General features: G+C 41.0%; 1 protein-coding gene across 1 annotated transcript; it reads left to right on the forward strand.

Moving 5' to 3' along the window:
• Positions 1-25843: 25843 nt before the first annotated feature.
• LOC145801704 (uncharacterized) lies at positions 25844-113762 on the forward strand. The gene is made up of 4 exons (XM_082893431.1): positions 25844-25931; positions 43762-43923; positions 44092-44183; positions 113418-113762. Exons 1-4 carry the CDS (start codon positions 25920-25922, stop codon positions 113494-113496), a joined length of 345 nt encoding a protein of 114 aa, XP_082749557.1. The 5' UTR covers positions 25844-25919; the 3' UTR covers positions 113497-113762.
• Positions 113763-144179: the final 30417 nt, after the last annotated feature.

Below are 144179 nucleotides of genomic sequence, written 5' to 3' on the forward strand. Positions count from 1 at the left end.
TCTATATGGGTCATTGTCGACCGATTAACAAAGTCCGCCCACTTCCTGCCTGTGAAGACCCAGCATAATGCCGATAAACTTGCTGTGATCTATGTGAATGAAATTGTAAGGCTTCACGGTGTTCCGGTTTCAATTGTGTCAGATAGAGATCCCAAATTTGTTTCAAGATTGTGGCAAGGTCTACAGAATGCGCTGGGTACGGAATTAAAGTTTAGCACAGCTTTCCACCCTCAAACAGATGGACAATCCGTGAGGACAATTCGGACGCTAGAAGATATGCTTCGAATGTGTGTTTTGGATTTTTTGGAAAATTGGGAAACCCATCTGCCGTTGGTTGAGTTTGCATATAATAACAGTTACCACTCGAGTATTGAAATGGCACCCTATGAAGCCCTGTATGGAAGACCGTGTCGTTCTCCCGTGTGTTGGGCTGAGGTTGGAGATAGGCCCTTGTTAGGGCCAGAGATTGTCCAGTTGACAACTGAAAAGGTTAGAATTATTCGAGAAAGATTGAAAGCTGCTCAGAGTAGACAGAAGAGTTATGCGGATAACCGGCGCAGAAATTTGGAGTTTGACGTGGACAGTCATGTTTTCGTGAAAGTTACCCCAATGAAAGGACACCCAAGGTTTGGAAAAAAGGGTAAGCTGGCACCCCGATATGTTGGTCCCTTTCAGATCTTAGAAAAAGTGGGTCCGGTAGCCTACCGAGTTGCCCTTCCGCCAAGTATTAGCCAAATTCATAATGTGTTTCACGTTTCTATGCTTCGGGGATACCTCCCGGATCCATCACATATTATCAATTATCACCAAATTATGCTAACTGATAAGTTAACATACGAGGAAAACCCAATTCGAATTCTGGACCGTCAGGTGAAACAGTTACGGAACCGGGAAATTCCAATGGTGAAAGTGGAGTGGCAAGAGCACTACAGAACCGAGGCAACTTGGGAAAAGGAAGAGGAAATGTAACACCAATACCCGCATCTGTTTCCGTCCTAAGGTAAAACAAGTTTGGAGGACCAAACTTAATTAAGGGGGGGAGAGTATAATAGCCCGACCCTTGTACATGACCCTGGTAGCTTTCCAGCCCGTTATTCTATGTTTTTGAATGCATATTATGAAATTCTATGTGAAAGTACATTGAATTACATGAAACTTAGCCATATGGATTCCTATCTGTTGAATAAGGAAATTATCTGTCACTATAGACTATTTGAATCTGAAATTGGGCGCCTTAGAGGCTTAATTTTCAGAAATTGATTTGATATTTGGAATCTGCGTAATTTTTAAACTCAAATGAGATTTTCTGTGAAATTTCAATTTAGGATGCTTAAACGATTAAATTTTGTCTTATTATAAACATAAATATCTATATCAAGCTTAAGATGTCTTCAACTTGAAAATACCTCCTGTGGGCAACCTAGAAGAGGGAATTTCGTGAGAGTTGGAGAGAAGGCCTTCAAGTGAAGGATTTGGGGAATTTTGTGAAGATTGCTTTGATTAAACTCAAGGTATGAAAATTTACTTCATCTAGCTACTCTCTCTCTCTTGATTATGGTTGGGAATTCTCTTTGTGTTGGGCAGGTTAAGGTAGATGTTGAGGGTTTATGTGGTAATCTATATTAATGAATCAAATGGAGTTATGGGGGGAAATCTACATCTTATTTCCTTGTTATTTCATGAGAATGTTCAATTATGAGTTTGAATAAGAAATAATTATGTAAACCCAAAATAATGAGAATTTTGGAAAAGCTATAATTGATGTTTATGTTTGATTCATGTATGATGCATGTTTGATTTATGAGAGTTTCTCATCAATTGGTTACTTTGACACTTTATTTGGGTGTTGTGTGAAATTATACTTCAACCTTTGGTTTTATATCATCATTCCATGGAATTATGTTAATATCATGTGTTATGTTTCCTTGCACATGAAGAACTTGAATATAAGAATGGAATTTGATAAAGGGATGGCTTGTTGAAGCTTCTAATCTAGTTTAATTTGTTATGTTCAAGGTGGAATCTATGTTATGGTGATGTTAGGTTGAAATATTGCATTAGTCTAACCTTGGATTGCATGTAAAATAAGGTGTCGTTGCTAAATTTCGAGTGAAGTTGAGCTGCCCCAAATCTGGGCTACGACCGCTCGAGCGGAGGACATGCCCGCTCGAGCGGGAAAATCGACCTCCCAGCAGTTTTGTGACTGGTACAGTCCGCTCGAGCGGCCAAAGTGGCGCTCGAGCGGGGGACTTATTTTCAAAAACAAAAATGTGTTTGTTCAGCTTTGCATGCTTGACTCTCTGGCATTTTTAGAATATTTTTCTGATAATTTTAAGATGGTTATAAATTCATGTGAAGTGTAATGACACAGGGAATAGTTCCTCAATGATTTAAGAAGAAAGAGAACTAATTTACAAGTTATGATTGTGTGCAGGGCACACTCCGGAAGGAATTAGCACGCCATCACAACGCTGTGAGTAATAGTACATTGAATGTACATTTATTTATCGCTAATGTCTGTTAAGAATTTTCTGGTTTCTGTCAGCTACGACATTTTCTTTTGTATTGATTAGAACTCAATGGAAATGAAATGTTGAAAAGATATACGTACACATTTGTGTGTTCTGGGCCGAAAGGCTATTCTGGGCCGAAAGGCTGTTCTGGGCCGAAAGGCTGTCCTGATAATTCTGGGCCAACAGGCCGTTCTGATAATTCTGGGCAAATAGGCCGTTCTGGAAACAAAACCATATCAGACTCGCTTTTGTATTATGCATTGTGGTAAAATTGGTTATTAAACTACTCAAGTATTATTATTCACTGAGCTTGTCTCACTCTGTAATTATATTTGATTCTGTAGGAAATCAGCTTGGAGGTCAGTCCTTACATCATCACCATCTATCTTTTGTCAGCTTAAGGACAACCAGGCACTTGGAGAAGCCCTTTGCATGCTAGGGCAGTTTTGCTAGTCTTAGTCATTTTGTACCCATATTTTGTTGGCCACAGTTGTTTGTATCTATTATTTTGTATGCCCAAACTCTGGATTGGACTTGTAAATGTGTATGTAACCTAATCCCGGGCGCATATTCACTTTATGTTTAATTCCGAGACATGGTCCTGGCATTTTGGTAGTCGCTCAATGGATGTGTCTACATGTTATTTTATTTTAAACGCTTCCATTCAGGCTCCGAATATCATTTATAGCAGGTTAACTGTCTGTTTCTGATCAGGTCACGCCCAAAACCTTTAGGGGCGGGTTAGGGTTGTGACAGTTTACGTGCTAGAATTATTTTTGCCCCCAAATTACACTAAAGGCAGGGATCCGAAGACTGGTTTGGTTCTGTTATTGACAACAATGATGCAGCATTGTAAAAGTTTTAAGGTCGCTTCTGAAGAAAAACTAGGAGAAGAGTTATCTTTTGAAGTTCTTGATGTTTTAGAGGATGGTGAACTTTATTCTTATCAAATACCCCAAACTGCAAGATCTCCAAATAGGATGGAGAATGGAGAAGAGATGGTGTTTCTAGATTTATCTAATCAACAATTACTAGAAGTAGATGCTGTAGACACCGAAAATAATGTTGTTAGTAGCACAAAAGAAAACAACATTGTTGTTACTTCTGTACAGCAAAATTGCATAACTAACTAATCCCAAAGGCTACAAAGAAAAGCTGGAATTCCAATTAGCTTGGAGGAATGCCACGTTAATTGCTTTCAAAAGTTGAGAAACAGGTCTTTTGTTCTAGGTTACATGATTTAAAGTTACCTGATGGTTATAGCTCCAATATTGCTAATTGTGTTTCATTAGAAGAGTGCAAGCTGATAGGCCTCAAGTTATATGATTGTCACGTCATGATGCAAGAGTTGTTGTCAGTAGCGTTGAGAGAACTTTTACCTCTGGGACAAGTTAATTATGAAATTTTGCTGTAAAGAAGTAACAACAATGTTGTTTTCTTCTGTGCTACTAACAACATTGTTTCCGGTGTCTACAGCATCCACTTATGGAAATTGTTGATTGGAAAAATCTAGAAACACCATCTTTTCTCCATTCTCTATCCTACTTAGAGATCTTGCAGTTTGGGGTATTTGATAAGAATAAAGTTCACCATCCTCTAAAAAATTGAGAACTTCAATAGATTACTTTTCTCCTAGTTTTTCTCCAAAAGCGACCTTAAAAGTTTTACAATGTTGCTTCATTGTTGTCAATAACAGAACCAAAGCAGTCCTCGAATCCCTACCTTCAGTGTAGTTTGGGAGCAAAAAGAATTCTAGCACGTAAACATTGTTTTCAATATAACTACTCCGCAAGCAAATTGCAAAAGAACATGTAAGTCCAAATTCGCGTGTGTAGCGTGTGGAAGGGTACTGAGTTATGCTAAATTTGGAGTACCCTTTCGCACACTACACATGCAAATTTGGGCTTACAAGTTCTTTTGCAATTTGGTTGCGGAGTAGTTATATTGAAGACAATGTTTACGTGCTAGAATTGTTTTTGCCCCCAAATTACACTGAAGGTAGTGATCCGAAGACTGGTTTGGTTCTGTTATTGACAACAATGAAGCAGCATTGTAAAAGTTTTAAGGTCGCTTCTGAAGAAAAAATAGGAGAAGAGTTATCTATTGAAGTTCTTGATTTTTCAGAGGATGGTGAACTTTATTCTTATCAAATACCCCAAACTGCAAGATCTCCAAATAAGATGGAGAATGGAGAAGAGATGGTGTTCTAGATTTATCCAATCAACAATTACTAGAAGTGGATGCTGTAGACACCGGAAACAATGTTGTTAGTAGCACAGAAGAAAACAACATTGTTGTTACCTCTGTACAGCAAAATTGCATAACTAACTAATCCCAGAGGCTACAAAGAAAATTTGGAATTCGAATTAGCTTGGAGGAATGCCACGTTAATTGCTTTCAAAAGTCGAGAAGCAGATCTTTTGTTCTAGGTTACATGATTTAAAGTTGCCTGATGGTTATAGCTCCAATATTGCTAATTGTGTTTCATTAGAAGAGTGCAAGCTGATAGGCCTCAAGTCATATACTTGTGACGTCCTGATGCAAGAGTTGTTGTTAGTAGCGTTGAGAGGACTATTACTAGAGGGACCAAGGAATGCAATATTCCGATTGTGCACTTTTTTCAATCAAATATGTCAAAGAGTGGTTGATAGGAATAAATTAGAACTACTTGAAGAAGATGTTGTTGAGACTTTATTTACGTTGGAAAGGTTCTTCCCTCCATCAATTTTTGACATTATGGTTCACTTGACAATCTATCTGGGATAAGAAGCTCGCATATGTGGACCAGTGCAATTTCGTTGGATGTACTCATTTGAAAGGTGAGGTGTATATCACTTTTTATTATGTATATCTAGTGATATATTTGTCAAAATAGCTATTAACTTGAATATTAATTATATTATGGTCTAGATATATGAACATACTTAAGGGATATGTTAGGAATCGTGCAAGACCTGAGGAATGCATAGCGGAATGCTATATAGCTGAAGAGTGCATGCAGTTTTGTAGTGGGTACATGAAGCAAGTAGCTAAAATAGGTGCTTGACATAACCGCAATGAAATGAAACAATACTAAGACGCTCGATTACGTTGGGGAATTCAATCATGATACCTGATGATATGTTACAAATTGCTCATTGTTGTGTGTTGATAAACAGTGCTGAAGTCCAACCATATTTAGAGTAAGTATGATAGCATAAGTATCTATTACTAATTAAGTGTTTATATGATATATTTATCATCTTGGCTTTTGTGAGAGGAATGCCACGTTAATTGTTTTGCCCTCTCTTGTGACTTGAACATCCTTTTAAATCTTGGTATTATTGGAAAATATCGCAACACCTTCGCAGGAACCCCCCTTTTTAATCTTCTTAGTGCGTTTATCTATTTTCCGACGTGAACAATTGCATTTTGGACATGTCCCCTTAAGCTCTAAATCTTTTCTAAACAAACAGTAATCATTCACACAAGCATGAATTTTCTCATATCCTAGATCAAAGGCTTTGAGCATCTTTTTCGCTAAATATACAGATTTGACAAGTGCGTTATCTTCTGGTAGCATATCATACACTATTCAAAGAAGTTCATCAAAGCTTTCATCAGAATGATCATATGCAACTTTATGCTTGTATAAAGAAACAATTGCTGAGAATTTAGTGTACTTTGTACACCTTGGATATAAAGGAGTTTCAACATCTTTTAATGATTGTGTTAATTCTCTCTCTCCCTCTCTCTCTCTCTCTCTCTCTCTCTACTTTTACTTGTAGACTCTATAAAATCATCATCTTTAAAATGCACGTCTCTGAATATCTTATATGTATCTAAAATTTCAACATCTTCCTAATATGATGATGCACTTAGTTGTTTCCCATGAAGGAACTAAGAAGTATATTTAGGATCCATCGCTTCCATGACCAAGTGCTCGTACACTCACAAAATTGGTGAGATAGATTTCAACAATTTCTACAAGGGCAAATGATCATTTCGGGATTCCCTACATTCGCCTTAGCTATATCTACGAATTTGTGTAATCCATCTAGATAATCTTTCTACACTCTGATAATTTTAAATCAAAATTTATTATTCCAATAAAATGACCATATAAAAGCTTAAAAGTTATTGTGTTTGAGGAAAAAAACCTTGAAAGATGCACCTAGGATTTATCCATCTAAACCCAAGTAATCTCTGGATACGATTGTGCTCAGAGCTACATGTAATCTCTGGATCCAAACCCAAGTAAATGAGTCCACTTCCAATGAAAGAAGAGGGAAGCAAAAATTTAAAATAAGGGTACTACAATTTTATTTCTCGTCAATCAATCAAATAAATTAAATTATATAAACTATACATATGTCTACTAGGAATTGATGTTAATAAGTTGATACTTTTATACCATACTATGTATTTAATTTTGAAATGACTTTTCAATGTTCTTCATAATTGTAAAATGATGGTGATAGATAAAGGGAATTTGGACATTTAGAACCTAGTATGGTGTTAAACTAATAATTTTTTCGTTTAATAGGATTAGTTTGTTTGTTGCCTTTAAGTATTAGGTATATTTGGGGTCATTTTTAAAGCAATTTAATGAGAGAAAAAAAAAAAAAAAATCTCTACTATAGTATTCCAGATGTAAAATGATTATTACTGCCTCTTATCTTTGAAGCTTGCATTCTGTAATAGAATTATATGTTCAATATGCAATGTAATGGTTCGTTTCATTGGAGTTATGATGCAGCAAATACTCATTTTTCAGAAAATAATAACCTATGTAGTAGCCTTTATATACAAAAAAAAATCATACATACGTCTCATTTTATATGTGGCGCCCCAAAAATCGGAAACATCAGATAATATATTAACTATTAAATACAGGGTTTATCTAAGGTTACAAGTGTAGGAAATGTCACTAATGAGTCCTTTGGCTAATAACCAAGCAAGATCCCAGGAAGGTTGGAAGAGTCAAAATAGCCTCCCTTTAAAGTCCAACCACCTTAGATAGCAAAGCTACTTTTTTGACAGATCTTGACGAGGTAGTAACACAAGGCCTACATGAGTTGACGGGGTATAAGGATAGGTTACAAATATTATATATATACAAATTTCAAAATCATGTCTTAAATACAACATGGGATCTATCACTTACAATCTTAAAACACATTTACAAACTAGTTTCTAATCCTCCTAGGGTAGTCGTACGTCCTCAAATGCTTCAGCTTTGCCTTTGACTGGTCTAATAGTCTTCAATACCTAGCATGAAACGCCATGATCTTTGAATGTCCAGTAAACGCACACACACTCCGTCCCTTTTTCCCATTCCAATACACCATCATTTTTGTAGTGAACAAGTAATGAAGCATGAAGTTCAAGTCAATAATAGCAATTTCAATAACTGAGGAAAGGAACATGTCATTCAAATAGATAACAAAGGTTATAATGTTAGTGGTTAGTATTCTAGAAATCCCCCAAAGAAATTTCATCCTCCCAACCACAAGAATTGGACATCGGACTATTCAGAACTCCCCCTTTTGCTGCTTTGTTGCGGAACAAACCTCGGATGCCTGCCAATGGTTATATACCGCGTAGCGCCAACCGCAGGGCCTCAAAAGGGACAGTGAAAGAAAAAAGGTTTTATCTCCAGAATCTAACATTATCCTTCCAAAAAGTTTTATCCTCCAGAATGTCCCATCTGGACCCAACCTTGTCTCACCAATCAAACCATCACAAAGAGTCCGAATACGTCCGTTCCATTCTAGGGTATACGCGACAATCGCTTGCGCGAGACTTAACCTTCAATTAGGGAGCACATCCCATCAATCCATACATAACACATTATCATCTCTTCATTATTCAAGTGATCGAAAACCCAATACCATCCCAATTAAGTTTTTCGTTTGGATCAATGTTTTAAGTCAAGTTAGAACAAACTCAACAAGATAGTAATATCCACATAAGCATGAGCATCATTAAAATGAAGAAGATAAGGAACATAACCATAACACATGAAACATCATACCAAGGCATGATCATAAACTAATAAGCATATTCATGTACACAAGAGCATAAAACACCCATGCAAAACTAAATTTCCAGATTCAATAGCATTTAAAGATTAAAGTCAAAAGGGCTATTTTAGATTTTTACCGAACTCAGCATTCCTATGGTTCATATAGAATTTAATCTATTTTTCAGAACGTGTTTCGGAGATGTGATAGCCTTTCCAGATTTTTAGTTATTTAAGAAATGTTTCAGCGCTGTCTAGATTCGTCGACCGTTACGAAAATTGGAGTTTCTCACAAATCGTTCACTCATTTTCAATGAAACCAATTTTAGTTGAAAGATAACTCCTTAAGGAATATTTTTACATAAAATTGAGGTCCAGAAGATTTTTCCTACATTTTTCTAGAAATTTCGAAAGTTGGATGAAAAAAAGATTTTTCTGGCACAGTTCTTGAAAATAAAAATTTGGTGAGAAAAGAGGTCAACTAGGGGAAATTTCCCACTTGTATTGTGATGAAAAATTTCTAAATAATATGTATTAAACTCAGAAATTTAAGGTGAAGGTGTGCCTTTGGAAATTTAGGGAGTTGATATGGAAAAAGGTAGTCTTATACCGATTAAGAGAAATACAAGAAGGTAAAATCAAGGCTCAAATCCTTTCATTTTTAACATGAGAATACTATCAAAACACATTTGAAATGAGTGTTTAAAACTTCTAAGAGCATGTATTTGAAAAGGGAAAATAAAAAAGAGAGTTGTGTTGTGCCTTACTTGAGGGTTGTTGGAATTGCTAGCAAACTTTTTCTCCTATCTTCCACCAAGCTAACCCTCCTCCCTCACTTCTCTCACTTGAATATAGTGTGGGTGTGTGTGTGGGTGTGTGTAGCAACCCTCACCTTACTCTTGTCAGACTTGCACACATTCATGCATTGTCTTGTCTTGTTTTGATGTTTTGAAGGTTTTACCTTGCCCTGTTTTATTTAAGCATTGCTTGCGTGATTTTGTTCCTTGCTGGGTGTGTAGCCGAGGTTACCTTGAGCTTAGTTCACCTTTGAACCTTTGTACTTAGAACTATTTTGGGACCTTGGTCGACCCCCATCTTCACCTCGGGCTTGTTGCCGAGATGTCTTGCTCTTGATGATCCTTGTCCTCGGGCAGGTATGGCCTAGGCCGAGATGTGGCACACCCCGGCCAAGGTGTGGCACAGCTTAGTCAAGCGTCGTCCTCCCTAGCCGATGTCTTTGTTATCCTGTTGCCGAAGCTTTGACTTTAGCCGATGTCATTCTTGCCGGTGTGTCTTGCCTTAGCTTGCTGCATACGCTTTGTCAGAGACTTGTCTTATCTATCAATCACCTTTTTGAGTTGAACCAACCCGGTAGCGCCACGTGTCCGAGCTGATTGTTAAGACAGCCGGCAGACCTAGAAACAAATCATTTTTGTCTCAAATCTTTGCCTTTAGAGAGAGAAGCTCTTGAGAGGAAGAAGAGGAGTTCTTGAGTGAGAATAGATCTTCCAAGCTTGATCTTCGTGGTTTGAACCGTCGGATTAAAGTTTTGAGGTTAGAATCTTGATCTACTTTGGTTGTTGTTGCTGATCATCTAGCTGCATTGCATGATCGAATCCGTTTTGCATGTCATGCATCGATTTGAAGTTGGTTTTGGAAAGAGAAAATGGTTTTTCATATGTTCTTGAAGAAAGTCTCGTTTTGATCCGAAAGTTTGGAACGAAAACCATGTTTTTGTGTATGTTCTTGCATGACCTTCTTGTATGGGTACCCAGGTCCATGTTTTGAACTCATGACATGAAGTCTCAGATTTTTGTAACGAGTTTTGATCTTGCATTCATCTTTCTCATGATCATGTTCATCATGATCTGCATGTTCTTCAAAGGGAAACCCAGGTTTTCCCGACTTTGCTTTTGAATGAGGCCAACGGGACCACACCTCGGCAAGGATGTGTGGGACCTCGGCAAAGACCTGGTTGGTACCCAGTGTGTTTTCATGAGACGGGAGCAGTGTTTAAACTCCCAGTATGTTTTGCTTTGTTTTTGACTTGGATCTGGTGAGGATGCCGAGATCATCTGCATGCATATAAGGCTTGTTTTGAGAATGTGCTTTGCCATGTGATTTGTAGGACCTTGATCTTCGCTTTGAGCCTACACCCGAGGAAAACTATGTGAGTGTGGTATTATTGATAAAGCTATGTTATACTGTTTTGATAAATCTTGCTTTGCTTTGTTTTGACGAAAGTATTTGTTAAGCATGAATGGATAGCTCTGTTTTGATGTATCAAGTATAAGCTTTGTTTTGATGTTATTCTTGGAAAGTCCCTTGTGCTGGAGGACTCTAAACTTTCGCAGCACTAAGTATAAAAGGATACGGTCCTTTCTTGGAAGTTCTGTTATGTTAAATCGGGCTACGGGCCTAAGTAACACAAGTTCTATTATGTTAAATCGGGTTACGGGCCTAAGTAACACAAGTCCTATTATGTTAAATCGGGCTACGAGCCTAAGTAATACAAGTCCCTTATGCTGGAGGACTATAAACTTTCGCAGTACCTTTGGCTAATCGATTACGGATCGTGCAGTCTTTGTTTTGCCACTGACGGTTTACTGCGTGGACTTGCTTGAGACTTGTAAGATTTGATATATGAATACGGTTCATCTCTTGTTCGATAAAGTTTGACTTATGTTTTGCCGATGTCAGTGAGCATCCCTTGAGACTTGTAAGACTTTGATAGATGAATACGGTTCATCCCTCGTTTTGGTAAAGTTTGGATGTGTTTTGCTTTGGAAGGATCTCGGCTAATATTCGTATGATTTTGGCATGTTTCGTTTGAAAGACTTCGGCTATATTCATGCAAAACCTTTATTATTAGTACCATTCACTGAGTATTCAGGCTCACCCTCTCTATATATATGTAGGTGATGAGCAGGACGTCGGCGACGCCTAGACTGTTTTGAAAGCTTGTTTTGGGTCCATGATTATGTCGGCTTTGTTTTGTATTCACGTCGGCGATGTCATTTATTTCATGGCGGCGAATCTTGAAAATCATGCTTCTTGGCTTGTATTTACTGTGTTTTGTATATGTCGGCTCGAGAAGCCTTTTGATCAAGATGTAACACGTATTCTGCCTTGTTGTATTCAAGTTGTAAAGATGAATGACATTGCATTTGATCTATGCACAGCTCTTATGGACCACGTGTATTTGATTTATTGCTTCCGCATTTGTGAGCCCCCTATATCCATACTCTGATTGTGTTAAACTTTTGAAAGTTGGCCTTCGGTAATTACGGATTACTGGCCATCACGGCACCAAACTACTAGGGGCGGTTTGGGGTCGTGACAGTGTGTATATGTTCTCAACAAATGCGGATGGGTGGTATTTATAGAGAATTTGGTTTGAAAAGTCCCAAATGCGCATTGGTTCCAATTCAATTGAATAGTGCCTTGATTTAGTTTAAATGCAATGGAATGAGGGAGGATTAGAACCTTAATTATGTATTTAATTATGATCTAGTTTGGTTTAGGGCTAATTTAAATACCTTCTAGTTAGAAGTACACTCATATATATAGCAAATCTTTATAGGTACCAAGGTCATTATTGTTCCAAGATTTCAAGGGATTTGTTTGTACTAAAGTACAATGATTACAGCCTAGGAGGTATGATGGCTAGCCATGTGATGGTGAATTGATGGATTTGTTTTATATATATATATATTTTTTGTGTACAAATCTTGGAAATTGTAAAATATAATGTTAAAAAAAGATTTTAGGGTACAAGTGCATATATAAATATATAATGGTACTTGTTTGGGGTCAATTTGTGATTTAATAAAAATGTGAGGGGTTGAGCTCAATTAAAGTATCTATTTTAAGTGTTGAGTTAATAAATTAGTGTTAGCAAAAATATTTCGGTCTGTATTATCTTGCTTTGAATTTAAAGGTAAATAACCGAATGAAGATTGTGAAAATCGGAAGTTAAGGTTTAGAGCGATTAATCTAAAATTTGAGAGTTAAATAATTAATATTAGAGTGTGAGAAATGATTTCTAAGCTTCCAGGGTCGATTAGGGTTTATATGGGTTCGTCCGTGATGCGTTTTCGGTTCTAGGATTTAATTTGCGAACAATCAACGTATTAAGGGCTTTATTATAATAACTTAAAATTTAGGGACCTAATAAGGTTTACAAAAGTTAGGGGTCTCACATTATATATATTCATTGGAAGTCAAAATGAAGTGTTTTTATTAATCTTGAGGAGTTGGAGAAACAACAGCCCCACTCAAAGACCAGAGTCATTAGTATGAGAGAAATTTCAGTTGGTCAGAAAGATGCCTCAACATCAAGTTCTCTCATCAAGCTCTAGAATCACAATCCACAAGCCAAAGTTATTTTAAAAACTAGAAACTAAAAATCCATCTCATAATAGGACATGCATAACTGACAATACTTAAACAGCATAACACTCAACATATGAACAAGATTTTTGGACAAAGCAAGCATTATTATACACACTACAACAAAAACACATTTTAGTGACACCATACTAGTGGCATGTTCTTAAAAAATGTCACAAAAAGAATATTTGGTGGCATTTTTTAGAAAAATGTCATAGAGCTACAAACATACAAGGCTCTAGTGACATTTCAATTAAAAAAGTGTCACTTCACTATAACAAAAATGTCACTACGACAATTTTATATTTTAGTGACACTACACTAGTGACATGTTTTTAGAAAATGCCACAAAAATAAAAATTGGTATTAAATGTTTTAGAAAAATGTTACAGAACCACAAATATATAAGGCTCTAGTGGCATTTCAATAAAGAAATGTCATATCAATTTTATGGCATTTTATAAAATAATGACACAAAAAATTATGTTCGTGATATTTACCAACAGATGCCACTAAACTTTAGTCGCAATGGCATTTTTTAAAAAATGTCAGGACACTAGGTAGGTGCAAATTACTTTTTATGGCACTTAGGTGAAAAGTGTCATAAACAAATATTTTATAGCATTTTGAGAAATACCACTAAGCCAAAAACTTTCCAAGCTTATAATGACATTTTTGAAAAAACAAAAAATGCTAATATATTTTCTAAATTTTTAAAATGCAGTAAATGATTAAAAATAAATAAATTAAACTCAATATACACTACAGGAAAAAGCACATTCGGCGACTAAATTTCCTGACCAAAAAAAATTTGGCCGCTGAAAGTATAGCTTCCAGCAACCAAAACAGCATTAGTTGCCACAAGTAAAACTTTTTGGCGACTAAACAATTTTAGTAGTCAAAAGTCTACAATTGGCGACTAAAACTAAGTTTGGTCGCTGATTATATGGGTTTTAGTGACTAAAAAATTTTTATTAGCCCAAAGTAAAGCTTTTTGGTGACTAAAAAAATTTAGTAGCCAAAAGTCTACAATTGGCGACTAAAAATAAGTTTGGTCACTGATTATATGGGTTTTATCGACTAAAAAAATTTTAGTAGCCAAAAGTAAAGCTTTTTGGTGCCAAAAAAAATTTTAGTAGCCAAAAGTTCACAATTGGCTACTAAAAAATAAGTTTAGTCGCCAAAAGTGGTCATTTTTAGCGCAGGAGAACTAAAATCCTATGGCGGGAATTAAATTTTTTGGCGACCAAAATTTTCGTAGGTGAAAGTGCATCTTCGGCGACCAAATCCGATTTTGGTCGGCAAAAGTTAAGTTTTTTAGCAATTAAAAAATAATTAGTAGCCAAAAGTATAGAATTGGCGACTAAAAAATATTTTTAGTCGCCAAAAGTGGTCTTTTTTTATTTTGCTAGTAAATAGTTTATTTTACAGAAATTATGTTCAATAGAATAATTATGTTTATACATATACTTTTATATTAATATGGATGTATGTACTATATAAATAATATATGTTGTATATATAATCATGTGGTGCTATAGAGGTGCAGTGGGAAGAGTGTGGTGTATAAGGTTTATGGTGCGGGAGGTTGGCGGTTCGAGTCTCCACAAGAGCGGATCAAATTGTTCTATAACGAATTATCGTCATGAATGGCACTTGATAGCGTCACAAATAGTGCCTACCATGACATTAAAGTGTCACTGAAAGATTTTAGTTTGATGGTGTAATGGCACTTACAAGTGTCACTAACTCTTTTTTTAATGGCGCTTGATAGTGCCACAAATAATATCTACCATGACATCAAAATGTCATTGAAAGTTTTTAGCCATGATGGTGTAGTGGCACTTGCAAGTATCTACTGTGGCACAGATACAAATGGCACTTGTTCAAAATGCCACAAGACTAAAAAATGTCATTAAACCAATAGTTTTGTGGCACTTTCAAATGTCACTAAACTAAAAAAATGTTGTAGTGACATTTGCTATTCAACATTTACAAAGAGAAATTTTCAAGTGTCAACATTTCATCCCAAACATAGCAACCTAGAAACCAAAAACAAGCAAAATCATAAGATCAGATTTGGACTTTCAAGCTTGCATATGAGTGAAATTTATTTGAGACAAAAGTAGAATTTTCCTGTGTTGCCTCTCAATTAAATATGATATATTCTCATAGTGTTCATGGACCTTGTACTTTCATCTTTAACTTCCTTTTCTACTTATTTTTTTGGGGGTGGAGATTGAATTTCGTTTGCCACTTATTTGATAGAGAATAGAGTGGTTTAGCTATTTCCATTTATTGTGCTGCAATGCTTCAAAGTTAGTATTAGTTAATTCCCTGTCAATTGCAAAGTTGAAGGCAAGGTGGAAAAGCTAAGTAGCAAAAACACAAACACGACATGGATACACTGACATGTCGATTTTCAAAATATGCAGGAAATGACACGCTTGCCACATGTTAAAATGATATTTTTTACAAATTTATTATTTGTCATATATATATGAATTATTTTCTAAGGATAATGAAAAATATGTAGCATATCACTAATTACATTAAAAAGTTATATATTTCATAACTTAAATATCAAGAGATCATTCAAGTAACAATTATATTCTACACGATGCAAAACAATTATGTAATACACATAATGTGTTAACCTTATAAATGTTTCAAAACATAGGCCTCATTTGGAGAGTAATTATTTTAGCCAAAAAGTCAAAAAGCCAAAAAGTCACTATAAGTTGTCACATCACTTTCTTTATTTTTCTGCACATCTTTTCGTAAAAAGTCAAAAAGTTACTAAAATAACTTGTTCCCAAATGAGGCCTTAGAGTACATAAGTTTTATTATGAAGAATTCAAAATGTTGTTATTATAGAGAGATTCATAACGTAGGACATGTTTGCATGGTTCAAGAAGTGTCGCTGAAGCGTCTGCGAAGTGTTGGTAAAACTTTTATTTTATGTATTTGATTTTTTAATTAAGACATGTTGAATTAGTGTTGAACATGACACGTTTACTTCGCAGAAGTATTCGTGCTTCTTAGCGTAAAAGCTTCCATTGCTCAGTTTTGTACCTTTTAAACTTGTTTCACTACCCATTTTGACACCAGACACTCTTGAAGCAAATGAACATCATTAATAAGCAAAGTTGTTTGGTTTAGTTTTGTTGAGATCCTCTTTTAAACCGAACTATTGACTAAACCTTTTGGGGAGGCTCTTATTGATTATCGAGATCAGTTGAAGCCTAAATTTGAACCTGACATCCTAAAGAACAAACATTGTGGAAGGTTTGCTCTTATCTCATAGGCATTGATTGTGGTTGTAGGGAGGTAGATATGCAACAATTGAAATGATTTAAGGGTTGCAGGAACAAATTCAAAACTTTATTTGATTATATGATGGGGAATGGCAATGTATTGGATAGATATTAGGAAATTTGGTTTATTTAGGAATTTTAAATATATTTAGGAGTTTTGATTTCATTAGGATTTTAGTTTTTATTTTTTTGTTTTCTTATTGGGTGATGCTTGTAGGCCTATATATATGGATGGGATGGATTTATATTGAACTATTATGGTTTTATATTGGCATATTATTAAATACACAGTTTTTGTGTATATTTCTCTTTGTGGGCAAAATTTTATTCTTCTTCTCCTCTCTTCCTCTATTTTTTGTTTTGTTTTGTTTTGTTTTTGGTACTATTCATTTTATTGTTGCATCATTATGCAAGAAAATAAAGATTGAAACCGTAAAAATTATAGCAACCACGAATCTAATTGTGTTAGGTTGGTTGAGAATGAATGCACTCAATCTCTTGTTTGGAGAGAAAGTGATAATTCTAGTGATGGGAGGACAAAGTGATAATTCTAGCTGATGAAGCACATGGGTACACCGATACAACAAAACTTAAAAAAAGAAGAAGGGAGAATATGGGTATAGTTAGGATATGTCCAAAAAAGTATATATTTTTATAATTTGTAGTAGTGCATGATATATAATAACTCGAAATCAAATGTAAATAGTAGTTAAAGTAAGGTGCAAACTAGAGTATGATGCTAACTGACAGAGAGATATTATCGAGAGAGACAGAAACTCAATTGGTAGATAAAGATACCATTGCTCAATTTCTAAAGACCAAAGAGAATGCTAATAGTTCTCTCCAATTTGTGATATTTGCAAAAATATCCTTTATTTTTTGGAGTATTCAAGTATAGAGACAACATATTTATTCCAATATCCCTATATTTAAAAAAAGGGCGAATTACACTAACAGTCCCTATAGTTTGGAGCTTGTGCCACTTTGGTCATTGACTTTTCAATTATGACACATTTGAACATGAATTTTGAATCTTGTTCTAAATAAGGAAAATTGAAGATACTATTGCTCAATTTCCAGGGCAAAGTCGTCAATTTGATAAAATATAAACTAATTTGATAAAAATAAACAAAACAAAACCAAACCAAGCTTTAAGTCCCATCAAATGGGGCCGGTTGCATGAATCCTTCTTCTCCACTCAACTCTATCCAAGGCTATTTCGTTAGTCAAATTAAGAAGATTCATATCTTTATTCACTACACTAGTTCATGTCAATCTAGGTCTACCCCTTCTCCTAACACTACCATCTACCGTCACTGTATCGTATTTCTTCATTATTGTTTCTATTGGTCTCCGTTGTATATGACCAAACCATCTCAATCTATTCTCTCTCAACTTATCTTCTATCGGTATTGTTCCTACCCATTTTCGAATATACTCATTCCTAACTTTTTCTTTCCTAATCTTGCCACACATCCACCTTTGCATCCTCATCTTAGCAACACTCATCTTATTTATATGATGTTTCTTAGTTGCCTAACATTCCACCCTATACAATATCGCTGGTCTAATAGTCGTTCTATAGAACTTCCCTTTTAGTCTAATGGATACTCATTTATCGCACAATACTTCAGACGCACTCCTCCACTTAAGCCACCCTGCCTTAATTCTGTGGACTACATCTGCTCTAATCTCCCCAGTCGTTGTAATAATCGATTCTAAATAACGAAAATGTTCACTCTTAGGTAGTTCTTGATTTTTAATCTTCACTTCTCTGTTTCCATTGTGATTATTACTAAAATTACACTCCATATATTTTGTTTTAGTTTTGCTTATCCTAAATCCTTTAGATTCAAGTATTTTTCTCTAAATCATCAACTTAGTGTTAACTCCTTCTCTTGTCTCATCCACCAACATGATATCATCTGCAAAAAGCATATACCATAGCACATCATCCTAAATATTGCAAGTCAACTCGTCCATAACTAAAGCGAAAAGATAAGGACTTAAGGTCGATCCATGGTATAACCTTACAGTAATTGGAAATTCACTTGTTTCTTCAGCAGGCGATCTAATAGTGGTTACCGCACCTTCATACATATTCCTAATCACATCAATAAACCTTTTGTCACGCTTTTCTTCGCTAACACCCACCAGATGATATCCCGAGGCATTCTATCATATGTTTTCTCCAGATCGATAAAAATTATATGAATGTCGCTTTTCTTTTCTCTATACTTTTCTATAACTCTCCTTAAAAGATAGATCACTTTCATTGTTGACTTACTAGGCATAAACCTAAATTGATTCTCTGACACCTCTGTTATATCTCTTAATCGACGTTCCATCACTCTCTTCCACACTTTCATTGTGTGACACATTAACTTGATTCTTTTATAGTTGTTGCAATTCTAGACAACTCCTTTATTCTTATATATTGGCACTAAAATATTTTTCCTCCACTCTGGCATTTCCCTAGTTAACAAAATCTTGCTAAATAACCTCGTCAACCAAACAACTCCTTTTTTACCCAAACATTTCGACGCTTCAATAGGTATATCATTGGGTCCTAAAGCCTTATTTATTTTCATCTTCTTAAGTGCAAACTCTACTTCAAAGTCCCTAATCCTACGATAGAATATATAGTCCTGATTTTATTTATTGCTGCTTACTTCCTTCCCTTTTGACCTATCTCCATGTTCTTGATTTAACTTCTCAAAATATTTCTTCCATCTCCCTAATCTCTTCATCCCTCACCAATACCTTGGAGACTTTGCCTTGATGCACTTAACCTGATTAAAATCTATTGTTTTTCTCTCTTATCTTAGCAAGTTTGTATATCCTCTTCTCTCACTCCTTACTATTTAGTCTAGTGTATAACATCATAGGCTTTCAACTTAGTCTCCCTCACTACTTTTTGACCTCTTTATTAGCCAATCTGTAGCGCTTAAGGTTTTCATCAGTTCTATCATTCTGTCATTTTTTAAAGCTCTCTTTTTTCATCTTTATTACTGCTTGGACCCCCTCTCTCCACCACCAAAGCTTTCCTAAAGTTGGGCCTCTTTCCTTTTGACTCTCCAAGAACTTTCCTTGAGATTCTCCTCATACAATTGGCCATCGAGTTCCACAATGTTAGCATCATCTTCTAAATTCCAAGTACCTTATTTATTCATTCTATTCTTAAATGTGTCTAGCTTATCCCCTTTTAGGTCCCACCATCTAGTCCTGCGACGCCCACTATCTTGTGGAACTGGATATTGCTCTTGAAAGCATAAATCTAGTACCAAAATCTTATGTTGAGACATCAAGCTCTCTCAAGGAATCACCTTACAGTCGTTGCATTATAGATGGTTCCCTTTTCTTGCTAGAAAGTAATTTATTTGTTTCCTAATTAACCCACTCTTGAAGGTTATCAAATGCTCCTCTCTCTTCTTATACATAGTATTGGCCACTACTAGATTAGAAATCAATGCAAAATCTAAAATACTCTCCCAGCCTGATTTCTATCACCAAAACTATTCCCACCATGCACTCTCTCATAATTTAGTTTATCTACTCCTACATGGCCATTGAAATCACCACCTATAACTAGGTTCTCTCCTATAAGTATCTCCTATAGTACCTCATCCATTTGGTCCCAAAAAACTCTGTTAGTCTGATTATCTAATCTTACTGGGGAGGCATATGCACTAATAATGTTCACTATATTCTCTTTAATAACTAGTTTAACTAACATAATCTTGTCACATTTCTTAATGACCGCAACTACATTTTCTACAAAACTCTTGGCAACTATTATTCCTACTTCATTCTTGTGTCTATCCTTGCCACTATAGTATAGCTTAAAACCGGTATCCTCTTTTTCTTGAGCTTTCTCACCTATCCGCTTAGTTTCTTGTATGCAAGCGATACTAACTCTCCTCCTAATTATGACATCTACCAATTCCATAGTCTTACCCGTTAAAGTTCCTATATTTCATGTGGCTACCCTAAACCTATAATCTTTGACTAACTTCTTTATTCGCGCTCGTCCTGAAAAACACGAAAACCTTTGCCTATTTTTCACTGCATCCAGGCGTCGATGCGGCGCCCCTTGCTCACTTCTCGAAGCACCCGGAGGCAGGCGCAACACGTTACTTAAGGGGAACGACCTAGTGTTTAATTGATTCAGAGTATTAGGCTTCATGTCATAAAGGACCCCGAGTAGTTTTTTTACGTGTTGGTTGTCGGCTGCATAACACAACCCTTCTCCTTTACCCCTGCTTGGGACCAGCGGAGTTGTTAAGCAACCCTGGCAGAGCTAATTTGACAAAAATAAATGTCAAAAAAATATTTTTTAATTTTTAAAACTTATTTCTACCCACCAAAGATAAAATTATGTAAAATTGATAACTCTTTTACACATTTATTTGTTTTACCAAATTAATTTTTATTATGTGGTTGGATGATGATCATGTAATGGATGGTTGTTTTTATATTCATTAAATTAGTTTTTATTTTTCCAAAAGTCAAATATGGCGACAATTTTCATGTCATTATTAAACCAATCCATTAAATAAAAAAATCTAAAACTTAAAACATTTCATATATTAAATATATCGATTACATATTAAAAGCTTAACAACCACCTATTACATGATCATCATCCAAACACATAATAAAAATTAATTTGGTAAATAAATAAATAAATAAATGTGTAAAAAATTTATCAATTTTACATAATTTTATCTTTGGTGGGTAGAAATAATTTTTAAAAATTCAAAAATATTTTTTTGACATTTATTTTTGTCAAATTAGTTATATTTTATCAAATTAACGACTTTGTCATTGAAATTGAGCAATAGTATTTTCAATTGTCCTTATTTGGAACAAAATTCAAAATTTAGGTTCAAATGTGTCACAATTGAGAAGCTAGGGATTAAAGTGACATGAGTCCCAAACTATATGGACTGTTAGTGTAATTCACCCTAAAAAAAAAAAACCAAGATTTGCTACTCATTATGCCTCGATGAACCTAGAAAAGTATCCATGCCATACCTAGGCCATACCTACCATTTAATTTTTTTTTAAAGAAGTGATGGATGCGTATTTCGTGCACCTAGTACACGTGCATTCGTACTGGTATGTGTACCTATATTGGATACGTACTCGGCACTCGTACGACATAATTTTTGGGTACCCATGGTTCATAGGCTCTAGCCATAAAAGGCCTTAAATGGGAGGATAACTTTGTACATGCTGTAATAAATTCCAAAGTATGGTGCATGTTCGTATCTCAAAGTTTGAAGGTGAGAATCATTTTGATAGTTTTGGCAACGGGAGGAGAAAGTGATAGTTCTAGTGATGAAAGGCCTCAACGATTGGAGGATCACCATTATGACACTTACAACCACTATTTTTAAAAATATTTTATGTTTTATATATTTTAAAATTTCGTTTCAATTTCCCTTTTAACATTATTACATTAATATATATTCCTTTTTATCTTTGTTATCTATTAAAGGTAATATTTAAAAGTTAAACTCTAAGTCAAAATATTCGAATCTTTCTTAAACCGTAACTCTAATATTATGAATCTTTCTTAAACATTACTCTAATATTTTTAAGTTCTTTTATATTTTATGTTTGTTAATTCTTCATATTCATGTTCTTTAATTGTTAATCCTAGTTTCCTTAATCTATCTTACTAAAATCAAGACTACAAATTTTTAAAGGGTGGTGCTGTTAGCACTCTATGAATTATTTTGGACCCCCTATTTCTTTAGACCCCCACTTATAAATTTTGAAACCCTTACAATTTCTTTCTCCCCCCACCTTCCAAATAATACCAAAATTATCCTTAAGCATTCCACCCATTGAATGCACACCCCCCACACCCCATACCCCCAAAAAAACCTCCCTTCCAAAAAATCCAAACAAAACCCACTAAGAAGAAGGAGAGTCTCATCATTTTCAAAGCCCATGAAGAAGAAGAAGAAGAAGAATACTGTCTTTGCTGGTTTAACCATTGTCACTGTTGATATGCTTTCTCTCTCTCTCTGTCTCTCTCTCTCTCTCTCCCTCCCTCCCTCTCTCATTACTTCTTCAAAACTGAAACTACCGAACTTGAAAAAATAAAATTTCTGCGAGTGTTAAGAATTTTATCTATTAAAAGTGTTAACAAATTTCTATGTTTGGACTTGCATTCCCGAACAAGCAATCTATGTTCGGGAATGTGTTCACGAACAATTAAGTAATGTTTGGGCCTGTATTCCTGAACTTGTAAAAATAAAAACTTCTACAAGCGTAAACAATTTTAACCGTTCAATGTGTTAAGTAATTTCCATGTTCAGACTTGTATTCCCAAACATTACTTATTTGTTTGGGAACATCTTCCCGAAGAAATAAGTAATATTCAGGCATGTATTCCCGAACTTGAAAAAATGAAAACTTCTAGAAGCGCTAACAATTTTGACTTTTCAATGTGTCAAGAAATTTCCATGTTTTGACCATTCAATGTAGGTAATCAAATGGTTGCCACTGTTATCGCCGGAATATTTCCGCCAAAGGATTTTTAAGGTTTTGAGGGTGGGTAGGTTTTGAAGGTGGGATTTGGGGAAGATGGATGGGTGGAGATGGAGGTGGGTGCTCTCATAAACCCTAATTCATGATGTAATGGATGTGTATGTTTAATTGTGAGATGAGGTGTCTCAAAATTAATGATGTCCTTTGTAGTAATTTTATTTGAGGTAATTTTTGTAATAAAGAAAAGCTAAAAATTGGGGGGTCCAAAATAATTTATGAACTACTACTAGCAGCACTCTTTCTAACTGGTATTCTATTAATTAAAAAAATTGTTAAACACATGAACTCTATTAAGATCCTCTACGTCATTCCCTTTGTGGGTGTGAACTCATGAATTAATAAGGTATAGATGGTAGTATTTTACAACATGCCTTATATTGGCCACTATTATTGCCTTTATTATTATATTACCTTTGTACCAACTCATATTGGCATATGTTTTCATTAGTTTTATAAATTATCTATTTTAGTAGCATTTCTATCTTTTTCTAGAGATTAAAATTCCCTTACTAGATGATAGTCTCCAGTTTTTGCCTTAAAACTAACATTATACTGAGCGATATTTGGCAATGATTTCTATAGTAGCTCTATTCTTAAAATAGAAAAAAATCTGTATCTTTTAGAAATAATTGTTTTAGGTGTTACAATGTTGATTAGAAACTATTACAAACATTCAAAATGTGATAAATAAGGTCAGAACATGCTTATCAAGGAGTTTTTAGGCGCTTGCTAGTGCCTGAAAAAAAATTCAGGAGTTCGGTTTCTCATTTTTGTTACACATTGTTTGATACTCCCAGTACTATTACACTACAACAGTGACTGTTATGGTGGCCGATATTGCAAGTTAAAACGATGCTCAAGCATTTCAATAATGTCGTTAAGAAGTAATCTTACTGAAATTGAGAGCCAAAAGGGTTAGTTGAAATGGTATTCAATTAGTGATCCTAGACCAAATACGCTTGCAATGACCTTATAAAGTGAGTGATACTTATCAGCTTGCACTAAAAGTTGAAGCTCAGCTCACTCGTGGTTCATTCGAAAGGCCTAGTAATGGTCACAACAGTGGGGCATCAAGTAGTTGAGTAAATAATCCTGCCTGAGGCTGGCAAACAACTCCTTCCATGTGTCTAGACTCCAAACTAACAAATGTACACTGGCAATGGAAAAGGCTGTCCAAACGCAACAAAAATTTCAAGGCCAAAGACTAACAAGTGTTATCCATGCTTCAAAATTACACATAAGTCAAATGAGTATCCAAAAATGGCTAATTTTTGTGTCAATCTTGAGGATGAAGAAGCAAGATTTGAGGAAAATGTCTCTTTTATTGAAGATGGGAATCAACATCTTGAATTTAAGGAATCAAATGATGTTGAGGAGGAAGGAATTGATGGTAATGTGGCTAGCAAATTACTTGTGATTAGACACCTGATGCTTCAGCCACCTATTAACAATAAGTATGGTTGGCTTCACAAGAATATCTTTTGAATGCACTTTATAACAGGAAGAAAGTTTCGCAGCCTGATTATTGATAGTGGAAGTAGTGAGAGTATGGTTCCTCAAGAGATGGTTGATGAGTTAATACTCAAACTGATAGCCATCTGCAACCGTATCATATTCTTTGGTTCAACGAAGGGAATGAGGTAACTATTTCTTCAAGATGGGATGTTAATTTATCAATGGGATCTTTTAAAGATGTTTACTATGATGTGATACCCATGGATGCATGCCATATTTTACTTGAACGTCCTTGGCAATATGACTAAGGTACAATGCATGGTACTTTGAACACCAACTCTTTCTTCGTGAAAGACGGTGATAAGAAGAAAAAATTTGCGTTGAAAACCCATGAGAGATGATGATGTTACAAGCGCTAGAAAGGGGTATTGATTCTTGCTTCTCAATGCCAATGACTTTATGGAGCAAAGTGAAGAGAGTGGAATTGTACATGCTCTTGTTGGAAAGAGGGATCACAACCACAAGTAGTGCTGAAAGGTGTGAGAGATTAAAGTTCCAACCAAGTAAGGTTTTACAAAATTATCACAAAATAACAAAAATAATGATATTAATAACCAACAATGGTCTAAAGGTTTTCATGGTGTGGGAGGTTCTATGGGAAAATAAGGTTAAAAGTTCATTTTATTTTATTATTATTATTATTTTGAAGAAGACTAAGGTTCAATAAAGGTCCATGATTATTAGAAGTGCTCATAAACAAAAAGGTTTAAAGGGTTTGTCAGCAAAGAGGTTTGCCATCGTAAGAGAAAACATAGAAATAACAAGATTCTAGTAGTATTAGTGATGTAAAAAGAAAAAAGCTTGTCACTGATAGTCAACTGGGGAATGGTTTTGAATAGTCAATTGGAGAAAACAGATCCATGAATCCCTCTATAGATATTTAATTTACTCCAGCTTTGTCATGGACAGTTTTGAATTGCTTCACAGTTTGGTATTAATGCGTAGCTTTCCAACTCTTCTTATGATGAGCTTAATTAAAGGTTCTTGGCAGAATCTTGAGAAGAATGTCATCTGTGCAGAGGCTTCATAAGAGTCCAACAATCCGTTGTTTATGTTTAAGCATCTTCCTTATAATTTGTGTTGACAAGTGGAAATTGCAATTCCCACATCAGATTTGTTGGAATCGAAAGGGGCTCAGGTTTACTAATTTTATTTTGGTAGGGGTGCTTCTATGCTAGTGCATGCTTGTTTCCAGTATGTTAGCCTATTTTGTAGCTCAAAACTGACAATGAAACCCTAATGTTATTATTTTTATTGAAGCATGTGATTGTTTCGTATGCAAGTGCTATGATTTCATTAAAATTGTGTTTCTTCTTAGTTTCACCACTTGTTCCTATATACCATATCTTAACGGACTGCTGAAATATGATATAGGGGATGAAATTGTTACCAACCAGCAGGAAAAATGTCTTCTACCTCACTTTATATGGATTAGTGGTAAGTGTTTTTTTGCTTTAGCAGTGTGGTTAGGATGTTATTCTTATTTTTGTTTAATGTCTTATGTTGGTAAACTTATCTCCTGTTTTATGTCAGGTTGGAGCAGGATCTTTTCTGTTACATCAATTTTCAACGCCTGTCAATTCGATTCTTGTCAATTTTGGGCTGAGTGAAGAGATGCACAACCCTGTAAGTCCTAGCAATCTGTTTGTTTATGCAATAAAGACCTGTTTACCACTGTCGTCAGCTTCATTAGGTCTTGAGTACTTTATTTGAATTTTTTAGATCTTGTCTTTGGTATTAAGTGTTACTCTAGTCCGAAGAGTGACTAGTTTTTGCTAACCTATTTAAGTCAATATGCTCCTTGGAGTTTCACGCTGTCATACTGACTTTCTTGCTATTATACCCAAATCAGTAAAAGCAATTGAAAATCCCTGTGATCTGCAGACAACTTAATCTTTGAAATTGACTACTTTGCACTTCCTTCCATGTGTACACACTTACGATGATGTTTTCATTTTCATGTCTTTTCCTTTTCTATGAAGTTATCAATTTCCCATACATGAATTGGCCACTATTAACTGGTCTATTAGTGATCAATTTTCTTCGTTTTCATTCTCTTTTTATTTATTTATTTTTGTAAAGAAAGGTCCAAGAGGGTACAATCCAGGTAGATGCATTGTTTGAATTGAATATAATGAATTAAATGGCTTGTCTAGAATAGAGACTAACCCATATATTTATATTGATGGAGAATGTACAAAATAGGAAAGAAATCATAATTACAATAATGTTGCCTAATATACCGTGATTGCATAATCACGGTATATTTTATTCTAATTCTAACTCTAACTCTAACACTTCCCCTCAAGCTAGTGCGAAGACATTCAACAAACCCAGCTTGACAATAGATGACTGAAGTAATGTTGGACCAACAGACTTTGTGAACATATCAGCTAGCTTGTCATGACCCAAACCCACCCCTATGGATTAGGATCATAGCCGGCCAGTGATCATGAGATTACCTACGACTTCAGATAGAAATCAAATCATATTTAATGATAGGGGGCCAAATGCGGAAGTAGAAACACAAAGACTGTCCAATGAGCTTGTGCATGTATGGCATGAAACAATAAGTTTTCACTTATGTAAATAGTAACTCGCATTTGACAGTCATTTAGAGTATATATATATACATAAGTCTAGGATCATTCAAAAATAGTCTTGACAAAACCAAGGTTACATACAAACTTGGTCACACATGACGACAAAGGAAACAAAAAGAAAATCAAAAGTAAAGCCTCATGCATGAGGCGACCTTGGTTGACTCCACTAACTTGGTTCTCTCACAAGTTCACTAGAGCTGGGGCTGGACATCTCGCTACTCATCTACATACATATAGATAAAAAGTGAGCTAACGACCAGTGAATAATACTAGAGTAAAGAGGTTAATGAATGAGATTCGTATTTAAATAAGTCATACTTGTACTTAATACATATGTACTTAATATATATGAAACACAGTTCCCATTCATAAAGTACATAAACAATTCATAATGGAACAACCTCGGGTCCAATCCATTATACTTAGTACATGTCGAAGGGACGAAACGACCTTGGGTCCAAACATTTTTCATAACTGATCATAATATATGTACTAAACGACCTCGGGTCCAACATTACCATGTTCTTGTTCATGTGCATATTCAAATTCAAGATCATGTTCATATTTAATGGATCCATGCACAAATAACCATCTGGTCCTTCACATCGTATGTACAAAAGGACCTTAGGTCTATTATTCCAAATTCATATTCACGCATGCATTTATAATCATAATCATGTTCATATTCGTATTCACATTCAAAATGACCTTTGGTCCAATCCATCCCTTGTTCAAAATGACCTTTGGTCCATTTAACAATCATACAAAACGACCTTCAGTCCAAGTCATATGTAAGATGAATTTAGGTCTATCTTGTCAAATATTCTAAACGGCCTTTGGCCCACTCCATGCCTTTAAATATACCAAACGACCATAGGCCCATTTCATATTCTCATCAAACATACCAAACGGCCTTAGGCCCATTGTGTATTCATACAAAATGACCTTTGGTCTAATCTTATAATTTCGTGCTTATCAATCACGTTTCAAGTCCTTTACGAATCAGACAGGTAGAATATTGATTCATAATACAAATTCATGAGTTCGGAAAACTTACCACATAGATAGTATTTAGAAAATAGTATACATGAAAATATCTTTACTAAGACATTACTCATAGTATTTAGTTGGCTGATTCATCTTCAGAGTTGACCCTACACAATTCGTAACACATACATAAATTGGGTCGCAATACAATTCAATCCGTTCTTTAATTTGTTTATCTTTCTTAGGCTTCTTTCTAAGTCTTTAGTTCATTTAAAATGCTCAATGTATGCCTAAGAGTGCTCAGAAATGCAAAAGAATAGAAAGTGAGACATAAAACAACTTTTCAAAGTTTCCTGAAACAGGGCACTTCGCTCAAGCGCAACATAGGTCGCTCGAGCAAACCCCTTGGCCTGCAAAAGTACAGGATGCTCTCATTTTATGCTCGAGCCAACTTCTTGGTTGCTCGAGCCAAGACTGAAAATAAAGGGTCTTTTGGTTGCTCGAGCCAACCTCCAATGTCTGCAAAAAAAATACTGGATGCCTTTAAAGTGCGCTCGAGCGGTAACTTCATCGCTCGAGCGGTTAGGTCAAATTTTGGGTTCTCTAGAATGCTGTTTGGGCTTCAAAACATGATTTTAAATGATACAACTTGCATGTTATGTCCTATATTTTAGCCATACAATTGCTAACATGAATATGAGAGCCAATTTTACAAGATTAAAGTTCAAATCATCATGAATTCATCATGCAAGCCCCAAATCATTTCAAATTCTTTTTCATAACTTCAAAACTCATGCATCAAGTTCCATAACTTCATGAATTATGCATGTATGTGAAATGAAGTCTCTAATTTCATCTCAAATGATATAAATGATACTCATATTCATGAGACAACAAAATTATGCATGTATGTGTGATTTGATACCAAATTCTTCATGTTAAGTTCATATCTTGCACTGAGTCACCAATTCTTCTTAAATTCTCAACTTATATGATGTTAATTTACAATTTGAGGTTCAATTACTCACCTAGAGCCTTCAACTCTTCCAAATTTAGCTAGAACTTGAGTTGATCTTCCTAATCTCTAAGCTTTGAGTTCAATCTCTCAAACTTCCCCTTCTCTCCCTTGAATTCTCTCTCTCTCTCTCTCTCTCTCTCTCTCTCTAGTGTATAATCTCAGCCAAGACATGAAGATGAGCTCAAATATATGAGCCTAAACACTAGTTAGTCCTATATATAGTGGGTGATTAGCTTAGATTAATCAATCTTGATTAAGGTTAATATATTTTACTTTATTCTAATCAATTAAATCTAATCATTTTGATCCGAATCAATTTTTAATCAAATTTCACTGGAGGCTCTAAAAATTATGTTAATCACAATAGTACGGCCAATTTTAGTTTCTGAGAGCTCTACGGCCTTCAATTTCAAATTATAGCCGAATATAGAATAGATATCTCTACAATAAACAAATAGAGATTCAAAAACACATATAATCACATGATTAGCATTTAAAAGCACATTAAGCACACAATTACAAAGATAATTAAAGATTGACAACATAACACAGAGCGGGGTTGTCACATAGCTGCTCAGAAAAGGAGACAAATGATGGACTCACAATACCAGTCTGAACCTTTTCTTGAATGAAATCTATGTCAATCTCTATGTGTTTAGTCCACTCATGAAGTAATGAATCAGAGGATAACGTAATAGTTGATTTGTTGTCACAAAACAAAAAAGGGAGCATCCTTTTCAAATCCTAACTTTGCAGGAATAGACGAAGACATAGAACCTTGCATGCACCCTGTGCCATAGCCCTATACTCGGTTTCAGCAGAAGATCTAGAAACAATTGCATGTTTCTTACTTTTCCATGATATAAGATAATCAACATATAAAGTACAGAAATCAGAAGTGGAACATCTATTACTTCTAGACCCTACATAGTCTATGTTAGTGAAATAAGAGAGTCGTGAAAAATAATCCCAAAGCAAGTACTACAAAATGTGATGAACAACATCAAGATGCTCTGTACGAGGTGCATGCATAAATTGACTTACAACACTAACTGTAAATGTCAAGTTACGTCTAATGTTAGTCGAGTCGACCAACAAGTTGCTGATACATGCTTGGATGCTTTAATAACTCGCTAGACTCTGATGTAAGCTTGAGATTAGGATCCATAGGGGCAGAGCGGGTTTGCACACTAACATACTATTGTATTGAAGAAGATCAAGAACGTACTTCCTTTGGGATAAGGAAATCCCTTAACGAGAGCGAGCAACCTCAATACCTAGAAAATATTTGAGGATCCAAATCATTTATATCAAATGCCTAGCTCAAATCCCTCTTTACTTGAGCTATGCTGACTGAATCATCACCTGTGAGAATGATATCATCAACATACACAAGTAGAACAATGCACTGACCAGTGGAATTTTGGCGGATGAAGCAAGTATGATCTGAGTGACACTGAACAAACTGTATGGATAAAATAACAAAGTTAAAGTGGCTGGACCAGGCCTCAAGGAGACTGTTTTAAACCATATAAAGTTTTGCACAAGCGACAAATTTTCCCTCCATACTCCCCTGGGTGGAGGATCTATATAAATCGTCTCAAGTAAGTCTCCATGGAGAAATGCATTCTTGACATCAAGGTAATGGAGAGGCCAAAAATGAGAAGCAACAAAAGAAACAAGGAGACGGAAAGAGGTAAGCTTGGCGACAGGTGTGAAGGTAGCCCCAAAATCTTTGTGAGGAACCTGTGTAAAGCCCTTGACAACTAGCAGCGTTTTGTAGCGGTCTGCAATGCCATCCGTAAGATAACTTAATATTGAAAACCCATTTTCAACAAACATTTTTTTCACCAGATGGTAAAGAGACACGCTATTGGGTCTTATTTTATTCCAAAGCGGCCATTTCTGCCTGCATAGCAACCACCCACTTGGGATTCTGAAGAACCTCTGATACAAAACAAGTAATAGAGTCCAACTCGAGCTTGCCAAGGAAGGAACAATAAGAAGCTGAAACATTATCATAAGAAAGATACTGGGAAATGGGATGATTAGTATTGCTAAGATAACCAAAACAGTTGGAGGGATGTCTCTCACGAGTGGGATAATGATGAGGAGGTGAAGAAGCAATAACTAAAGGTGAAGAATTACTTCAGGAATAATGACAAGGAGGTGAAGAAGCAGTAACTAAAGGTGAAGAATTACCTGACCCACGTATCGGAGAGGATGCTGACAGAGGACAAGGACGACGAGAATAAACTTGCAATGGAGGTGGTGAAAGGCAGAGGCTAGGTGGAACCAACCTCAACCTCATAAAAAATAGGTAGAGTCCTAGCACTAGAGTCAACTAAAAGTATGGTAGTGGAAGAGGAATCCTGCATAGAAGTGTTAGCATCAAAACAAGGAAGCTCATGAAAAGTAACATCACACGAATGATAGTACCGACGGGTGTCAGGATCATAACACCAATACCCTTTTGACATAGTGGAATATCATAACAAGATACGCCTAATGGCCTTGTCATCCAACTTCGTCCGAGTAAGACTTCAGTTCTGGACAAAGCAAGTACACCTAAATACCTGGGGTAAAAGAGGAAAAAGAGTCCTGATAGGATGCAAGACCTAGAGGAGGGAAAGGTGTCATGGGTTAGCACTTTCTAGTGGCGCAACGGAACATTTTTACCCGTGAGGCCCTTGAACTCCACCAAGTGTCAAGCTTGCCTAAACTCCCCTTGACCATCGAGTGTTGAAACATAACTCGTCGTGTGAAATACAAGCCCAAATGCTGTGTCTAGCAAGAACAACTCCCACAAGGATGCTCCAGCTTCCATGCCAGAAGTAGGCTAAACGTCCGCAAGTGCATGTTGCGTAGCTCATGTCTCTTCATTGCACCAAACTTGCCTTAGAGCAAGGTGCTCACCTAACTGAGGTCCAACTCAATCATGGCATCCTGTGTCACCGTGACTTGCAACTGACCCAACACATTATTGCCCAACCGTGCACCGATCTAGAACCCTCAATCTAGCCGACAAGCTTTCCCTCTCTTGAATAGGGTCTCTTGTTGCGTTCGTCTCGGATAGCCACAGGTGACTGAGGTCGTATACGCAGCCATAGCTCAAATTCTCATGCACACATTGACATACTAAACCATCTACCAAGGGTCATTGCGCACCCAAGGTGTTGCACTAGCGTGTAGCATGAGCATGACATCGTATGTCAATAGCCCTCAATTAGCATTCCGCCTTCCCACAAGCTTCGTAGAATGTGCCTCACAAGATGGCAAAGCTTCATGACGTTCAATTGTTCCCACGAGTAGCGGCGGCGTCACCAAACTGCTAACTAGGCTACATGACCCTCGCGTTCACGGCTGAACCCAAGCCTATGTTCACGAGTTGGTACATGAGGCCTTAATGATGGCATGCCTCAATAGCCCATTCCATTCGATCCAAGATGACACCATGATATGCTACAATGAGTGGCATAGTGAGTGTGTGCCTGAACCTCCCACTAGGAAGTTGGCCACAATGTCGTCACTCATGCCCTTCAATGACACTGTCCATGGGGTTCCCAAACCCACATGGAGACCAGAGACAACACTCAATAGTACGTCAGAGGCCTGCCCTTTGGTTGCCCAAAGGTTGCTCATTTGTAACCCATCACTGGTTGGGGAGATAGGTTGAAACAGACCATGCCCCTTTACAATAGCAACTTAAGCCCTTTTCTGACTAGCGCAAGGAAACATCCCACATATTTGAGGAGTTCTAATGAAATAATTCAATAATTCTCAATATTATCCAAATATTAGAATTTATGGAATTACCACCACAACATGTTTGACACCCATTACTGTGCAAGCGCGGGCGAGCGCGCAAAGGCGCTGGGCGTGCATTGGACTACTTGGGGCCAACACGCCATGTCAGGATGCCACACCACCTGTAAGAGTTGTGAGCTGAAGAATTGTTAGCTCGTGACACAAGGTCGTGCAAGACACAACTAGGAGTGCAATAATGAGGTAAACCATGGTAAGGACATTATTATTCCAATTAGACTTGGGGACATTCATACCCCGAAGAAGACACCAAACAACAGACATTATGCAACAGTTTTTTCGTTCTGCAACCACGTTTTGTTCAATAGTATGAGGGCAAGTGAGTTGTTGAAGCGTAGCAGCTTGATTAAAATGGAAAAGAAATACATTGGAGGTATTCCCCACCATTATCAGACTGGATATTTCAAACAACAGTGCAAAACAGAATTTTAACCATCTGAAGGAACTGAACAAATATGGGAAAAACGTTAGATTTACGCTTAACGAGATAAACCAAAGTACAACAGGTGTGGTCATCTATTAAAGTCACATAATACCTTTGTCCAGACAAGGCGGAAATAGGTGAAGGTCCCCAAACATCAGAATGAATAAGATGAAACACATAAGGGACACAATGCATACGAGAAATATAAGTAATACGAGTATGTTTAGCTAACTCACGAACAACACACTGAAATTTAATGAGCTTGACAAGCCTTATTAAATGAGAGAAAAAGTAAACATAAATACTGAAAGTTTGCATGACCTAGACGGGCATACCACAATGCTAAAGTCTTAAAAGAAAAAACACAAGAGGAGGAATCTTGAAGTAACATAGAAGCTGAAAAACTAGCAAGAGGAGGTGGTTGGTCTGGTGGATCTCCAAAGTAGTATAGGCCATCTCACTCATATCTCTTGCCAAAAATCCTCTTTGAACCCAGGTCCTGTAACAAGCAAGAAATGGGTAACATAATAACAGCACAATGAAAGGCTTTGGCAAGGCAACTCGCAAATAGGAGATTATATGCAAAGTTAGGAACATGAAGTATAGAGGAAAGAGTAATATCGGGGGGTAAAGTAACACCACCCCAATGACGAATCGAGTTGGTAGAACCATCAGTTAGACACACTGTTTGGACAATAGGACTAGAGAAGAAAGATAGGAAAGCTCAACCATCACGTGATCATTAGCTCCAAAATCCAAAACTCAAGTAGGACGTGCAGAGCGAACATGGAAAGCAGTAGGAGTACCTGTAGTTAATGTGGCAGTCAATGAGGATGGCTCTAGAGCAGGTGAAATGAGAGAATGAAGTTGTGCCTAAAGCTGACCAACTTGTGTTTGAACAAATTTGGAGTACTGGGGCTTCAGATGGTCTTGACAATAGCATCTGTGCGAGGTGAGCCAGATGGATGAGCCCAGGAGAAACGTAGTCTTAACTCAGGATGAAGTTTGAAACAGTGAGCCTTGACATGTCCAGGTTCTCCATAATGATGAGAAGTGACCTTCCTAGCAGAAAGACGAGACCTAGAACTCTCAACAAGAGCCATATGATCATAGGAAGCTAGAGGTTCAGAAATCGGGGAGGAGGCATGCTGAACCAATCGATGGTGGCGCTCCTCACTATCAATAATGGCAAAGGCCTCATAGAGAGAGGAGGCATAGGAGATGTGTTTAAAATTTGAATGCGAAGAGATTTGAACTCAGAAGTCAAACCCATCAAGAATTAGTAGGTGTGCTGACGAGCAAGCCGCTTGGTCACAATAGAGGCGACCTCTATAGAAAAATCACTCGAGGGCTCATATTGAGCCAACTCCTGCCAACGAGCCTTTAAATACCCAAAAAACTCAGCTACTGAATGACCCAAAGCTGATTGAAACGCATGAGAGATGTCCTAGTAAAGCTCAAAAATGCAAATATCATTATGAGCATGGATATACATCTGAGTTAATGCACACCATAGATGAGGAACAATGTCACAATACATGAACATATGGTATATACTGGTCTCCATGGAATTGAACTCCATCCCAAAATAGTGCAATTGTTAATATCCCATTGATTACACTTGGAATCCGTATTTGCAGGTTGAGTTTCTATAGATAAGAGTCAATGCGCCTTCCTTTTTACCCTTAAATAAAGTTTAATTAATGACTCAATGTAGCGAAAATTTTCCCATTCAACAAAATACTCGTAATGGGATAAGCGGGAGCTTGTTGAGACAAGGAAAAATTAGAACGAATCGGCTTACTATGGACATCTAGCAGAACATATGGAGTAGGATTAGTCATGATATCTGCAGAGAAACAAGTGATGTGTATAATTAACAATCCAAAACAATACAAGCCGGAATCATAGAGGAAACACACCGGACAAATGTCGTAACTAATTAGTGCCACCGAACAAACCGATAGCCTACCAATAAATAAGAACAAAAAAGGTGCTTACCACATCAACACAAAGTCTTGAAATAGGGACAAACTGTCACGACTCCATCTCATCCCAAACGGGATAGTATTGTGACCAGGGACAAACTGTCACGACTCCATCTCATCCCAAACGGGATAGTATTGTGACCAGCCAGTAGTGCTTGACTATCGAAGGCCTAGCAAGATTGGACTAATAACATTGGGGCTTATGCGGAATCATTTGTCCATTAATTACTAGAAGTCACATAACTATACAAGATCAAAACTCGAAAACAAAACCATCGTCCTAAGACTACAACTTCCAAAAGACAAATCAAAAGACAAGACTTCTAGTGCAACCTCTCCTCTTGACCATGTTCTTCATCTTTACCTGCATACATATAGGGGAGAGGGGTGAGCCATTGCCCAGTGAATAGTAATAAAGTAAAGCGGTAAATGAATGACTACCAATAATCTTTTAACAAAACATGGTATAATTCATAATTTGAACATAATATAACTTGAGCATGAATAATTCAAAACTTGACTTGTAAACATTTACAAAGCGATGGACATTCCAAAGATATCGGCATGAGTCCCCTGATAAGGATGTCTGTATAAATCCCCCAAAAAGGACATACCCAGCTTGAACCCCCAGTAAGGTCCTACTCGGTTTAAAACCCTCGGTAAGGTCATACTCTAAGGATGTCATCTTAATAAATGATACAAAAATATAGGATGTTCATTCATAACGAAGCATAGCATAGCTTTCATAAACATAAATAAGTTTTACATTTGAAACATAGTTTATCAAACATAGCGTTACTAAAGTACTACTCACAAATGGCCCCTTGACAAGGGTATACTTCTTCCAAAGCTTAACCTACACATAGCAAACACCAAACCTGGAAGTATTTGACTTACATGCACAAATATAACAAAACGAACGTCTAAACTTGGCTAAACATTTTCTAAACTTCTCTTACAGAAGTACTATTCTAAGCTTAATTCAAGTCTTGAACAAGTGCCTAAACAAGTGTTAAACTCATGCAAGGAGTGTTCTAGGTGAAAAAGGCTTGCAAAAATAACAAAAAGGGCAAAACAGGGTTTTCTGCACGCGTGGTACGTGCCTTTTTTTTTAGAACCAAAATTTGAGTTTTGAAGGCTGGCCTCACGTGTAGGAGTTAGAGCCGCACGCGCAATTTTGGCTATTTTGTAGAATTCGAAAATGAAGTGTAGTTTTTTCTTTTGCCTTCTCATTGCCTTGACTTGGGTCCTTGAAAAATGCTTGTAAAACATGCAAAATTAATGGGAAAACATGAAGGTAAGGTCTTTTGTAAATCTATAACATCAAAAAACAACTTGGTTTCAAGATTGAAGTATCAAAATTCAGGTTTCTGTTGAAAATTTCCATCAATTCAAATTTGTACTCAAACCCTTCTTTTCATTCCTCCAAAACTTGAATTTAACTTGCAAGGTCATTGAAAATCAAAGGAAAACATGAGAATATAACTCTTTACATAACAAGAACATCAAAACTCACATCAAGATGATGAAATTCCAAGCCATCTACCTAGTTCTTCAACCTATCTCAACTTTCTTCATTATTTTCTTCATTTCCTCATTCTCAATTCAAATTGATCCCTAGTTTCTTCTCAATCTTAGATGCTAGGAAGGTTTACTACAAGAATTAGGTTAGAAATATTACCTTAGAACACTTAAAAGATGAGTTTCGATTGAAGTTCTTCAAGTTCCTCTATTTCTTCCTTTTCTCTCTTAGCTTTGTTAAATCAAGGTTAGCACTAATTAATCTAGGTTGAACTTAATCATGCTTAACTTGATTAATCCTAATTAAGGCTCACTAATCATGCTTAATTAACAGTAATCCCAATTAGCAAAATAACATATAGCATGAAATGGACAAGCACATTAGACTAGGGTGTTTAAGCTCCTCAATTAGTGCATAGGCACATCCTATCATACACATCAAGCCTAGAGTAATCCCCTAACTCAAAGCATGAAACAATTAATTTCATAGACTTAAAACTCTCAACCTAACTTCTCCTCCTTTTGTAATTCTTAACAAGTCCTAGTCTAGCAAGCATACAATACAAGGCATGAATGCAAGAATGATATGATATGTGTTATGCATGAATGGTTGGTTTGTCACATAAACAAACTGCGAAATTGCCCTAAAGGGGCTGTCGGCTTGAATTGGGTGTGCTGAATAGCCTAGGGAGGGCTGTCTGTCGGTTCTAACCCAAGGGTCGAGGGGCCTAGAAAGTGGGAAGGGAAGGTATGTCGGGTTGAGAAGAGGGAAGGGTGAGTGCCTAGAGAGAGAGAGAGAGAGTGAGTGAGGCTCTAATACCAACTTCAATATAATGAATTGAATGGCTTGACTAGAATTGAGACTAGCCCATATATTTATATTGATGGAGAATATGCAAAATAGGAATCATAATTACAAGAATATTGCCTACTATCCCGTGATTGCACAATCACAAGATAATTTATTCTAATTCTAATTCCAACAAGTTCTTGGTTGGGCTTAGGTAAAGGGTTTAATAAAAGTTCTTTGTTGGGCTTGTTTTTTTCCTGTTTGGATTGGGTAACGGAGGTGTGTGGTTTAGCTTAAGGTGTAAGTGTTTGGTTGGGCAAGGGTTACAACAAGTCGGGCTGGTTTTGTGGGCTGCCTGACTAAAACTTTATTGGGCTTGGTTAAGAAGTTGGCTAAGTATTGAAAGATTAAGGATTGGAATAATATACTGAGCTACGTTTGGGTTTATTAGCTGGGCTGGGTTAATTGATTGAGTATGGGTTTGGTATATCGATTGGATTATGGGTTATTTGAGCGGTGGTGTTTTGAGTAAATAATTTGGAGTGTTAGAACCTAATTCAGTTGTCTTCCATGACGATGTGAAGAACGAGGCTTTAGTTGCAATGGACGTGACATCGACAGGTGATGGGAACGGGAACGGGAATGGAATAGAGTGACAATGACTGCAATGGCGACAACAATTGGATTGCGAGGGTTGCAATAAGATGTTTCCGTGATGTACGTGATACAATGGATTGCAATGATGACGATGGTGCTCTCGCGAAGCTGGGATTCTGACAACTCCGACAGATATGGTTTCTGCCGCCTATGAAGCACGGGTACTCCAAAAATGTTGTCAAACTTGTATCGGGTACTGGTATACATACCGATAGGTCTGCATGTGTACCGGGTACATTTTATACGTTCTTTGGTAGTTGGGTACTCCATGCATACAGGATGGGTACATTAGGGATACACCAAACTATGTGACATTGGTGGAGATACGTTTAATTTATTAGAGAGTTCTGATTTATTTGAAATTGCAAATCCTTTACTTGATGTGTCAAAGATAAAAGGTGTATTATTCAATGATGAAGTTGATGGAAGCAAAAATTGAGGTCTCAAGTTTCCAAATTTTGCTTAACTTGCTTTTGGAATGAAACTTTATTTTGTAATTTCTTCTATTTAATGGTATTAAAATAGCTTATGGACTTTGCTTTGGTATTGGTATTGTTGAATTATGATTTCTTTTTCGGTTTTGTAATTTTTCCTTTTAGTTTTGGTATTGAATTTTGATTTGTAGGTTAAATCTCAAACTATATAAAAAAATATAAAAATTATTGATGCACCCTAGTCGTACCTATATCATATTTTTTTAGGTCTTTCTGTATCAGCATACCCGTACCAGTATCCGCACCACTACTTGCACTTCATAATTTTCCACTGATTTAGATGATAGATGAGAGAGGAAGGGGGAGAGAAAAAAAGGAGAGAAAAAAAAAAAGGGATCAGAGCTTGTGCTTGGATACCAAAATGATGGAGAATAGAATAGAAGAGGAGGAAACACAAAAGGCCATAACCTTTTAGTCCTATAGATAATTGCAATGTTAGAACCCTAATATATAAGACTAAAACCCTAATCTCATTATGAAACTTTTCTAATATTATTTGGGAAACAAAATCAAATCATATGCTAATATTAAGTAATTAAATCTAAGTACTACTAATAATAATATTCTACCAATTACATTTATGAGACCAAAACACCTTCAGGCTCATGTGCTTCACCCTTGGCTTCCAAATCCGATAATGGGTTTCCAAATATTGAATGGCTGTGCCATCACCCTACCATTTTTCCTCAAAACACAATCCAAAATAAGAAGTATCACTGTAAATTACAGAACCTTCCGTACTTTATGGCAAAATGAAAATATGTGCTATAAGAAGTCTTATGTTCAAATCTTGGAATGAAGCTTCCTGTTCTTTTGTTCATTCAAATAAAACCCCTTTTTAAGTCAACTGTGTCAATAGTAATTTTGGGAAGTTTTCATGAACTTCTTATAGTAACTAGCTAAACCTTGAAAACTGCGTATTTCCATCACATTAGTTGGTTTCAACTAATTCAAAATTGCTTCAATCTTTTGTGGATCAATAGCAATACTTTGTTTATTAATCACATGGCCCAAACAAATACACTGGTCAACCAACACTCACATGTCTTCTATTTAGCATAAAGCTTCTTATCCCCTAAAGTTTGGAGTGTCAATCTCAAATGGTACTCATGATCTTCCTTGCTTTTAGAATAGATGAAAATTTCATCAATAAACTCAACTAGAAAATCATCCAAATATGGCTTAAATACAAGATTCATTAGGTCCATAAATGCAACAGGTGCATTTGTCATTCCAATTGGCATAACTAGAAATTCATAGTGAAGTGATCATACCTAGTTTGGAAAGTAGTTGCTCTACATCCTCTACTTTGACTTTAAATTGATGATAACCAAATCTGGGATCAATCCTTGCAAATACCCTTTGCTACCTATAATTCATCAAACAAATCATCTATTTTTGGCAATGGGTACTTATTCTTAATGGTTACCTTGACTCGGCTCCAAGGGTATTATAAATCAGCCATTAAATTAACATCCCCGACCACTATATTGCACTTTGGGTATGTTTGATTAGACGGACCAGATAAGGGGAGATTAGAATCTATTGGACTTGAGTCCTAGGACTGTGAATCTCCCGGACTATTTGGTTGGATTGGATATGTATCTTGTGTTTGTTTTTTCATGGGATTAGATGTCTGGAAAGGACTATTTTTAATGAATCTAATGTTTGGTTAGACGGATTGGATAGGATAAACGAGTAAAAGACTATTTTACCCCTTTTCAATTGTTTACTAAGTAATAACAATATTAAACATATCTTTAATATTTTAATTATTTTTAGCTAGATTAAATAAAAATTTATTTTATTTTATTTTTTACACAATTAAATAAATTTATTTATTTTAATTAAATAAATAAAATATCAATAAAAATATATGCTATTTTTTTAATTAAAATTTTAAATAAAGTTTTTTAAAAAAATAATAATAATTAAACAATGAAATTAAATAAAACATCTATTAACATTTAAATAATGAAATTAAATAAAATATAAACAAAATTTTAAAATAAAATATCTATAAAAAATTATTTAAAAAAATAAAAATAAAACATCAATAAAAAGTTAAATGAAATTATTTTATTTTAAAATCGAGACATTTAAATTTTATTAAATTTTAAATATAATACATAATTAAATAGTAGAGGGTCAAAATGGTCATTTCACTACCTAATCCCAACAATAAATAGTCCCTCCAAAATTGCCCCCTTCCCCCCAGGATAAGTCCGGCCGGACTCCATGTCCGGTGGACTAAAAAAAAACAAACGTCGAATTGGATGCTTCCCCAAATTACAATCCGCACAGTAAATAATCCCCCCCTCCCCCCCTATCCCCACAATCAAACACACCCTTTGTAGATAGATGTACATGCCATAGAGCCTCTAGAGGGAGTAGATACCGACAACATATAATCCAAAGTTTCAAACCCTTAATTAATTAGTCGGGTTTTGATTTCGACACCGCAGTGCCAATAAAATAAAATAGTTTCAAACCCTTGAATTAACCGTGGTGCACTTGCAGGTAACTCCTTGCAAAGGGCTTGTGCACCCCTGGGGATTAGTCGGGTTTTGATCCAGACACCCCGGTGCCAATAAAAAAATAAAAAAAAAACATATCATCCAAGGTTTCAAGTGGTCTAGTTAATTTATCAGCAAACTGAATTGAAACAAAGGAGTGTAGGACCTAAATCTATCAACACATAAGCGGGATGAGTGCAAATAGGAAGTATACCTGAAACCACTAAGTCGGTATTCTTAGTATCTCGGTAGTCTTACTATCTCCTGGGATAAGTCCAAACACTCTCCGTTGCCTTGTTGGCTTCTTTATTTTAGGCCTTGGGGCAGGTTTTTGGGCTGAATCAAATATACTAGCTATGGTAATAGTGGTGCCTTTCTGAGCTTTAATGCAATCCTTTAGTTGATGCCCCATTCGCCAACATCTAAAACATGCTTCAATATTCCAATGACAAGGCCCTCAATGATTCTTTCGACATATTGAGCAAACCCATGGAGTATTGTCACTTTGATTTGAAGTACTTGATTCTCCTGTACTTGGCTTCTTAATTTTTGTATTTAACTGTGCCTTTCTTGGTTGCTCCTTTCTTTGCCACTTTCTTGACTTCTCCACCTCATCAATGTCTTCCTTCGCTATAAGTGCTCTGTCCAACACTCCTGCATAGGTAGATGGCCTCAAAACATCAACCCGACCTTTGGTAATCCTCCTCCTCAAACCACCCTTAAATTTCCTGGCCCGATGCTAATTTGTGTCTACCATATGTGGTGTAGAACAAGCTAACTCTGTACATTATCTTGCTCTACTAAAGTTTTCCACCTTGCATTAATGCCATGAACTCCATCCTTTTTTTGTCCCTCATAATCTAAGAAAAGTATTTCTTAGAAAAGATCTTCAAGAAATTGTTCGATGTCACTCTTGGATTCTAATCTCTTACCATTATCCACCATCTAGATGCTTTACCATAAGGTAAATTACAAATACAATCTCTGAGGGTTGCTTAAAATACTAATTGGCTCTTGTGATTTTGAAAAATTACATCTTAGCCCTTAAAATTTCTAATGACATAACAAATATGCCCTTTCATTAATCAATTATTAAGTTAATTAAACAGTTTTCAGTAAATGTTTGCTATATATTTCAATTAATAGGTTTGGTAATTTCATTGTTGTATTGGGAGGATAGTTAGGATTTTTTTTTCTATCAATTATATTAAATGACAAATTTTGACAAGGGGGTATTTGTAATTTTCAGAACAATGGGGGGGGGGTGGAATCTCTATTTTAAGCAAATATCACGGGGGTGAATTTGTAATTTACCCAAAATATAAGTAGCAAGTGAAATCTTATGCGTTTCAGAACATGGAAGGAGTTCAAAGATCTTCTCAATCCCCATTACTCAAGCTTCAACCTTTAGAGAGTCAAGTCCATCTTCAATTGCTAGAGATTGTATCTTGTTGAATTCTTTGATCATCACACGTGGTCTTTGCTCCATTTGATCTACTGGGACTGGTGGTGGTTCTTGATTCTGTTGTCCTTGGTTGGGTAGATCTTTATTTTGCTGGTTTTGGTTCTGATTATCCTGATTTCATTGAACTGGTGGTTCATTGTAACGCTGTTGTAAGGTCTCCATTATTTCCTCCAGCATTCTTTTCGTTATTCCGTCCATCTTTCTTTCCAACCTGTCCATTTGTGTAGTGGAATGTTCGGCCTTTTCCTTACCTTTTCCTTCACTTTATTTCTATGCACACAAAACATGAATTATAGATATTTGCAATAATGTGTATTTATCAGGAAAATACTTGACTTATAATATGACACTTTGCCCGTAGTATACACATTTACATATAATACAACTTGATATAAAACTTGGTTGAATAACCCATAATTTGGGCAAGGCTTGACAGAGTTTTCAAATGCAACTTTAAATTCCATTATAAAAGAACCTATTGCTCTGAAGGATGTACTGTGTGCAAGTAAAATAAGCTTGTGCTCTAATACCAATTCCTTTACAACCCCATCTGCCCCAAACTAGGATAGGGCAGTGACCTGTCAATAGTCATAGACTACCAAAGGCTTAGCTGAACAATCTTGTAGTCCTCTAGTTAAAAGTTGGGCTAAAATCATCACAAATAGAGGAAGCCTCTAAATTCGTTAACTTATTTAATCCCACAACACCCATTCAGCGCAAGTGCATAGATAGATGAAATGAAAACAAACCACTTCTTTATTTATTACTACGACATTCTGACTGAGTCACAATGGAGTACAACTTAAAACAAAAGAACTGTACATCGTGCTTATCAAACCAATTATATACAAAGGTCTTGACAACACATTTCTCTCTCGAGAAGGAAAAGCATGCAGATCTTCACATCATATACACATGTATACAAAGCTGGCACAAGCATCATCCACCTTTCAATCCTACATACGTATAGGGACGAGGCTTGAGCTAAAGCCCAATGAATATCATTAAATCAAAGCCATAGAATGAATGGATATCTTCATTTGTATGACAATAGCATAGTTGGAGCTTAAACAACTATATAACCTTACATTGTTTCTTTGAGTACATCTGGTTTTCAAGTTATACCTCATTCATTTGTCCAAACTATTAACATTGTTTTTGGGTTCAGGTGTTTGTATTTGTACTACTTGGGATTGTCCTTGCAGGAGCTGTTCAAGGATATTGGATTGTGCGGAAATTTGTTATTTCAGAAGATGGAAGTGTAGATGTTGGCATAGCTCAATTTGTGAAATGGGCCATGTGTGTCATTGCAGCCACATTTATTTTCCAGGTGGTCTATTATGCAAGATAGAAAATAATGTGATAATGTTACAGTAGTGTATCACTGGATCCAATGGATGTCACACATTACATTCAATTTGGTTTGCATCCTTGCAATTTCTTTCCATGTTTACAATTTTGCAATGCATCTAAATCTCTAATTCTTATTTTCTGTCAGAGTACTCTTGATACTCATCTAGCAATGGGAGCATTGGTTTCTTGTTTGGCAATCTACTTGTTTATCACTTTGTTCAAGTGGAATGGTCCAAAGTAAGTTCCTTGTACTATCACTTTCTTACCGTTTTGCCTTGCATCATACTAGTTGACTTGTAATTCTTTTACCAAATAAATTGTCACGTAAATAGCACTTCATTCAATTTATTCAATGCTGTATAATTGATTTGTTTAATTTTGATGTTTGAGTCAATTAACTAGACATCTATTTATATTATTCAATATGGATGGTCTGCATGTTGAATATAATAATGGTTATAAATATTGATTGAAGGGATGGTTTTAATGTTCATCACATTTCGTGGCACGAACCTGTCGGCGTCCCCGAACGTCCCCGGGAGGGAAATCCCGTTTTGTTCATTTGGGGCTCACTACAGTTCAGGACTCAATGTCACGGTCCTGTATCTGATCTCGCAAAGTACAATGCAAGACCGATGAATCGTTAAAGAGTCCAAATCTGACAAATCATTTTTGAAAACAGATTTTCTTGAAAGAAGTGCCAAACATGGACTGCTTTGCTAGATACAGAGTCGCCATCTAAATATTTTATTTTGAGAAATTTAGGAAACCCTGGCTCGTTGCCTAAGGCCACGTGTCCGTCATCACCAAAGTTGCCTCGGCTCGAGAACTTGGGTACGATTGGGGAAGGTCACTTCGTGAGCACCCCCGCTCGCCCGATCAAAGATCGGCCTCTACTAACCATGATATCTAGTTTTGAAAACATTATGCGTTCTTATTCCGGTTATTAGCCTAGATTTACTATGTGATGCGCACAACATACAAATATAGACCGGATCGCCTGAATTTGAACAAAATATCTCATGTTTGTTTATTTGAAAATGGTTTGATGGTGCTACTCGTAAGTAGGCTAAGACGTGGATTTGCCACCCTCGGGTGGGCTTAGAAAACAAGATGATTTGCCACTCTCAAGTGGGCTTTAACACTCAAAATCGATGAATTGTTCCAATCCAAATAACCCAACCTTCACCCACAGGCATTCAGGCAGGTATATCACATAAGCAAATGGCCTCATGGTAAGCATGCTATCATGACAGTCACTCACACGCATGCAAGGATGCTAAAGCATAAAACTTATCGAGTATTCCAAGCCAAAACAGAAGCTGATTAGAAATCATGCATGATCCTAAATATACAGAAATGCTTAATGCAACACATGCAAAATGCAACTATAGTAGGCTCGGCTATTCTAAGGATGGCATGTGAAATGCTACAACTAACAAGTATTCAATTCGGAATTGAAATACAATGCAGTTAGTATGATGCGCCGAGCCCGGTCCATGCAATACAGATGAATGATGCAAACATGCAAGCATAAGTATGCTAGTTGAAACATGCCCTAATTTAACCATCATAAGCGGGTAAATAAAAGGGAGAAAGACGTGGGGTTAGAAGATATACATCACACGCATGCACACTTATTACAATTGTGCCCTCGCTCAGAGGGTCCGAATAAATAATACAGTCTGAATAATAATTACAGTCCGAATAAGTACAAAACCCTAATTAATTGACAGTTTAACTAGGAAAGCAAGTAAATTAGCATACAAGCTATGGACCGCCTCGGCTCTGTTCCGAATGATGAAAGATGCATGCTTGAGTTGCTTGGCGCAGAAATCCATTGCGATGCCCCAATTTGCCTCTATTTACACTTAATCTCGAAATGTTGTGCGAAGCTCCAGAAGGTTGTTGATTTCTGATTTGCTGCAACAGAGAGCGAGAAAGGGGCATGGCAAAGTATTTTCACATATGTATGCATGACTACTCTTCAGGGAGTGTAGTCCTCGATTCTCGTGCCACCAATCACGTACCTCGATGCATGATGGCCGAGGGGGCGAATTGCACGTCTCGATGTGAAATGAATGCACGTATAAACACAACAAGACCAAAACTCCGTCATGGTAATCCGGAGTGTCGGCGACCCGGAATTGAGACACGTTCCGTCACTCGGAGTACGAAACGTCCCTCATTTCCGTGCTTGGGCTAACTCCTATCCCAAACACGATGCAAATGAGATGGCATACACAATGCGACTAACATACAACCTAGCATACGCAATGCTATGAAATGACATACACAATGCTTGATGTAACATGGCATACACAATGCTCTAACATGCAACTCAGCATACACAATGCTATGGACCGAAATGGCATACACAATGCATGATGGACTTACACCAACATGAGTGGACCTCAGCCACACTCACATCAGTGGCCATTAGATGAAAATGAGACAACCGAAATGTGTGCACACATGCACGAATACTAAGGACCGAACCTAAGGCATGGAATGCCACTCTACCAAAGCATGGCAAGGGATGAAAGATGGCATGGAATAGCATAAATTATAGCTCTGAAACAGCATGAAATATGGTCCTGAAACATGCAAATGTGGCACACAATGCAAGCTAGGGGGTCCGGGTACCGAAACTAGTGAAGTGCGTTACTCTAGAGGTACCCAAAGCAATGCACCAATGGAAAAACCAACCCCAAAAAGACCGTAGGCAGGTCTGAAACAGTGGGGAAATGGCCTAAAATGATGGCTCGGAATGCAACGGGATGGAGCTCATTCAATGGTCGGTAAATGAGGCATACAAGCCCAACTCTCAAACGCATTTAAAGAGATGAAAACATGGCAACATGGCATTAACATAGGCTCTGGAATTTGATGAAAAATGACGCCAAGGCATGAAAATACCTCAGTATATGCATGGAATGGATCTCAAAACTCAAAGCTAAGCATGGACCTTGAACTACAAGCATGCAAAACTAACATCATTCAACCACAAGACCCAAAAACATAGCTAGGGCAGTCCAAAATAAGCATATTATTAGTTTAAGGCATGGCCAAAATATGCTAGAATCACTGGCCTATAAAGCATGCAAAGAAAGCTAGTGAACCATGAGTTGTTCTACAACTATATGAAGCATATGAGGGCTCACCCAACCAGCCAAAAAAAGAAGTATTTCATGCTAAAATATGTCGAAATAACCCCTGAAACTCAGTCAACACATGCAAGAATGATGAGCCCCTTTGGAAAGGCATGCAAGGGGTTGTTCTACACATATATGATAGACAAACAAAAGGGAAAAACCACATCTGGAAATGAGTTATGACTGCCCTAAAACCTGCCAAAAAGATCCTGAAATTGGTCTAGGAAGCATGCAATGAAAGGTCCCTTTGAAAGGCCTTGAATGGGATTGTTCTACACATGCATCATAGACATAAAATATGGCCAAATGGGGTCCAGGCAGAGTCAAGGCCGACCTTAAAACTCACAAAATAGGGCTTTGAATAAGACTTCAAAGCATGCAAGATGGAGCCCCTTTGGAAGGCCAACAATGCTAGTAAAGAGAACAAGGGGTGAGAGGGTCACCCCTCTCTGATTTTGAAGCTTAAAAACACATCTAAGCCACTGAAAATCCACTGAATTTCAGTGGCTAAAAGGCCAAACTAAGGCCAAAGCAAATGCTCAAATAGAAGGCTCAAAACATGAGGAAATGAAGCATGGAAGGGGGAAGATGACCTCAAATAGAAAAGAGTCCTTAAACAAACATGTTTAGAAAATCAAAACAAGGTTTTTTATAGTTTATGGAAAATCTCAAAAATTCTTGTAAGTAAGGCTAAGACATCATGCAAAATAAGCCCTAAAAGAGAGATGAAGCATACAAGGAGGTAGGTGACGTCAGACAGAAAAGTGTCCTTAATCACACTTCAAGAGGAGCTCAAAATAAGACACTTTAAAGTTTATGTCGAAGCCCAAAAATGCTAGCAAATAGGGCTAAAGTATGAAGCAAAATAATGCAAAAAATGGGGAAATGAGGACTTACCCTTGTAGCACAGCAAAGCAGCAAGCTCTGGACCAAGAAAGGAGTTCTTCAACCTCTAAAAATCTGCTCCAAAATGCTTGGATGGATGGTGGAGGTGGTAGATTATGAGGTGTAGTGCAAATGGTGCAAGAATATTAGGGTTTGGAGCTTTGAAGAAGAAGGCTATGGAGGGAAGAGTGTATATCCCTTGGCAAAATTTTCTAACCCTTGCAAATGGAAGGGGAGTGTTGGTTTTATAGAGGAAGAAGGCCAAGGCTTCTTGGAGAAGCCTTAAGAGAGGGTCAAAGCTTCTCAAAGAAGCTTAACCAAAGGGGTCAAGCTTCTTGAGGAAGCTAGACCAAAAGGGTCAAGCTTTCTCAAGAAGCTTGACAAAAGAGTCAAGCTTCTCTAAGAAGCTAAGCAAAAGGGTCAAAACCAACTTAAAAAGACCAAAAAGAGGGTCAAATCCCTGGAGGAAGGGTTAAGTGCTTCACTGCTGGCACAGTTGTGTTGCACTCAAAAAGAGCAAAAAGCAGAAAGTTGGCCGACCAGCTTAGGTGGTCGGCCGGCCACTCCCCCTGGTCGACCGACCAGGGGTCAAAAGGTTGAAGGAGAAATGCTGGCCGGCCAACCCAAAAAGGTGGCCTCCTAGATGAGTGCAACACAGTTGTATGGTGGAAAACCAGAAAATGTGACTCAAAAGAGAGAAAAATCAACTTTTTAGCAAGGTTCAAAAGGGTCAAGAAGAATTACTGGTCGACCTTTCCATATTGGTGGCCTCCCAGATGAGCACAACACAATGGTGGTATGAAAAGCCAGAAATTGTGGCTCAAAAGTGAGAAAAACCAACTTTCTGTCAGAAAAACTGGCTTTAGGAGAGAGAAAAAGAGAAAACTAGTTTCCAAGGGGAAAAGGTGGCCTCCCACCATACTACCACCTCCTTAACAATGAAAATAGGGTCCCTACCAAAAATGGACCAAAACGGATGCAAAACGAGGGTTCGGGGGCCAAAACGCGCAGTCTAAGGCCTCGAAAACAGGCCGTTAGGCACCAGAAGTGGCGTATGACCACGAAGGTGGTCTCCCGGGCCACAGTGTCCCTCTAAAGGGAGGAAATAAGGTGTGTGCCAAAAACTGGAGCAAACGAAAGTAGTTAAGCTTTTCCGAACCGAGGCACACGGCCGACGGCTTCGAAAACCGAAAACTGGGCTCCAAACGGGAAAAATGGCCTATGACCACGAAACGTAGCCTATGGCCACTGAGAGATGGTCTACGAGACCTCTCCCTCCATTCGGGAAGAGAAAACAAAGAAAACAGGACTCGATTCGCAAACCGAGGCAAAGCACAAAAGAGCCCCGAAGTCCGGAGGCAAGGCTCGCAGCCGAGACTCCGTAACCTCAGAACGAGCACAATATGCAACATCACCGAGTGCTCAGTTGGTGATGTTTGAGTCTTAAGGTCGGTCGAAAATGAAGTGTCTACAGTTGCCCCTCTTTGACAGAACTCGAAAGTCGTAATTGACGGGAGTGAATGTCAAAGCCCAGAGATGACCCATTTTTGACAAGGCCGAAAACTTAGACAAACAGGCAAGGTAACATGGATGTGCCCGCAGGCATGCCCGCAGGCAGGGGGAAAGATACAAAATGATATGCACAAAGCCGGACGTAGCTCATGATCATGAAAAGTAGCAAGCTGTAATGAAGCGCACACGCAACAGTTTTAAGCAAGAATTCAAAGCAACAACTACATTTCATGCAGTTTAAGAATGCGGAGAATTATTCAATTCTCGCCATGTCTCACACAGAGAAGATACAATACCTGCGCGATTCGTTTGGTTGCACCAGCTTCAAATGAACCGTACATACAATATCGTGCCTGCAAAAGAGGGAAACTTAACAAGCACAACATAGTTAGCAACACATGTTCAACGCTATATTGAACGTAGACAAACAGGGTGCTGATGGGAAAGTGCATCGCAATGCGAGAGACACGCGCGTGTCAATGCAAGCTAAGCGTGAGGGTATGACAATACCCATGAAATGTGCACAACAATGCAGGTGGTATGCATGAGAATGTAAGTGACGTGCATAACAATGCAGGATAAGTGCAAACTCGAATGCATGTTTGACACAAAACAACGAGCAAAGAAATGCAAGTTTTGACGAGTGCAACTCAATCGCGACCTCCGGTTTACCTCTCGGAAGGGTCACAACGTGCTCAAAATGGATACATTTTGCTCTTGACGAGTGACGATGAAACGCGCATCAAAAGTTGGACTTGAAGCTCCCGCGGAGGAATTTCGCGATGAAAAATGCACTTTTCTTGTACTTTCTCGGGTGCCGGGGACTCCGATCACTACCAAAATTTGCAGAGACCTTGGAGACCATCTTGGGAACACCACCGACTAGGTTTGGATTTCACTGGAGGCCACCGGCCAGGTTTGAGTGGAGGGGGTGGTCGGCCTACCAAAAAAGGTGGCTGGCCGACCACCTAGCCCAAATCCGAGGCAGTTTGGTACTTTCACCCTCATTTCTTTAAATACATTCGGCCAAAGCTTTATTCCTCACAGATCTGAAATCACCTTCTCCTCCTTCCTAGAGCATTTTCCCTCTCAGATCTGCGCTCTATACGCATTTTCCAACGCCCCACGCAAAGTTGTTTCGCGAAAACTTTCAGTTCTCTTCACTTTGAACCGATTAAATTTTGATTTCGGAGCTTCTCTTCTCATTTTCACCACTTGAGGTAAGTTTGTCTCAACATTTGGAAGATTTTCTCGAGAGTTGACTTTTGTTGACTTTTTCATTTCCCGAGAGTTGACTTTTGTTGACTTTTTCCAATTTTGGCTCATTTTGCTCATTTTTGCTCATTTTTACAGATTTCTTGAGATGGTGGGTCATTTTCCCCATGACAGAGGTTCTCTAGGTGCCGGAGGCGATCCAGATATCATGTCTCTGCCACCGAGGATTCGCCCCTTTATTCCCGAGAGGTACGACCCCTCGACACACATCCTCCCACGGGCAGTTTTCTATCATTTTACGGACTTCGACGATTGAGCCCCCGTGGATTTGCTATTACGAGAGCCGAAGTCCCATATCTCCTATCAGGCACGGGAGGTATGTACTTCACTTCTTTACATTTCCTGCCTTAATTATGCATTTCCATGCATTTTATGCTACGCATGCTTATTTGCTCGCTCTGAACACATTCGCATGCCATACTTCTGCTCATTCTAGCACACAGCTTGTTCTGAATGCTTAGTCTACAACACAGTACTCTGTTTGCATCTTGAACATACAGCTCAATCACTTGAATTTTTGAACACGCAGCTCATATTTGATGGTGAAAATGTAGCACACATTATCTCTAAAATCTGAACACACAGCTCATATTTGTTTGTAAACACGTAGCACACATTTTAATTCTGAACACACAGCCCATATTTGATTGTGAACACGCAGCACACATTTGTTGAAAGTTGAACACGCAGCCCAAAACTTTGAATTTCTGAACACGCAGCACATATCTTGATTGTGAACACGTAGCACACACTTGTTGAGAGTTGAACACGCAGCCCAAACTTTGTTTGTGAACACGCAGCCCAAACTTTGTTTGTGAACACGCAGCCCAAACTTTGAATTTCTGAACACGCAGCTCATATTTGATGGTGAACACGCAGCCCAAACTTTGTTTGTGAACACGCAGCACACATTTGTTGAAAGTTGAACACGCAACCCATATTTGATGGTGAACACGCAGCATACGCTATTTCTAAAATCTGAACTCACAGCTCAAATTTGTTGAAAATTGAACACTCAGCCCAAACTTTGTTTGTGAACACGCAGCACATATTTGTTGAAAGTTAAACACGCAGCCCAAACTTTGAATTTCTGAACACGCAGCCCATATCTTGATTGTGAACACGCAGCACACACTATTTCTGAAATCTGAACACACAGCTCATATTTGTTTGTGAACACGCAGCACACATTTCAATTCTGAACGCACAACTCATACTGAACACGCAGTTCACAGAATTGTATTTGATTTGATTTGCACACAGCTCATGCATTTCACTTGCACGTAGCTTAGTCATTTCATTCTGAAACTGAAATAGATGTGTTCATTGTGAATGCAGGTGTCCTCCCGTGTTACACGGGGATATGGCTCCATTGTTGCGAGGGAGTGGTATGCAGAGCTCCCAGAGGCCGTCCGTGATTGGGTTGATCAGGCAGGGTTTGGGCCCTTCTGTACTGGGATATCTCGCTATCCCACCAGCAAGATGTTGATGGGCGCCCTTGTGGAGAGGTGGTGGGTCACCACCAATTCTTTTCATTTCTCAGCTGCCGGGGACATGACTATGACCCCATTCGACTTTGCTGTGTTGACAGACCTCGACGTGGGAGGCTGGGCGATCCCTTATGACGAGGACATGGGAGAGTGGGAGGCCGCCTGGATTTATCTATTGGGAGCTCGCCCACCGGTCGACCGATCCTCCGGCCGAGTTCGGTACACCTGGTTTTCTTCATATTTCAGACAGAGGGAGCCCGAGACTCCCGAGGAGATAGCACAATACACCCGAGGGTTTTTGATGTTCCTCTTCGGGACCACTTTGTTCGCCGATAGGGGGAACACCGTTGGGCTATATCTGCTGAGTGCCCTGGTAGACCTCTCGCAGGTCAGTCAGTATGACTGGGGTGGCACCGGCTTGGCTACCGTCTATTGCTACATGAGCGCGACCTCCCGCGAACGGGGGAACATAGTTGGCGGCTACTGGAGAGACTGGGAGGTACCTTCTTCCCTCTTGATTTACATTTTTGCTTTTCATTATCTGTACATTGCACGCACAACACACTTTACATTCTGTACTCACTTTCTGCACTCAGCATTCTGTATTCTTATGGCTTTTGCCCTGTTTTCCACAGTTATGGGTTTTTGCGTACTTCCCGACGCTAGCCCCAGAGCTCGAGGTGGAGGCGCCCCTCATGACCCCCTACTCGCTCGTTTTCGAGGGCCAGTACCAGCCGTGAGCCCGGGAGACTCTCCCCTACCTACGGCAGTTTTTCGACACAGTGCGGCCGACAGAGGTAATTCAGAACTCTCAGTCCTCCATGTGTTTCATCTTTGATTTATTTTGCACATCTACGATTTCTAATCAGCTTATGCATTGGTTATCTGCAGATCACATGGCAGCCCTGGGTGCCTTTGGATGGGGACCTTCGATTTCAGCTTGCCAGAGAATGGGCCACCTCTCGGTACAGGATCCTGTTTGAGGGGCCGGTTGGTAGGGCCTGGTTCCTGGGGGAACGCTTCTTGCGCCAGACGGTGGGCTACCCTCATCAGGATATCCCCTCAGCACCTCCGGTCGATATGCGGACTACAGGGAGGCTCACTCCCCAGGAGGTTACTAGTGCCATGCTGGGTACTGATGTATTGCTACATTTGGAGGAGGGGGAGTACGCGACCTACCGTCATACATACTTGATGCCCCCATTGACAGGCGTTCGTACTCCCACAAGGAGGTCCGCTGACATACGATCTTCGAGTCGAGCTCGGGCTGCAGGTGCTCCTTCTACTAACAAAGCCAGTACGTCGAGAGGCGGGACTGGGCTGGTCCCCCTGATTCCTCTGACTTATCATCACGCTGGATGGCCAGATATCCCGACTGAGTTGACGGGATGGCGATACGGGACTTCCTATCCGATTCCGATAGAGCCTCCTATGCCTGATCACCGATACGTCAGTGACCCTGACTCACCACCGGTATGCTCCACTGCTTTTCATTTATCACCCAGATACTTAGGCATTCATTCAGTCACTGATGATCTGAGCTTGTATTTGCAGCCACCCAGAGAGTACATGGACGGGATGCTCGGATTGGTGGCCTCGCTCGAGGGCATGGTCTTGCGGAGAGAAGCACAGCTGTCCATCCTCGGTTTCCAGGTACTCTTTAATTTTCTCGCATTTATCATACTTCTGATGACATGTTGAACTTGAACATCTTACTGCATTGATTAATTGTATGTGTAGAGCACATCTGACACACACCACATTCATGTACTGTATCTGCCTGCATCCACTTCATGTAGTTTTCTTGCACCTGCATCTGATATACATACTTTGGCTGATGTATCGCATTCTTTCTTTTCAGATGCCTCCGCTACATACCGGACCACAGGCTGGGCCATCTGGGCCTTCCCGAGGAGCTGGGAGAGGGGAGTCGTCTCGCAGACGAGCTAGACGCAGAGCGCATGTCATAGAGGAGGGGTCCAGCGAGGAGGAGGACTGCGCATCCCCAGTCAGGGACATCTGCTGACAGAGAGGGTGGTTCCAGTTCCGATAGTGGAGATGAGGCCGAGGAGGATCCCAAGGATGACAGCTCTTATTCTGATGACAATGATGGTGCAGAGGCTGTTCCGCAGAAGAGGATGAAGAGGGCCTCTTCCTCCTGTGCTTGATAGCATCGATGCAGCTGTTCCCTGCTTTATTTGCCTTTTTTTACTAGTAGTTGTAGCACATTGTACATTATTAGGTGGTTTTATTTTCTGTAAAACTTGTACCCTTGTTGTAAAATGTTGTAACAAAGGAAGCATGATGGAATGAAACAGCTTTTTGTTCAAAAAGTGTTGCATTTTATGTTCTTGCATCGCATCGCATCATTTTGCACAAAATGAGATTGAATGGAATTGTGCATTTGAAAATTGCCAAGTCAGGTAGTGAACCAACGCAACAAACAAAGCAACTTAACTTACTAAGAAAGAAAAAACCTTAGCAAGTTTACAACTTGATAAGCAAGACACAACAATGGTGATTAAACAAAGAGTAACAACTCAATATACAAGACTCAACGGCTCGACAAAACTTAACAACTCGATGGACTTAACAACTCAACAAACGAAACAACAACTTGATAAGCAAAACAACAACTCAATAAGCAAGACTTAACAGCAACTCAATAAACAAAAATGCATTTCGGACGATCTGGATAACGGAACGCATCTGAAACTGAGGAAAACTCGCACCTTTAACACTCCCGATGCATGGAAATGCTAGAAACCTTCTTCTAGAAGCTAGAACATGACCAAAGTCACCTTCCTCTCTATGGCCGACCACCTAAGGGAGCTGGTAGACCAGCTTTTTGCATTGGAGGGGAGAGGGGTGGTCGGCCTACCAGAAAAGGTGACCGGCCGACCACCTAGCTTGGCAGCCACCAAATTTTCGACACGTGTCCCCCGAACAGTGCCTTATCCTCTTTAAAAGCTCCAGCCTTGTGGCTCTTTCATTTCATCTTAGTTTTGCATCAAAATGGAGACGTTCCTCACCCAAAATCTCACAGCTTGGATTGCTTCTGTAGATGGCTCGGAAAAGTTGAACTTCTGCGGCTTTGACTTGAACGCACTATTCATGTTGGGCCGTACTCCGCTCCATCTTCCTTTCCTCTATGCCGTGGCAAGGTTTTGGAATCCGGTAACACAGGTCTTTAGCTTTAGCGGGCAAGAGATGTGTCCTACTTTCGAGGATTTCCAAGTTTTGACGGAGTCCGAGCGCAATGAGGAAATCTTGCCTCAACTCCGATTCGGCTACGTCCAAGCATTAGGACAAATGTACAGCCTCACTTTGCATGATGCTCGATCAATGATTCATGATGGGGAGCTGGACATCCGAAGCTTGGTTTGCCGGTTTTCTGATGCTGGTGACCGCGGCGACCATCATTGGCAGGGCTATCGACAACACGCGCTTTGCCTATGCTTGCTATCTCATTTCTTACTTGCCTTAAGTTCTGGAGGATCCAGTGTCCAGTTGATCGAGGTTGCCCAAGGTTTGATGGAGGGCAAGAGCTGCATTGCTATGACATTGGCTGAGACATTGATGGGCTTAGACGCTTTTCATCGCCGGGAGACGGCTAGGCTTGCGGGGAGTCCACTACTATTACAGGTAATGTTTCCCACCCAATCTCACATATGTATTGCTCACATCACTCGGCCCTCAGGCTCGGTTTTTCTCGCAAAGCCCTTTTCTTACTTTTCTCTCATCGTATATCTCTCTATTCTTTATTCTCTCATTTTTCAATCCCTCCCCAGGTGTGGTTGATGGACAAGTTACAGATTGTAGAGTCTTGCCCCGCATACTCAGCTCGCGGCTACTTTTTCTGACAACGCCTGGTCGATGCCCTTGATGAGGGGTGGTGGTGCAACTAGATGTACAATTTGTCTACAAACCACATTGTTTGGCGCTGCCCTTGGCTCAATCTGCCAGCGATGAGTTACAACATGACCCGTCAACCTGGGATTCAATTGATTGGCATGACACACTGTGTCTTCTATTTTCCGTTCCGGTTCCAGCGCCAATTCGAACATGATCAGACTTGCCCGCTAGAGGGGATAGAGTATCCTACTACATTCCCGGTTTGAGGCCCACAGCTTGCCCGGTATGCCACAGCATGGAGGACTAGAGAGCTCCTGGCCCCTACTCCCACTTTCAGTTACACTTTGTCTGATGAGTGCTTGGATTGGCTCAATGAAGAGGCACAGGAAGGGCCCACTTTGGTATCAAAGGCTTCAACCAGCTCTGGGAGAGGGCACAGGAACACCTGACTTGGCTATGTCCCAGATTTATTGCTTTATTTGTACTTTCAAGTTTTCTTTATGATTGTAATAAAAAGCAACTTCAATTTGTTTACAAGAGCAGGAGAACTCTGTATTGAAATCAATGAAATTGAAGGTTGTGGGTACTAAAAATTTTCTGCTTTGGTCCAAAAATGGTCTAAGTTGTAAAAAGATTAATTTTGAACAAAGTCAACTTTTATTAAAACTTTTCAAAACCATTTTTGATATGGATCAGAACGGACACGCCTGAAATCTGTCACTGAGATGCACAACCCCGGATCCCAGCAACTGGAAAGTTGCCCCTAGTCTGAATAGTACTGCAGCATTGCGCAGCAACAGAAAATTGCCCCTAGTCTGAAGAGCACTGCACCAGAGATCATAACCGAACTCTTGAATGCTGAATAGACAAAGATGGCTGAGATGATCAAGTGGACAAAGTTGATCGGGGAAAAGTTTATGGCTGAACTTCAGGATGAAGTTGCCTACGTATCCCAAAGATGGGAATCAAGCCTTACGTAGTTCAGGCTTAGGTTCACTCGACTATTTTCACTCTCCTTTTACGCTCTAACTTTTGCCAAGGCCGCCCTTTGCGGATTTTCAACCTTGCGAGCTCAGTTTTTATAATTTCAAATTTTTTGTGCTCTGGCTTTTGCCTAGGTCGCCCTTTCGGATTTTCGGCCTAGCGAGCCTCTCAGGGGTAATATTTCTTCAACTTGTCCATGTTGATCGGTTGTGAGAACTCTAGGCCATCTAGGTCCATTAGAACCACAGCTCCACCTGACCAGATAGACTTAATGAATTAGGGACCAGTCCAATTGGGTCTGAACTTGCCCTTAGGGTCGTGGATGAGAGCTCGGTTGTCCTTGAGCACCAAATCTCCTTCTTTTAGATTCCTAGACTGAACTTTCTTGTTAAAAGCCTTGGCAATTCTGTGCTGATAGCCTTGAACATGGTACAGTGCTTTCAGTCTGCGCTCGTCAAAAAGCATGAGTTCTTCAAATCTGCTCTGTTGCCAATCTGCTTTGGCTATCTGACACTTAGCCAATACTCGCAAAGACGGAACCTCAATTTCCATAGGTAGAATGGCCTCCATCCCATAAACTAATGAATACGGAGTCGCCCCAGTAGAAGTTCTAATTGAAGTCCGGTACCCCCACAGAGCAAACGGCAGCTTGTCTGGCCAATCCCGGTAGGTTTCCACCATCTTCTGCAATATATGTTTGATATTCTTGTTGGCGGCCTCGACCGCTCCATTGGTTTGCGGCCGGTACGTAGATGACTTATGAAAAGCCACATTGTATTTTTCTAACAAATCAATTACTTCCTTTTTGAAATGGGAACCATTATCTGAAATGACCTCGTTTGGGACCCCATAACGACAGATGATGCTGTTTCTGATGAATTTTGCAACATGTGACGCCTTCAACACCGCATAGGATTGGGCCCCAACCCACTTCGTGAAATAATCTATTGCGACCAGGATGAACTCATGCCCATTAGACGCCTTCGAGGTAACAGCCCCGATCACATCGATTCCCCAAACTGAAAATGGCCACGGCGAAGTCATATTGTACAGCTTCGACGGCGGGATGTTCATGCGGTTTGCATGGATTTGACATTTGTGGCACCGCCGAACAAAGCCGATACAATCCTCCTCCATGGTGGGCCAGTAGTAACCTTGTCTGAGGATTTTCTGTGCCAGCATTACCCCGTTCATATGCGCACCGCATTCCCGTCCGTGGATGGCCTCCATCAGGCGTTTTGATTCTTCAGTTTCAACGCACAGCTTATGCATTCCCAGATGACCTCTCTTATACAATTTATCTCCACAGATGATGAACTGAATGACCATTCTTCTGATTGCCCTTTTATCCTTGGCATTTGCCCCTGGTGGATATGCTTCATTCTCCAAGAAATTCCAAATATCGTAATACCAGGGGTTCTCATCCTGAACCTCATCTATAGCAGCATTTGACTCGTAAGCTGGCAGAAATTTCTGGTCGATAATGACTGGACGCATCCGGACTCCAAACGGGATGTCTATCATGGAAGATAGAGTTGCTAGTGAATTTGCGAACCTGTTGGTTTCTCTTAGTAGATGAGTGAAGTTTAGCTTCTCAAACCGAGGAATCAGTAGGTCCAAGGTTTGGTGATACATTATCATGTTTTCTTCTTTGACTTTCCAGTCTCCTTTTGCTTGAGACACAACAAGATTCGAGTCCTCGATGACGTCCAACCATTTTGCCCCTAGTTCCAGAGCTGCTTTTAGACCGGCAATGCATGCCTCATATTCTGCTTCGTTGTTCGAGACTTTGAACCGGAGTATGAAGGCTAGAGGGATACGGGAATTGTCGGGTGCTATCAGCAACACTCCTATCCCATACCCGTACTGGTTGGATGCTCCATCAAAATACATCGTCCAAAACTCGTCGTCGATATGCAAAATGGCCTCATCTGGAAATAAGTACTCAACTGCTTCATCTCCTTCCGCTGGATGATTGGCTAAGAATTATGCTACTGCTCTTCCCTTGATTGACTTGCGCGTCACATATTTCAGATCGAATTCGGAAAGCAACAGCAACCAACGAGCTAGCCTACTCGTAAGTGCTGGTTTCTCGAAGAGATATTTAATGGGATCTAGACGTGAAACCAACATTACGGAGTGAGCTAACAGGTAGTGCCGCAGCTTCCTGGTAGCCCATACCAAGGCTAAGCAAGCCTTCTCCAATGGTGTGTAGCGGGTCTCATACTCTAGCATCTTCTTGCTTAGAGAGTAGATGGCCCTCTCTACTTTGACCTCTGATTCCTGCGCGAGCATGCAGCCCATTGTGGTCTCAGTTACTGAAAGGTACAATATCAACGGTCTCCCCGGTTCTGGTGGTGACAACACGGGTGGGTTCTATAAATATTCCTTGATTTGTTCAAAAGCAGCTTGGCATCAATCGTCCCACTAGAATTTCTTTCCTTTCTTTAGGAGACCAAAAAGTGGTTCACAAGTCAAGGTTAATTTTGAGATAAACCGTCTTATGAATTGCACTTTACCCAGAAAGCCTCGCACCTCCTTTTCAGTCCTTGGTGGTGGCATTTCTAGGATGGCCTTGATTTTGGAAGGGTCGACTTCGATACCTCTCTGTGTAATCAGAAACCCCAGCATTTTTCCTGCTGTAACACCGAACGTACACTTCTAAGGACTCAGCCGCAACCGAAATTCTCTGATCCTTTGAAAGAACTTTTGCAAGCCGGTGTAGTAGCCGTCTCTTTCTTTGGACTTGACAATCATGTCGTCCACATACACCTCAACCTCTTTGTGGATCATGCCGTGCAATATTATGGTCGCGGTCGTTGATATGTAGCTCCAGCGTTCTTTAGCCCAAATGGCATCACTCTGTAGCAGTAGGTCCCCCACAGGGTGGTGAATGCAGTCTTTTCCCGGTCTTCAGGTGCCATCACTATCTGATTATAGCCTGAGAAGCCATCCATGAACTAAAGCAAAGCATGCCCCGCTGTGAAGTCCACTAACTCATCAATATGGAGCAAGGAAAAGTCGTCCTTCGGACTGGCTCTGTTCAAGTCCCTGAAATCCATGCATACCCGGATCCTGTCATCCTTCTTCGGCACCGGAACGATGTTGGCCAACCAAGTCGGGTATTCGGATACCAGTAGGAAACCTGCGTCAATTTGCTTGGTGACTTCTTCCTTAATCTTGAGGGCCCAGTCTGGGCGGATCCTTCTGAGTTTTTGTTTAACGGGTCGGGCCTCGGGGTCAAGAGGGATCCGGTGCTATACGATCTTAGGATCGATTCCAGGCATGTCTTCGTAGGACCACGCAGAAACGTCTTTGAAATCTTTTAATAAAGCGACTAAGCGCTCGCGTTCCTCCGAAGACAACGTGGACCCAATCTGGACCAGCCGCGGGTCCTTCTCAGTACCGATATTCACAGTAGTGATTTCATCCGTTAAGGGTTTAACAAATCTTTCTTGCTCTTGTTCAATTAAGTGTTGCAAAACCGGAGGAATTTCTTCCTCGTCATTTTCATCAAAATTTTGAAAGTCTGAGTTAATGTAATAAATCAAGGGCACAGAAAAGTACTCAGAAACCACAGCCACATCATTCTCATTAAGCACATCCAAATCGTTCGATTCTTCTCTTACAATAGACTCAAAAGAGAAAGAAAAAGACGACCTGGACAGGACTGTGGTATCCGGGTTATCATCTCCAAGAATATCGGACTCAGACTCAATCGAGCTGGAACCTGATTCTGACTCAACAGACTCAGTGGAATCAGATTCCGGCTCACTACCTGACCCGGTGCTGCTTGACAAAAATCCCTCTTCATAGTGCCATATGAGAAAGGGTGCGATAGATGCATCCAAAATGTTTGCTGGTAGGCCCACAGCCGTTCCATTCCCGATCACGCATACCAAGAAGTTATCCCAGAAGCACTTCTGTTCGATCGGAGAATCTGAAAGTAGACACGCCAGCGCTACCCCCATTTCACTTTCGGCGTCCTCAGACTCCACTTTCTTGCTCTGCTCAACCTCAGCTAATGGGTCTGTTTGCTCTTCGGCAACATCATCCTCGGATAACTGTAGGTCAAAGAAAATTTCAAAACCTGGCACGTGCTTCCTCTCCGCATTTAGCCACGGCTCTAGGAAGCCACAAAACGGAAAATCCTCCCCCTCCCAGACGAAGCGTCCGTTTAGGGTACCCTGAATGGGCCGGTGCATTAAGTCAAAAGGCTTCCCCGCCTTCTTCGCTCTGGCTCTCCCAGCCATCTCCTTACCCTTCCTTATCCAATCCTCTTTGGTGGGCAGATAACCCAAGCCAAAGGTATGTGGGTTGTGTGGCACCTTGGCCAATGCTGCGACGCCTTTCCAGCCACTCTTTCCTAATCCCATCTCAGGGATGTGTTGAAGCTTGTTCATGAGGTATACCGATTGAGCACTGACATACACCCCCTCATTAACAGCTAAGATGTTCTGCACGACCCGGGCCTCAGCTAGGGTAAAACCGGATAAGAACACATCCTCCATACCGTGCTCAATTTCCAAAACTGGTGTAGATACTTCCGGCGATGGATGGATCGATGAATTCTCAGAAACAATGGCTACTCCCTTTCCATGGGGGTATTTCACCATTTGATGCAAGGTAGAAGAAACTACCTTCACTTGATGCAACCACGGCCGCCCCAAAAGCATTTTGAAAGTTGCAGGGACTTCTAAGACATGGAAGTCTATTCCATGCTGTCCCGGCCCAACCTTGGTCTGGATTTTCACTGTTCCCATGACTTCTCGGCTTGTGTTGTCATATGCCCGAATCACCCGGGCTGTCGGCACAAAATCTGCGGTCTTTAAACCGATTGCATATGCAGTCCTTGCTGGGCACACATTGATGGCGGACCCTGTGTCGACAAGCACCACGAGTATCCATTTGTTTCTGCACTCCACAGAAATGTAGAGTGGCTTGTTATGGTTCGCACCCTCAGGTGGCAGTTCTGTGTCAGAAAAGGTCACCATCGGGGTAGCTCCTCCCGGAAAAACTAAGCCCACCAGCTGTTCGGGCGTGGTGTCTATTGAGAGCTTGGCCCTGTCCATGGCCGATAAGACAGCTTGTCGATGCACTCGTGATGCCATAAGCAGTCCCCAAATGGAGATGTCTGCCTGTATCTTTTTCAACTGCTTCAGTACGGCCTCTTCTTCGAGTTGTTTCTCTTTCTGCTTCTCTGCCTCCTTATCTTTCCCAGATGCCTCTGGCTAGTCTAGGTGCGGGGGCTTGAAATACCGCCCACTCCTGGTCATATGATCGACTTCGCCGATATACCAGGTATCATCTGGCTGATTGCTCCCCCAATCCTCATCCGTATGGGCAAGACATAAATCATCGTCCTCCCACCACATTCCGTCGACAGCTAACAGACACCTGTCTGGCTTCGGTACAATTGCACTCGCAGTACTCTTCATCCACATGCTCGTAGCATTCTCTATCCTCGTGCACACAGCATTTTCAGTCCCCTTAAAGCCCTTAGCTTTCCTGATTCTCTCAAAATCCTCAAACCTTTCTTGTTCCAACTGCGTCAGTACAGCTGGCTGTTCAATAATTCCCGCATTCACAATGCCCAAGTCTTGAGCGAAATTCTTAGCACCGGCGCTCTCCGATGATTCATTATAATTTCCGGCGCTTCCGGCCACAACTGATATTCTTGCCCCTGCCAGGCCCATTCCAACTGAGCTTCGTCGACAACGTCTGGCAGGTCATCAAGCCACCCGGTGACCTCTGCTGACTCCTCAAAATCTGACCAGTTGACTACCATGCCCTCTAGCTCTTGTTCATTAAAAAATTGGAGGTTAGCAAAGTCCTCTTCCACAGCTGCCAGGTCATCTATCCTCTGACCAGATTCATTCCCTTGTATCATACAAAGCTCTGCCCTCGCCGGCAGTTCAAAGTTCGGCCTAACCTGACCCACTGATAGAATGTAGTCACTCGGACTGTATACTTCCTCAGCAAAACTGCCAGATTCCTCAGATCCTGGCTCGGCAATCCCATTCTCCCCTGGAATCTCCTCTGTTTTGTCTTCGACAGTTACCACCAATGGTTCGGGTTGAGCTCTGGAGATATCCAACATGCACAAGTCAGTGCAGTCAGGAAGGAGCACCTCCGGCTTGGGTAGGTGCGTTGGGGTAATATATATGCTGGGATCATAAGACACGCCCCAGTCTGGATAAAGTTGATTCTTTTGGGAGGTGGAGCTTGGTTGTGCGGTGGGAGAGGGTTTGTTGTGACATTGGATTTTTCTGGAGGCACAATTACCTGCTTGTCAACAAGATCTTGAATCTCATGACGCAATCTAAAACATTGGTCAATGTCGTGACCATGTTGTTGGTGATATGTGCAGTATTTTGTTGGGTTATGAGAGGGAGGGAGTGGATTTGGCAATGGTCTCGGCTCCAGGGGCTTTAAGTGCCCTTTCCTGATTAATACCGCTAGAGCCTTGGACAGGGGCATGTATAAAGGCGTGAAGGTTCTTTGGCCTCTGGGTTGGAATTTGGTGGTTTGTGTGTTGCTTCCGGACGCGCCGGAGAAAGGTGTAGCTGCCATGGGTCTTGGAGGGGGAATGGTAGTGACCATGCTTACTTCTGAAGCCCTAGCATTTGCGGCATTACTGGTGCCTGTGTTGTTCTTGCGGTTGAAGCTTCTTCGGGGTTTCTCTCTATCTTGGTCAATCAGACCTTGTTTCATAGCATCCTCTATTTGTACCCCCATCTCATGCAAATCTGAAAAGGTAGGGAAGGAGAGCACAATCATTTTCTGCATTAGTTTTGGCTGGAGATTGCACACAATCATCCGAATTTGATCTTTATCTGTAGGCCTTAAGGTCATCATTGAGGCCTTCGCCCTCCATCGGGCCAAAAAATCCGAAAAGCTCTCCTTAGGCTCTTGCCTTGTTGTCTCAAGATCACGGGTTGTAATCTCGATCTGAGTGTTATAGGAGTACTGTGCAATGAAAGCCTCGGCCATCTCATCCCAGTTCCGCTTAACATCATCTTCTAATTTTGCATACCAGATAACGGCCACACCTGACAAGGTCCGGCCAAATAGTGAAAGCTTCTGTGGTCTGGTGAGGCCCATCGGTCGCAGTATATCTGAGAACAACTGAAGATGGACCATGGGATCCCTGGATTCGTCAAAGCGGTCGATTTGTGGCATCTTGAACCTATCTGGCAGTGTCACGGCCACGTCAGTATATTCGTCCTCAATGTTTGGGATGGACTTCACCCCCTGGGATTTCTTGAACAACTTCTCGAACTTGCTCAATTTCAATGTTGTATGGTCTACCTCGAACTCAAATGGAGAGTCTGGCTTATTGGCAGGCATAGGTGCCTTGGATAACTGTGGTAGAATCGGGGGCGGAGCCGGCCCTGTCGGGATGTCCGTATCTCCCTGAACATTTGGTGCCTCCCTGGGTGTTGAAACTCCTAGTGGGGGAGGAGCTGGGTGTGAAGCAGATGCCCCGGTTCGTTGTTGCAACCTGGCAATTAACTCTGCCTGTTGGGCCATGATCTCGGCTTGTTGTTTGGCAAACTCATCCCGGCGAACAGCGTCCTGCTGCATGGCTCTCATGGTCTCTTGCATCTGGCGCATCATTTCTTCAACTCCTGTCGGTACCGCCATACTGCCCTGATCTGTCTGAACTACTGGCAGGTCTATCTCTGTAGCAACAATTGAGATCTCAGTTTGACTGTCCACTGATGGGGCAGTCCACTGCTCTGGCAACCTCTGCTCGGATACACTACATCTTCTCGACCTCCGTCTGATAACCAGGGGTAGGGAATGATACACTGGTTGTTCGTCGACCAGATCCTCAGATCGATGGAGTCGGCGACCTCTTGTCCAGAGTGCTTGGGGAATATCTGCTTGGTCTGAAGCAATTGTGCTAAACTACCCCCAAGCAAAAAGATAAATAAAGCAATGATAAGGAAATAAACGAGCAGACAAATGGACAGCATAACAGTGTAAATAAACACAACGCACAGTCGGGTATAATTAACACGCAATTGATACACCGTTCTCAAAGACTGATCATTATTCCCAAATCACTGTCCTCGAAGCTGAATCTGATACCCGCAGATAGCTGATTCTGAAAAAACTGAACTGGTGCCCGCCGGCCTCATATCCAAAATACTGAACTGGCGCCCGTAGGCTTGATACCCAAACTTGTAAACTGATACATGCATTCGTATAGAGACGCACTCTAAAAGCACATAACAAGCAAGTAAGAGCCAAAACACCCCTATGTTGGGGTAGGGTTTCCCTGTCCTATTTTGTCAGGAGCTAGGGTTTCACTACGCACGCAGTGGTTTCAAACAACCTTTAAACGGGTAAGCAACCTGTCCTAGTTTGGAATGGTCACTATGGATTCCAAATATGCACTAGGTCGAATGGTCAAAAAGGGTGCCCCGGTAAAACCGGGGTTTGTGTTACCGTCGTGGCAGAGCCCGCAATCGGTCAGCCTTATGGCACGCTTCTCGAAGCGAGCCTCCGACAAACCGTTCAGGAATAGCATACGGCAAACACGGTGTCCTAGGCGCACCAATGCAAATGCAATGCAAAAAAACACATAAGCGTAGTCAAAACCAGATATCATGAGTTCGAGTCAAGTTCTCTAAATCCCCAGCTTGCCAGAAACTGTAGACGTCCCCAAACGTCCCCGGGAGGGAAATCCCGTTTTGTTCATTTGGGGCTCACTACAGTTCAGGACTCAATGTCATGCTCCTGTATCTGATCTCGCAGAGTGCAATGCAAGACCGATGAATCGTCGAAGAGTCCAAATCTGGCAAATCGTTTTTGAAAACAGATTTTTTCAAAAGAAGTGCCAAACATGGACTGCTTTGCCAGATACGGAGTCGCCACCTAAATATTTTATTTTTGGAAATTTAGGAAACCTTGACTCGTTGCCTAAGGCCACGTGTCCATCATCACTAAAGTTGCCTCGGCTTGGGAACTTGGGTACGATTGGGGAAGGTCACTTCGTGAGCACCCCCGCTCGCCTGATCAAAGATCGGCCTCTACTAACCATGATATCTAGTTTTGAAAGCATTATGCGTTCTTATTCCGGTTATTAGCCTGGATTTACTATGTGATGCGCACAGTATACAAATATAGACCGGATCGCCTGAATTGAAACAAAATATCTCATGTTTGTTTATTTGAAAATGGTTTGATGGTGCTACTCGTAAGTAGGCTAAGACGTGGATTTGCGAACCTCAGGTGGGCTTAGAAAACAAGATGATTTGCCACTCTCAAGTGGGCTTTAAAACTCACAATCGATGAATTGTTCCAATCCAAATAACCCAACCTTCACCCACAGGCATTCAGGCAGGTATATCACATAAGCAAATGGCCTCATGGTAAGAATGCTATCATGGTAGTCACTCACACGCATGCAAGGATGCTAAAGCATAAAACTTACCGAGTATTCCAAGCCAAAACAGAAGCTGATTAGAAATCATGCATGATCCTAACTATACAGAAATGCTTAATGCAACACATGCAAAATGCAACTATAGTAGGCTCGGCTATTCTAAAGATGGCATGTGAAATGCTGCAACTAACAAGTATTCAATTCGGAATTAAAATACAAAGCAGTTAGTATGATGCGCCGAGCCCGGTGCATGCAATACAGATGAATGATGCAAACATGCAAGCATAAGTATGCTAATTGAAACATGCCCTAATCTAACCATCATAAGCGGGTAAATAAAAGGGAGAAAGACGTGGGGTTAGAAGATATACATCACACGCATGCACACTTATTACAATTGTGCCCTCGCTTGGAGGGTCCGAATAAATAATACAGTCTGAATAATAATTACAGTCCGAATAAGTACAAAACCCTAATTAATTAATAGTTTAACTACGAAAACAAGTAAATTAGCATGCAAGCTATGGACCGCCTCGGCTCTGTTCCGAATGATGAAAGATGCATGCTTGAGTTGCTTGGCGCGAAAATCCATTGCGATGCCCCGATTCGCCTCTGTTTACACTTAATCCCAGAATGTTGTGCGAAGCTCCAGAAGGCTATTGATTTCTAATTTGCTACAACAGAGAGCAAGAAAGGGGCATGGCAAAGTATTTTCACATATGTATGCATGACTACTCTTCAAGGAGTGTAGTCCTCGATCCTCATGCCACCAACCACGTATCTCGATGCATGATGGCCGAGGGGGCGAATTGCACGACTCGATGTGAAATGAATGCGCGTATAAACACAACAAGACCTAAACTCCATCATGGGTAATCCGGAGTGTCGGCGACCGGGAATTGAGACACGTTCCGTCACTCGGAGTACGAAACGTCCCTCGTTTTCCGTGCTTGGGCTAACTCGTATCCCAAACACGATGCAAATGAGATGGCATACACAATGCGACTAACATATAACCTAGCATACGAAATGCTATGAAATGGCATACACAGTGCTCGATGTAACATGGCATACACAATGCTCTAACATGCAACTCAACATACACATTGCTATGGACCGAAATGGCATACACAATGCACGATGGACTTACACCAACATGAGTGGACCTCAGCCACACTCACATCAGTGGCCATTAGATGAAAATGAGACAATCGAAATGTGTGCACACATGCACGAATACCAAGGACCGAACCTAAGGCATGGAATGCCACTCTACCAAAGCATGGAAAGGGATGAAAGATGGCATGGAATAGCATAAATTACAGCTCTGAAACAGCATGAAATATGGTCCCGAAACATGCAAATGTGTCACACAATGCAAGCTAGGGGGCCCGGGTACCGAAACTAGTGAAGTGCGTTACTCTAGAGGTACCCAAAGCAATGCACCAATGGCAAAACCAACCCCAAACAGACCCTAGGCAGATCTGAAATAGTGGGGAAATGGCCTAAAATGATGGCTCGAAATGCAACGAGATGGAGCTCATTCAATGGTCGGTAAATGTGGCATACAAGCCCGACTCTCAAACGCATTTAAAGAGATGAAAACATGGCAACATGGAATTAACATAGGCTTTGGAATTTGATGAAAAATGACCCCCAAGGCATGAAAATACCTCAGTATATGCATGGAATGGATCTCAAAACTTAAAGCTAAGCATGGACCTTGAACAACAAGCATGCAAAACTAACATCATTCAACCACAAGACCCAAAAACAGAGCTAGGGCAGTCCAAAATAAGCACATTATCAGTTTAAGGCTTGGCCAAAATATGCTAGAATCAATGGCCTATAAAGCATGCAAAGAATGCTAGTGAACCATGAGTTGTTCTACAACTATATGAAGCATATGAGGGCTCACCCAACCAGCCAAAAACTGAAGTATTTCATGCCAAAATATGCCCAAATAACCCCTGAAACTCAGTCAACACATGCAAGAATGATGAGCCCCTTTGGAAAGCCATGCAAAGGGTTATTCTACACATACATGATAGACAAACAAAAGGAAAAAAAAACCTCTGGAAATGAGTTATGACAGCCCTAAAACCCGCCAAAAAGATCCTGAAATTGGTCTAGGAAGCATGCAATGAAAGGTCCCTTTGAAAGGCCTTGAATGGGATTGTTCTACACATGCATCATAGACATAAAATATGGCCAAAGGGGGTCCAGGCAGAGTCAAGGCCGACCTTAAAACTCACAAAATAGGGCTTAGAATAAGACTTCAAAGCATGCAAGATGGAGCCCCTTTGGAAGGCCAACAATGCTAGTAAAGAGAACAAGGGGTGAGAGGGTCACCCCTCTCTGATTTTGAAGCTTAAAAACACATCTAAGCCACTGAAAATCCACTGAATTTCAGTGGCTAAAAGGCCAAACTAAGGCCAAAGCAAATGCTCAAATAGAAGGCTCAAAACATGAGGAAATGAAGCATGGAAGGGGGAAGATGACCTCAAATAGAAAAGAGTCCTTAAACAAACATGTTTAGAAAATCAAAACAAGGCTTTTTATAGTTTATGGAAAATCTCAAAAATTCTTGTAAGTAAGGCTAAGACATCATGCAAAATAAGCCCTAAAAGAGAGATGAAGCATACAAGGAGGTAGGTGACGTCAGACAGAAAAGTGTCCTTAATCACACTTCAAGAGGAGCTCAAAATAAGACACTTTAAAGTTTATGTCGAAGCCCAAAAATGCTAGCAAATAGGGCTAAAGTATGAAGCAAAATAATGCAAAAAATGGGGAAATGAGGACTTACCCTTGTAGCACAGCAAGGCAGCAAGCTCTGGACCAAGAAAGGAGTTCTTCAACCTCTCAAAATCTGCTCCAAAATGCTTGGATGGATGGTGGAGGTGGTAGATTATGAGGTGTAGTGCAAATGGTGCAAGAATATTAGGGTTTGGAGCTTTGAAGAAGAAGGCTATGGAGGGAGGAGTGTATATCCCTTGGCTAAATTTTCTAACCCTTGCAAATGGAGGGGGAGTGTTGGTTTTGTAGAGGAAGAAGGCCGAGGCTTCTTGGAGAAGCCTTAAGAGAGGGTCAAAGCTTCTCAAAGAAGCTTAACCAAAGGGGTCAAGCTTCTTGAGGAAGCTAGACCGAAAGGGTCAAGCTTCCTCAAGAAGCTTGACAAAAGAGTCAAGCTTCTCTAAGAAGCTAAGCGAAAGGGTCAAACCAACTTAAAAAGACCAAAAAGAGGGTCAAAACCCCGGAGGAAGGGTTAAGTGCTTCACTGCTGGCACAGTTGTGTTACACTCAAAAAGAGCAAAAAGCAGAAAGCTGGCCGACTAGCATAGGTGGTCGGCCGGCCACTCCCCCTAGTCGGCCGACCAGGGGTCAAAAGGTTGAAGGAGAAATGCTGGCCGGCCACCCCAAAAAGCTGGCCTCCCAGATGAGTGCAACACAGCTGTATGGTGGAAAACTAAAAAATGTGACCCAAGAGAGAGAAAAACCAACTTTTTAGCAAGGTTCAAAAGGGTCAAGAAGAATTACTGGTTGGCCTACCCATATTGGTGGCTTCCCAGATGAGCACAACACAATGGTGGTATGAAAAGCCAGAAATTGTGGCTCAAAAGTGAGAAAAACTAGCTTTCTGTCAGAAAAATCAGCTTTAGGAGAGAGAAAAAGAGAAAACTAGTTTCCAAGGGGAAAAGGTGGCCTCCCACCACACTACCACCTCCCTAACAATGAAAATAGGGTCCCTACCAAAAATGAACCAAGACAGATGCAAAACGCGGGTTCGGGGGCCAAAACGCGTAGTCCGAAGCCCCGAAAACAGGCTGTTAGGCACCGAAAGTGGCGTATGACCACGAAGGTGGTCTCCCGGGCCACAGTGTCCCTCTAAAGGGAGGAAATAAGGTGTGTGCCAAAAACCGGACCAAACGGAAGTAGTTAAGCGGTTCCGAACTGACGCACACGGCCGACGGCTCCGAAAACCAGAAACTGGGCTCCAAACGGGGAAAATGGCCTACGACCACGAAACGTAACCTACGGCCACTGAGAGATGGTCTACGAGACCTCTCCCCCCCTTCGGGAAGAGAAAACAGAGAAAACAGGACCCGGTTCGCAAACTGAGGCAAAGCACAAAAGAGCCCCGAGGTCCGGAGGTAAGGCTCGCAGCTGAGACTCCGCAACCTCAGAACGAGCCCAATATGCAACATCACCGAGCGCTCAGTTGGTGATGTCTGAGTCTTAAGGTCGGTTGAAAATGGGGTGTATGGTTGATGGACATCTAGGAAGAACCAAGAGACCTGTGTCAGACACACAGTCATACATCCATTTTTTTCTGTAGGACACACTCTAGACACAACGACGACATGCATGTTGTTTCTCAGGATAGTGTTGTAAAAGGCGTGCCAAGGCTAAATGCCACTACTAATGCTAACATACACTTTTTTTTATTTGATTTATACATATGATCCCTTGATGCCACTACTAATGCTAACATACACTTTATGAACCTAGAGGCTCAGAGTGTACTATGCATGCCAAATATGCAACAAACTGTTTGTTTTAGGAGAAATTAAAACTTAGGGTTGATAATGAGATCACACACTTTTATATTAATTAATCCAAGAAGATTACAAGGAAAGGAAATCCTAAGGCACTAAATAAGGAATCAAACATATAATCTAAATAAGGAAACATATTGTAGAATAATTCTAACATATATTCTAACACTCCTCCTCAAGCTAGTGCAAAGATATCTCTCTTTCCCAGCTTGTCAAGAATGTCATGAAATGGTTTACTTCCAACTCCCTTGGTGAGGATATCCGCAAGTTGTTCACTAGATTTCATAAATGGTGTACATATTGTGCCACTAGTGAGCTTCTCTGTGATGAATTGACGATCAATCTTAACATTTTTTGTCATGTCATGCTGAACTAGATTGTGAGTTATGTTGATGGCAGTCTTATTATCACAATATAGCCGCATGGAGTCTGTCTGGCCAATTCCTAGATCACTCAATGACAACTTAATTCCCAAGAGCTCACACACACCTTGTGCCATAACTCTGAACTCAGCTTCTGCACTAGACTGAACAATCACATTTTGTTTCTTACTTCTCCAAGTTACCAAATTGCCGCCAACAAAGGTACAATACCCTGAAGTGGACCTCCTATTAGTTACTGATCCTGCTCAATCTGCATCTGTATAAGCTTCCACACTAAGATGATCATGTTTGAAAAAATAAAGACCTTTTGTAGGAGAAGATTTCAAATATCTCAAGATTCTCATAGCTGCATCCAAGTGTATTTCACGAGGAGCATGCATAAAGTGGCTAACCACACTAACGGCAATAGCAATATCAGGATGAGAATGTGATAAGTAAATGAGCTTACCCACTAGTCTTTGATAGCTCTCCTTATCAACAACTGCTCCCCACTATCATCACTAAGTTTTCGATAAGACTCTAGTGGTGTGTCATAGGCTTTGCTTCTAAGTATCCCTATTTCTTTCAACAGGTCAAGGATATATTTTCTCTAACAAATGAAAATCTCATCTTTGGACCTAGCCACTTCAATTCCCCAAAAAGTACTTCAGGTTCCCCAAGTCTCTGATTTCATACTCACTTGTCAAATACTTCTTCAGCAAAGGGATTTCCTCAACATCATCTCCTATAAGTACTATATCGTCCACGTATACAATGCGAGCGATGGCCTTACTATGAGAGGAATGTTTAACAAATAGGGTATGATCAACCTGACTCTGTATGAAGTCATATTTTAGCATCGCTTGAGTGAACCTCTCAAACCAAGCCGTAGGGGATTTTTTGAGACCATATTATGATTTCCAAAGTCGACACACCTTACCCTTAGGTCATGTTTGTTTATCGGCATAGGTGGCTGGATTGGTTTCCTATGGCTGTGGGTCCCACCCACAGCGTGTTTGGTGATGATTTGGGAGGGAGGATTGATAGTGCGAGGGTCTTAGTAATCCCCCTCAGGTAGGGGATTAGCTTGGCCAGGTTTTGGGTGGCATTAGGAAAATAGTGAGCGGATTGAGTCTATTTTATATAAAAAATTTTTTTTACCAAGTGTACCTGTTTGTTTTAACATTTGTTTTATTTATTTTTTAAATATAGAAATAATTTTTTTACTTATTTTATATAAAAATAGTTTAACAATCCCATCACTGTTATCTCCCATACTATCATCAAAATAAACACATTTTTACTTAATCCCCTCACTAACAATCTCTTTACTAATCATCATCTCAATAACAATCTCATCCAATCTAATTCGCTAAACAAACGTGGCCTTAGTTTGAAGAGTTTCAAAGCCAGGATGAATGTCAATATACACTTCTTCCAGGTCACCATGCAGGAAAGCATGCTTCACATCAAACTGATAAAGTGACAAATCCAAATTAGCTACCAGAGAGAGAAGTACCCTGACTGAATTCATCTTTGCAATTAGAGCGAATGCCTCTTACTAGTCCACCCCATAGGTCTGAGTAAAACTCTTTGCCACAAGTTGAGCCTTATACCTCTCAATTGAGTCGTCTGCCTTGTACTTCACAGTATACACACATTAGCATCCCACAATTCGTTTGCCCCTAGTATTTCAGTCAAATCCCAAGTGCCATTCTTACGAAATGCTTTCATTTCCTCTACCATGGCGAGTTTCCACTCAAAGATAATAAGAGCATTCTGAAAATGATTACGTATACTAACAGAGGAAATTTTTCACACAAAGTCTTTATATAAGAAGACAAATGAGAATAAGATACAGAGGTAAAGATCGGATGATGAGTACAAGATCTCATACCCTTTCATTTGGCAATAGGTATATCAAGATTAGTAGGCTCAGGAATAGTAATATCAGTGGAATCAAGGGGAACACGAGGATTACCTGGACTCTCATCAGGAGAAAGAGACAACAGAGGCTGATTAGAACTAGTCTCTTGCATTCAAGTAACTTTCTGTCTTTCTTTGTACTTGATAGAGACTTGCCCTTCCTTGTCCTAGATAACATTTGGTTCACCCTGGTCAATCTGCACAACTTGTAATGATCTAGGAGCAACATGAAAAATAGGAATCTCTTCATACCAAGGCTCCCCCTGAAGGGATGACTAGGATATCGGATAGGACAAGAAGTAGAGGGAATAATTATGGACAAAACAGATTCAACCAAAGATTTTAGGAGAAATGGAAAATAGAGACTAGGAACCCAAGACAACTCAAATCCCGAGTAAAACAACTCAATGATAAAAGATTAATTGAGAAATTTAGAACATGTAAAAGGATGACAAATGTATAGAAGGAGTGGCACAGATTAAACCTTTGTCGAAACAGAAGAAATAGTACCATCTGTAATCCTAACTTTGTGTTGATCGAAAGTGGGCATATAGTTCGAGAAAATATTAGAGACCCAAATATATGATCTGAGGCACCAAAATCATGTGATAGGAAAACACTATGAGAAGAGGCTAAGTTACCTGAATGGGGAAATGAAGAGGAAGATGCGATGGTGGAAGTCCAGCGGTCTAGCAAGTGATGTAGAGCATCCTCAAACTCATAAGAAGAAATACCAGACCCAACATCAGTAGACGGGGCAGCTGGAGTAGAGTCATGTGTATTAACCACAAGAATACTATTATCTTGTGGATTTGCTCTATTTCTATCTTTGTAGGCCCCCACCAATCCATTCCAGACTCTCTCTAGGCGGGGGCCTTTTTCTCATTTTTTGTTCATTCTAGTTATGGAGATGTTTGAGTCACATGATTTATAAATCAGTGGTAGGGGGTTTCATGGAGGGCTATAGGGGTGGGTCAAATGGATGGTTTGGCGTTGGTGGTATCTCACTTCTTGTATGCAAATGTTGCTATTATTTTTGTGGAGCGGATGCAATGCAGTTAGGATATCGTGTGCTATTGCACTTTGATGCTGTTTTTTGCCTTAAAGTTAACTTGGCTGAATCAGTGATCATTCTAGTTGGAGGGGTGGGACTCTCTAGGAACTATTTTGGGGTGGAGGGTTGCTTTCCTTCTTTGTATTTGGGCCTGCCTTTGGGTGTATCCTTTAAGGCTAGGTCACATTGGGACTCTGTAATTGAGATTGTGTTTCAAATGATTTTAGATTGTTAAGAGGATAAATTTGCTTCAATGGCTAATTATTTTTGAAAAGAGAGAACTCTAGTCTTTTGTTATATTTCATTTTACATGGATGTGCAAGATTGGGTGTTGGTTAAGATGATGAGTTTAATGGAGATATTGTGTAGGACATCGGGGATTGGGACAAGGAATGACTCTTTGAGGTGGAATTTATCCAAATCGGGTTGATTTTAGGTCAAATCCTTTTATCGATGTTCGTTGGTTGGCCTAATTCATCATTGCTATGGAAAATTATATCGGCTCCAAGGTCTCCACCAAGGTAGCATTTTCTTGTATGATTTGCAACATAGAATAAGAGCCTCAAGATCGATAATTTGGTTAGGAGGAAACAAGGTTTTGTGAATTGGTGTGGTTTGTGCAGACAGGATAGTAAGGGTGTCCCAAAACTTGATTTATCCAACGTACCTGATTCAACCCGCCCGACATGACCTCATTATAGACAGTTTCGCCTTTCCATCGATTGGTAACAGTTGAAATTTCTAAATTTTTTGTAAAATTCAGTCGGACATCGGATTTGGTAGAGGATAACTTGACGAACCCAACCCGTCCGAATTATCTGTATTTATCATTGTAAGCCATGATTGCTGCCATCTCTTTGGTAAATTAAATTTTGCCTTCCCATTGCAGAGACTTGCACTTTCCTAAGCTTTTGTCTTCCCAAGGCAAGGCCTGTACACTTTCCTTCAATAATAATCATTTCATCTGTTCCTTATGTTTTCAATACAAATGTTTTTTCTCTTTCCAAGACAAGTCTATTCATTCCACCTACCCCATTAAATGCTTTTGTCCCTCTCTCTCACCCTCTCATCTTCATATCTCTCTCTCTCTCTCTCTCTCTCTTCCTTACACAGATCCGTTTCACCCTCTCGTCTCCTTTCTTTCTCAACCATCTTATCGTCTCTCTCTCAACCATTTAATTAATTTTTCAAATCTACAGGAACTCTTGTGGTGAAGTGTAGTGATTGACGAAGATGAATATAATTGATGAAAATTCACATAAAAAGATTAATCTTGTTGATGTAGTTAGGATTAGTATGGTTGTTATGTTTTAGCACTATAAGAGTTAGTTGGGTCTTTTATCCTATAAATAGATGGTTAGGCCTCTTTATTACTCAGTATATGATATTTTGATATTTAATATTTTAGAGCTTGAGAGCTTTTGTACCCATTTTAGGATTCTCTCTCTAATGAAATCTCTTTCCTAAATTGGTTCCATCATTTTGGTATCAAAACCTTGGATCTGAGTTCCTATTCTTCCAGCCTTAAGTGATTTTTCACCTAATTGAACACTACGTACCTGATTTGGATTGGGTTGAATTCTCAAAATCCCTAGATCGTAGGGCTTCACAAAATTTTGTTACTCTGTGGAAACGCCTCAATTCACAATTTGATTTCTCGCTGAAGTGAAGTTCTTGAAGCTTGACATTCGATTTTGCAACCTGCACTGTCAAAGCTTCATGTTCTTGATTCGAATTTAGAGGAAGAGCCTCCTTTGAACTTCGACTTGCGATTGAGATTTTTCGTTGTCCTTGGTTCAACTTCGCTGTTCAAGCCTTGCGATTTGATTTTGCAAGTTAAATTCCGATCTGAGGTGGGTCTTGCGATTCAAATTTGTGGCTTATTCGAGCATCGCGACTCATAGCGAGCCTAAATTTCCATCATGATTTCTTTGAAGACTTGGTTCTGAGTCTTTACAAGCCCTGATTGAAGGAGACCTTTGTACACGAAACTTGGATTCGCGACTTGCAATTTCAGTCTTCTGGACGTCCTCACAAGATTGGTTCAAAGTTCACCTTGAAGCTTGATTCTGGTTCCTTGACCTTCGACTCTCTTGTTCCATGTTTGCGACTTCTGCCTTGGGTCCATATTTGATTTCGATATTATGGGTTCTTGTGATTCTTTGGGTTTTTGCCTTCAGTTTTGCAAATTTTGAAATTCTTGATTTGGCTTCTTGACTTTGTATCTTGGGGCATTTGATTCTTGATCTTGATACCGCTGGATTCTTTTTTTTTTTTGCTGTGTGTTTTTGCTGGGAGTTGAATCTTGATCTGGAAGTCGAATCTGATCTCTGTTTCTGTGAGTAGTTTGGATTCAATTTTTGCTATGCCTTTACATATTGAATTACTTGTATGGCTCAACGAGGTCGAGGTCGTAGAGGTGACCGCGGTAGGTGTTATGCTTCGAATTTGGATGCAGAAATCGAGATGAATTCCTCAATTGAAAGGAATAATGGCAAACAAAATCAAAGAAATGAGATTGAAGAATTGAGTTCACAATTGGCTACCTTGGTTGGAAAAGTGCTATGCTTGTCACTTCTTTCCAAAGGTAGTAATGGTTTCAAGGATCACCAACGTGATGATTCCTTTGGTGCTCCACATAGGCGTAGAGCATGTTCACACGGTTTTGATTCTAGGTGGAATGACACTGTCAAGGTGTAGACACTCCATTTTTGACCGACCTTAAGGCTCAAACGTCACCAGTTGAGCGCTCGGTGATATAACATATAGTGCTCGTTCAGAAGTTTCAGAGTCTCGGTTGCGAGCCTTGCCTCCGGACTTCTGGACTCTTTCGTGCCTTGCCTCGGTTTGCGAACCGGGCTCTGTTTTCTCTGTTTTCTCTTCCCGAAGGGAGGGAGAGGCCTCGTAGATCATCTCTCAATGGCCGTAGGCTACGTTTTGTGGTCGTAGGCCATTTTTCCCGTTTGGAGCCCGGTTTTTGGTTTTTCGGAGCCGACGGCCGTGTGCCTCGGTTCGGGACCGCGTAACCACCTCCGTTTGCTCCGGTTTTTGGCATGCACCTTATTTCCTCACTTTTCAGGGACACTGGGGTCTGAGAGACCAACTTCGTGGTCGAACGCCACCTCCAGTGCTTAACAGCCCATTTTCGGGGTCTCGGGCCGCGCGTTTCGGTCCCCGAACCTCCGTTTTGCATCCGTTTTGGTTCATTTTTGGTGGAGTCCTTATTTTCATAGTTAGGAAGCTTGTAGGAGGGTGGGAGGTCAGCAATTGTTTTGAAAGCCAGCTTTTTTTCCTTCATTGCTCTCCGACGCCCGTTTTCCTCACTTGAAAGCCAATGTTGACCACCCCGGGACCACTTTCTTGAACCCTAAACCCCATATTTGTGTTGTACACACCTGGGAGGCCACCAATATTTGGTGGCCGACCAGTAATTGTGCCTGACCCTTTTGACCCCCCTAAAAAATGGTCTTTTCTCTCTCCCGGTTCACTTTTTCTGGGTTTCAACCCCATGGTTGTGTTATGCACACATGGGAGGCCACCAATATGAGGTGGCCGACCGGCAATTGTGCTTGCCCCCTTTGACCCTTGGTCGGCCGGCCATGGGAGGTGGTCGGCCGGCCGCCTGAACCTTCTGAACCTGGCCGGCCGTGACCCTCTCACCTAGTTCCTTCCAGCTGTGTATTTTGTTTCCCCCAGACCCTGTATCCGGGAGGGGTGCCCTTTTGGGGGGAAATTTGAATTTCCTTTTCCCCCCTTTTCCTCCATCCATTTGCCTATGTAACCAGCCACTCAGTTTCATTTTTAAGGGTTACAAAAATTGGTTGAAGGCTCTTGCATTCAATCCCTCTCTCTCTCTATCCCAACCCTCAAAACACCTTTAGTCCTACATCATTTACCCTACACCTCATAGCACAAGGCCTCCATCCTCCATTCCAGAAACTTGAGTCTGCTTTCCAGAGGTGAAGAACTCCCAAACTTGGCCCAAAAGTTGTTGAAGCATTGGTCTACAAGGGTGAGTCCCATTTTCCCTCTTTTGTGCCTTATTTTGCTTTGTATCTAAGTGATACTTGATAGCATTTTTGGGCTCCGACCCAAACTGTAAATAGTCATATTTTGAGCCCCTTTTCATGTTTGATTAAGGGTCTTTCTCTGTTTGAGGCCAACAGTTATCACTTGCCTCTTTAACTCTCTTTTAGGCCTTATTTTTGCATAGTATTTTAGGCCTATTTTTGAGTTATTTTAGACTTTGATATAAACTGAAAAATAGATTTTTTTGAGCCCTTCTTCAACATTGTTTAAGGTCTCTCCTCTTTTTGAGGCCTCCTGCTATCACTTGCTTCTTTATCTCTCTTTTAGGCCAATTTTTGCATAGTATTTTAGGCCTATTTGTGAGCTGTTTTGGATCTTTTCATAAACTGTAAAATATCTTGTTTTGAGCCCCTATTAAACATTGTTGAAGGGCTCTCCTCTGTTTGAGAACAGCAGCTTCCACTTGTCTCTTTACCCCTCTTTTAGCCCTTTTCTTGCATGATAGTTTGGCCTTATTTGTGATTATTTTCGTGGGTTGATGTAAACTGTAAAGTGCCTTTTTTTGAGCCCCTATTCAACTTTGTTGAAGGGATCTTTTCCATTTGGGGCCAGATGCTGTCCCTTTGTGTTTAACCTCTCTTTTAGGGCCATTTTTGCATGATAGATTAGCCCTATTTGTGTTCATCTTTGAGGCCTGTTATAAAATGGAAATATGCATGTTTTGGGACTGTCTTACATCTATGTTCATTCTTCATGATAAAATAGCGCATGTTTTGTATAGCTATAGGCCAATGCGTATGCCTAGTTTTGTGTTTCGGGGCTATTCCATGCATCGGGTGCCATGTTTCCATGTTTTGGGACTATTTTGCATCACATTTCAGTGCTGAAACTTGCATGTTTGTATGTCATATTTCGTGCCTTGCCATGCCCTGTTAGAGTGCCATTTGTGCCTTAGGATCAGTCCTCGGTTTGCGTGCATGTGTGCACGCATTTCGAGTGCCTCATTTTCATCTCATGGCTACTGATGTGAGTGTGGCTGAGGTCCACTCATGTTGGTGTAAGTCCATTGTGCATTGTGTATGCCATTTCATTTCATAGCCTTGTGTATGCTAGGTTGTATGTTACCTCGTGCATCGTGTATGCCATTTCATAGCATTGTGCATGCTAGGTTGCATATTAGATGCATATTACATTGTGTTTGGGATAAGAGTTAGCCCGAGCACGGAAAACGTGGGACGTTTCGTACTTTGAGTGACGGAACGTGTCTCAATTCCCAGTCACCGACACTCCGGATTATCCATGATGGAGCTTGGGTCTTGTTGTGTTTATATGTGCATTCATTTCATATTGAGTCGTGCAATTCGACTCCTCAGCCATCATGCATCGATATGCGTGATTGGTGGCACGAGGATCGAGGACTACACTCCCTGAAGAGTAGTCATGCATACATATGTGAAAATACTTTGCCATGCCCCTTTGTCGCTCTCTGTTGCAGCAAATCAGAAATCGGCAGCCTTCCGGAGCTTGGCACGCATTCCAAGAACAATTACAAACAGAGGCAAACCGGGGCATCGCGAGGGATTTTTCGACAAAGGCAACCCGAGCATGCATCGTTCATCATCCGGAGCAGATTTGAGGCAGTCCCCGGCTTGCACGCCAATCTATTGCTTTCCTAATTTAATTTGTTGATTAATTAGGATTTTGTACATATTTGGACTGTAATTATTCATTTGGGACTGTATTATTTATTCGGACCCTCCGAGCGAGAGCACAACTGTAATAAGTGTGCATGTGTGTGATGTATGTCTTCCAACCCCACGTCTTTCTCCCTTTTATTTACCTGCTTATGATGGTTAGATTAGGGCATGTTTCAATTAGCATACAGTATGACAGCATGTTTGCATTCATTCATCTGTTTTGCATGCACCGGGCTCGGCGCATTATACTAACTGCATTTGTAGTTCAATTCCAAGTTGAAATACATGTTAGCTGTAGCATTTCATATGCCATCTTTAGAATAGCCAAGCCTACCTTAGTTGCATTTTGCATGTGTTGCATTAGGCATTTCTGTATAGTTAGGATCACGCATGGATTTCTAATTAGCTTTTGTTTTGGCTTGGAGTACTCGGTAAGTTTTTATGCTTTAGCATCCTTGCATGTGTGTGAGTGACTGCCATGATAGCATGCTTACCATGAGGCTATGTGCTTATGCGATATAAACTGCCTGAATGCCTGTGGGTGAAGGTTGGGTTATTTGGAGTGGAACAATTCGTTGACTGTGAGGTTTAAGCCCACTAGATAGTGGTAAAATCATATTTTCTAAAGCCCACCCGAGGGTGGCAAATCCACGTCTTAGCCTACTTGCGGGTAGCACCATCAAACTACTTTCAAAAATAAATATGAAATGTTTTGTTCCAATTCAGGCGATCCAGTCTATACTTGTATGATGTGCGCATCACATAGTAAATCTAGGCTAATAACCGGAATAAGAATGCATAATGTTTTCAAAAATAGATTTCATGGTTAGTAGAGGCCGATCTTTGATCGGGCGAGCGGGGGTGCTCGCGAAGTGACCTTCCCCAATCGTACCCAAGTTCCCGAGCCGAGGCAACTTTGGTGATGACGGACACGTGGCCTTAGGCAACGAGTCAGGGTTTTCTAAATTTCCCAAAATAAAATATTTAGGTGGCGACTCTGTATCTGGCAAAGCAGTCCATGTTTGACACTTCTTTCAAAATCTGTTTTCTCAAAACGATTTGCCGGATTTGGACTCTTTGGTTCAGATTGAGAACCGTGACAATTTGGGAGTCCTGAACTGTAGTGAGCCTAATATGAACGGAACGGGACTCACCCTCCCGGGGCGTTCGGGGACGTCTACAGTTTCTGGCGACTCCGCTGGGGAGTTTGGAGAACTTGACTCGAACTCATGATATTTTGTTTTGATTACACTTGTGTGTTTCTTTGCATTACATTTGCATTGGTGCGCCTAGGACACCGTGTTTGCCATCTGCTATTCCTGAACGGTTTGCCGGAGGCTTGTCTTCTCAAGACATGACCATAAGGCTGACCGATTATGGGCTCTGCTAGTATGGGAACACAAACCCCGGTTTTAGCGGGGCACCCTTTCTGACCATTCGACCTAGTGCATATTCGAATCCATAGTGACCATTCTAAACTAGGACAGGTTGCTTACCCGATGTAGGTTGCTTGAAGCCGCTGCGTGCGTAGTGAAACCCTAGCTCCTGACAAAATAGGATAGGGAAAACCCTACCCCAACATAGGGGTGTTTTGGCTCTCACTTATCTGCTATGTGCTTTTAGAGTGCGTCTCTACAGGGAAATGCATGTATCAGTTTATGAGTTTGGACATCAGGCCTGCGGGCATCAGTTAGTGTTCGAGAATCAGTTATCTGCGGGTATCAGATTCAGTCTCTGGGGACAGTGATTCAGGGATAATGATCAGTGATTGAGGACAGTGTGCGATCAGCTTACCGACTGTGTGTTGTTATGCCCGGATGTGTGTTCTGCATTTACTTTAAGCTGTTATGCTGTCTTATCTGTTTATTTATTTCCTTATTGCTTTATTTATCTTTTACTAAGGGGCAGTTCTAGCACAATTGCATCCGACCAAGTAGATATTCCCCAAGCACCCTGGACCAGAGGTCGCCGACTCAATCGATCCGAGGATCTGGTTGACGGACAGCCAGTGTTTCACTCTCTACCCCCAGTTATCAGACGGAGGCCAAGAAAACGCAGTGTGTCTGAGCAGAGGTTACCAGAACAGTGGTCTACCCTAGCAGTGAACAGTCGGGCTAAGGTTTTAGTTTCTGCCATAGAAATACACATACCAGTCAGTCGGCAGGATCAGCAGAGCGTAGCCGGAATAGAGGAAATGATGCGTCAGATGCAAGAGACCATGAGAGCCATGCAGCAGGATGCTATTCGCCGGGATGAGTTTGCCAAACAACAAGCTGAGATTATGGCCCAGCAAGCAGAATTAATTGTCAGGCTACAACAACAAAACGGAGCATCTGCTTCACACCTAGTTCCTCCCCCACCAGGAATCCCAGCACCCGAAGAGGCACCAAATGTCCAGGCAGATACGGACATATCAACAGGGCTAGCTCCGCCCCCAATTCTGCCCCAGGTATCTAAGGCACCTACGCCTGTCAATCAACCGGACTCTCCCTTCAAGTTCAAGGTAGACTATACAGCACTAAAATTGAGCAAGCTCGAGAAGCTATTCAAAAAATCCCAGGGGGTAAAGGCTATCTCGGATATCGAGGACGGATATACCGATGTGGCTGTGAAGCTACCAGATAGATTCAAAATGCCGCAGATCGATCGCTTTGACGGATCTGGTGATCCCATGGTCCACCTCTGGTTATTCTCAGATATATTACGACCAATGGGCCTCACCAGACCCGAAAAGCTTTCACTATTTGGCCGGACCCTGTCGGGTGTAGCTACCATCTGGTATGCAAAGTTGGAGGATAACGTCAAGCGGAGTTAGGATGAAATGGCTGAAGCCTTTGTTGCGCAATACTCTTACAACACCCAAATTGAGATTACAACTCGTGATCTCGAAACAACAAGGCAGGAGCCTAAGGAGAGTTTCTCGGATTTTGTGACCCGGTGGAGGGCGAAGGCCTCGACGATGACTTTAAGGCCCACCGACAAAGACCAGATCAGGATGATTGTGCGCAATCTCCAGCCAAAATTAATGCAAAAGATGATTGTACTCCCTTTTCCCACTTTTTCAGATCTACACGAGATGGGGGTACAGATTGAAGATGCAATGAAACAGGGTCTGATTGACCAAGATAGGGAGCAACCAAGGAGGACTTTCAACCATAACAACAATGCAGGCCCGAGCGGCGCTGCAACTGCAAGAGCTTCAAAGGTGAGCATGGTCACCACCATTCCCCCTCCCCTTCCAAGACCCATGGCAGCCACGCCCTTCTCTGGTGCATCCGGAAGCAACACGCAGACCACCAAATACCAACCCAGAGGCCAAAGAACCTTCACACCCTTATACATGCCCGTGTCCAAAGCTCTAGGGGTATTAATCAGGAAAAAGCATTTGAAGCCCCTGGAGCCGAGGCCACTACCAAATCCACTCCCTCCCTCTTATGACCCAGCAAAATACTGTGCGTATCACCAACAACACGGTCACGACACCGACCGTTGTTTTAGACTGCATCACGAGATCCAAGATCTTATTGACAAGCAAGTGATTGCGCCTCTTGACAAACCCAATGTCACAACCAATCCTCTTCCACCGCATAACCAAGCTCCCCCTCCCAATAGAATCAATTTTATCCAAACTAGGGTCGCATCTTACGATCCTAGTATCTATATCACCCCATCCCACCTACCCAAGCCGGAGGTGCTCCTTCCTGACTGCACCGACTCTTTGTGCATGTTGGACATCTCCACAACCCAACCAGAGCCGATGGTGGTGACCATCGAAGATGGGGCAGCGCAGACTTTAGAAAAGAATGAAATTGTAGAGTCTGGGATTGAACAGTCTGAGAGTTTTGCTGGGGAAGTCTATGATCCGAGTGAGTACATCTTGTCAACAGGCCAGATTGGGCTAGGTATAGAATTGCCAGAGAAAGAAGAGCTGTGTGTGATCCTGGAGGATGGATTTGAGCAAGGAGCAAATGATTTGACGGCTGTGGAGGAGGACTTTGCCAACCTACAGTTTTTCGATGACCAAGAATCAGGGGGCGCGGCAGTCAACTGGTTTGATTATGAGGAATCGGCAGAGGTCACTGGATGGCTGGATGATCAACCGGATGTGGTGGAAGAGTCCCAACTAGAACAGATCCCAGCAGGGGCAGGAATATTAGCTGTGGCCGGAAGGGCCGGAAGTCAGATTACATTGCCGGAGAGCGCCGGTACGAAGAATTTTGCTCAGAACAGGAGCATTGTGAATGCAGGGAAAGCTGAACAACAAACTGCGCTAACGCAGGTAGAACAAGAAAAGATTTGGGATTCTGAGAGAATCCGGAAAGCCAAAGTCCATGAGGGGACCGAAAGTGCTGTGTGCCCAAAGACAGAAGATGCTGCGGGCATGTGGGCTAAAAGTACTGAGAGTACAAACATACCGGAGCCAGAAAGGTGTCTGTCGGCGGCCGATGGAATGTGGTGGGAAGACGATGATTTATGTCTTGCCCACACAGATGAAGATTGGGGAAACCATCAGCCAGACGACACCTGGTATGTCGGAGAGGTCGACCATATGACAAGAAGTGGGCGGTATTTCAAGCCCCCGCACCTAGACCATCCAGAAGCATCTGGGAAGGATAAAGAAGCTGAGAAATAGAAGGAGAAACAGCTTGAAGAGGAGGCTGTACTCAAACAATTAAAGAAAATACAAGCAGACATCTCCATCTGGGGACTGCTTATGGCATCATGAGTACACAAGTAGGCTGTCCTTTCAGCCATGGACAAGGCCAAGCTTTCTATAGACACCACACCAGAGCAGTTAGTTGGATTGGTTTTTCCGGGAGGAGGTTCCCCGATGTTGACCTTTTCTGACAAAGAAGTACCGCCTGAAGGCGCAAATCACAACAAACCTCTCTACATCTCGGTGGAATGTAGAGGCAAGTGGGTGCTAGTGGTTCTCATCGACATGGGATCCGCCATTAATGTATGCCCGTCAAGGACGGCATATGCAATCGGGTTGAAGTCCGCGGACTTCGTGCCGACTACTCAAGTGATCAGAGCCTATGATAACACCAGCAGTGAGGTGATGGGGATTGTCAAAATTCAGACCCAGGTTGGTCCAGGACAACACAACATTGAATTCCATGTCTTGGACGTTCCCGCAACCTTTAACCTACTTTTGGGGCGACCGTGGTTGCACCAGGTCAAAGCAGTCTCTTCCATCTTGCATCAAACGCTGAAGTACCCTCACAGGAAGGGAGTGGCCATTGTTTTCGGGAATTCATCAATCTATCCACCGCCAGAAGTGTCTACACCAGTCTTGGAAATCGAGCACGGCATGGAGGATGTGTTCTTATCAGGGTTTACTCTGGCTGAGGCTCGGGTTGTGCAGAATATCATGGCCGTTAATGAGGGAGTATATGTCAGTGCTCAATCTGTATACCTTATGAACAAGCTACAACACATCCCCGGGATGGGATTAGGAAGGAGTGGCCGGAAGGGCGTCGCAGCATTGGCCGAAGTGCCACACAACCCTCATACCTTTGGCTTGGGTTATCTGCCCACCAAAAAGGACTGGGTAAGGAAGGGAAAGGAAATGGCTGGAAGAGCCAGAGCAAAGCAGGTCAAGAAGCCTTTTGAGCTAATGCATAGGCCCATTCAGGGTACCCTAAACGGACGCTTCGTCCAGGAGAGGGAGGACTTTCCATTTTGCGGCTTCCCAGAGCCGTGGCTGAACGCGGAGAAGAAGCGCGTGCCGGGGTTTGAGATTTTCTTTGACCTACAGTTATCCGGGGATGACGTTGCCGAAGAGCAGACAGACCCATCAGCTGAGGTTGAGTAGTATAACAAAGTGCAGTCCGAGGACACTGAACTTGAAATGGGGGTAGCACTGGCATGTCTACTTTCAGATCCTCCGATCGACCAGGAGTGCTTGGGGGATAACTTCTCGGTATGCGTGATCGGGAATGGAATGGCTACGGGCCCACCAGCAATTATTTTGGATGCATCTATCGCACCCTCTCTAATTTGGCAGTATGAAGAGGGATTTTTGTCCAGTAGTACCGAGTCAGGTAGTGAGCCAGAATTTGATTCCACCGAGTCTTGTGAGTCGGAATCAGGTTCCAGCTCGACTGAGTCTGAGTCTGGTAATCCTGGGGATGATAACCTGGATACCACAGTCTTGTCCAGGTCGTCTTTTTCTTTCTCTTTTGAGTCTGTTGTAACGGAACAATCAGACGATTTGGATGTGCTTAATGAGAATCAAGTAGCTGTGGTTTCTGAGTACTTTTCTGTGCCCTTGATTTATTACATTAACTCAGACTTTCAAAATTTTGATGAAAACGACGAGGACGAAGTTCCTCCGGTTTTGCAACGCTTAATTGAACAAGAGCAGGAAAGATTTGTTAAACCCCTGGTTGATGAAATCACTACAGTAAATATTGGTACTGAGGAGGACCCGCGGCTGGTCCAGATCGGGTCCATGTTGTCTTCAGAGGAACGCGAGCGCTTAGTCGCTTTATTAAAAGATTTCAAAGATGTTTTCGCGTGGTCCTACGAAGACATGCCTGGAATCGATCCTGAGATTGTACAGCACCGGATCCCTCTTGACCCCGAGGCCCGACCTGTTAAGCAGAAACTCAGAAGGATCCGCCCCGACTGGGCTCTCAAGATTAAGGAAGAGGTCACCAAGCAAATCGACACAGGCTTCCTGTTAGTATCCGAATACCTGACTTGGTTGGCCAACATCGTCCCAATGCCGAAGAAGGATGGCAGGATCTGAGTGTGCGTGGATTTCAGGGATTTGAACAGAGCTAGTCCGAAGGACGACTTCCCCTTGCCGCACATTGACGAGTTGGTGGATTTCACAGCGGGGCATGCTTTGCTTTTGTTCATGGATGGATTCTCAGGTTACAATCAGATAGTGATGGCACTAGAAGACAGGGAAAAGACTGCTTTCACCACCCCGTGGGGGACTTACTGCTACAGAGTGATGCCGTTTGGGTTAAAGAATGCTGGAGCTACATATCAACGGGCTGCGACTACAATATTGCATGATATGATCCACAAAGAGGTTAAGGTGTATGTGGACGACATGATTGTCAAGTCCAAAGAAAGAGAGGGCCACTACACCGCCTTGCAAAAGTTCTTTCAAAGGATCAGAGAATTTCGGTTGCGGCTAAATCCTCAGAAGTGTACGTTTGGTGTTACAGCTGAAAAAATGCTGGGATTTCTGATTACACAAAGGGGCATTGAGGTCGACCCTTTAAAGATCAAGGCCATCTTAGCAATGCCACCACCAAGGACTGAAAAAGAGGTGCGAGGCTTTCTGGGTAAAGCGCAATTCATAAGACGGTTTATCTCAAAATTAACCTTGACTTGTGAACCACTTTTTGGTCTCCTGAAGAACGGCAAGAAATTCCAATGGGACGGCTGATGCTAGGCTGCTTTTGAACAGATCAAAGAATACTTACAGAACCCGCCCCTGTTATCACCACCAGAGCCGGGGAGACCGTTGATATTGTACCTTTCAGTGACCGAGACCACAATGGGCTGTATGCTCGCGCAAGAATCAAAGGACAAGGTGGAGAGAGCCATCTACTATCTGAGCAAGAAGATGCTAAAGTATGAGACTCGCTACACGCCGTTGGAGAAGGCTTGTTTAGCTTTGGTATGGGCTACCAGGAAGCTGCGACACTACCTGTTGGCTCACTCCGTAATGTTGGTTTCACGACTCGATCCCATCAAATATCTTTTCAAGAAAATGGCACTTACGGGTAGGCTGGCTCGTTGGCTGCTGTTGCTCTCCGAATTCGACCTGAAATATGTGGCACGCAAGTCAGTCAGGGAAAGAACAGTGGCAGAGTTCTTAGCCGATCATCCAGTGGAAGGAGGTGAAGCAGTTGAATACTTATTCCCAGATGAAGCCATTTTGCACATCGACGACGAGTATTGGACGATGAACTTTGACGGAGCGTCAAATCAGTATGGGTATGGGATAGGAGTGTTGCTGATAGCACCCGACAATTCCCGTATCCCTCTAGCCTTCAAACTCCGGTTCAAAGTCTCGAACAACGAAGCAGAATATGAGGCATGCATTGCCGGTCTAGAAGCGGCCCTAGAACTAGGAGCAAGACGGTTGGACGTCATCGGGGATTCAAACCTTGTTGTGTCTCAAGCAAAAGGAGACTGGAAGGTCAAAGAAGAAAAGATGATGATGTATCACCAGACCTTGGACTTGTTAATTCCTCGGTTTGAAAAGCTAAACTTTGCTCATCTTCCAAGAGAGAACAACAGGTTCGCAGATTCTTTAGCAACTCTATCTTCCATGATAGACATCCCGTTTGGAGTCCGGATGCGTCCAGTCATCATTGACCATAAATTTGTGCCAGCCGATGAGTCGATCGCTGTTATAGATGAAGTTCAGGACGAAAACCCCTGGTATTATGACATTTGGAATTTCTTGGAGAAGGAAGCATATCCGCCAGGGGTAAATGCCAAAGATAAAAAGGCAATCAAAAGAATGGCCGTTCAATTCATCATCTGTGGGGGTAAGCTGTATAAGAGAGGTCATCTGGGAATGCATAAGCTGTGTGTTGAAGTTGAGGAATCAAAGTGCCTAATGGAGGCCATCCATGGAGGAGAATGCAGTGCGCATATGAACGTAGTACTGCTAGCACGGAAGATCCTCAGACAGGGTTACTACTGGTCCACCATGGGGGAGGATTGTATCGGTTTGGTTCGGCGATGCCACAAGTGTCAGATCCATGCAAACCACATGAACATCCCGCCGTTGAAGTTGTACAACATGACTTCGCCATGGCCATTTTCAGTTTGGGGAATCGATGTGATCGGGGCTGTCACCCCGAAGGGGTCGAATGGGCATGAGTTTATCCTGGTCGCAATAGATTACTTTACAAAGTGGGTCAAGGCCCAATCGTATGCAATGTTGAAGGCATCACACGTTGCAAAATTTATCAGAAAGAACATTATCTGTCGCTACGGGGTCCCAAACGAGGTCATTTCGGATAACGGTTCCCACTTTAAGAAGGAAATGATTGACTTGTTGGAGAAATACAACGTGGCTTTTCATAAGTCATCCACATACCGGCCGCAAACCAACGGAGCGGTCGAGGCCGCCAACAAGAATATCAAACACATACTGCAGAAGATGGTGGAAACCTACCAGGATTGGCCAGATAAGCTGGCATTTGCTCTGTGGGGCTACAAGACTTCAATTAGAACTTCTACCGGAGCAACTCTGTATTCATTGGTTTATGGGATGGAGGCCGTTCTACCTATCGAGATTGAGGTTCCGTCATTACGAGTATTGGCTGAGTGTCAAATAGCCAAAGCAGATTGGCAGCAGAGCAAGTTTGAGGAACTCACGCTTTTTGATGAGAGAAGACTGAAAGCACTGTACCATGTTCAAGGTTATCAGCGCAGAATTGCCCGGGCTTTTAACAAGAAAGTTAAGTCCAGGAATCTAAAGGAAAAAGATTTGGTGCTCAAAGACAACCGAGCTCCCATCCACGACCCGAGGGGCAAGTTTAGACCCAATTGGACTGGTCCCTACATCATTAAAGCTATCTGGTCAGGTGGAGCTGTGGTTCTGATGGACCTAGATGGCCTAGAATTTTCACAATCGATCAACATGGACAAGTTGAAGAAATATTACCCCTAAGAGGCTCGCTAGGCCGAAAACCCGAAAGGGCGACCTAGGCAAAAGTTAGAGCATAAAAAATTAGAAAACATAAAAATTGAGCTCGCAAGGTTGAAAACCCGCAAAGAGCGGCCTTGGCAAAAGTTAGAGCGCAAAAGGAGAGTGAAAATACTCGAGTGAACCTAAGCCTGAACTACGTAAGGCTTGATTCCCATCTTTGGGATACGTAGGCAACTTCATCCTGAAGTTCAGCCATAAACTTTTCCCCGATCAACTTTGTCCATTTGATCATCTCAGTCATCTTTGTCTATCAACGTCTAAGGGCTTCCATTGGAATCTCCGGTGCAGTACTATTCAGACTAGGGGCAACTTTCCGTTGCCATGCAGTGTCGCGGTACTCTTCAAACTAGGGGCAACTTTCCAGTTGCAGGGATCCGGGGTTGTGCATCTCAGTGACAGATCTCAGGCGTGTCCAGTTCTGATCCATATCGAAAATGCTTTTGAAAAGTTTTAATAAAAGTTGACTTTGTTCAAATTAATCTTTCTATGACTAAGACCATTTTTGGACCAAAACGGAAAATTTTCAGTACCACATCCTTCAATTTCATTGATTTCAAAACAGAGTTCTCCTGCTCTTACATACAATCGATGTTACTTTTTATTACATTCATAGAGAAAACTTGAAAGTACAAATAAAGCAATAAGTCCGGGGCATAGTCAAGTCAGGTGTCCCTGCGCCCCCTCCCAGAGCTGGTCGAAGCTTCTGATACCGAGCTGGGCCCTATCTGTGCCTCTTCATTGAGCCAATCCAAGCACTCGTCAGACAAAGTGCAACTGAAAGTAGGAGCGGGGGCCAGGAGTTCTCTCGTCCTCCATGCTGTGGCATATCGGGCAAGCTGTGCACCTCGAACTGGGAAGGCAGCCGGATACTCTATCCCCTCTGGCGGGCAAGTCTGATCATGACCAAACTGACGTTGGAACCGGAACGGAAAATAGAATACACAGTGAGTCAGACCAACCAACTGGATCCCGGTCTGCCGGAACATACTATAGCTCATTGCCGGGATATTGAGCCAAGGGCAGCGCCAGGCGATGCGATCTACAGACAAATTGCACATCCAGTCGAACCACCATCCCTCATCAAAGGCATCAACTAGGCGTTGTCGAAAGAAGTAGCCGCGAGCTGAGTAGGCTGGGCAAGAGTCCACGACTTGCAATTTATCCATCAACCATACCTGGAGAGGGATGAAAAATGAGAGAATAAAGAATAGAGAGATGTGCGATGAAAGAAAAGTAAGACAAGGGTTTTGTGAGAAAAATCGAGCCTGAGGGCCGAGTAATGTGGGCATTACATATGTGAGATTAGGTGGGAAACATTACCTGCAGCAGTAGTGGACTCCCCGCAAATTTGGTCGTCTCCCGGCGATAGAAAGCATCCAAGCCCATCAGCGTCTCAGCCAGTGTCATCGCAATACAACTCTTTCCATCCTTCAAACCTTAAGCAACTTTAATCAGGCGAATGCTAGACCCACCAAAGCCTGATCCAAGTAGAAAGTGAGATAGCATACACAAGCAAAGGGCATGTTGTCGGAAACCTTGCCAATGATGGTCGCCACGGTCACCGGCGTCAGAAAAGCGATAAATCAATCCAAGGATGTCCAGTTCCCCATTACGGGTCAGAGACCGAACGTCATGCGTGGTGAGTCCACACATCCGCCTTAAAGCTTGGGCGTGACCAAAGCGAAACTGAGGCAAGATCTCTTCACAACTTTCGGATTCCATCAAAGCTTGAAAATCTTCGAAAGTTAGACATACCTCTTGCCCGCCGAAGCTAAAGACGTGTGTTACTGGGTTCCAAAACCTTGCCGCGGCATGAAGGAAAGGAAGGTGTAGCGGAGTACGGCTCAGCGTGAATAGTGCATTCAAGCCAAAGCCCCGGAAGTTCAACTTTTCCAAGCTGTCTAAAGAAGCAATCCAAGCTACGAGATTTTCGACGAGAAACGCCTCCATTTTGGTGCAAAACTGAGATGAAATGAATGAGCCACGGAGCTAGGACTTTTAAAGGGGATAAGGCACTATTCGGGGGGGGGGGGACACGTGTCGAAAAACTGGTGGTTGTTGAGCTAAGTAGCCGGCCGGCCACCTTTTCTGGTAGGCCGGCCACTCCTCTCCCCTCAAATGCAAAAAACTGGCCGGCCAGCTCCCAAAGGTGGCCGGCTGTACTGCAATCTGTGTATTCGGTCCTGTTTTACCCTTTGGAAGAAAGTCCCTAGCATTTCCACGTACCGGGAGTGTTGAAAGCACGAGTTTTCCTCAGTTTTGGATGCGTCCTGTCCCCCAGATCCTCCGAAATGCACTTTGTTTATAGAGTTGTTGTTTTGCTTATCGAGTTGTTGTTTTTCTTATCGAGTTGTTGTTGTTGGTCGAGCTGTTTCGTTTACCGAGTCTTGTTTAATCGAGTCGCCGAGTTTTATGCATTTGAGTTGTTACTCTTTGTTTATCAATTTTGTTGTGTTTTGCTTATCGAGTTGTAAACTTGCTGATGTTCAGTAAGATTAGGTTGTTTAGTTTGTCGTGTCGGTTCGCTACCTGACTTGGCACATGCACAATGCACATTTACCGTTCAATCTCTTTACTTGCAAAATGATGCGATGCGATGCTGAGAACATAAAGTATAACACTTTTTCGAAAAGCTGTTTCATTCCATCATGCTTCCTTTGTTACAACATTTTACAGCAAAGGTACAAGTTTTGTAGAAAATAAAACTGCCTAATAATATACAATGTGCTACAACTACTAGTAAAAAAAGATAAATAAAGAAGGAAACAGCTGCACCAATGCTCTCAAGAGCAGGAATAAGAGGCCCTCTTCGTCCTCTTCTGTAGAACAGACTCTGCACCACCAGCACCATCTGAGTCGGAACTGTCATCCTCAGGATCCTCTTCAGCCTCCTCTCCACTCCCAGAACCAGGGTCAGAACCCTCCCCTCTGTCTGCAGAGGTCTCTAACTGACGATCTATAGCCTCTTCCTCCTCCTCGTCCTCATCAGGCTCCTCCTCTACAATGTGTACCCTGCGTCTGTGGGACGACTCCCCTCTCCCGGTCCCGCGAGAAGGCCGAGATGGCCCGGCTCCCCGAGAAGGTCGAGATGGCCCGGTCTATGGCGGATATACTGGAGGCATCTGAAAATGAAAAGTGCAATTTGAATACATCATCTCAAAATGTGTGTATCAGATACAGATGCAAGCAAGCTACATGAAATGAGGGTGCATGCGGATACAGTATATGAATGTGGAGTGTCAGATGTGCTCTACACACACAATTAATCAAAGCAGTAAAATGTTCAAGGTCAACATGTCGTCAGAAGTACGATAAATGTGAGAAAACTATAGACTACCTGGACACCCATGATGGACAGTTGTGCCTCTCTCTGCAACTCTGCAAGACCATGCCCTCGAGTGAGGCCACTAATCCGATTACCCCCTCCATGTACTCTCTGGACGGCTGCAGATACGAGCTCAAATCATCAATGAATAAAAGAATGTCTAAGTATTTGAATGATAGAAAACAGTGGGGCATACCGGCGGTGAGTCGGGATCAATGACATATCGATGATCAGGCATAAGAGGCTCTATCGGAATCGGGTAGGAGGTCCCGTATCGCCACCCTGTCAACTCGGTCGGCATGTCTGGCCATCCGGCATGGTGATGAGTCGGAGGACTCGGGGGGACCAGTCCAACCGCTCCTCTCGATGTACCGGCCCTGCTAGTAGAAGGGGCGCCTGCAGCCCGAGCTCGACTCAAAGACGGCATGTCAATAGACCTCCTCGAGGGAATACGGACACCCGTCAATAGAGGCATCAAGTAGGTGTTACGGTAGGTCGCGTACTCCCCATCCTCTATATACAGCAGTGCATCGGTGCCCAGCCTAGCGTCAATGACACCCTGGGGAGTAAGCCTATCAGCGAGCCGCATGCCGTCCGGAGGTACTGAAGGAACACTCGGCTCAGGAAAGCCCATGGTCTGACGAAGGAAGCGCTCCCCCAGGAACTAGGCCCTACCAACTGGCCCCTCAAACAAGATCCTATACCGAGACGAGCCCCATCCTCCGGCAAACTAAAATCGAAGGTCCCCACCCAAAGGCAACTAGGGCTGCCAGGTAATCTGCGGGTAACCAATGCACAGGCTGATCAGAAATCGTAGATGTACAAAATAAACCAAAGATGAAAACACTGGGAATTGGGAGTTTTGGGATTACCTCTGACGGGCACACCGTGTCGAAGTACTGCCGTAGGTAGAGAAGAGTCTCCCGGGGCCGCGGCCGGTACTGGCCCTCGAAAATAAGTGAGTAAAGGGTCACAAGGGGCGCCTCCACCTCCAGCTCTGGCGCTAGTACGCGAAAATACGCGAAGACCCATAACTGCGGAAAACGGGGCAAAAGCCATCAGAATACAGAATGCTGTGTGCAGGATGTCAGGACAGAGTATAAAGTGTGCCGTGTGTGCAATATACATACATTGAAAAGCAGGAATGTAAATCAAGAGGGCAGAAGGTACCTCCCAGGCTCTCCAGTAGCCGCCAACTATGTTCCCCCGTCCATGGGAGGTCGCGCTCATATAGCAATAAAGGGTAGCCAACCTGGCGCCACCCCAATCATACCGACTAACCTGTATGAGGTCTGCCAGGGCACCCAGCAGATATAGCCCAACGGTGTTCCCCCTGTCGGAGAACAGAGTAGTCCCGAAGAGGAACATCAGAAACCCGCGGGCATACTGTGTAATCTCCTCCAGAGTCTCGGGCTCAGTATGCCTAAAATGTAAAGAAAACCAAGTATACCAGACTCGGCCCGAGGATCGGTCGACCGGTGGAGGAGCTCCCAGTAAGTAGATCCAAGCGGCCTCCCACTGGCCCATATCTTCGTTATATGGGATCGCCCAGCCTCCCACGTCAAGGCCGGTCAATACGGCAAAGTCGAATGGGGTCATGGTCATATCCCCGGCAGATGAGAAATGAAAGGAGTTGGTGGTGTCCCACCACCTCTCCACCAGGGCGCCCATCAACGTCCTACTAGCTGGATAATGAGATATCCCGGCACAAAAGGGCCCGAATCCTACTAGATCAACCCAATCGCGGACGGCCTCTGGGAGCTCCGCGTACCACTCCCTCGCAACAATGGAGCTGTATCCCCGTGTAACACGGGAGGACATCTGCATTCACAGTGAATACATATATTCACTTTCAGAATGAAATAAACAAGCTGCGTGCAAATGAGGTATACAAGCTGTGTGCAAATGAAATGTATAAGCTATATGCAAAATCAAAATTCAAGTGTTTGAGCTGCGTGTTCGGCTCTCAATCAATATGGACTGTGTGTTCACCTCAGTAATGAGCCGCGTGTTCAGATTTCAAAACCAGTGGACTATGTGTTCACCTCAAAGTTCGAGCCGAGTGTTCAACATCAGAGTTTGGGCTGTGTGTTCGGATTTCAAAACCAGTGGACTGTGTGTTCACCTCAAAGTTCGAGCCAGGTGTTCAACATCAGAGTTTGGGCTGTGTGTTCGGATTTCAAAACCAGTGGGCTGTGTGTTCACCTTAAAGTTCGAGCCGAGTGTTCAACATCAAAATATTTGGGCTGTGTGTTCAGATTTCAACAAATCAGTGGGCTGTGTGTTGACCTCAACAATGGGCTGCGTGTTCAGAAATTCAGAGTTTGGACTGTGTGTTCTACTCTCAACAAATCAGTGGGCTGTGTGTTCACCTTCAACTTGGGCTGCGTGTTCAGAAAATCAGAGTTTGGGCCGTGTGTTCTACTCTCAACAAGTGTGTGCTGCGTGTTCACCTTCAGCTAGGCTATGTGTTTGGAAATTCGAAGTTTGGGCTGAGCGTTCAACTGTCAACATATATGTGTGCTGTGTGTTCACCATCAGGTTATGGGCTACGCGATCAGAAATTCAAGCATTCAAAACGCAAACGGAGTACTGTATCATGGGCTAAGCATCAGAACAAGCTACGTGCTAAAAGGAGCAGATATGCATAGCAAGAGGCATGAAACGTACAAAAATGCGGAATACGTTGCAGAAATGTAAAAAATGAGAAATAAATACCTCTCGTGCCTCATGAGAAAGGTGAGACTCTGGCTCTCGCAAAAGCAGATCCCTGGGCGCTCGATCATCAAAATCAGTGAAGTGATAAAAAATAGCTCGCGGAAGGATATGTACTCGAGGAGCGTACCTCTCGGATATAAAGGGTCGAACCCTCGGAGGCAGACCCATAATATCGGGATCATCCCCAGCGCCCGGAGGACCTCCACCGTGGGAAAAATGACCGGCCATTTCAGAAAATCTGCAAAAGGAGCAAAAATGAGCAAAATGAGCCAAAATTGGAAAAAAGTCAACAAAAGTCAACTATCGAGAAGTGAAAAAGTCAACAAAAGTCAACCCCCGAGGAAATCTTCCAAATGTTGAGACAAACTTACCTCAAGTGGTGAAAATGAGAAAAGAAGCACCAGAATCAAAATTTAATCGGTCCAAAGTGATGAAAACCGAAAGATTTCGCGAAAACAACTTACGTGGGGCGTTGGAAAACGCGTATAGAGCTCGGATCTGAAGAGAAAAATGGTCTAGGAAGGTAGAGAAGGTGTTTTCGGAGCTGAAGTTGTGAGGAATGAGGCTTTGGCCGAGTATATTTAAAGAAATGGGAGCAAAAAGACTAAACTGCCCCGGATTTGGGCTAGGTGGTCGGCTGACCACCTTTTGTGGCAGGCCGACCACCCCCTTTGTAAAAAGCTGGTCGGTGGCCTCTCCCTGGGACAAGACCTAGTCGGTGGTGTTCCCCAAGTGCCCACCAAGCTCTCTGCAAATTTTGGGAAGGATTGGAGTCCCCGGGACCTAGAAAAGTACAAGAAAAGTGCACTTTCCATCGCAAAATCGCGCTGCTGGAACGTCAACTCCAACTTTTAGTGCGTCTGTCATCATTGCTCGTCAAAAGTGAGATGTATCCTTTTTGAACATGTTGCGACCCCTCTGGGAGGTAAACCGGAGGTAGCAATTGAGACACCCTCATCGAAAACTCGCATTTCTTTGCTCGTCGTTTTACGACAAATTGGCATTCGAATTCATATTTATTCTGCATTGTTATGCACGCCACTTGCATTCTCATGCACACCACTCATGCTATCGTGCACGTTTCACAGGTGTTGTCAAATCCTCGTGCTAAACCCGCGTTGTCATGCGCGTTACTCCTTGCATTGCGATGCACCTTTCTATCGACGCTACGATTGTCTGTATTCAATATCGCTTTGAACATGTGTTGCTAATTATGTTGTGCTTGTCGAGTTTCTTTCTTTTGCAGGCACGATATTGTATGTACGGTTCATTTGAGGCTGGTGCGACCAGACGAACCGCGCAGGTATTGTATCTTCTCCGTGTGAGACGTGGCGAGAATCGAACAATTCTCCGCATCCTTAACTGCATGAAATGTAGTTGTTGCTTTGCATTCTTGCTTAAAACTGTTGCATCTATTGTGAATAGGTGCTTCATTACAGCTTGCTGCATTTGCATGACCATTGAGATACCTTCGGCTCCTTGCATTGTCGGTTGCATTTTGCCCCTGCCTGCGGGCACATCTCTGTTTTTCTTGCCTGTTTGTCTAAGTCTTCGGCCTTGTCAAAAATGGGTCGTCTCTGGGCTTTGACATTCACTTCCGTCACTTATGACTTCCGAGTTCTGTCAAAGAGGGGCAACTGTAGACACCCCATTTTTGACCGACCTTAAGGCTCAGACGTCACCAGTTGAGCACTCGGTGATATTGCATATAGTGCTCATTCAGAAGTTTCAGAGTCTCGACTGCGAGCCTTGCCTCTGGACTTCCGGACTCTTTTGTGTCTTGCCTCGGTTTGTGAACCAGGCTCTGTTTTCTCTATTTTCTCTTCCCAAAGGGAGGGAGAGGTCTCGTAGCTCATCTCTCAGTGTCCGTAGGCTACGTTTTGTGGTCGTAGGCCATTTTTCCCGTTTGGAGCCCGGTTTCTGATTTTTCGGAGCCGACGGCCGTGTGCCTCGGTTCAGGATCGCCTAACCACCTCTGTTTGCTCCGATTTTTGGCATGCACCTTATTTCCTCCCTTTTGAGGGACACTGGGGTCTGAGAAACCAACTTCGTGGTCGAACGCCACCTTCGGTGCTTAACAGCCCATTTTCGGGGTCCCGGGCCGCGCGTTTCGGTCCCCGAACTTCCGTTTTGCATCCGTTTTGGTTCATTTTTGGTGGAGACCTTATTTTCATAGTTAGGAAGCTTGTAGGAGGTTGGGAGGCCAGCAATTGTTCCGAAAGCCATCTTTTTTTCCTTCATTGCTCTCCGACGCCCGTTTTCCTCACTTGAAAGCCAATGTTGACCACCCCGAGACCACTTTCTTAAACCCTAAACCCCATATTTGTGTTGTACACACTTGGGAGGCCACCAATATTTGGTGGCTGACTAGTAATTGTGCCTGACCCTTTTGACCCCCTCTAAAAAATGGCCTTTTCTCTCTCCTGGTTCACTTTTTCTGGGTTTCAACCCCATAGTTGTGTTGTGCACACATGGGAGGCCACCAATATGAGGTGGCCGACCAGCAATTGTGCTTGCCCCCTTTGACCCTTGGTCGGCTGGCCATGGGAGGTGGTCGGCCGGTCCCCTGAACGTTCTGAACCTGGCCGGCCGTGACCCTCTCACCTGGTTCCTTCCAGCTGTGTATTTTGTTTCCCCCCAGACCCTGTATCCGGGAGGGGTGCCCTTTTGGGGGGAAATTTGAATTTTCTTTTCCCCCCTTTTCCTCCATCCCTCTGCCTATATAACTAGCCCCTCAGCTGCATTTTTAAGTGTTACAAAAATTGGTTGAAGGCTCTTGCATTCAATCCATCTCTCTCTCTATCCCAACCCTCAAAACACCCTTAGTCCTACACCATTTACCCTACACCTCATAGCACAAGGCCTCCATCCTCCATTCCAGCAACTTCAGTCTACTTTCCAGAGGTGAAGAACTCCCAAACTTGGCCCAAACGTTGTTGAAGCATTGGTTTACAAGGGTGAGTCCCATTTTCCCTCTTTTGTGCCTTATTTTGCTTTGTATCTAAGCCATACTTGCTAGCATTTTTGGGCTCCGACCCAAACTGTAAATAGTCATATTTTGAGCCCCTTTTAATGTTTGATTAAGGGTCTTTCTCTGTTTGAGGCCAGAAGTTATCACTTGCCTCTTTAACTCTCTTTTAGGCCTTATTTTTGCATAGTATTTTAGGCCTATTTTTTGGTTGTTTTGGACTTTTCCATAAACTGTAAAATAGCTTTTTTTGAGCCTCTCTTCAACATTGTTGAAGGGCTCTCCTCTGTTTGAGGCCTCCTACTATCACTTGCTTCTTTATCTCTCTTTTAGGCCAATTTTTGCATAGTATTTTAGGCCTATTTGTGAGCCGTTTTGGATCTTTCCATAAACTGTAAAATATCTTGTTTTGAGCCCCTCTTCAACATTGTTGAAGGGCTATCCTTTGTTTGAGAACAGAAACTGCCACTTGTCTCTTTACCCCTCTTTTAGCCCTTTTCTTGCATGATAGTTTGGCCTTATTTGTGATTATTTTTGTGTCTTGATGTAAAATGTAAAGTGCCTTTTTTTGAGCCCTTATTCAACTTTGTGGAAGGGATCTTTGCCATTTGGGACCAGCTGCTGTCCCTTTGTGTTTAACCTCTCTTTTTGGGCCATTTTTGCATGATATACTAGACCTATTTGTGTTCATCTTTGAGGCTTGTTATAAACTGGAAATATGCATGTTTTAGGACTTTCTTGCATCTGTCTTCATGATTCATGATAAAATAACGCATGTTTTGTATAGCTATAGGCCAATGCGTATGCCTAGTTTTGTGTTTCGGGGCCATTCCATGCATCGGGTGCCATGTTTCCATGTTTCGGGACTATTTTGCATCACATTTCAGTGCTGAAACTTGCATGTTTGTATGCCATATTTCTTGCCTTGCCATGCCCTGTTAGAGTGGCATTTGTGCCTTATGATCGGTCCTCGGTTTGCGTACATGTGTGCACGGATTTCGAGTGTCTCATTTTCATCTCATGGCTACTGATGTAAGTGTGGCTGAGGTCCACTCATGTTGGTGTAAGTCCATTGTGCATTGTGTATGCCATTTCATTTTATAGCCTTGTGTATGCTAGGTTGTATGTTAGTGCATCGTGTATGCCATGTTACCTCGTGCATCGTGTATGCCATTTCATAGCATTGTGCATGCTAGGTTGCATATTAGATGCATATTACATTGTGTTTGGGATAAGAGTTAGCCCGAGCACGGGAAACGAGGGACGTTTCGTACTTCGAGTGACGGAACGTGTCTCAATTCCCAGTCACCGACACTCCGAATTATCCATGATGGAGCTTGGGTCTTGTTGTGTTTATATGTGCATTCATTTCATATTAAGTCGTGCAATTCGACTCCTCGGCCATCATGCATCGATATGCGTGATTGGTGGCACGAGGATCGAGGACTACACTCCCTGAAGGGTAGTCATGCATACATATGTAAAAATACTTTGCCATGCCCCTTTGTCGCTCTCTGTTGCAGCAAATTAGAAATCGGTAGCCTTTCGGAGCTTGGCATGCATTCCAAGAAGAATTGCAAACAGAGGCTAACCGGGGCATCGCGAGGGATTTTCTGACAAAGGCAACCCGAGCATGCATCATTCATCATCCGGAGCAGATTTGAGGCAGTCCCCAGCTTGCACGCGAATTTATTGCTTTCCTAATTTAATTTGTTGATTAATTAGGGTTTTGTACATATTTGGACTGTAATTATTCATTTGGGACTGTATTATTTATTCGGACCCTCCGAGCGAGGGCACAACGGTAATAAGTGTGCGTGTGTGTGATGTATGTCTTCCAACCCCATGTCTTTTTCCCTTTTCTTTACCTGCTTATGATGGTTAGATTAGGGCATGTTTCAATTAGCATACAATATGACAGCATGTTGCATTCATTCATCTGTTTTGCATGCATCGGGCTCGGCGCATCATACTAACTGCATTTGTAGTTCAATTCCAAGTTGAAATACATGTTAGCTGTAGCATTTCATATGCCATCTTTAGAATAGCTGAGCCTATCTTAGTTGCATTTTGCATGTGTTGCATTAGGCATTTCTGTATAGTTAGGATCATGAATGGATTTCTAATTAGCTTCTGTTTTGGCTTGGAGTACTCGGTAAGTTTTTATGCTTTAGCATCCTTGCATGTGTGTGAGTGACTGCCATGATAGCATGCTTACCATGAGGCTATGTGCTTATGTGATATAAACTGCCTGAATGCCTGTGGGCGAAGGTTGGGTTATTTGGATTGGAACAATTCGTTGACTGTGAGTTTTAAGCTCACTAGATAGTGGCAAAATCATATTTTCTAAAGCCCACCCGAGGGTGGAAAATCCACGTCTTAGCCTACTTGCGGGTAGCACCATCAAACCACTTTCAAAAATAAACATGAAATGTTTTGTTCCAATTCTGGCGATCCAGTCTATACTTGTATGCTGTGCACATTACATAGTAAATCTAGGCTAATAACCGGAATAAGAATGCATAATGTTTTCAAAAATAGATATCATGGTTAGTAGAGGCCGATCTTTGATCGGGCAAGCGGGGGTGCTCGCGAAGTGACCTTCCCGAATCGTACCCAAGTTCCCGAGCCGAGGCAACTTTGGTGATGACGGACACGTGGCCTTAGGCAACGAGTCAGGGTTTCCTAAATTTTCCAAAATAAAATATTTAGGTGGCAATTCTGTATCTGGCAAAGCAGTCCATGTTTGGCACTTCTTTCAAAATCTGTTTTCTCAAAACGATTGTCGGATTTGGACTCTTTGGTTCAGATTGAGAACCGTGACAATTTGAGAGTCCTGAACTGTAGTGAGCCTAATATGAACGGAACGGGACTCACCCTCCCGGGGCGTTCGGGGACATCTACACAAGGATTTAGTGTTTCTTTAATTCCATGGAAGCTACTATCTGGATGTGTTCGAAGAATGGTTGAATACAATTGAGAGTCATTTGGAGTCTTATGATGTGACAGAAGCAAGAAAGGTGAAATTCATTTCTCAAAGTTCGTGCCTTCGATTGGTGGAAACAATTATAAGTTGGTAGGCAGAGAAAAGGCTAAGAAAAGGTTAGAGAGTGGAGGAAGATGAAAAAGAAGCTCAAGGAGCACTTGTTGCATTATAATCATGTGCCACCTTTGTTGGTTGAGAAGCAACAAAAAAAGGGCATTTCAAGTTTCGAACATCAATATCAAAGTTAATTGGCAATTGGAAAACCATCCTATAACTATGCCCAAGTTGGTTACTCAACTAGTGTTCAAATGAAAGAGACTTTTTATGATAGATATCATAAAATTCTCTTTAGTGATGAGGTGATTCAACCAAGCTATGATGAAAAAGATGTGGAAGAAAGTAGTGATCAAGAACAAGATTATGATCCAGATGTTCCTATCTTTGATGTTGGAGCTTTCATCTTTAATGGAGAAGATGTGGAATAAGGTTATGATCAAACACAAGGTTGTTATCAAGATATTTCTATCTTTGATGAGGAACAAGGATATAATGTAAATGTTTCCATCTTTGATGAACTAATGAGTGGGGCATTGAATTGTGATGAAGTTAATGTTCATGAATATGAAAAAGAAGTTGATGTTTGTGCATATGGAAGAGCTCCAATCTTTGACCACTAAGATGATGAGGACTTGTTAGAATAATATATTGGTTGTTATGTATTTCTTATTCTATATTGGCTGTCATTAGTTGTAGTTTCCTTATTATATTTTTTCCTTATTTGTGCCTTAAGGCTTCCATTGTAAGTTACATATTATCAATATAAAAGGGAATGATTGTCTCATCATTCCCTAAGCTTTGTTCTCTCTCAAGCAAACATGGTATCAGAGCTCTAAGGTAACCATCTCATTCTCTACCTTCACCCATCACCACCTAATTGTTGTTGAATATAGAACTTAGTATACATAGAATCTTTTTATTTTTAGTAATATGTATATGATTTGTGATTATGTCAATCACTGATTTAGTATTGTTTCTTATTTATATCGTTTCCTAAATTGTATAATGAATCTATTATATATACATGGCCTCTACCTCATTCATAGGTAAGCCAAATCATTATTTTCATCGTTTTTGGCATTAGAGCCAAAGTACAGAAACCCTAGTTCTCTGCTTAGCCACTGTCTCATCTTTTTCTTTCCTCTTTGAGTGCCAACAACTGTTGCCCACCATGTTTCGGCCCCCTCTGCTCTGTTGAGGGATTGCGACTGTCACTGGTGGGCTCGCAGGACTAGTTAACAGGTCCTGCTCCATTTTTGGCTAAAGCCAAAAGCTTCTTGGCCTGCTTCGGCCAAACTGAATGGCTCCCAGCCTATTTCAACTTCAGCCGAAAACCACTCTGAGGCTTCCTCGACCCACTTCATGTTTTGATTGGTTCATCTCCACCATTGTTCCTCACGTCTAGCAAGGTTTGCCTTTTTTGGGGAATAGCTTAGACCTTGTTTTGATTGGAGGTTTTTTTTTCCCTTTACTTTATTTATTTTTTAGGTCATTATATTGCTCCATTACGTAGCTCTGACTGATTGGTATGCTCCTATCATGGTCTGTGATTGATATTACTTGGTCCAATTGATTTTATTTCCTCTTCCAGTATTTGTGATTAGTTCAGGTTACTTGGTTTGTATAGTATAAATGGCTAACCTTACTAGTGAATCCACCACTACTTTTCAGCCACCTAGAAAGGAGAGTACCATTATGACTACTACATCTGAAAACCTATACCTAAGCCTAAAAATCACCACCTATGTTTAATGTCTGACACTTTTCTTGAAGAGTAGAGGGAAGATGGGTTATGTTGATGGGAGGATCACGGCACCAGGCATCACTGATCCTGGTAATGACCAATGGGAGATTAAAAATTCTTTAATTATAAGATGATTCATTCATTTCATGGTACCCAATACTGGGGAATGCTACTTGTCTGTGGATACCGCCCAAGATATTTGGGATGCTACCTATTCCTGGAAGGAAAATTTCTCATAGACTTTTGAGTTGTGTCATTTTATTGAGCATTCAATACAGGGGGAGATGGTTGTCCTTTAGTACTTCACTTTTCTTAACAATGGCTAGAAACGTCTTGATCATCTATAGGATTATAAGCCTATTTGCACAACTGATTCCGTCGGTTATCGGAAGTTTACTAAACAGGAAAGGTTCTTCACATTTCTGGAAGGTCTCAACTTAGAGTTTGATCCTATTAGGAGTTATGTCCTTGGTATGGATGTTCTTCTCTCCCTTCAAGAGGGCTTTGCTTATGTACAGAATGAGGAGAGTTGTCGTTCTACTATGCTGCCACCTACCTCCACAAAGTGCTCAGCTTTAGTTTCTGCTCCTCTTAGGGATGGTACGAGTTTGCATCATATTTCACCTCGTCCTTCAAAGAAGGATACACTGTTCTGTGATTATTGTTGCCGGCCAAGACATACCCATAAGACTTGTTGGAAGCTTCATGGGGTTCCTTCTAGTGGTCGTAGTGGTGATCGTTCTGGTAGTTGTGGGGGTTGCTCCGGATGGTCTGGAGGATGTGGGTTTAATCTATGTGCACATCATATCAATGTAGTGGATACTCTTGATGCCTTTTTAGTTGCAACTCCTAGTGGTGATATATCTGGTATGTCTTCTTCTGAGTTAGAGGATGCTTTGTGCCACTTACTGGATCGCTGTTCTTCTACTACATTTGGTGTATCCTCTTCATCTTTTGCCTACTCAGGTAACTTAACCACTTCTCTGAGTGCTTTTCTATCTCATAAATCTTTACCTTGGATTATTGATTTTGGTGCCTCGGATCATGTGTTGGGTCTTCTGATCTATTCTCGGAATATAAATCTTCTTTAGATCAGGACAAAGTTAGGATCGCTGATGGTACTATTTTTTCTTTTTTGGGGAAAGGTTTAATCCATGTCACTCTTCTACCATTGTCTTTTGTTTTGCATGTTCCCAATTTCTTTGTTAATCTTTTATCATTGAGTCATCTTACTCATGACCTGAACTATAGTGTGACTTTCTTTTCTGATCAATGTCTGTTTCAAGACCTTATAACGAGGAAGACGATTGGCAGTGGTAGAGCAGAATATGGTCTCTATATCCTGGATTAGGCGGGCAAGATGGCACGTCATTCCATCAAGTTTCCAACCACCAAGGAAGACCTGTGGCTATGGCATCAGCGTCTTGGGCACCCATCGTTTCTATTACTTAATCATCTATTTCCTTGTGTTTTTACAAACAAAAATGTCTCTAAGTTTCATTGCGAGTCTTGTCAACTTAGAAAACAACACAGAGCTTCTTTGGCTCCAAGTATTAATAAAAGTTTAGTACATTTTTTCATAGTTCATTATGATGTTTGGGGTCCATCTCGTGTTGCGCCTTTAAAAGGTCATAGATGGTTTGTTACTTCTATCGATGATTTTTCTCTTATTACTTGGGTGTATCTTATGAAAGACAAAAGTGAGATCTTTTCAGTGTTTCGTAACTTCCATCAAATGGCTTGGATTTAATTTGAGGTAGTTGTGAAAATATTGCGTTCTAAAAATAGGGGTGAGTATATTGATTCCGGTCTAGTGAGCTATTTTTCCAGCCATGGCATTATTCATCACACTTCTTGCACCAATACCCTTCAACTAAATGGGATTGCAAAATGCAAGAATCGTTATCTTCTTGATATGGCTCGTTGCTTGTTTTTTTCTATGCATGTCCCTCGGTCTTACTAGGGGAAGCAGTTCTGACTGTTGCCTACCTCATCAACCGTCTCCTAACCCAAGTGTTGCACAAAAAACCTCCTCTGTGGGTTTTCTTAGGTTTTGAGTTTGTGTTCTCTATTGTCTTTGGATGTGTCTGTTTGTCCAAAATCATGCTCCTTTTCATGCTAAATTTGATCCCCGCTCTCTATAGTGTCTTTCTGGGTTACTCTCATACTCAAAAAGGTTATAAGTGTTACAATCCTTCATCTCGTAAGTAGTTTGTATCCATGGATGTCACATTCTTTGAGTCACAGTGCTATTTCTTGTCCTCCTCGGTGTCCCAGTCCTCCCTTTAGGGGGAGCCTTGTTGTGAAGAGATTCCTGGGTCTTTATCAGGTCTTAGCTCATCTCCAGTGGTTGAGAATACAAAAGGTGAACTAGCTACTAGTGGTGGAAATACAACATCTAATGAATTGAATAAGAGAAAAGTCTATGTAGGGACAAAGATAGACAGAAAGTTACTTGGATACAAAAGACCACTTCTAATCCTTCACTGTAATCTTCTTTTGATGAGAGTCCAGGTAACTCTGAAACTCTTAGGTAGCGTTGGGTAGAGTTTTCTAAATATGATTTGGAATTATGATTTGAGTGTGAAAAATTTGTTTGGTTATGAGTTTTGAAAAGAGTTTTGGAAAGAGTTTTGAATTAAGTTTGAAATGAATGACGTGACATGATATTTAATTCAAAAACATATAACTCATAACCAAACACACAACCCAAAATCATTATCAAAGCTCAAAATTTAAAAAAATATTCTGGAAATATTTTTTTATTTAAAATTTAATAATAACAGGTGAAAAAAAAAAAAAAAAAAAAAAACGTGCACTGTTCTGGTCAAACTAGTCAAACGTTTGGGGGGACGTCCGGGATAGTCCAATTTTCCTACCTGGAAAGGAGTTTTCAAAAGTGGGTGTGGAATTAATTTTTGAAAACTATAACCAAACACCACTTGCAAACCAGGAGGTGGAATTAGAATTTCAAAGCTCTTCCAAACAGAGCCTTATTCTTCCTGAGTGATCTTGATATTCCTATTACTCAACAAAAGGATGTGAGATCTTGTATTAAACATCCTATTTATGACTTTGTGTCCTACTCTAATTTGTCTCATTCTTATAGAGCCTTTGTGTCCAAAGTTTCTTTTGTTAGTATACCCAATCATTTTAAGGATGCTCTTGCTACCCTTCAGTGGAAACATGCCATGATAGAAGAAATGAAAGCACTTCGTAAAAATGGCACTTGGAAATTAACTGAGTTACCTAAGGGCAAAAGACCTGTGAGATACAAATGGGTGTATACTATGAAGCACAAAGCAGATGGTTCAATTGAGCGTTACAATGCTCAACTTGTGGCAAAGGGCTTTACTCAAACTTATGGAGTAGACTATCAAGAGACCTTTGCACCGGTGGCTAAGATGAATTTAGTCAGAGTACTCTCTCTTGCAGCTAATTTGGATTGGCTACTTCATCAATTTGATGTAAAAAATGCTTTCTTATATGGTGATATAGAAGAAGAGGTGTATATGGACATTCCTCTTGGCTTTGAGGAACATCAAACAAAGGGTAAAGTATGTAGACTTTGGAAGTCATTATACGGTTTCAAACAGTCTCCAAGGGCTTGATTTGAGAGATTAAACATGCTATACTCAAATATGGCTTCAAATAGAGTCAAGTTTATCACACTTTGTTTGTGAAACATTTCTCACATGGTAAGACTACAACTCTCATTGTTTATGTGGATGACATAATGCTTGCAGGAGATGATAGTGAGGAAATACCCCGGTCAAAAAAATATTTGGCAAGCAAGTTTGAAATGAAAGCCTTGGGAAATTTGAAGCATTTCCTAGGTATTGAGGTTGCCCTGCCCAAGGTTGAAATTTTCATCTGTCTGAGGAAATATGTTCCTGACCTGTTGAAAGAAACTAGAATGTTTGGGAGTAAAGCTTGTGATACACCATTGAAGCCAAACCAGAAACTTTTAGTGATGATAATAGGGGAGTTATTATTGACATGGGGAGTTATCAGAGACAAGTGGGTGAGCTTATTTACTTATCCCATTCTCGTCCTGACATTACCGTTGCAGTTAGTGTGGTTAGCCAGTTCATGCATGCTCCTCATGAGACATACATGGTTGTAGTAATGCACATCCTTAGATACTTAAAATCATCTCCAGGATATGGTCTCTATTTTTCCAAACATGATCATCTTAGGATGAAAGTTTATACAAATGCTGATTGGACAGGATCAACAACTAATAGAAGGTCCACATTTGGTTATTGTACCTTTGTTGGAGGTAATTTCGTTACTTAGAGAAGCAAGAAATAGAATGTAGTCATCCGGTCTAGTGCAAAGGCTGAGGTTAGAGCCATGGCAAAAGGTCCGTGTGAACACTTGTGGATCAAGTTGTTAAGTGATCTAGGAGTTAGTCAGACTGATTCCAGGCGACTGTACTGTGACAATAAGGTTGCTGTTAACATTGCTCACAATCCAATTCGACGTGACTGAACGAAACATGTGGAGATTGAACACCACTTCATTATGGAAAAACTTACTAGTGCCATTATATGTACTCCTTTTGTGAAGTTGGGTGAACAACTGGCAGATATTCTCACCAAGGGAATTGGGAGCAAACCATTTCATGAAGTGCTTGGCAAGCTAGGCATGAGAGACATCTTCATGCCAGCTTGAGGGGAGTGTTAGATAATATCTGGTATTATGTATTTCTTATTCTATATTAGCTGTACTTTCCTTATTTGTGCCTTAAGGCTACCACTGTGAGCTACATATTATCAATAAAAAAGGGAATGATTGTCTCATCATTCCCTAAGTTTTGTTCTCTGTCAAAGAAACATGACCTTATAAAGAGTGAAGGTGTACTTGAAGAAAAAGAATGTTTTGTAGATGAAGCAAGTTTGGCTTTCACATTGCTTCCCATGAAGGAAGTGGTTGCAATCCATTTTCTAGATTCCAAGGAAGTTATGGTGGAGAGTCATGAAGTTGAAGCTTCATGGGTGTTAGATGATCTTTGCATCCGAGAAATGCCTCGTGTGCTATCTTCAAAGCCATTTGTTCCACTTTGTGTTGATTTGGTGCCTGGCTTGGCTTCGTGGAGGAAGAATGAGTTTATTTTGGGACCATGTGAGAAGCATTATTTTGATGACATCTTGCTTTCAAAATGGCATGCTGCATGTGTGGCCTATTCACACCTTAACATGGCTTCAATTGATGTGCGTAAACAAGAATTTGTTTTAATGGAATGGTATTTGCTCAGATGATCTTAAATAAGGACTTCCAACTACTTGGTCTTGTTCGCCGTTGCATGTCCATTACGCTTCCATGTGTCATAGTTAGTGTTTTTAAAGGCTCAAGGCGCACGAAAGCGTTGAAGGTCTTTTGGGGCCTAGGCGCAAGATCAGATGCGGGCTTTATTGAAGCAAGGCGCACAATCTTAGTATAAAAACAGATAAATTAACCTAGACTAATCCTTCATAGTACGAAGACAATTTTTTTAAAACAAAAAGTAATCAAGACAAATTATAGAATAATTCTCGGCCATCAAAGTGCATAATACATATCATTCCAATTTTCAAAGATAAAATAATCCACATTCAACAAAAAAAAAATAATAATAAATAAATAAATAAACACTAACGTTTACGTTTTCAGTTTTTATTTACAAAATATTTATAAACTGGTTTTTGTTTATTTTTTGTTTATTTTTAGAAAAATATAAACTACAAACGCGTTTGGTAATTGATACAATGTTCAAAAAAAATTAAAAATTTTCAAAAGAGAGAAATGGCAAGTGGTGGCAAGTGACGTCAAGTGACGGTGGAAGACGGTAGTAGAAAGTGGTGACGGTGGGTGGTGGGTAGCTGGTGGTTGCGGGTGGTTGGTGGTCGTGGGTGGGTGACGGTGGCAGTGGCGGGTGGTGGGTGGTAGCGAGTGGGTGGTGGTGGTGGTACTGGTGGTGGCGGGTGGGTGGTGGTGGGTGGGTAGGTGACGGTAGCAGGTGGTGGGTGGTAGCGAGTGGGTGGTGGTAGTGGCGGGTGGTGGTGGCAGGTGGGTGGCGCATGGGGGTGGTGGCGGGTGGGTGGTGGATGGTGATGGTAAGTGGGTGGGTAACGATGGCGGGTGGTAGCGAGTGGGTAGTGGTACTGGGTAGTGGGTGGTGGTGACAGGTGGGTGACGGATGGCGGGTGGTGGTGGGTGGTGGCGGGTGGGTGGGTGGGTGCCGGTGGCGGGTGGTAGGTGGTAGCAAGGGGGTGGTGGTGGGTGGTGGGTGGTGGATGGTAGTGGCAGGTAGGTGGCGGGTGAGTGGTGGTGGTGGGTGGTGGTGGTGGGTGGTGGTAGCGGGTGGGTGGCATGTGGCTGGTGGTGGTGGATGGCTGGTGGTGGCAGATGGTGGTGGCAGGTGGGTGGTGAGTGGTGGTGGCAAGTAGGTGACGGATGGTGGTGCGCGGGCGGTGGATGGTAGTAGCGGGTGGATGACAGGTGGGTGGTGGTGGTGGCGAGGGGTGGGTGGCAGGTGGCTGGTGGTGACGGGTGGTGAGTGGTGGTAACAGGTGGTGGTGGGGAGTTGGTAGTGGCGGCGGAAGAGGGTGGTGAAAAATGGTGGCAGGTGGTGGCTAGTGTTGGGTGGTAAAAAAAAAAAAACTCAAAACTCAAAACGGAAACACATTTTTTATGTTTTCATTTTTTGGCCAAATTTATAAACTGAGACCACTGATTTATAAATAAAAAATTTTACGAAACAAGTTTTTATTTGAGATTTTAAAATTTTTGTAAATATAAACAGAAAACTGAAAACGTAAGTGTTACCAAACGGCACCTAAATATCCATAACATAAATATCAAATAAATAGTAATATAAGTCTTAATATTTCAAAACATCAATATCATAAGAAAGGTTAGGTTAGGTCAGTCAATCGTCATCCTCAACATCAATGGCAAGCAAACCATCATCTTCTTCTCCATCAATTGATTTATATCCCTTAACATCTTCCTTCTCTGTGTCCTCTGAGCCCACCTCCTCCTCATCTATTAATTGAAGTGGAGTTAATATTGATGATTTAGATATCCTCGGTTGTCCTTTTGAGCATGAACTTGTTGCTCTACTTGCATGGCTACTTTCTTCTACTCTAGAAGCTCTTGCGACAGTGGCCCACGCCAAGCCATCATCATCATCATCATCATCATCAAACACTGGCTCATTATCTTCATCTGATTCTCCATCCATCCTCCCAAGCAACCACTCATTACTTTTATCAATATTTTGCAAAGATATAGGATCAAGAGTGTTGCACATATCATATCTAGATCTCAATGTTCTATTATATTTGACAAACACCAAATCATTGAGATGTTATTCCAATCTATTTCTTTTTTTATTATGAAGTTGCAAGTATTAGAAAGATATGAAATTCAATATAATGAGAATAAAAAATATTTGCATTCACCAAAAATTGGTTAGAATGTTAAATATTTACATGTTTAATTACACTCCAATTTCGTTCACAACCCGATGAACTACATGTTAGGCTATGGACTTTTATGGCAAAAGTTTGCAAGTTTAGGGTTTTAGAACCATATGATACCTACCAATCAGCTGCAATAATCACTGGTTAGAAATAATTGTTACCAAGTATTGAGTTTGACTAAAACTTAAAATATTACTAAAAATAAACTCTTGAGTCTATAATATATTACCTGGTGCCCTTGTATTTCTTTGCCAAATCTCAACAGGCTTGCCAAAAAGGCTCTCAACCTTTGTATAAATACTCATCTCATTAGTGGTCAAATCTTGAACAACGACATCTGGGAGCAACCTTTGCATGCATTCATAAGACCCATTTATCACTTCATGACTTTTTTGCACCTCCAACACTTTTGGATAAAAGAATTCTGGGTTAAGAAAGTGCACAACTACATGTAAAGGCTGATGCAATTGGACATTCCACCTTTTGTTGATGATTTCGAAGATTTCATTATATTTGTCTTCTTCATGATCAAACGAACTTGCAATGCATTCTTTTGCCCTATCCATTGCTTCGTAAATGTATACCATGGGAGGTTTCTTCTCAATATCAACCAATCTAAGCACTTTGACGAGAGGCCCCAAGAACTTAAGGGCAAGCACAACATTATTCCAAAATGAAGGCATCAACAAAGTTTGTGCCATTCTTTTGCCCTGTGGCTCATTTGCCCATTTGCTTGATATCCAGTCTTCGGAGGTGACCATCTTTCTCAAATTTTTTTTTTGTTGATGAGACAGTCAGAAAGGCGGTTGCAAATCTAGTTTTTGTAGGCTTGATCAACTTCTTGAGATTTGTATAGCACCTCATCATGTTTAGCAAAGTAGGTTGGTTGTAAATGTAGTCATGTACTGCAATACCCCTTTCAAATGTCTTTTTCAATCAGTGTATCTTGAAAATGTCTTCTAACATCAAGTCCAAGCAATGAGCAACACATGGTGTCTAATACTTGCCTTCCAAAAACCTCCTTATAATGTAACAAAGAGTTATTATTTTCAAGTTTTTAAATTTTAACTACAAAACAAAACAAACTATGAGTAAACAATTGTGAAACAAGGAAGGAGGAAAGATTCTTACCCGCCAACACATTAGCTGCAGCACTATCAGTTTTTTGGAAGGCAAGTTCATACTTGCCTTCCAAAAACCTCCTTATAATGTAACAAAGAATTATTATTTTCAAGTTTTTAAATTTTAACTACAAAACAAAACAAACTATGAGTAAACAATTGTGAAGCAAGGAAGGAGGAAAGATTCTTACCCGCCAACACATTAGCTGCAGCACTATCAGTGATAACTTGCACCACGTTCTCTTTTCCAACTTTCTCCTCAAACTTGTCTAGTAATTCAAATAGGTTTTGTCCATCCTTTGAATAGCTAGAAGCATCAACTGACTCAACAAACATGGTTCCTCTTGGACAATTCACTAAAAAGTTTATGAATGTTTGCCCTCGCTTATTAGTCCAACCATCAACCATTACGGAACACCCGTATTTTGCAGAGTCCTTTTTATGATTCTTCATCAAATCTTCAGTATGTTTGACCTCTTTTTTGTGTTGGGTAACCCACACTTCTTGGTAGGTTGGTTGCTTCATACAGGGACCATATGGCCCAATGGCTTCAATTATTAGTCCAAAACTCTCATAATTTACAGCATTGAAAGGGATACCAGCATCATACATCCACCTTGCAAATCTTTGTACTGCTTGAGCTCTTATTTCTTTTTTGTAAAGGTCATTGTCATCAATTTGTGTTTGCTTCCCTTTTTGCTTGGTCTCTTCGATTTGTCACCACTGATTCCAGATTGGGTGTGAAGTAAACATCGATAGGCCCTTTTCTCTTTGGCATTTTTGATTTGGATTTGGATGAACCTTGGCTGCCACTTGCCAACTTACAGCGTTGATTGACATTGAGCTCAATATCATCATCATCATCTTCATCTCCATCTTCATCTTCATCTTTCATGTCCATGTCATTGAAATCAGGAAACATGTTCATTTCTTCTTTTTGCGTCTTCTTTTTTGACATTAACTCTCTAATCTCTTCTTTTGCATGAGTTGGACACTTTGGGCGAGCAGTGACATTTCTATAACCTCCCGCGAGGTGTTGTTTCACCCGATAAACACCTCCATTTGATACTTTATCACAAAAATTACATTCAAACTTATTTAAGTTATTGGACTCTACCACATGGGCATATTTCCATGCTGGATCTTTTCTATTACTTTTAGCTGTTATTTTCTACACAACAAATTTAATAAATTTTTTTTCCCTAACAGAGACAAACTCAAAACAGAGACCAACAACAATAGAAAAAAAAAAAGAAGAAGAAGAAGGAATAAAACCAACGAGCAATGACGGAGGAGGAGGAGAAGAGAAAAGAAAAGAAAAATGTCCCCAGCAGCATCAGCAACAAAAAAGAAACACCCATCAACAGCGCACACACAAAAAAAAAAAAAAAAAAAAAAAAAAAAAAACCAACAGCAGCAAGGAAAAAAAATGGAAAATAGTTTAAAAAATGGAAAATAATTTTTATTTTGGCTCTTCTCTCAAATGTGAGCATTACTTTCAGATGTCATTTTCTACACAATAGATTTAATAAATGGAAAATAATTTTAGTGTAATGTAATGTGTGATTAATTAATTATTTGTAATTTTTTTCCCCCTAAACAGAGTAGAGAGCAACAGCAGCAGGAAGAAAACAAGAAGAAAAAAAAAAAAAAAAGAGCAACAAAGAAGACGGGGATGTAGGAGGAAGAGAAGAAGAAGAAGAAAAAGAAGAGAGAACAAAAAAAAAAAAAAAGTTGCCAGCAACAATAGTGATGATGAAGCACCCAACAAAGAAGAGAACAAAAAAAAAAAAAAAAAAAACCACCTACCAGTAGCAACGAAGAAGTAGCAAAAATAAAAAAATAAAAAAAAATAGAGAGACGAAATGACAACACCCAGCAAAGAAGAAGAGGAGGAGGAGGAAAATGAGAGGAAGGGGAAAAAAAAAAAGACCCAGCCGCACAACAAATAAGCAGAAAAGAAGAAGACTCACCTGAAGCCGAAGTTGAAGTCCTCAATCAAAGACGAAGTCGCGATGAGCTGCAGATTACGCAAAGAGAAGAGATGACACCTTTCTAAACCATATAGATCCCACCACCAAAATTATACATCTTCCAAATCATATTCCTCAAAGAAACGAAGATTGTCCATTTCTTTCACTAAATTCGCCAACATACTGAGATCCTGCTCCTCCACATCTGCATTGGTAGCATGGACATTGAAGAACTCAGGTATTGTAACATTCGACTTAGGCCCATCTGTTGGCACAATGAACTAGCTCGGATCAAACTCCATCACATGCGTCTTCTCCTTTTCACTGAACAAACTCGCTATAAACCAATCGTCATCAAGTTCTTGAGGGAAAATTTATTTCTCTCATGACACCTCAATGCTGTGAGCATCAGAGACTACTGAATTTCAACATTTTTGGCATCTTTCCATTGGCCCATGATCACTTCGTTCCATATATCTAGTTTCAAAAACTTCTTCATCCAAACACTCTTGATTTTGGCGGTAATCTATGCCACTTCTACCAAATTTAGTTTGAGATCACTGTCTTTCATCAAAACATCTTCCATCTTTGTTTCAATGTCTCTTTAGCAACTCGATTTCGATCTTGGCAAATACCGCGTCATTATTGTATTCCATCTGACCAGCAATTGTGTTGATTTCTTCATATAGCTTCTTTTGTTGTTTGGCTCTTCGGCACAATGCTGCAAGAGCCACAACTCTTGGTACCAATGTTGCTACAGGGTTTGATCGGGCTGCACTTAAGACGCACAAGTTTGTGCTCTCACGAATGTACACTGTCGGTTTGGGCAAGTGAGATGGGATGATGTATAGGCTAGGATCATTCGAGGGTGAGGGAATTTGGGCATGGTTTAGGAGTGGATTGATGATGACATTTGGTTTTTGTGGGGGTGCAATGATTTTGTTGTCTATGAGGTCCTAGATTTTATGATGAAAGCGAAAACACTGGTCAATTTCATGACCGTGTTGTTGATGGAAGGCACAATATTTGGTAAGGTCGTGTTTTGGTGGGAATGCTTGTGGCTTAAGGAGCTTGAGATGTCCCTTGTCCCGAAAGATTTTCATGTCTTAGGTTTGAATCATATGCAAGGGATAGAAGACTCAATTCTGGGCTCGGGGTTGGGTTGGTAGTTTGCTGGGCTGTATTGGCAAATGGACTGGCGGTATTGAGTTGACTTTGGTAGTATTGGTGTTAGTGGCAGCGAAATTGGTATTTCAAATATAAGGCTTCTTGGTAATCTCGACTTCTTCAACTATCAGCCCTTGATTCAAAGCATCCTCAATATGTACCCCAATCTCATGCAGATCCTTGAAGTTGAACCAATGAAGGAAAATCATTCACTTCATAAGTCGATTTTGTAGATTTCTTACCTCCATTCAGTCTTGGTCCTTTTCAGAAGGTAAATTAGTCATTCTAGCGGCTTTACTCCTCCAACGAATGATAAAATAGTTGAATTTCTCATTGGGCTCCTGCCATGTTGCCTCTAATTCTCAAGTGTTAACCTCAATCTGTGTGTTATAAGAATATTGTGCGACAAAGGCTTTAGCCAGCTCTTCCCAATTTCTTTTCCCTTTATCTTCCAACTTCGCATACCAGATGACAGCAACTCCAAATAAGGTCCTTCCAAACAGAGAGTTATTGTGCTCGGGTCAATCCCATAGGCCTTAGGATGTTGCAAAATAATCGAATATGAACGTCACAATGGTTAATATGTGGCATTTTGAATCTCTCTGACAATCTTACAGTAGCCTCCGTGTACACATCTTCAATATCTAGAATTGCATGAATGCCCTGGGTCTTCTTGAGGACTCTTTTCAACTTGGTAATTCTTTGAATTACTAGGTCATGTTCAATCAAATCTAGAAGGAAAAGTCCCCCAACAGCAGGTTGTGGAGTAGGAATCGGGGTATCTTGCAGATTCAAGCTTGGACCAAGAAGTCTTCAACATTTGCTACTGTAGCTAGTTATGGGTGAATCGGTAGAACAAGAAGAACTCCAGGAGTAGGAAGAACTGCCACTACCCCAAGTAGGCATTACATGTCGGCTAGGATCCTAGCCTAAATAGTGATTGTTTGGTTGAGAGCATCAACGATATTCTGTAGAGTGGTTATCACTTCTGCAATGTCAGAAGGAAACTCTGCCATAACTAAAGGTGATACTAAACCCGAAGGGGAATGATCAAACTGTACAGTTGATGATGGATTAACCCATCTTCTTCTAATTGGAGATGGTAAAGGTACTAGCACTGGCTATCCATCAGCAAGATCACTGACTTTCCATAAAAGGCCTGAATGAGTCCACTAAACCTAGGTAATGCTAGGTCTATCTGAAGCAATGGTGCCAAATCTCCTAGGAAAAGAAAATGAACAACGATCCCCCAATCAGATAATGCCTTTGTAAAAGCTTATCAAAACTAGAACTCTGTACTCAAATAACATCCCCACAAATTGATCTGACAGAACCTCTGTACTTGAAGAGAACCCCCGCATCTGTTCCAATATATAACACATAGCATATAACATATAATTTGCGAACACCCCTATGTGGGCTTGAGTTACCCTATCCTAGTGTTGGAAGAGATCTAGAGCTTTTCTATTCATACAAAAAGGTATCACAACAATCTAGAGAATGTGAGCATCCTGTCCTAATTTTGGAAGGTTCTACAGCTCACTATATGCAAGGGTAGGATAAAGTCAAAAAAGGGTGCCTCGGCATGATCACCTAAATACCTCTCTACCCTTTTGTTGGGCTGTGAAAGGAGGATCAAACAATAGGCAATGATCAAGATCCCAGGGTTTGCATTCCCAGCCTGACAGAGCCTAGGTTCGGCGAGCCATCCTATACAGCAAGCTGTCCAAGAATGACAAGTGATGAATATGAAGGGTTTAAGCGAACTGATGCAGATGCAAATGCAATAAACATGTCTAAATGTTAATAATTCCCATATCATAAATTTTGAGTCAAGTTCACTCAGCACTCCCCAATAGAGTCACCAAAAATTGTGATATCTCCCGAACGGGGGTCTAAATGTGCCCAAAAATTTGAACCCTAAGTCTGGTTCCATGAGTGCAATGTGAAACGGAATGAGAGTCAAAATTTGGCAATTCTATAGGAAATCCATTATTCACAAGAAATGACGAAAATAGACTACATCACCAGACTTAGAGTTGCCACCTAATGTTTTGAACAAAACTAGGAAATCTGTGACTCGTACCCAAGGGTCATGATCTATCGTAACAAAAGTATCTCGACTTAGGAACTTACGTATGAGGGGAAAATGTCATGAATTGAGCAGCCCCACTGTAGACACCCCATTTTGACAAACCATAAAGAGTTAGGCACTTGAAATGCTTCCCGATAATGAAAGGTTTTATAATTTCAACCTTGGAGATGCTTGAAGTCGTTAGAGGTGCTGTATTGCCATTTTCATGCCAAAAACTGTCTTTTGCCAAAATTATCGTTTGTTAGTTTGTATTGAGGGCCTATTTTCAACAAGAAAAAGTTGGAATTTGGAAATTTCTATTTCACACAAAATTGTAGCCCTTTATGCTAACTTTCCAAAGCAACTTGATTTGCATCAATCTGATATTGGATGAGAAAGATATGTCCAAAATATATGAAAAGTTGCCAAGGATGTGCACCCGCACATGCCTTGTGCGTGCGCACATCCTTGCAAAGGCAGCCACAAATGCATTTTCTTCTCGTGCGTGCGCATATTTGTAGTGTGTTCGTACATGGCATTGTGCATGCACACATCTGACCAATACACATATTTTCAAGAAGCGCCGCCAGTTAGTGATGGGGGAACCCTAGGGCAGTCTTTCTTGACCCCCAAGCCTCTATTTGCCTATAAATGTGCCCCCTTCTCCTCCCTTTGAGGTAGGCTGAACACTTTAGCCATGTTTTGAGCAATTTTTGAGTGAAAACACTTGCCTTCCTTTCACCCTCAACCCTAATTCCTAAAAACCTAAACCTTACAGTAGCTTTAACACATCAAAGTGTATCTGGGGTATAAAGAGATTCAATTAAAGTCAGGCTAGAACCTGAGGGAAGCTTTCAAGCGAGCAAAACTTCTTTTTTCTCGCCTCTTTCTTTTTTGTTCTTCAGTTTTCTTGCAAACCAGTGAGTAAGTCTTCTATTTCTTTTAATTTCAGTAGCTTTTGAACTTATATTTTCAATATATCATTATAATTAGGGTGTTGTTATGGCATGATCATCATGTAAGATAGCTATTTTGTTAGTTTTTCGCTTTATTTTGCATGTTTTGTTTAGTTTAATAAAACATGTTTAGGGTTTGATTAATCATGTAATCATCTTGCATGTAACCTAGTTTATAATATTGTTGTATCATAGTTTGCATTATTTATGTGTTAGTTGATTTGTGTGCATTAAATCGTACTAGTAGCCATTAAACCGAGTTTAGGTTTGCATTTTGTGTGTCTAGTTGCATATTAGGATCATGTTTATTTTCTGTTCTTGCATGTAAGGTGCTTGAGTGGGCATTTGGGTAAGTTTCCTCCATCCTCTTGACATACGTGTGCATCTTGCGTTATTCAAGTCTATATGTTTTATCATGCAAAATTGATTATTTTGAATCTCTTCAGAAATATTATTTATTTTAGGTTGGGTTTATAGCCATGGATTGATAAAATCCATTTTTTATTAAAAAATCATTATCTTTGGAAAATATGGCTTTATTCTTTTAATTTAATATAAATGATGTTCATTTTATTCAAATCACAGTTTTAGGTTAGTTAAGGGTTTTAGGCTTAATGTGAATTTGTATGAATAATTAACCACTAAAATCAAAAAATATAAAGTTAGTAGATGCCAATTTTCTGAGTGGGCAAAAGGAGGTGCTATCATTCAATAACCTTCCCCTTTTGTACCTAAGCTTCCGAATCTAGAATTCCTAGGTTATGACGGATCAGTCCTTAACTTAGTCTTCATTGTTAAAGGTTTCTTAATTCCCTTTAAAAATTAAGTGGTGACTCTTTTTTGGTCAAAGCAAGTCGGTGTGGGAAACATGCCTTAGACTCGAAAAAGGTACAACGCCTACCCCGCCTCACCCGATCAAAGATCGGCTTCTACTATTTCATGATATGGAAATTATTAACACGACAAGATCATATAATCCAATTATTATTGCTATCTTTACTATGTGGAGCAAACAAGTATAGATGAAATCACGTATTTTGGAATGTTCTATTCTCTCGCTAATTTTTTTTATATATTTATTTTAGAAAAGAGGGTTAGAAAGGCATAAATCTCATTAAAAAAAAAACGAGGCATCCACCCTGGAAAGAGATCGGAATCATTTCAACCTAGGTAATGAGATCTCCATACAATGAGCAATCAGAGAGATATAGCAAATAACCACATAGCCTCATGGTGGCGTGCTGGACATAATAAGAAGTAATCACAAGCAGGATGCAAAGATGAAAAAGGCTCAACTAATACTCATCCGCACCATGCTAAGAGCTTCAAGGGTTAGAAAGTAATGTATGATCCTAGATACTAAACTAAATGATATGCAAAGGAAATGATGGAAATGCTTATAGAGTACTCTAGCCATGCAAAAATTGAAAATAGGCTAAATGAGAAAATACATTATCCTAGATGCAATATCTAATGCAAAAATTCACACGCAATGAATCCTAAGGGACTTTGGACACTATTAAGATGACATTGATATCAACAAACAACATAACATATAGTTTATCATAAAAATAATGGTCCAAGCCCAGATGCATGTTCCTATGCTAATCATGGGATCATGATGATAGCAAAGTCAAGTCCAAGTGATCAAAATGTAAAAGAGCAAAGAGTAAGGGTAAGAAAAAGAGAAATCCGACCCAATGCACACAATAATGGAATGAATGGAAGCTAAGAAAATGACGAAACAGAAATAAAAGAAGCTCCAACGAGGACAGGGAGGTTCTCACCGTTTTACAAATGAAAATGAGTACAAGCTACCTAAATCCATGAAAGACGGTGGTAAGAGGGGAGATCCAACCCATCCTTGTGAAGGAAGCCATATGCAAGGTTCTACGTCATCAAAGTTAGCAAAAATGGTAGAAAAGGGAAAAAAAAAAACTCTAATGAGAGGAACGAGATTCTCATCCTCCTACTCATGAAAAAGAGCGTAAACTACTCAAATCCATATAAAATAGGTTCGGGAAGAGAGAAACTTCCTCTTCATATAGAGGAAACCATGCCTAGGTTTCTAACTCATAAAATCAAAGAAAAGCAATTTGGGCTTGGCCAAAGCCACTATACAAGCTTCTACAAGAGATCAAACTAAACTAGCAGCAACCAATTAATCCCAATAAATCTCCAAAGTAGAAGAAGAATGGAGATAGACTTAGAATTAAAATGGAAGTAATACCTCTAGAATAGCAGAGACAGGCCCAAGTTGATCACAAACTCTAACCCAAGCTTTCTCTGATCAATAGAAGTCTTCTAAACCATCCAAGCAAAGGTAGGTAAAAAGTAGTCCAAAATTCTCACCAAAATTCTCCCTTTGTATATTTGATTTAAAAGAGGAAATATTTAGGGATTAAGGAATTAGCTCTTAAAAAATCTCAAAATTTGAACACTTTTCCCCAAAACGGGTGGTGATTTTATAGGCATTTGGGGTTTGGAATATACCTCTAGATCCCATGGATCCGGATGGTATATTCCAAAATCCTTTGGACACCTCACAAGAAAGTTGTCGGAGTAGATTGCGCCAGATAAGATTTGCCTGGCCGTGGTGTAGTGGTTCAGCGTGTTCCCTCCAAAAGTTGCCCTATAAAGTAGAAATGGCCCAAAAGTGCATCCCCGAACCAAATGGTCGATAGTGTAGAAAAAGATCCAGGCACGCTTCTACGGAGTAAAAAGATTCGGCGTTTCCTAGGAAAGATATCTGGTCGAGCCAAGTTTATCTGACTAGTTTTCTCTGAAGGTTTCCCCTGTTTTCTCATTCATTTTGGCTTTCTAAGTTATCTCTTTTGGGAAAGTGGATCAAAACATTTTTGAAAACACATCGCATATACTTGCCAAAATGAATGAAAATGTACCAATTGCCTTAATGGATAGAGGGTGGTTTAGTTTTCATTCTATCCCTTGCTTTTTGCTTGGAGCGACCTTTTATATCTTGATCGGGAGCTTTGGGTAGAGCGCCATCTTAAGGTCGGTCAAAAATAGGGTGTCTATAGGGGTGGGACCTATGATTTTGCATTAAGTGATTAAAAAACATGATGAGGGCATCATGGTTTGTGATTGGTTAGGTGTATAGCCACGTGATGCCCGTGAACCAACCAATAAATTTTCCGTTTTATGGGTCATTTCATTAATTTTTTTTTATTATTTTTTTTATTTTTTATGGGCCATTTGACTTGGTTCTGTTTAAAGTTTGTTTGGTAACATTTATATATATATATATATATTTATAGAATTTTAAAAATTTGTAAATAAAAATTTATTTAGTTTCTACTTTAATTTTCAAAAATTATAACTAAGAAGTTGGGTCCAAAAGAAAGGGGTAAAATTGAAATTAATTCAAAGAGAAAATAGAGGAAACTCATTTAGTTGGGTGGGGGTTCAAAGACATAGCGAGACCAAAGTAAAAATGTAGGGGTAAATAGCATCCTTCTTTAGGCGGTGTTTGGGAACAAATTTTTTAAGTTTTTTTTTATTTTTTTTCACTAAAAGACAAATTGGTTACAAAACTAAAAAAAAAAAAATATCTAAACAAAATATCATATCAAACCCCATAATCATTTCATTTTTTCTCCCACAAACATCACATCTAACCACAAAAAAAACCCAACTATTTTTCCAAACATAAAAAAAATTTTCTCCAATAATATCCTACAACTAAAAAAACCTACAAAAAAAATTCACTTCCCAAACACCCACTTAGTAATTTATAAATAAGAGTAAATTGGTAATTTGACCCTTATGGGTCAAACGATAATTTTGGTATTTAAGGCCAAAATAACAATTTTGTCAAGTTAATTTTTGTTCAAAATTAGATTAAAAAAAATCTTGTTAGCAGTAATGTGATATAAAAATATATTATTATATTAGTATATGAGTTTGTGTTAGAGGTGTAAATTACATATAATAAAATATTTTTATACTACGTGACTATTAATATGCCATGTGTTGTCTAATTTTGGATATAAGTTAACTTTTGGAGTAAATTGAAAAAAACTTAAAATATGAAAAGTCAAAACAAAAAATTAAAGATTAAAGTGAAAAATGACTAAACATAAATAATGTAATTTATTCAAAGAAATTGTGTTCACCATATGAAATGCACTCATTTTTTTAAAGCGGAAGAGTGATATCTTTTTGCTTCTTCTAAAGCGGAAAAGTGATATCTTTTTTCTTTTTTGGCCTTTTCATTTTTGTAAATTATATTTTTTATTAGTTTTGATGGAAAAATTACTCAAAAATCCTCTAAGAAGTGTCATTAAAAGGCCTTTTTTTGGAAAAATAGTAAAAAATGATTTTTTGGCTTTTAACTAAGTTTTTAACTTTTTTAGACAAATGATTTGAGAAGTTAGTAAAAAGTTACTTTTGATTTTTTTGATTAATATTTATTTATGATGTCAAATCATAATAAAATGACCAAACTATCCCTATTTAGTTTAAAATATTTACAACTTCACTCATGTAACACATTTTGACCCATAAGGGGTAGAATTGTAATTTCACCATTGGCTAAAAACCAACTTCCCAAATGATTTTTTTTTTTAAAAAGCCAACTTTTGACTTTTGCTACAAACCAAAAAAAAAGTGGCTAAAAGCCAACTTCACAAAACAAGCTGTAGACACCCCATTTTTGACCGTCCTCAAGACTTGGTCGTCACCGTTTGAACACCCGGGATCATCCATGTTTGTGTTCGTTTGGAGTTCCCGGAGGTCTTGGCTACGCACCTTGCCTCAGGATCTCCGAACTCGACTGTTTAGTGTCTGGTTTTGCACCAAACATTTGCATTTTGCCTTGGAGGGGCAGGGAATGCCTTGTGAGGCATCCCCACACACCACCGGCCATGGCCAGAGACCACCGGCTGGTTTTTTCTGCCACCGGCAATGTATACTGCCGGTCGGCACTCCCTTTTGTCAAAATGGCATCTTTGGCCGGCTGACTACTGTGCATCTGCTTTTGCAGATATTTTATCACAGCTGTCTTGCATTTGGCTCCCCTCCATACACGTATGTATGGAGGGATCTCCCTCTTTAGAAGCTTGTCTTGTAAGCTTTACAAGACAAGAAGCTCTATAAGAGGAGCCCTTCTCTCCCTTGCTTAGGGTTGGAGACTTTAGACATTTTAGAGATAGAAAACACAGAGGAGAGCTCTGGTTTTAGGGTTTGGGTTTGATACATATTCTATCTCTCTTTCCCTCTCTTGAGTGTTCTAGGTGCATTTGTTCTTACTATTGCACACAAACACCTAGTGTTTCACCTTCCTTTGGCTACTGAGGTTCTAAGGGGCTGGTATTGGTGTTTTGGAGTTGGATTCAAGCCAAGGAGGGCTGTTGGAGCACCATTGTTGAAGGGGTCTTCAAGGGTAAGAAACTAGTCCCTTTATTCCCCATTTTTTCATTGTATTTTTACCCATCTTTGAACTGTTTTTGTGCTTAGTGTATAACATAAAAAGTTCTGTTTTTTAGCCCTCTTGATTGTTTATTAAGAGTGTTTTATGGTTTGAGGTAGTTTGACCCCTCTTAAGCCTTGTAAGGCCTCATTTTGTGCTATTTTGTGCAAGTTTCGAGACTTTGGTGTTTGGGCCTCTTCACCACTGAAATCTTGAGGGATTTCAGTGGTGAAGATGGTGCCTTGAAGTTTCCAAAAGGGGAGGGCCACCCCTCTCCTTGTTGTCCTTGAAAGGGACCCTTTTTGGCCTCTTGAGGGAGCATCATGTTAGAGTGTGTATTGATCATGTCTTGGCTGTTTTCCATGCTTATTATGCCATGATATAACCTTGTTGTGTGTTGGTTTTGGTTCACCATGCATGCTTAGCATACCTACCTTGTAATGCCATGTTTAGGCCTTAACATGCCTTAGGTTGTAAACCCTTATTCTAGCATATTTTAGGCTTAGTCTTGTGAAGTTTTTGTGCATATTTTGTCATGTTTAAGGTCTGTCCATAGTTGTTTGGGTCGGCTTTGGCATGCTTAGTATAGCCCCTTTGCATCCTGGCTTGTTGGCCTTAAGTATTTGAGTGTATAGCATGCCATTCTTGCATTGATTTAGTGGTTTGGGACTACCCACCATGTTATTTCAGTCCACTTAGCATGCTTATATGCTCGTATTCCATGACCCTTTTGATGTTTCAAGAGTTGATGTTTCATGCTTCATGTTTATGCCATGGTGTATGCCTCTAGGATTAGGTTACTTGGATGCCATCTAAGTGGTTCTTGAGGCTTGCTTTTGCATGATTTGGGACTGTTTTGATTCAATTTGGTCATTTGCTTCATGAGTCATATGATCATGCTTTAGGTCCTTGGGTCCCGTTGCATGCATAGCTTGCATTGGTAGGTTAATTTGGCATCATTTCCTACATGTTTTCAAGGCTTATAATGCATGTCATATGTCCATGATTATTCCCTTTTAAACGTGCTTTGAAGTAGCCCTTTGATGCTTAAGCATTTAGGCCTTAACATGTGCATGTGTGTATGTGTATTTAGTCCTTTGTTTTGGTCACTTTGACCACTGTTTTGGGCCTAATTAGAGCTGCCCAAATCATGTTTAAGTCCAATCTTTACATGTTGTTACATGTCTTACACTTCGCATACTTTGATTGCACCATGTCTCGCATGACTACTAGCTTGTATGCTTGTTCATTGCTTGCTTGTTTGCATTGCCATGTTGCATCCCTAGTTAACATGCCTAGGTTGCATTGAACATGCATATCTTGTCCCTTGATTTAGTGATAGGGATTGGACCCCTTTGGTTTGTTGGTTTGCATTACACTTACATCAAAATGTGCATACTTGATTCTTTGGGCCATCATGCATGGAAATGGGTGATTGGTGGTCCGAGAATCGAGACACATGTCCTTTTGAGTCACAAACATGATAGGGGACATGATTGGTGCATACATTGCCTGAATTGTATTGCCATGCAAGTTCTGTCCTCTGCTGCTGTGAGTTGCAGGTTCTGCAGGCATTCTTTGCCGACCGGCAGTATACATTGCCGACCGGCAGTAAATCACCAACCGATGGATTCATCTTGTGCCGGTGACCACAATTCATTGCTGGTGGAAATTCTACTTAGCCGGTGGTGATTCCCAATATCCAAAGAGACATCCTTGAGACTTTGCCAGTCTTCAGAGAGGCAGAGCAGAGACAACAGAGGCAGACTATGCATGGTCGTGCACTTCCGAGCAGGACCCGAGCATGCGCTGCATCTGGCTCTCCTCCCGAGGCGGTTTACTGCTTTTCCTAGTTTAAATTAGTTTGTTAACTGATTAGGCAATTTGTAATATTTAATTAGCTTTCGTAGTTAATTAATTTGTATTATTTATTTGGTCCCTCCGGGCGAGGGCAAATCTGTAATAAGTGTGTGTGAGTGGTGTGTATGTCTTCCAATCCCCACTTCTTTCTTCCCTTTTATTTACCTGCTTTGATGGTTAGTATTAGGGCATCTTTAAAAATTAGCATACCTTATGCTATGCATGCATGTATCCATGCATTTGTATCGCATGCATCAGGCTCGGTATATCACGCTAACTGCATTTGCACTTCAATTCCAATTTGAAAATGTGCATCAATTGACTGCATTTCACATGCCATGCTTAGGTTAGCCGAGCCTATTCTAAATACATCTTGTATGTGTTGCATTAGTCAATTTGACATAAACTAGGATCACGCATGTTTGCTAACTAGTTTACTGTTTTGGCACGGAGTACATTGTAAGTATTTGCGCTTTAGCATACCTCATGCGTGTGAATGCTATCATAACAGCATGCTTACCATGTGGCTAGATGCTTATGTGATAAACTGTTTGAATGCCTGTGGGTGAAGGTTGGGTTGTTTGAGTTGGAAAAACTCGTTGAGATCCGTATTTTAGCCTACTCGCGAGTAGCAAATTCCAAAGTATTTTTTCAAAACAAACGGATATGCAATGTTTATTTCCAAATTAGGCAAACTAGTCTATACTTGTTTGCTGTGCGCATAACATAGTAATTCTAGGCTAATAATTGAAATAAGAACACATAAAGTTTTCAAAAACGGATATCACAGTTGTAGAGGCCGATCTTCGGATCGGGCGAGAGGGGGTGCTCATAGCTGACCTTCCCCAATCGTACCCTAGCTCCCGAGCCGAGACAACTCCGGTGATGATGGACATGTGGCCTTCGACACATGTCCATGTTTGGCACTCTTTTCTAAAAATCTATTTTTCTCAAAACGATTTGCCGGATTTGGACTCTTTGGTTCAGATTAAGAACCGTGGCACAAATCGAGTCCGAACTGTGGCGAGGGCCCCACGCGGGCGCGTCTACACAAGCCAAATTTCTTAAAATTTTTTTTAAAAAAATCAATTAGTCTTTTTTATTTATGATTTGTTATATTTATGAGTGCTGCTATTAGCACCTCATGAATTATTTTGAACCCTCAAACTATTAACTTTTTTTATTACATTAATAACCTCAATTAAAATTACTAAAAATGGCATCATTAATTTTGAGACACCCCATCTCACAATTAAACCTACACACCCACTACATCATGAATTAAGGTTTATGAGAGCACTCACCTCCATCACCATCCATCTAGCTTCCCTAAATCCCACCTTCAAAACCTACCCACCCTCAAAATCTTAAAAACCTTTTGGTGGCAATATTCCGTCGGTAATAGTAGCAATCATTTGACTGCCTACATTTCTCCGACAATAACAATGAGTAGAAGTTTTTATTTTTTTATAAGATGAGAGCAGTACAACAATAAAGAGTTTAAAGGAGGTTCATAACTTTGAGGTTGTTCTTAGTTTATAGGAGATTGGCCTTGTAAGGGTAAATTTCTTGAAAAAAAATAAGAAAAATAATAAAATATATTCGTCATTTTTTGGGAACTGAACTCCCGAACATATGATCGAAATTCGGGAACACAGGCCCGAACATTAATTATTTGTTCAGAATTTATTTGTTCGGGAAGGCATTCCCGAACAAATAATTAATGTTCAAGAATGCAGGTCCGAACATGAAAATTTCTTAACACATTGAACGGTTAAAATTGTTAACGCTTGCAGAAGTTTTCATTTTTTTTAGTTCAAGAATACAAGCTTAAACATTACTTATTTGTTCGGGAAGGCATTCCCGAATAAATAAGTAATGTTCGGAAATGCAAGTCCGAATATGGAAATTTCTTAACACATTGAATGGTCAAAATTGTTAACGTTTGCAGAAGTTTTCATTTTTTCAAGTTCAAGAATACAGGCCCAAACATGGAAATTTCTTAACACATTAAATGGTCAAAATTTTTAACACTTGCAGAAGTTATGAAAAGTAACCCAAATCCATTATCAGGTTCAAAAGTTATTTCTTCATCAAGTAGCTTTGATAATATTACTGCGTAGTTCTCTACTAAACTCACAATTTTATAATATCTACCAACCAAACCAATTATTACAATTTTTTTCCTGCAAGAGAAGAACTTATTATAAGAAAACTAAGAAATTATGCATATATATATATATATAGAGAGAGAGAGAGAGTGTGTGTGTGTGTATACAAACTATGACAATGGTGGATGAGGCAGTAGAGACAGTAATCACATTGGCTCTTCTTTCTCTTAGTAGGTTTTGTTAGGATTTTTTTGGAATAGGGGTTTTTTTGAGGTGTAAGGGTGTGGGGAAGGAGGTGTGCATTCAATGGGTGAAATGTTTTCACAAAAATAATTTTGGTATTATTTAGGGAGAAAGAAATTTGGAGGGTTTCAAAATTTATAAGTGGAGGTCCAAGGAAATGGAGGTTCCAAAATAATTCATGGGGTGCAAATAGCACCACTCATATTTATTTGTTGTGGAGTTTACATGCTTGCTCTTGTATATGATTTTCTTTTAATTTTTTTTTCCTAATGTTAAAGGGGTTTGTTTAAGTATGTTATTACGTTTCTATTTTTTGGGGGATTGCGTGGAGTGATTTTGTAGGGGTGATGATGTTACCCAGTTAATGTTGGTGTATTGATGTTGTTCGAAGGAGTGTTAGGTGGTTGATTTGTTCTGTTGATGTTTTTTGAGGCTATGTTGTTGACGTGTTGTGCAGTAATTTACAGGTCAGTTTGTATGTTTTCTGGTGTTGATTCATTATGTTTTGGTTGTGATTTCGTTTTGGTGTGTGCATCGAGGGAGTCTAATGTTTAAGGTGCTAATGTTACGATGTCATTTTATGATGTTATTTGATTGTTGTTGTGCAAGGATGCGTTGTTCCATTGTTCGCATGGTGTGGGGTTAATAATGGTAGTGTCATGTTATGTTTTTTTTTTTTTTTTTTTTTTTTTTTTTTAAGTGTGGAGTTTGTAGTGTTGTTTTGTGTACTTATGGATAGACCAATGTGGTTGTTCGTCTTCATCAAGCATTCACATTTGCATAGTTGGTTGATATGATGTTATTTGATTGTCGTTGTGCAAGAATACGTTGTTTTGTTGTTCGCATGGTGTGGGGTTAATAATGGTAGTGTCATGTTACGGGTTTTTTTTTTTCCCCCTCTGTTGTAAGTATGGAGTTTTTAGTGTTGTTTTGTGTACTTATGGACAGACCAATGTGGTTGTTCGTCTTCATCAAGCCTTCACATTTGCACAGTTGGTTGATAGTGTATGTCGAAAGTTTGATAGCTTGATGCCGGGATTGGTGTATTTCTTGTTCCACCCTTCCACCCAAATGCACACCATGACATAATGAAAACATCAATTTTATCATGTTTATCAATGTCATTCCAACACTTGACGTATCATTACATGGAATATTTTACAAACATGGAAACTGACACCATGACACGTAACCCAATATTGTTGAAGTCCCGTTATAAACTAACACAAACCTAAACAAACTCAACACAAATCGGAATCATCGCACGCCATTAACATGTACATCATCAACATTTCACTTAACTTACCATGGATGTCATTAACATCCATAGACAGCACCAACATATAAACACATGCAAAATAGAGAATCAATGAGACATTACAACATATATAAACTTGAAAAATAGGGAGTCATTTCTAAATTACAACTTAACAACACAACAAACATAACAAATACCACTACCATTAAATTGAGCCCAAATAAACCTCCACAAACATAAAGTTATAGTTGAAGAACTAAAACAACACAAAAAAACCATTACACAACCATACCCATAATGGAATTTAAAACCCACCTAACCATTAACACTTGACAACATCACAAACAAGTGCCAAACTGAAAAAACCCCAACCCATGATTAACGTATAAACCATAATTAAGAATGTCTAATAAGTAATTAAGGTGAAAGTTTGCATTAATTGCATGTGTTATCTATTATAGAAGATTCTATCTGTTTGCTGTAGGAATATCTATTTGTGTTCTCATTTTGTTCTGCGAATTGAATGCTGTAGACACCCCATTTTTGACCGACCTTAAGACTCAGACGTCATCGATTGAGCGCTCGGTGATGACGCATATTGTGCTCGTTCTGAGGTTGCAGAGTCTCGGTTGAGAGCCTTGCCTCCGGACTTTAGGGCTCTTTTGTGCTTTGCTTCGGTTTGTGAACCAGGTCCTGTTTTCTCTGTTTTTCTCTTCCCAAAGGGAGGGAGAGGTCTCGTAGACCATCTCTCAATGGCCGTAGGCTACGTTTCGTGGTCATAGACCACTTTTCCCGTTTGGAGACTAGTTTCCGATTTTCGGAGCCGTCGACTGTGCGCCTCGGTTCGGGACCACTTAACTACCTCTATTTGCTCCGGTTTTTGGCACACACCTTGTTTCCTCTCCCTAGAGGGACACTGTGGCCCAAGAGACCACCTTCGGGGTCGCACGCCACTTTCGGCGCTTAACAGTTAGTTTTCGGGGCCCTCAGCTGCGCGTTTTGGCCCCCGAACCCTCGTTTTGCATCGGTTAGGGTTCATTTTTGGCATGGACCCTAGTTTCATTGTTAGAAAGGTGGTAGTATTGTGGGAGACCACCTTTTCTTCTTGGAGACCACTTTTCTTTTCGCTGCCCAATTTTCTTGTTAGAGAGGTGGTCTCCCTCAGTTTTGGGCCATAATTTCTGGTCTCCCATACCACCATTGTGTTGCATTCATCTGGGAGGCCACCTATTTGGTATGGCCAACCACCTTTGGAGCTTGACCCTTTTGACCCCTTGGTCTCCCTCACTTTTGAGCCACATTTTCTAGTCTCCTGTACCACCACTGTGTTGCATTCACCTGGGAGGCCACCTTTTTGGCATGGTCGACCACCTTTTCTTGTTGACCCTTTTGACCCCTGGTCGGCCAACCAGGGGAAGTGGTCGGCCGACCACTTGAACTGGTCGGCCAGCCATCTCCTTTTTGGCCTTCGTGCGTTGCATACAGTTGTGCCAGCTGGGAGGCATTTGCCCCATCCTCCGAGATTTAACCCTTTTGTTTGCCTTCTTAAGGAAGCTTTGGCCCTTTTTGCTTAGCTTCTAAGAGAAGCTTGACCTTTTGTCAAGCTTCTTCAAGAAGCTTGGCCCCTTTGGTCTAGCTTCGTCAAGAAGCTTGACCCTTTTGGTTTAGTTTCTTTTAGAAGCTTGGTCCCTTTGCTTGAGGCTTCTCCAAGAAGCCTTGGACCTCTTCTTCTCTAAGAGAGGCCCTCCTCTTCATTGGCCAAGGTTCAGAATTTTTGGCCTCAAGCATACATACACTTCCCTCCATATCTCTCTCCTTCAAGCTTCAAACTCCATTGTTCGTGCACCCATTGCACAACACCTCCAAGCGCAACACCTCCATTATCAACCTAAGCACCTTGCAGCAGATTTTCAGAGGTTGAAGAGCTCCTACCTTGGTCCAGAAGTTGCTGAAGGTCTTCTCTACAAGGGTAAGTTTCTATTTCCCTTTTTGTAGCATTATTGTGCTTCATATCTTAGCTCTATTTGCAAGCATTTCTGGATTTTGTCATAAACTGAAAAAAGTTTTGTTTTGAGCTTATAAACATGTTTGTTTAAGACATTTTTTTCTGTTTGGGGTCATCTTCCCCTTTGCATGCTTCATTTCCTCATGTTTAGGGCTATGCATTAGAGCATTTGTGTTGGCCTTGGTTTGGATTTTTAGCCACTGAAATTCAGTGGATTTTCAGTGGCTAACATGTGTTTTTGAGCCCTAAAATCAGAGAGGGGTGACCCTCTCACCCCTTGATTTGTTTACTAGCTTTGTTGGCCTTCCAAAGGGGCTCCTACTTGCATGTTTCAAAGCCATATTTCAGGCCCTATTTGGTGAGTTTTAAGGTCTGCATAGGCTCTGTCCAGAGCCCATTTTTCCATATAAAGTGTCTATTATGCATGTGTAGAACAATCCTATTCAAGGCCTTTCAAAGGGGCTTTCACTTGCATGCTTCCTAGACTAATTTCAGGACCTTTTTGGTGGGTTTTAGGACCCTCATAATCTCTTTCTAGAGGTGGTTTTTCCATTTTGTGTGTCCATCATACATGTGTAGAATAACCCCTTGCATGGCCTTCCAAAGGAGCCTATCATTCTTGCATGCCTTGACTAAGCTTCAGTGAGTTTTTTGGCATATTTTGGCATGGCATACTTCTATTTTTGGCTGGTTTGGTGATCTCTCATATGCTTCATATAGTTGTAGTACAACTCATGGTTCATTAGCTTTCTTTGCATGCTTTGTTGACCCTTGATTTTAGCACTTTTTAGCCATGCCTTAAACTGATTTTGTGCATATTTTGGACTGCCCTAGCTTTGTTTTTGGGTCTCATGGTCGAATGATGCTTGTTTTGCATACTTGTAGTTCAATGTCCATGCCTAGTTTTGAGTTTTGAGGTCAATCACATGCATGTGCTGAGGTATTTTCATGTTTTGGGGTCATTTTGCATCATATTTCAGAGCCTACATGAATGCCATAACCTCATGTTTTCTACTCTTTAAGTGTGCTTGAGAGTTGTCCATAAATGCCTTGTTTTTGGACCATTGCATGGGCTTCATTTGAATGCATTCTGAGCCATCATTTTAGACCAATTTCCCACTATCTTGGACCTGCCTAGGGTCTGTTTGGGGTTGGTTTTTCCATTTGTGCATTGCTTTGTGTACCTCTAGTGTAACACACTTCACTAGTTTCGGTATTCGGGCCATCTAGCACGCATCGTGTGAAGTGTTTACATGATTCGGGACCATTGTACATCATATTTCAGAGCTGGATCAAGTGCCATTCTATGCCATATTTCATCCTTTGCCATGCTTTGTTAGAGTTGCATGTTGTGCCTTAGGGTCGAGCATTTGCATTCGTGCATGTTTGCATGTATTTCGGTTGTCTCATTTTCATCATATGGCCACTGATTTGGGCGCGACTGAGGCCTCTCCATCTTGGTATAAGTCCATTGTGCATTGTGTATGCCATGTTACAATGTGTTGTGCATGTTATGTTGTTTTAGGCATTGTGTATGCCATCTCATTTCCTTGCATTGCGTATGCTAGGTTGTTAGTCGCATTGTATATGCCAGATGGTTCATAACATTGTGTATGCTAGTAGCATATTTGCATCTCATCCTTGCATGTTTGCATGATTAGGTCGCATTGCATTAGGATTGCATGCTAGTTGCATTTGTGCATGTCATGCCATCCTTGTTTGTTGCATTGTGTTTGGAGTAGGGTTTAGTCCAAACACGGGAAATGAGGGACGTTTCGTACTCCAAGTGACGAAACGTGCCTCGATTCTCGGTCACCGACACTCTTGACTGTCCATGATAGAGTTGTTGGCTTTACTTGTTTATATGTGCATTCATTTCATATTGAGTTGTTCAATTCGACTCCTCGGCCATCATGCATCGAGATGCGTGATTGGTGGCACATGGATCGAGGATTACATCCCCTTGAGCTTGTGCAAGGATGGGGAGAGTGATCTTGCACACATATGTTGAAAATACATTGCCTTCTCTCTCTCTTGCCTTTGTTGCAGAAAAACCAGAATCTAGGGGCAGAAAGTGGTCGGTCGACTAGGTTTTCTGGCAGGCCGACCACCTTTTTTGGTTCCCACCACAAAGGGTGGTCGGCAGGTGTCTCCCAAGCCAATATATGGTCGGTAGCCTTCCCAGGGTGAAGTTTCAGCCTCTTGGAGCCTTGTGCAAATTTCTAAAATCAGTTGCAAACAAAGGCGAGACGAGGCATCGCGATGGAATTTCCCGATGAGGCGACTCGAGCATGCATGCATCCATCGTCACCCAAAACAGAGCCGAGGTAGTCACATTCATGTAGTTTACATGCTTACTTAGCTAGTTAGTTAATTTGTTAATGTTGTGTAATAATTAGCTGTAGCTGTTATTTATTCGGACCCTCCGAGCGAGGGCACAATTGTAATAAGTGTGCGTGTGTGTGATATATGTCTTCCAACCCCACGTCTTTCTCCCTTTTTTTTACCAACTTATGATGGTTAGATTAGGACATGTTTCAATTAGCATACTTATGCTTACATGTTTGCATCACTCATCTGTATTGCATGCACCGGGCTCGACGAATCATACTAACTGCATTGTATTTCAATTCCAAGTTGAATGCGTGTTAGCTATAGCATTTCATATGCCATTCTTAGGATAGTCGAGCCTATTGTAGTTGCATTTTGGATGTGTTGCATTAGCCATTTTAACATGAATTAGGATCATGCATTGATTACTAACTAGTTTCTGCTTTGGCTCGGAGTACTCGGTAAGTGTTTATGCTTTAGCATCCTTGCATGAGTGTGAGTGTTGCCATGATAGCATGCTTACCATGAGGCTAACTACTTATGGGATATAATTGCCTGAATGCCTGTGGGTGAAGGTTGGATTATCTGAATTGGAATAATGCATTGACTGTAAGTTTTAAGCCCACTTGTGAGTAGCAAATCATCTTGTTTTCTAAGCCCACCTGAGGGTGGCAAATTCGCATTTTAGCCTACTCGCGAGTAGTAAACCATTTCAAAAACAAACCTGAGGTGTTTTGTTCCAATTCAGGCGATCTAGTCTATACTTGTATGCTGTGCGCATCACATAGTAAATCAAGGCTAATAACTGGAATAAGAGCACATAATGTTTTCAAAACTTGATATCATGGTTAGTAGAGGCCGATCTTTGATCGGGCGAGCGGGGGTGCTCACGAAGTGACCTTCCCCAATCGTACCCAAGTTCCCGAGCCGAGGCAACTTTGGTGATGACGGACATGTGGCCTTAGGCAACGAGTCAGGGTTTTCTAAATTTTCCAAAATAAAATATTTAGGTGGCGACTCTATATCTGGCAAAGCAGTGCATGTTTGGCACTCCTTTCAAAAAAAATCTGTTTTCAAAAACGATTTGCCGGATTTGGACTCTTTGATGATTCATCGGTCTTGCATTGCACTTTGCGAGATTAGATATAGGACCGTGACATTTGAGTCCTGAACTATAGTAAGCCCAAATGAACAAAATGGAGATTTCCCTCCCGGAACGTTCGGGGACGTCTACAAAGGCCTTATCGGCATCTGATCGTGAAATTGACTTAGAGACTTGCAAATTAAGCCTCTAGCTCTTACCTTGGAAAGTCTAGGTAAGAATTCAACCCTTAGATTGTACAATTTTGTAGCCTAAGCCATGAATTCAAGAGAATTAAGTTGTGTAATGAAAGTATTGAGCTAGAATCGGTGAAATGGAGTCCTACCATTCATGCATGCACTTTCATCACATTTTTTAGTTGAATTTCAAGTACTTTACTCATGCATGTCCTTAGTTCACCTTAGGTTTGGTAATTCATCAAGTTTCACTCCATTTTACCTTCAATGATCATGTTTTGAAAGCTTTGGAGATAAACAATTTCATGCATGTGAAGTTTTCCATCTTTCAAGCTTAAATTTGCACAATTGGCATGCTATTGGGCCTTGATTTTTGCAAAATGATCTTCAATCCTTGATATTCTACAAGTTTCTAAATGTTTTCTTGAGTTTTGGCCCAAAAGGATGAGTTTTGTAGTGTTTGATTCAAGTTTTAAGCTTGGGAGTGCAATTTGGAAATCCTAGAATTTTGCCTCTCCGCTCGAGCGACAGATTCTGCGCGCAAGCGACCACCTTTGTTTTTGCACCTCCATTCGATCAATTGAAAATTGGCTCGAGCATAAATTGCATGCTCCCAGAAGTTGACACATTTTGCAGGACCGCTCGAGCGACAAGAGTTATGATCGAGCGAAGACATCAGTCACACGCTCGAGCGACCGTCGAGCATGCATCGAGCGAAAAAATCAAGCAACTAATCCTTTTACAGAGTTTGTAGACCGCCTGAGCGAAAGAAGTTACGCTCGAGCGACCACTCACATTTTTGACCCTCCGCTCAAGTGAGGCTCCTATTTCAGCATATTTACCTAAGTGTTTTAAAGTGTATTTTGGCATCCTCATCGCATCTTAGGCATTCACAGGCCAGGATTAAGACACAATAATGAGGATAAGACTTAGAAACACACTAAGAATGAAACGCAATGACTGTAATGAGTCCCGAGCGTGTGTTTCAATGTGTACATGTTATGTGTTATTTGTAGGTCACGCGCCGTAAGCTATCTGATCTGTCTGTTTCATCTGTTTTGCAATTTGAGCCATTTGTGAATAATAACTTTGTAAAGATATGTTCAATTATAAGTATTTTCTGAATGATATAACATGATCTGTTCTCTAAAATATTATTTTATGTATGAATGAATGGTTGCCCAATGTTTCTGAAATGTATTCGTGGCATCATTAGCTTCAGATGACATTTGTTATCTATTCTGTTATGTCTCAATTATGGGCCAATTGTACGTCTCATGAGCCAACTGTTATGGATCCTTCTGTATACGTCCCATTTGTGGGCCAACTGTCTGTATCATGAGCCAACTGTACCGTCTCCGTGCATGTGAGTCAACTGTATGCCTTTATGGTCGTCCCTTATAGGTCAACTGTTTTTGCTAATGCTAATGGATGTACTACGTATGATTAACTGCAATTTCTGATTATGAGTATAATTCTAAATATGTTTCTGATATGAACTCTGATTTCTGAACATGATTATTAATTCCATTTCTTGAAACTGTTTTGGATAACATTTATTAAACCCTTTACTCAGTTATTATTCATTGGCTTCCGCTCACTAGTTATTTTATGTATTAGGTGACCAGGCGCGTAACCAGGCTCAATGATGAACGCTTGGAGCTTGTTTTGTCGGCCAACCCTTGTGCCTCCCGAGGAGGTTCCGAAAGTCATCTGGTCAAGTTTTGTGAATCATGTGATGGATGTTTTTGTTTTATTTGTTTGTTTGTTTGTTTGTTTGTTTTTTTTGCCTATCTATACTTTGGGCTAAGTCTCTTATGACACTATCTGTATCGGTATGGTGATACATGGTGTATGGAAGGTTGACATTATATGTATAACTTTTAAATCTTTTTTGTCCCATGTATGTCTACACAACTCTATAGTGTAACAGCGCCCGGGGAGGGGCCTCGCTACAGTTCGGACTCGATTTGTGTCACGGTTCTAAATCTGAACCAAAGAGTCCAAATCTGGCAAATCGTTTTGAGAAACAGATTTTTGAAAAAGTAGTGCCAAACATGGACTGCTTTGCCAGATACAGAGTCGCCACCTAAATATTTTAAAATGGGGGAATTTAGGAAACCCTGACTCGGTGCTGAAGGCCACATGTCCGTCATCACCGGAGTTGTCTCGGCTCGGGAGCTTGGGTACGATCGGGGAAGGTCAGCTATGAGCACCCCCTTTCGCCCGGTCCGAAGACCGGCCTCTACTAACCGTGATATCCGTTTTTGAAAACTTTATGTGTTCTTTAAACCAATTGTTAGCCTAGAATTACTATGTTATGCGCGCAGCAAACAAGTATAGACTAGATTGCCTAATTTGGAAATAAGCATTGCATATCCGTTCGGTTTGAAAATGCTTTGGAATTTGCTACTCGTAAGTAGGCTAAAATATGGATTTCAACGAGTTTTTCCAACTCAAGCAATCCGGCCTTCACCCACAGGCATTCAAAACAGTTTAACACATAAGCATCTAGCCACATGTTAAGCATGCTGTTATGGCAACATTCACACTCATGCGATATGCTAAAGCGGAAATACTTACATAGTACTCCATGCCAAAACAAAGAACTTGTTAGCAAACATGCATGATCCAAGTCCATGTGAAGTGCCTAATGCATCGCATACAAAATGTTGCTAGAATTGGCTCGGCTATCCTAAACATGTCATGTGAAAATGCACAATTATCACGTATTCAGTTTGGGAATTTGAAGTATTGATGCAATTAGCGTGATGTACCGAGCCTAATGCATGCAATACAAATGCATGGATGCACACATGCATAGCATAAGGTATGCTAAATTAGACGTGCCCTAATACTAACCATCAAAGCAGGTAAGTAAAAGGGAAGAAAGAAGTGGGGGTTGGAAGACATTCACACACCCACACACACTTATTACAGATTTGCCCTCGCTCGGAGGGACCGAATAAATATTACAAATTAACTAACTACGCAAGCTAATTAATATTACAAATTAACTAATTTAATTAACAAATTAAATTAAATTAATTAAAGCAGGAAAGCGTCTCGGGAAACGCGCCACCATGCGCAAGCTGCCTCTGTTTTCCTTCCTTTCCTCCTCTGGAGGCTGTCAAAGCCTCAGGACTACATCCTTGGACAGAGGGGATCATCACCGGCTGAATGAAACTTCCACCGGCAGTGTAGTATGGCCATCGGCACAAAATAGGGTCTGTCGGCAGAGAAAATTGTGCCGGTCGGCACATTACACTGCCGGTCGGCAGAGTATTCCTGCAGAACCTGCAACTCACAGCAACAAAGGGCAAAACAAGGCATGGCAGCATATTTCAAGGTATGTATGCATCAACCATGTCTCTTATCATTGTAATGACTCAAAGGGACATGTGCCTCGGTTCTTGGACCACCAATCACGCATTTCCATGCATGATGGCCCAAAGAACCGATTATGCAACTTTGATTTCAAATGCATGCAAACCAATCAAGCAAACTAGGCCCTATTCCTATCACCAATTCAAGGAACAAGGCATGCATGCGAAATGCAATGCAACCTAGGCATACAAGCTAGGAATGCAACATGACATGGCAATGCACTTATGCAATCATGCAAGCATACATAGGGCAATGCAAATGGATGGCAAGATGGACTTATACACGAATTAGGCAGCTCTAAAATAGGCCTAAAACAGTAGCCATTGTGCTAAAAGGTGAGGGCTAAATGGCATGCACACACACATGCACATAAGGACCAACACTTAAGCATGAATCAAACAACATTCAAGCACACTTGAAAGGAGGGATCATGGACTAATTAGCATGCAACATGAGCCCCAAAATTATGTTATAAAATGATGCCAAATCAAGTTATAAATCAAGCCAAAACATGCAAAGAGTAGTCCAAGTATTCAAGGCAAATCAATAATGCATTGAACTACACTTATCATGACCAAACAAGGCATGCATTAAACAACTAAAAAACAGATTTTTAGCATGTTAAAACAAGGCCAAAGGACTCCTTAGATGGCATCTAAGTGGCCCAAGTACAAAGGCATACACCATGGCCAAAACATGGAGCATTGCAACACATGCTTCCAAAGCATTAAAGAGACATGCAAGGCAATCAAACAAGCATGGAAATGGGACTGAAATAGCATGCAAGATGATTCCAAATCATCAAAACAATGCAAAGATGGCATGCTACACATGCACATACTCAAGGCCAACAAGCCCAAATGCAAAGGAGCCATATAATGCAAGCAAAGATCAACCCAAACGACTATGGACAGATCTAAAACATGGCAAAATAAGCATATCATCTTCACAAATACAAGCCTAAAACATGCTCCAACAAAGGCTAACAACCTAGACATGTCAAGGCACAAACATGGCATTACAAGGCAACTATGCTAAACATGCATGAAGTTCCAAAACCAACTTGAAATCATGTTATATCATGGATATATAAGCATGAAAAACAAACCAAACATGCTCAATACACACTCAAGCATAGGCTTCTTTAAGAGGCCAAAATGTGTCCTTTTCAAGGACAACAAGGAGAGGGGGTGGCCCTCTCCTTCTTGGGACTTCAAAGGATCATCTTCACCACTGAAATCCCTCAAGATTTCAGTGGTGAAGAGACCTCAACACCAAAATCCCGGAGCTAACACAAAATGGCTCAAAATGAGGCCTTTTGAGGCCTAAGGGTGGTCAACACCCCTCAAACAACAAAACACTCTTAATAAACAATAAAGAGGGCTTAAAAAAAGAACTTTTTTATGTTATACAATAATCACAAAAACAGCTCTAAGACTAGTAGAAAATTGATGCAAAAAAAGGGGAAAAAAGGACTAGTTTCTCACCCTTGATGCCTTCTTCAACAAAGATGCTCCAATGGCCTCCTTGAGCTTGAATCCAAGAAAAAAACTTCAAAACACACTCTTTAGAACCTCAGCTCCTAGAGGAAGGTGAAACACTAGGTGTTTGTGTGCAATAGTAAGGCACAAAACACCTAGTGAACAAAATGAATGGGAAAAAGAGATAGATTGTGTATGTCTAACCCTAACCCTAGAAAACCAGAGCTCTTCTCTGTATTTTCCTCTCTCAAAAATGTCTAAAGCCCCCTTCTTTTTTGCCTTAGAGAGAGCTTCTCTCTATATGCCTCTTGTAAAGCTTACAAGACAAGCTTTGCAAGAGGGAGATCCCTCCATACACGTGTATGGAGGGGAGCAAAAGTTATACAGCTGTCCAAAAATATCTGCAAAAGCAGATGAACAGCAATCGGCCGGCAAAAAATGCCATCTTGGCCAAACAAAGTGCCGACCGGCACAAAAAAGTGCTGACCGGCAACAAATAGTGCCGACCGGCAAACTATATTGCCGGTGGCAGCAAAAACCAGCCGGTGGCATCTAGCCACTGCCGGTGGTGGGTAGGGATGGTCTACAAGCCCTTCCCTGCCTCTCAAAGGCAAGATGCAAGTGTTTGGTGCAAAACCAGACACTAAACGGTCGAGTTCGGGGATCCTGAGGCAAGGCGTGCGAGCCGAGACCTCCGGGAACTCCAAACGAGCACAAACATGGATAATCACCGAGTGTTCAAACGGTGACGTCCAAGTCTTGAGGACGGTCAAAAATGGGGTGTCTACAGTTGCCCCTCTTTGACAGAACTCAAAAGTCATAACAATGACGGGAGTGAATGTCAAAGCCCAGAGACGACCCATTTTTGACAAGGCCGAAGACTCAGACAAACATACAAGACAAATAAGATATGTGCCCGAAGGCAAGGGCAAAATGCAAGACAATGCACGGAGCCGAGCATAACTTATGATCATGCAAAGAAAGCTGTAATGAAGCAAACATGCGACAGTTTTAAGCTAGCATACCAAACTACACTACAATGCAGAAAGGATGTAAGAGAATTATGAAATTCTCAATACGTCTCACTCGGGAGATACAATACCTGTGCGGCTCGTCTGGTTGCACCAGCTTCAAATGAACCGTACATACAATATCGTGCCTGAAAAGAAAACAAACTTAACAGGTACAATATTGTTAGCAACATGCATGACAATGCAAATGTGGATGCAAAATGATATGCAATATATACAAAACAATGTATAAACAATGCAAATGAAGATGCAATGTATTTGAAACAATGCAAGCTACATGCAAAGCATTTGAATCGTGATCCAATCACGAACGGTTCGAAACCACACCTATGTCAAATAGATTGATGGAGGTAACAAGTCTGTCTACCATAGAACGGTCAACTGAACTATGAGTATTGTAGACAGACGCAAGAACAAGTATTGGGTGGAATTGACATAAGTGGGGAAACGACCCGCTGGAGAAAGGACTATGATCCTAATACCGGATGCAAAAAATTACACTACAATGTAATACATGAATATGGATATGGCACGCAGGCCAAACCAAATCTTGCCTAAGAAAGGCATGTACACACACAAGCCATGTGTAACACAGAAAAGGTGTCGCAACCCTCAACCAACATACCAGCGTGGAATCGGCGCGATACACATGCAGAACTGTGTTTTAACATGAAAAGTAAGGGCACATACCAGACCAAGCTCAACCTGGAAAGGCGCAAGCCATGGATGGAAGGCGATGCAATGAATGCATGCAAACTACAATGCAATATCTACAAATATGCAATGGAATGGATATGGATACACTGGATATGGCACGCAAGCCAAACCAAATTTTGCCTAGGAAAGGCATGTACACATACGAGCCATGTGTAACACAGAAAAGGTGCCGCAACCCTCAACCAACATATCAGCGTGGAATCGGCGCGATACACATACAGAACTGTGTTTTAACATGAAAAGTAAGGACACATACCAGACCAAGCTCAACCTGGAAAGGCGCAAGCCATAGGCGGAAGGTGATGCAATGAATGCATGCAAACTACAATGCAAATGCATGACAATGCACTATGATGCAATGACTATGATTGCAACTTTCCCTATCTTACCAACAGGGCGGTATACTAGGTTGGTTCAGTATCCAGAATCGAGGCGTAGACATGCCGCCTCAACCTATGGGGCTTCCATACAGATTTCAAGCCGAGGGTAAACCACTGGGTATTTAAACCAGACTTTAGTCTCGGAACTCCCGAACCTTTGCGTTCTAGGCATAAGCCGTTCGAACTCTAGTTTACACCGTCCCAGTTGGTCTTCTAGGAACTCATCGCAAACATAGGCAGGTGGCTTTACCAGACCACCGAAAGTCGTTCGGGCACGACAAACACCGAAGGAATTGCACCTTCAGAGGATTTAAGGTCTCCTAGACCAGAATGCAAAATGTATGCATGACAATGCATGTTTTTTTTTGTTTTGTTTTTGTTTTTGAAATGCAAATGATGCATGAAATGCATGTTGCATGGAATGCGCGACAACACGCGGCTATCGAGACGCATGACAATGCGAACACTAAAGGTCTTACACCTTCCAAGGATTTAAGGTCTCCTAGACCGTACGTGTTTAAGGTCTCGCCAGACCGTGCGTGTTTAAGGTCTCGCCAGACCGTGATGCAAAATGTATGCATGTGTGACACGTATGCCACACGGAATGCAAAATTTTGAAAATTGGACTTACACGCTTCGCGAAGCCGGTTCGTATGCAAAACAATGCAATGTACTAACAAGTACAAGTGAGGTGCGTAAAATAACGCGAGGGGATACATGCTAGATGCAATTGAGGTGCACAAAACAGTGCAATGCGCAGAACAGCGCGAACAATACAATGCACAAAACAGTGCGATGCACAAAACAGCGCGGACAATTTTGAAATGCACAAAACAGTGCAATGGTTTGAAATGCACAAAACAGTGCGATGCGCAAAACAGCGCGAGGTTTGAAATGCACAAAACAGTGCAATGCGCAGAACAACGCGAACAATACAATGCACAAAACAGTGCGATGCGCAAAACAGCGCGAACAATTTTGAAATGCACAAAACAGTGCGATGGTTTGAAATGCACAAAACAGTGCGACGGTTTGAAATGCACAAAACAGTGCGATGCGCAGAACAGCGCGAACAATTTTGAAATGCACAAGACAGTGCGATGCGCAGAACAGCGCGAGGTTTGAAATGCACAAGACAGTGCGATGCGCAGAACAGCGCGAGGTTTGAAATGCACAAGACAGTGCGATGCTAAGTGTGACACGCATGCCACACGGAATGTAAATGGGCTTAAATGCGCAACAACGCACGTATTCCGGAATGCATGGAATGGAAATGCAATGATGATGCATGAGAAATGTGCACGACAATGCAAAGGGGTGCGTGTGGCAACGCATGTAACACGTGCATAACAATGCAAATGTGTGGCGCACGACAGCGCGATGTAATGCACCGGAGTAGTGTGATGAACTTGTGCAACACACATGGGGCGACTTTTGAATTCAAAAAGGATACAAAAAGGATACACCTTGCACGAATTCGAGTGCCACGCACTGGAGACACGGCCCGCGGTCAGAACGGAGGCCGGTTGAATGTCGGAGATGCACTTTCTTGCACTTTCTTGAGCTATGAAGACCAAAAACAACTCAAATGGCCTAAACAAGGCTGTGGGAACCCCACCAGCCGAAAGGGGAGGCCACCGGCTGGCCATCGGCACAAAAACAACTCTATCGGCACAAAAAAGTGCCGGCCGGCACAAAACATTGCCGACCGGCAAACAGTTGCTGGTGCGGGGCAGTTTTGTCTTTCCACCTCGAGTGTTATAAAATAGGGCTTCATGCCCTATTTCCTCATTTCCTACCGCCGAAAACCTTTGCCCTCTCTCTCTAGAGTGTTTCTCTCTCATTTTTTGCCCGTTTCTTCGCGTTCTACGCCCGTTTCGTCGTCGGATTCGCGTTTCTCTTCGCGTTTCGGACGTTTTCCACCGATCACATTCTCGTTTTGGTGCCTCGTTCGGCGTTCTCGCCTTTTCGGGGTTTGTTCCCCTCACTTTCCTCTTCATTTCCGTGCCTTTTCACATTCCGGCCTTCCCGGCCATTTCCGACCCTCTCAGGAGTTGACTTTCCGGTTGACTCTTCGTATTCCGGCTCGGTTTTCCTTTTCCGGCCATTTTCGCACCATTCTCTACATGGCGGACGACATTCCACGTGGCGGGACTCCTCCGGACCACGAGATGGATCCCGGGGTCGAGCTCCTACCACTGAGCGAGCGCCCGTTCGACCCGGCGACCTACCGGCCGGCGATCCACGTTCTGCCCCCAGACGGCCTGCGTCAGTTCCGGAGCTTTGAG

Source organism: Camellia sinensis, chromosome 10, assembly GCF_055761805.1.
Source record: "Camellia sinensis isolate YWXY chromosome 10, ASM5576180v1, whole genome shotgun sequence".
NCBI lineage: Eukaryota > Viridiplantae > Streptophyta > Magnoliopsida > Ericales > Theaceae > Camellia > Camellia sinensis.

What these genes read in the sequence shown, in the direction of transcription:
- LOC145801704 (XM_082893431.1), top strand. An exon ending in CAGCCACATTTATTTTCCAG is followed by an intron (nt 43,924 to 44,091) that starts GTGGTCTATTAT and finishes ATTTTCTGTCAG; the next exon opens with AGTACTCTTGATACTCATCT. An exon ending in TTCAAGTGGAATGGTCCAAA is followed by an intron (nt 44,184 to 113,417) that starts GTAAGTTCCTTG and finishes TTTCCCTAACAG; the next exon opens with AGACAAACTCAAAACAGAGA.